General features: G+C 45.9%; 1 protein-coding gene across 2 annotated transcripts; it reads right to left on the bottom strand.

Moving 5' to 3' along the window:
* Positions 1-24,375: 24,375 nt before the first annotated feature.
* Itpkb (inositol-trisphosphate 3-kinase B) lies at positions 24,376-125,697 on the bottom strand. 2 transcript variants are annotated; one of them, XM_076832229.1, is made up of 8 exons: positions 125,420-125,697; positions 121,934-124,087; positions 40,167-40,266; positions 38,632-38,845; positions 33,624-33,828; positions 31,166-31,267; positions 29,389-29,460; positions 24,376-27,711 (listed from the first exon to the last, which is right to left on the bottom strand). In XM_076832229.1, exons 2-8 carry the CDS (start codon positions 123,878-123,880, stop codon positions 27,496-27,498), a joined length of 2,856 nt encoding a protein of 951 aa, XP_076688344.1. In that variant the 5' UTR covers positions 123,881-124,087; positions 125,420-125,697; the 3' UTR covers positions 24,376-27,495. The 2 variants fall into 2 exon arrangements, with proteins under 2 accessions (XP_076688344.1, XP_076688345.1); XM_076832230.1 differs by lacking the exon at positions 125,420-125,697 and adding an exon at positions 124,629-124,765.
* Between the last annotated feature and the right edge of the window lie 5,611 nt (positions 125,698-131,308).

Raw genomic sequence — 131,308 nt, 5'->3', positions numbered from 1 at the left:
AACACCCTGGCAGAGTCTGGAACAGCCCACCCACCATCCAGCACATGAGTATTTCTGCAGAGAAACATGTGAATAGTCAGATTAATTGGGATCAATTAAAAATGAAAATAGCGTTGCCTATTCAGGTCAGACTAGATAAGTCCTGGGAGAAAGATTACCACTAGATAGATGGCTTTTGGAGTTTCAGAATTTCAAAGCAATTTAAGGAGGTGGTGGACCTCCATCTGAAAAACCCGACTTGCACACAGATGTATTGGAGGTGAGATTCTTGGTGCTGCACAGGGACCACAAGGCTCCTTTAAGCCACTTCTCTGAAATTGATGGCTGCAGATTAGATTTTAGTGGAACCAGGAATCAAGAGAAGGCGTGCTGACTGCTGCCAATCAAGTACCAGTCTGAAATTAAGAGAAAGGAGATCCAGGGACTGGGGTTGTGGCTCGGTGATAGAGTGCTTGCCTAGCATGTGTGAGGCCCTGGGTTCGATCCTCAGAACCACATAAAGATAAAATAAATAAAATAAAGATATTGTGTCAATCTACAACTAAAAAGATGCTTAAAAAAAAAGAGAAAGGGAGATCCAAAATTATGGTGACAGGATGGATATTTACATGTCTGTTTTCACTCTCTAACACAGGAAGTGATAACACGTGGGACTGGCCCAACGCTCAGGTTCCAGACCCCTCTGGGCTTTGAGCCGTTGGAAGTGTCCCTGTTTAAGGGACTTTTCTTATCTATCAGAGGCTCTGTCAAAACTCTATCAGGGCTGGATGAGGAGCCTGGCTACAATGCAGGATGCGGGCTCTAGGGAAGCGGCGCCCACTGCTCTGGCGGTCCCATCCCACCTACCCCCACTAGTGAGCTATCTGACTACAGTTCTGCTGGGGAGCAGACTTTGGGATTCCCTACAAACTGAACTGTCCCCTGACCTCTGTGAGGCATGGGGTCCTATCCTGCCACTTACTCCTGGCCCCTACTCTGGGCAAGTTCTCTGCTCCTACTCTGTCCTTCCCACTGTCTGCCTCTTAGTTTTCATGAGCCTCTTTCATTGACGCCTGGGGCTGGGCTGCACTTTCTGAGCACCAGGCAGTGTCTCAACGTCTTCCTGGGCCCCCTTCTTCCTGATCTCAACCCCAACTTTTATTGCTTTTTCTCCTATTTTGAACCCTCTGGGACTTCAGTCGTGGGATCAGATTTGGTTCTACCCAAATAGCCAGAGGCCGGCAGCCCGCTGCTCTCCAGGAAGGTGCATCAGAGAACGGGGACACCCCTCAAATGAGAGAAAACAGCATCAGCAGAGGTCCCAGCCACTCCTCCCACAACCCACCAACCCATAGCCCTTCATCCCCAACAGTCCCCCCAAATTGCCTGACTCTCCCCGAGTGCTGACAAGTCTTGGGACGGGGCTGCCCCCACAAGTGAGAGAGCAGGAGCTTATTTTCCTGGCTGGGGCTGGGGGTGGCTGCTGAAGGAGTAGAGGAGAGGTAGCAATTTGTGTTGGGTGTTTAGTGACACGATCCAGACGCGGGTGGGATATTCTTGAGTGGCAGGTGTCACCGTGTGTGGGATGGCTTAATACAGGGGTTTGTGAGCTTGGCAGGCCACCTCCTCCCCACCTCACACCGTCCTCTCATCTGAGGGCTGCGTCTCTGCATTTGGGAACACATCAGGCCAGGAGGAAGCAGCCACTCTCCAGGTAAAGGATGTGTGGGAGAAGGCAGGGGCCCCCATCTCCTGAACAGCGAATCTGTGAGGGTGGCCATGTGGGTGGGAACAGCTCAGAATAGAGGCCCTCTGAATTAGACCATGGTCATAGCATTATCAGGAGATAAGGACAGCGGCCAGTTTACTCCAAGTCATCCAAAATGGCCATTTGGATGGTCAGAGTTCATTGATTAAGCAAAATGGAAAGAAGGGTCCTTGTGCCAATGAGTGCTTGACTGACACACAGCCCTCTGGTGACACAAACTGGAGCTTTGCCTGGATGGTATGGTACAAGGCTGATGGTTCAGGAGTGGCAAGACACGTTTCAGAGTTCAGCAGGATGCTCCCTGCCTGGAGGGTGTGGGGCAAGAGTCACAGGCTTGTAAATGAGACCCTCCAAGGACCTAGTTGTGACACTGTGATCAGGGTGGCCATTTCCCTTTGGCCAGAGGGGGACCCTGGATCAAGAGTGAGGCACCTGGCACCCTGGGTATGTCCCATGGACAGTGGCAACTGTCAGGCCAGGACAGCCAGAACCCCATGGGTACAGCAGAGGCAGTACAGTACCCCTGTACTGGTCCTGGCACCCCTGGGGCCTGCTGTGCTGCTGGGCCCCAGCCCCAGCCCCAGCCCGACAAGCCGCTGGCCTTTCCTTGGCCAAGTCTCTTTGAAGGAACAGAAGGAAGGGACATGCAGCATGGTTTTCCTCCCAGACCCCCGTGCCCAGCTCCAGTGAACAGCCTCCATATGAGGGACCCTCACCCAGCATTTTTATCTCCTGTCACCCTTCTCAGCAGCCTGGGAGGGGAGACCCTTGTGCTGAGTTTTCAAATGTCAAAGTGAGGCCTCAAGAGAATAAGTTCCATGTCCCCAGGTGCCCGGCTCATGTGACAGAGGCAGGGAGTGACCAGGTCTGGCTCCTCCCACAACCAGAGCCAAAGAACTCCTGGCCGCCCAGCCCCAGAGGAAGGGATTGCAGGGGGCCTGGGAAGGGCCCCCTCAGAAGTATAGGGCATAACAAATAGAAAGTAACGTTCCGGGAAGAAACCACAGGGCCTCCACCCTGTCCCACGAGCTGTCTGTTCTCACCATTTTGAGTAGCCTTCAAGCCCACGCTTCCTTGCTGGGGTCAAGTCCAGAGGGATGCCCCTTATGGAAAGATAAGGTGACGGTGGCCAGGGAGAGAGCGGGAGCTGGTATTGGGAGTTATATGACCCTAACTCAAAAGACCACTCCTTTCCCATCTGGGGGTTCCAGCCATTCAGACACATGATGGAGAGTTGGGGTGAATTCAGCCTCGTGCCGGATGCTGTGGGCTGAGGAGTACTGGGGAGAACTCCCAGGGATCTACAGAGCTACAGTCTCCCCGGGAAGGAAAAGGGGCCTAGATGTCCAAATCAACCACACTCCAAACCCGGAGCCCAAGGCCAGCACACAGTAGGGCCGAAACCCCAGGACCAGGACAACGGCCCTCCAGAGCCCTGATGTTCCTGATGGGGAAGGTACGGCTGAATGACAGTGAGCCTCCTGCACCAGCTTGGCCTTTGAAAACACAGACCTAAAACCCACTCTCAAACTTTTTCTTTAGCTAACCCCTTCCCTGGGGTGAGTTTGCGGGGGTTCGCTTCAGTTTGGTCTGGACACAGAGTCCGGCCTCCCCAGGGCCCCATCCTGGCTCCCAGGCCCCGGCTCAGGTTTTCACACTCTGAGTCGGTTTTTTTTTTACCGTGTTAGTGATCTTGGCAAAGAAAGCTTGGAACGTTGTGTAAACGGCTTGGGGATGGATAATTGAAACGTGCATTCTGCACTTAGTGGCTGGAGACATTATTTACGGTTATTATTAGTCCCTCTTTCTGGCACTGTGTGGAGGGCTCCCCTCCGAGGGACTGGAGCTGGGCAGCCTTTGAAAGCCCCCCTCCCCCACCAGCCCAGTTCTCCGTGGCTTTGCATGTGGTTGGGGGCCTCAGGCTTGGGAACTGTTAGAAGTTGTTGCTGCCAGCCTGCTGCCCGCCTCCCCACCCCTGGACAGAAGTGGGCCTGGGGCTGAAGCAACATGCCACCTCCTCCCTAGGGCTCAGTAGAAGCCATTTGCTGGCCTCAGGGAGTCCACCATGGGCCACCTCGGCTCTCAGTCAGCAAGCACTCTGGCAGATCCTGCTGGGACAAAAGATGCCCTCACCTCCACATGCCTGGGACCCCAGCCCCCACAGGGGGCAGCAGGGTGTAGGGGACACCTTGTTCAAAGAACACGCTGCCCCTTCTCCTTCCAGAGCACTCTAAGCGCTGGCTGTAGGGGATGAGGAGGTCATCTTGGCCAAGGAAAGTGACAGTGGTCCTTTTGGATCGGCTAGGTTCTGAAATAATAATTTGATAAAAAGGTCAACCTGAGCAGGTGTGTGAGAGGCTCAGGGCTGTGTTTTTCCTGAGCTTTCTCCCCACTGAATTCTTGGAGCTCCTGAATGTTCATGGGGTCGCAGAGGAGGGGAGTGCTCATGCTCAGAGCATAACCAACCCCAATTCTTAGGACATGCAGAGACTGGATGAATCCCAACCAGAGTGATGCCAAATGCCCCCTGGGGGGGGAGCTCTGGCCCCAGCACTGTTAGGGCTGCCCGCCTCTCGCCACCCGCTTCATGCCACAGTTGAAGGAACCGTCCATAGGCTGGGAACCAAGGGGGTCCTGGGAAGCCATCATTTTTCCTATTTCTGTCAAAGCAAAGGGCTCCAGGGCCCAGCCCTACTGGGGCTCTCACAAGGCCTCGCCTTCTGACTCAAAGTACTGGCAGTCTTAGAGTGGAGAGAGCCACAGCTCATTGGCAGAACAGAAACACTGTTCTGAAATTCCACAGTCCCCTCCCAATGCTGTCAGAGGGCAGAGAGACCCAACTTGTATGTGTCTTGAGTTTCTGGTACAAGTCGAAAGTCCCTTGATTCAGATTTAGCTGAGAAAACTGGGTCCCCAAATCTCTCCATGTTCTTCTGCCTGGATTTGCCAAAATGTCAACTAGCCGGGCTGGCCTGGACTCCACATCCTACTACCTGCCCTGTTCTGTATTTTCACCTCAAAAGGGCAGAGGTATGGACACACGCGCACACACCCACACTCCAGCCCCTGAAGCAGGGCAGGGTCTGCCTGGGGACCTAGGATAGGACGTATCTCCACTGTTCTCATACCCTGTTCCAGGGTGGTCTCTGGCTGATGGTTCCGTACACCCTCACCATGCACAACCTTTACACAGAGGCATACATTCTCCAGGGCCTCTGACCTGTGGATTTCTTCTTCTTGGGGTCCGGGGGCTCAGCACCAACCCCCACTCCACCAATCCTGCCTGTGCTTGTCCACCACATCCCTTGCTTGGCCTTCTGGGGGAGGGATGGGTGGGGGGCCTGTCCAGAGAAGAGTGTCCTCTTTCTGGGGTTCCCCTGAGGATGCAGATAATTTTCTCTTCTGAGATCCCTCTCTGCTCCTACAACACACCCACCTGCCCCAGCATAGGATCCAGAGAGGAAAGAAGGAAGACGTATATTTCAAGCAGGGAGAAGGGGTGATGGGGGCTCTGTGGGCACGTGTGAGACTGGCCCTTGTCATGGGCTCTTAAGCCATGCTGTTGAACATGGCACCATTTTTAAAAACAACACATGTGAAAAATAAGACCAATGCTTCTGTGTGTATCTGCTGAACATATGTATGGATGAGTGTTGTGTTGTGAACTGCAGTATTTTAAATACCGTGACTCTGTTTGGGTCTCTCTTCTTTTTGTTAAATTAATTGCTGTACATTTTTGTCACCCTCAGACAAATTCACTCTGATCTCCTGGAGCTTTCTTATCCCACTTCCACCCAGACCCCCAGGGAGCCCCCCGACCCCACCGCAATCCAGCCGAGGGAGCATTCCTAGCCCATTCCAAAGACTGGAACCTTTCTTGTAAGAAAGATTCTAATGTTGGGGACCTGGGGAAGCTTCCAGCCCGGGGCCCAGCCTGCCTGCGGTTTAGCTTGCTCAGCACCCTTGGGCCTGAGACCTGTGGCTGTCTACCAGGGGTCTCCACAGCGCCCTCTAGACGCCAAAGAGGGTTCCAGTTTCTCCAGCCTTCCGCCACCTTTGAACTCCTTTACTCAAACAGCATTGCTGTCGGTGTAACAAAAAAAAAATCCCATGTAGACAATAAAACCCGTGTACATATCTCCATGTACATATTTATACATACACATGTGTTCCTATTATAAATATATAAAGCATGGCATCTCCTTGGCATTCCATTTTTGTGTTTTGTTTTGTTTTTTTTTAATCCTTGGAAATATGGCTTTGGGAATCTTTTCTCCCTTTCCCTCTTTTCTATGTAATAAACATTCACGTGACCTTTTTTGGAGCTTCCTCAATTCTCTGTGTCCTCCCGTTCTCATCATCAGATGGGGCTCTGATTCCTGCAAAGCGCCTCTCTCTCTCTCTCTCTCTCTCTCTCTCTCTCTCTCTCCAGCCTTTCCATTTGGCCTCCTTTCCATTATGAAGGCTGTGCTGTCCTCTTTCAGGTCACTTTCCCCACTTTCCCTTTCCTGGTACAAGTCACTCCTCAAACCACCACATCTTTGGGCGTCTGATTCCTTTGCAACCAGGAACACGGACAATGGATTGAGCATCAGGACCTAGACTGGGTGTAGGACCGGCATCTATTCCCTTTCATGCTTGTTGGACTGGCTGAAGAGAGAAATGTGTTTGATCTACATACTTGATAATGTCTTTTCTGGATCGGGGTGAGTAAGAGCGGTCAGGAGAACTTACAACGAGCTGGTCCACCCTAGCAAGGGCTTGGTAGAACCGTGGAGGGAACTGCAGGATGTCGTGCACAGCCTGGCCGTAGATACCTTCATTAATAATTCAGCGAAGACCTAGAGGACTTATTAAATTTGTGGATGAGGGGAAATGAATATCCAAGATGAACAAATCAGAATCCTAAAAGCTCTTGACAGGCAGAGGCAATCTAACAAGATGAAATCTAATCACATTAAATGAAAGAGTTCTGCTTGGAATCAGCCACACTCTACGCCTGCCTTCATACCTAGGGAGTAGCTGACAGGCAGCTTGGCGTTCATCAGCATCGTGATGGGGCTGAAAAACAGATCATCTGGATTTCGATGCATGAGGAGCAGCAGGCTGGGGCCCAGAATGAGACCACGTCTGTGGTGTTGCCCGCAGCACCAGTGCCGTGGCGGAGGTGAGTGCTCGCACAGCAAGTGGCCCGCTGTCATCCCTGCTCCTCAGATCCCAAGGGAAAGGCCCTGGCCCTTGTCAGCTCCTCAGAATTCCTCCAATCAGTCCAGAACCCTGGGGACCTGCTGTCCTGGTCCATTTTTTTTTTCCCCCAGGGAGATGCCACATGCTGCTGCTGCTGCTGCTGCTGCCAAAAAATGAATCAGTTTCAAAACAAAATCTTTGATGAGACTTCAAGCTCAACAGCAATGGTCCCTTCAAGGCTCCAGAAATGGCATCTAGGCATCAGGTTGGCTTTAGTCACTGCAAAGACAAGACCCCAAATCCAAGGAGGCGTAATGAGCCCAGGCACTCTCAGGGTACCCAGACACTCTGGGGAGCACTTCCTGACTGTGCACATCTTTCACATGCTGCATGTATTCAGATAAGCCAAGGATGCTCCTGGCCAGAGAAGTCTATCTGCACAGTCATTCAGCTGCAGAGGCACTGACCAGAAGGCATGATGGGAGATGAAGCAAGCAGCACCCTCTCGCCCAAACCCCTCAAGGCACTAAGGTCTCCTCTCCCAGCCCCAGTCCTCATATCTTTAGGAAGGGTGATATGGGTGGAGCCCTCAGGGACCTCTTTCTTGGGGTGTTAATGAAGGCCCCATAATGGGAGCTCTTCTCAGACCCAGAGAGAAGAGACCATGACAAACACAAAGGTATCTGCTCCCCAGAGTTCTCTGCACCCGCTGACCCCAGGCTCTGGAGAGGTTCGTGCTGCATAGGCTGAATTATGTCCCTCTTCTCAAATCCACGTTACAGTTCTAACCCTCAGCACCTCAGAATAAGTCTGTATCTGAGACAAGATCTCCAAAGAGGGTAGGTTTTTAGCGTGATCCTATTTCAGTCTGAGTGGCGTCCTTATGAGACAGGAAGAATCACAGATACACTGTAATGCCAGATTCGTGGGACCCCAATAGACCTCCAGGAGCCGAATCCGATACAATCACACAAGAGTCTTTATTGCAAGCTCGAGCCTGGACTCACAACCGATTCCGACGCAGCGGTCCCAGGGAGTGAGTCCTGGTCCTTTGTCCAGTGAGATGTTATAGGTTTTGGGGGGATACTCTATGCATCACAACATCACACAGCAAATCACTTCACACCTCGGGAAAGGCAAACAACAACTCTTAACATTGATTAGCACATTCACTGGCGGGAACAAGTTGGGTAGGGGTGATTGGTTAGTACAAGAGGGGGATTCCTTTGAACTGATGGTTTAGGCCAGAGTGGTGCACGTGCTAAACTACATGGTTTCCCAACATGTTATCAACCACCATAAACTACTGGGGGGTCATCAGGCATCCCAGGTATTTTCTGTCTCATGCTGATTGGAGGTTGCTAGGGGGTTGCTATGGGTCCTCACCTAGCCTAACTGAGTCAGGGACACCTGGCGCCACAGACCTCTCCTGTTATTTATAGACAAACAACTCAGCAAGGTGGGTATGTGCCTAGGAGTGCTCTGTGGGTGTTTCCAAGGACAAGGGTCACACCCCCTTCCTTAGGACAGACTTTGAGGTAGAAGCTGGTTTCTCAAAAATGGAGTCACATCAGTTTCTCAACACAGAGAGGGAAGACTGCATGAGGACACGGTGACATGAATACAGTGACACAAATCAGGAATTACTGAGATGGTCACTTGGCCGGAAATAGGAGGAGAAAGAGGGACCATCAAGGAAACAGGAGACAGAGCAATGGCAGGCCACCTGAGTGGGGCAGCACTTTCATGGCTCGGGGCAAATCCTGGGGTCTGGGGTGCCTCTGGTACTTCTGGTGCCCACCCATCTCCCTGTGGCTGTGAGGCACAGCTGTGCAGCTGCTGCTGGGGCCATAGTGTCCTTGGGATAAACCTGGAGACCTAAGCGGCCAGGAGAGGCATCATATCTTGCCAGGGTGTGGCCGCCCTGTGAATAGCCTGTGGTGTTAGTGCCTCTTTTGCTCACTGGACACTGAGTTTTGGTCCCCCAAAGAGTTACTCAATCTGAGGAGAGTTGTCAGAAGGAGGAGGAGGAGGAGGCTGTGCTCAGAGCAGAAGCCTGCAGCTGCCTCCCAGTCAGAGGGGTGGGTATTTATATTTTTCATCAAAAATAGCAATGCTAAAAAACAAAAAACTCTATAAGGCAAAGAGACGTCTAAAACTAGGCATATCAGCAGCAGAGGAAATAAGCTTCCTCTAAGAGCTGTCCCCTTCCTCTGAGGTCCAGGCCAGGAGGAGAGCCCAGAAGTCAGGGGACAGAGAGTTAACCTCTGCGGTTGTGTTTTAGTCAGCTTTTGGCTGTTGTGACTCGAAGACCTGACCAGAACCATTGTAGAGGAGGAAAAGTTTATTTGGGGAAATCACAGTTTCAGAGGTCTCAGTCCATAGACAGCTGGCTCCATTTTCCAGGGCTCCAGGTGAGGCAAAACATCACGGGGGAAGAGTGTGGCAGAGAGAAGCAGCTCACATGATGACCAGGCAGCAGAGACAGACTCCACTGGCCAGATACAAATATATACCCCAAGGCCACGCCCCCAATGGCCCGCCTCCTCCAACCTGGCCCGCCTCCTCCAGCCACGCCCCACCTGCTTCCAGTTACCACTCAGTTAATCCCACTAGGGGTTAAGTCACTGATTAGTTTAAGGCTCTCACAACCCAATCTGAACCCTCTGAACTCTCTCGCATTGTCTCACTGTGAGTTTGGGGGACACCTCACATACAAACCATACATCACAAGTTGCTTCTGATCTTGCTTGAAACACATCCAGAGTCCTTGGGAAAAGTGGAGGCGGTGACGGATGGGTTGTATCACAAATAAATCAGTGTGGCGCTTTGAGCATGCTGTCCTCCAACACGATAATGCCCCTACAGTCCTCACCTGCTATCTTCTGCCTGGAGTCAGCCCTCCTCACCTTACTTCCAAGTCCTACCCTGCTCCCCAGGCCCAGCTGGGGAACCGCCTCCACTGGAGTGACACGTGGCTCGTCTTGTTCCCTCTGCTCTCCACTCTCACTTCCCACTCACACCAGAGAAACAATGGGTCTGTGATCCCAGCCGGGACAAGAGTGTGCCCCACTCACTGAACTGGCCTGGAATGATCAGGGTCTTCCCTGAGGTCTCTTTAACTGGGGTTATGGGAAAGACTCCTTGAACCTGAAGATGTCGTTGGTGAATCTGAAGCTCCTTGTGGCCAAGGATCCCACCTCACAGAGAAAGATGCCCACAGGCAGAGAAGGACAGAAAGGAAAGATGGAGGGAGACTGTCTCACTCTGTTTTCCCCAAGGCCAGGGTTAGCTCTACCCAACTACAGGAGCTGACACTGAAAGAGCCCTTCCTTTTTGCCTTCCTCCCTTCCTCTTTCCTTCCCTCCCCCCCCTCTGTCTTTCTTTCCATAAACTCATTGTTTCTCTCATTAATAACAGTAAGAAAACATTCTAGTTAAGTACTTGCTCCCCAAAGCCTCCCCTGTCTAATTGTCTCTACTGTTTCTCTTCCCACCTAAAGACAACAGCGCCCATCTACTGAGCTTCTATAATGGGCCAGACCTGAACCAAGGATGTTAGTCAGTTTTCCATCACTATAACAAAAACTTGAGATAAATCAACTTAAAAAGAGGAAAGGTTTATTTTAGCTCACAGTTTGCAAGGTTTCAGTCTCTGGTCAGTTGGCCTCATTGCTTTCTGGCCTATGGAAAGTCAGCATACCATGGTTGAAACATGTGGTAGAGGAAGCTACTTACCTCATGGCAGGAATAAAAGAGGAAGAAAAAGGGGCTGGGGTCCCAATCTCCTTTAAGGTCATGCCCCCCAATAAACTAACTTCCTCTAATTAGGCCCCACTTCCTAAAGGTTCCACCACCAGTTGGGCTGGGGACCAAAACATCCACACATGAGCCTTTGGAGACATTCCAGATTCAGATGATGGCACCATGTCTTTACAACACACACACACACACACACACACACACACACACACCTGGGCACATGTATATTTGTTTTCTACATTTGGCAAGTGATGAATAGGGCATTTCTATCTTACCAATTTTGATCTTCTCCAACACCTCCCTCACCTTCCCACTTTACCATCCCCTCCTGCCTCAAATGACAGTAGTGGAGAACATTATTTAGAAGAAAAAAATATGGATGTATTTATGTACAAAATTCCAATTAAATTCTTTTTTGGGGGGGAGGTACCAGGAATTGAACTCAGGGGCAGTCAACCACTGAGCCATATCCCCAGCCATATTTTGCATCTGATTTAGAGACAGGGTCTCACTGAATTACTTAGCGCCTCGCTTTTGCTGGGGCTGGCTTTGAGCTCATGATCGTCCTGCCTCAGCCTCCTGAGGCTCTGGGCACCACCAAGCCCAGCTTAAACTCTTTTAAATATAAACAAGTTCTCATAAAGATTAACATACACACACGGACCCCTCTCCCATCAACCTGGGGTGTAGACATGTCCCCTACTGTGGGTACAGTTGCTTCCCCAAAGTGGCACCCTCTGGGAGTACACTGGGAATCACTAGCTGGTTAATGAGGAGCCAGTGAAGGATTAGAAACTGATGGAGTCTTGGTACCTAGGTCTAAGCATCTCCTGTCTGAGCCCTCCTGAAAGCTGAGTCCAGAGATTAGAGTTCAAAAATCTTTGGGAATTCTCTGAGAGCATCCTGCCAGTCATTCCTGCAAAATTCTCCACAAAGCAGGGACTCTGGCCCAAATGGCTTTACAGAAAGGGTCAGGTTTCTCAAACATAAAACTCCTCCATATATCCCCCAGTTTCTGTGATGTTTTTATTTTCCTCTTGCCATGCAAGGCCCTGTGCCAGCTAACTTAATTTCATGGAAAATGTGGAATTAAAAGTAGCAAATTGTGGGCTGTGGCTGTGGTTCGGTGGTAGAGCGCTTGCCTAGCACATGTAAGGCACTGGGTTCGATTCTCAGCAGTGCATATAAATAAATAAAATAAAGGTCCATTGACATCTAAGAAATTTTAAAAAGTAGTAAACTGCTAATTGATATGAAGCACACCTGCATATTAGCCCCTTCCCCCACCTCCCACCTTCTACCTAAAATGGAAAATGCTTTCCCTTGGCTTCCTGCCCATTTGAAGTGTTGGTTATTTAGCCATGCAAATAAGAACTACCTAGGGGCTCTAAGAATTTCATTTGGACCTGAAAGAAGTTTGACAGAAAGAGAGCAAACATTTACAAGAATATGAAAAGCCAAGACTTAGGAAAGGGTGGTGACATCTTGGTAGTTTGACAAGGATTTCCAAAGTGTCTTGCAATTTTAGTAAAGCATCTAACTTAACAGGCTTTGCTCTCTCTTCACTGCGAAACAAAGAGGCATGATCTAATGTGACCATAAATTTTACACAAATTGGCACGAGTTGGGCTTATGTGAATTAATTTCTACATATGATACAAAGTTTGAAGTAAGATCTATTTCATTTTATATATGGAAATTTGTTGTTCCAGCATCATTTGTTGTAAAGATGTTCCTCCCTCCCCTGAATTACTCTTTATTTTTGTTGAAAACCAATTTAATTATATGTATGAACCAGAACTCTTTTTTAAAAATTCTTTCCCTCTTATGTTTCACTGATTTATGTGTCTATCCTTGTATCAGTGCCACACAGTTTCCATTACTGTCACTTTATATAGTAAGTCATGAAATCAGGTAGTATTTCTTCAACTTTGTTCTTTTCCAAAATTGTTTTGGCTGTTCTTTCAAATGACACTCAATTAGATAGATTTTGAAAATTGACATTTTATGTTAGTCAGTTTTAGATAACTATAATAAAATACCTAAGACACTCAACTTATTAAAGGGAAAAGGTTTATTTTGGCTTACAGTTTTGGAAGTTTCAGTCCGTGGTCAATTGGCCCTATGCTTGGAGCTTGAGATGAATCAATACACCATGGTGGGAATGCATGGAGGGCCAAATCCACTCACCTCATGGCCAAGAAGCAAAAAAAGTGAGAAAGGGGCCAGGGTCCCACAATCCCCTCCAAGGGCACAGCCCCAAAGACCTAAGGATCTCCCAATAGGCCCCACCTCAAAAGAACCCCTTTCTCCCAATAGCACCACTCTGGAGACCAAGAATTTAAGACATGAGTCTTTGGGAGACATTGAATATCCGAGTCATAGCAACATTGAGTCTTCTCCTTCACAAGCATACTATTCCACCCCACGTATTTAGTCACTCAATTTCTTTCATCAACATATTGTAGTTTTCAGCAGGCAGATCCTGCCTGCATTTTGTTAGATTTATACCTAAGTATTTTATGTTTTTTAATGTAATTGTACTATGAGTGATATTGTTTTAAAAATATGATATACATTTGTTCATTGCTATTATATAGAAATGTAATTGATTTTTTATATTTACCATGTGTCCTGCAACCTCGTTAAATTATTTGTTAGTTTTAGTTGCTTTTTTGTAAGTTTTTAAAATTTTCTAAATAAACCATAATATCATCTGCAAATAGATGACATTTAGTATTTCCCTTTACAATATATATGTTTTTAACTTTTTTCTTGCCTTATTGTAATGGATAGCACTTCCAGTACAATGCTGAATAAGAGTAGCAAGAGATAACACTTTGTCTTGTCCCCATTCTTAGCAGGAAAGCCTTTAGTCTTATACCATTAAGAATGTTAGCTGCAACCTAGATGAGTGGATAAAAAAAATGTGGCACATACACATATTGGAATATTACTCAGCAATAAAAGAGAATAAAATCATGGCATTTGCAGGTAAATGGATGGAACTGGAAAAGATAATGCTAAGTGAAGTTAGCTAAACCCAAAAAGCCAAATGCCAAATATTTTCTCTGATATAAGGTGACTGATTCATAGTGGGATAGGGAGAGGGAGCATGGGAGGAATAGACAACTCTAGATAGGGCAGAGGGGTTGGAGGGGAAGGGAGGGAGCATGGGGTAATTAATGATGGTGGAATGTGATGATCATTATTATCCAAAGTACATGTATGAAGACATGAATTGCTGTAAATATACTTTGTATACAACCAGAAATATAAAAAATTGCGCTCTATATGTGTAATAAGAATTGTAATGCAGTCTGCTGTCACATATAAATAAAAAAAGAAAAAAAGAATAGCTGCAGGTTTATTATTGTTTGCAAAAATTCTTATCATGTTAGGGAACTTCCTTCTAGTTTTGGTTTATGGCATTGTTAGGAATAAACAGATGTTGAAATTCTTAAATGTGTTTTTCATTTTTACTTATTTATTTTTAAATTTTTTAAATTGATTTTTTAAAAATATGTTTTTTATTTATTAATGTGATCATGTCTTTTCTTTATTGTCTATTGATATTCTTTATTAAATTAGATAGGCTCTGTCATCATATCTTCCTCTACTGCTTTACGAGTAGTTTCTTTTATTCCTTAGGACATATTTATATAAATTTTTAAAGAAAATATTTATAATGATTACTTTAAAGTTTTGCCTCTTAAATTCAACATCTGACCCTCCTCACAGCACTTTCTACGTATCGGTTGACTTTCCTTTTTCTTTCTACTTCTAATAATATTTTGTTGAAAATTTTACATTTAGGTAATATGCAATAGGTTATCTTTAACTTTAATGTTGGTTTCTTCCAGACATTTGGTTAGGTTTTGCTTCTTTGACCTTCTCTCTTTTAATTCATGGTTAGAAAGCTGACCTTTCTCTAATAATTTTTTAATGAAAATCATAGTCATAAGACTATATATTGACAGTTTAAAAGTAATGGTGATGTGTTATGAGCACAGCTTGAAATCCAATTGTCCACCTAGGATCCAATGTCCTTTAGTAGTGGTGATATTAGTTCAAATGGCTGGGGACCTGGGCATTGCAGCAGGGAGCTTGGGACCTCTGTGGCCTGTTTCCAGCCTGGCCCTCCCCAGTGGCAATGGTAGCCCAATGCCCCCATCTTCCTGCAGATGTCTTCAGGCAGGAAGCAGATATACCTGGAGCCCCCATCTCTTGGTTTGGGGCAAGCTCCAGCCTTTGTTGAAGAAAGAAGTGAATGTCAACTCCTCCCGAGAGGCTCCAGCTGCACTTAGAACTTGACTGGGTTGGAGAGCAGAGGGGTGTGAGGAGGATGGTGCAGGTCTGCCTCTGGGGTGTCCAGGATGTTTGTCAGGGTTTACACAAAGCGGGTGGCAGGAAGGACCGGATACCACCTGTTCTCTCCCTCCCTCCCCATCTGGGAGAAGGACCCCAGGGCAAGGCCACTTGGAGAATACAAGATCCCCTGGGACCAAGCAGGGAGCACCACGGGACCAATGGAATGATGGAGGGGTGTGTTGGGGGTATGGATTTTAAATCCCAAAGTCACATGTGAAAAAAAATCTCAGTTAACTCTTATCCGATGAAGAGATTTATTTTTTGATCCATGTTCCCCACTCTGTCTAATGCAGAAAAGTTAATCCAGTCTTTTCCAGATGAACTCAATCAACTTCAGTGATTTTTTTTTTTTTAATTGTCACTTCAGGTTGAAAACCCTGTCAGGTTCAGGATCGTTTTTCCTTTACCTTCATCCCCCTCAGTTGAGACTAAGGGCAGGGTGTCTTTCTAGGTGGGAGGGGGTGTCTCTTTCTCAGACTCCATCAGTCTCATTAACCTCCTTCGAGAAGTAACTGGTCTCTGTGGTCCTGGGGCCCCCCACCCTCTGAGTTGGCAAGCCTCTGAGATGCTCCTGCTCTTCACCTGTGCTCGGTCAGTGGTCCCCCGCATCCTCATCCGGGACTCTCCTGTTCACTCTCACCTTTGCTCTTGTTCTTCTCCATCCAATGTCTGGAGGTTTCTTATAGGACTGGGTGGGGCTGGCTGCTCTCCAGGTGGCCCCGATAGCCCTCCAGGCCTGTTCTGCTGCTGTCCCCCAGAGGCACAAGGACATCTATGAGTTCCCTGGTAAGCCGCATTCCAGTTGGCAAGAGCCAAGGTGCTCCTCCATTCTCTGGGTTACCACCTCTCTCAGGTCAGGGGTTCTTGTTTTTTCTCGTCCCACTCCTGCCCCCAGCCCTAGCAGGTAGGGCGCAAAGACAGGCAACATCCATGCTCTTCAGGCTACCCATCCCTCGCCCGGCTCCTGGGCCACTTATCTGGGGTAGAAGCAGATTTGAACACAAAAAGCACAAAGAGAGGTCGCACAGGAGCACTTACAAGTCTCTAAGGAGGCACGGAGGACCATCCCAGCAACAAGGAGGAGACACAGGAACCCTAACCCTAACCCTAACCCTAACTCTCCTGCCCCTGGTCCTCGAGCACCTGTGATGGTGTGCTTCATTTTCAGTGACCTTCTAAGCTTATGTCGACCCCAGGAGTGGGGCTGAGTGTACTCCTGTACTGCCGTCCAGGCTGACCCAGCCTCCTGCAGACATACAGGCCTCAGAAGTGAGAGCCTGTACAGACCCCAAAATCATAATTCACAAAGGTTGTTCCCTAGGGATGCTGGTGTTTGGTGGCCCAAGCCCACGGGAGCCAGGCCTGTGAATCCTGCAGCCAGGGAGCCAGAGACCCCCAGGTCTCACCAGCTTGGAGGACCTGGGAGAAAATTCCAGGAAGCTTCTAGGAGAATGGTGAGGAAGAGCCCTCTTTCTGTTTTATGGGGTCCAACAAAGTTCCCACGGTGAGTCTGGCCCTTCACCTGTAAGTGACAACCTGTCCAGTTCTCGAGCCAGCAGCTGTCCCCACCCCCTGCCTCCTGAACTCCTCTACTTCTTGACCCTGCACTGTTTAATCCTGATCTCCCTTTGGTCAGTTTCCTAGATATTGCCCTCACTTCCCTGGGGACTCAGGTCACCCTTTGATCACACCCTGTGTGACATCTGGCCAGCCTCCAGCACAGGCCCTTAGAGTGGTTCCTGGGTGACCCAGGCTCCAGAAACCAAACGCTTCACCCCGGTTCCCCAGGCCTGCAATCTGGCCCCGACAGCTGCGCCAGCCCCACACAGACCCTCTGCTCCAACACCAGGGGAGCAGCTCCAGATGTAGTGTCCTCCCATGTGTCACTGTGGTTTTTTTTTTTTTTTTTTTGTATTATGTTCCCTCTACCCCTCAATCCTCTGGATAATTCACAGCCAACCACTAATCCAGTCTTGATGGCACCTCATCTACAAAGTGTTCTCTTAGTGACCTTCTTGTCCCTGTCCTGGGTTCTCTGCCCTGCGGAGCCTCAGGCTCTTCCCACCATGATACCCTTCACGTACATTGTGCATGCCGGCTTACCTGGCCACTCCTGTGCTAAACCTTATGTCTGGGTTCAAATCCTGGCTCTGGTAGTTACTAGCTGTGTGATCTTGGTCCATCACTTTCTTAATTTATAACAACACTAAAATCACTGATAATTATATTATAACAACACCAATAGTCCCTCTGTCAACTGGTTGTTTTCAGGATGAAATTAGAAATGTATGTGCAATGCTTACCACCTGCCCTTTGGTTATTGGTGATTCTTTTTTGCCAAGATCACTGCACCTGTGTCAGGCCATAGATGTGGCCAGATTAGAAGAAGCCATGAAATACTGGAAACTATCTTGCCCGAGGTACTCCTGGGGCACAGAAGAGGAGGTTCTCTGAACAATGCAGCTTCCAGACCTTTTGTAAATTAAAGGCACTCCCGCGCCCACCTTCCTCTTCCCTGGGTACCTTGTAGTGCGCACGACCGTCCACAAGGGGGCAGCCTCGCCGGGTGGGGTCCCACTATTGCCGCAGCCGCTGTAGGCGGCGGTCTTGAAGTCACTCCAGCACGCTGTTCTCTGACACTGTGACTAAAATTGGGCATTTCCCCCCTCCATTTAAATAAAGCAGGGCTGCTGTCGACAGTACACGGTCGCAGTCAGATACTGTCTGTCCATAATTTGCAGAAACTATTTTTAAATTAGACCAAACACGTGTTGTCACATTGAAAAACCACAGAAATTAACAGGGCACGTCTCTGCCCCGCTCCCCTCCCAAAATGTTGTTACTCATTCACAAGTTTGGAAAGGTACTGGATGGAAGATGGGAACATCAGTGATGTTAGTTAACAACAGGGCACCCAACGAATGTTTGTGGTCCCTCCAAATTCATAATGAAGCCCTTAGCCCCCGCTCCCCCCACCCATGTGACTCTATCGGGGATCATGAGGACAGAGCCCTATTCCCAGAAGGCTGGCCCCTTTTCAGTAGAGGAAGAGATGTCAGAGCCCTGTCTCCTATGTGAGGACAGTGAAAAGCTAGCTGTTTGTGGGCTGGAAGAGGGTCCTTGCCCAAACTGGACCAGCTGGACCCTCAGGTTGGACCTGCCAACCTTAAGAACTGAGAGAAAGCAAATTTCAGTTAAGACACAAAGTGTGTGGTGTTTTGTTAATGCCCAAGTGGACTGAGAAAGGCGCCTCTTCAGGGAAGGTGCTTTGGCTCTCTTTTATATTATTTTGTCATTATCATATAAACTAGTTATTTCCTTTCTCTTTTGTGTGTGTGTGTGTGTGTGTGTGTGTGTGTGTGTGTGCGCGCGCGCGGTGCTGGAGATGGAATCCAGGCCTTCTGCTAGGCATGTTCTCTACCACTGGGCTACACCCCAGCCCTGTTTTCTTGTTTTAAAAAAATCTAACTGCAAACCCTCAGATCTTGTTAAAGCATGAAGTGCGTCTTCTCTTTCCTGGTTTTCCATTCCCTTTCTCACTTCTCTGTTGAATGTGTCATCTCAGGCCTGTGCATGGTGCACTAAATGCCAGGAGTGAGGCCACAGCTGTCATCGTGAAAAAAAAAAAATTAGAAAAATGACACACACATTGTTTCTTGGCACTCGCAGGAACTAGGATGTCTCTTCTCTCTTTCTGTGGGAGGGCATGTGAGCCAGCCTGCGAACTGGCAAGTAAACTTTGTTCTGCATAATCAGTTTGTTGGGGGAACAGAGGGTTGGGGTGTCATAGGCACCAAGGCTGTACTTCCCTGAAGGGTCGCTCAGAGCCCAGAACAAACAGTGCCTTATTAGAGAGATCCAGCGTCCCCACCTCACTTCCCCAGACCTGCTCAAGAGCACGTCCCACTGGTCAACCTTGGGGGCTAGGGCCAAGTTTTGGTGCAGCTCAGCCTCCTATCTCAAGGGCTGGTTATGTGTATCATGCCCCATAGCAGGATTTATGACTTACCAATGGGCTGTCCCAGCAATCCCATGACACAGTCAGATGCCAGGACAAACCTTGCTGCTCAGGAGACTCCCTGGACTGTTCAGGAACAGAGCATGCAGTCACGGAAGGATCTTGACTTTGGTTCAATGCCTGGCTCATGTGATCCTAGATAAGTCTCACCCTCTCTGAGCCTCTGTTTTCTTATGTACAAAATGCAGCTGATAAAGTTCATCTCAGAGTTTTTAAGAGCATTAAACTACTTTGCCTTAAATCAGCTGTTATGTTGCCAGACATGTGATTCTTAATCGCTGGTTTCCATTATTCTCAGGCAGCAGTCGGCACACATTTTCTTGAAGGAGCCAAACAGTAAATATCTTAGGCTTTTCAGCCATGTAGTCTCTGGCAACTGCTCAGCTCGACTCTGGCTGTGGTGTAGAAACAGCTGTAGGCAATGCAGAAAGTAGTGACATGGTTGTTTCCAATAAAACTTTATTTATAAAATCAGGTTGGCCATATTTCCAGGTGATATATGTTCAGAAGGTTGGATGGTTGAGGGAGTAGGAAGGAGAGGCCAGGGGTCAGGTAGGTCTCCGATGCACAGAGATGCCCATGCAGTGCAGGGAGCAGGCAAAGGGGACACTTGTCCATATATATTCTTGGAAACATTGTTATAGGCCAAGGATTCTTAAGCTGGAGCCCAGACGCCATCTGGGAATTTCCCAATAGGCCTTGGGAGTGTTTATGCACCCCTCAAGTTGTACATGATATTGTTTGTGTATATGCATATAGGCATTTTTCTGGAGAAAAGGCTCACAGCTTCTTCTCAATTATTTAAGTGGTCTTGATCCTAAAAGGTGAAGAACCACTGAGATAAATTAAGCAACTCCTCAGACTTCCGTGAGGACCCCCAGTGATGGTGGGGTCCTTACAGATGTGGGGAGAAGAGGTCACAGGACTGAGAGGGCCCACAGCTACTTAGAAGTACCCTGGTCTCCTGGGGTCTTTCCTTGATTGCTGGTTCAAGGAGTGTTTTCAGGGGCTCCTGGCTGGACACAGAATCCTGTCACCCAGTTTACCTATGGTACAACCCCCACAGAGTGCTTATTTTCAACTTCTCTCCCCTTTTCAGACTTGCAGAATTGTGGGGTAGTCTCATGTGATCCCAGCTGCCTGCCCAATGGGGAAAGGGGATGAGGCCTTCAGTCAAGTGACATCAAGGGACTGGGGCAGGATGGCCTGGTCTGCTCGAATTTGCTGGAAAGAGTCCTCACCAAACTTAGTTTACAAGATATGGGAAGCTGGAGCAACTCAGTGGGTCTCAGCCAGATCATCAGTGTGGCTGCCACCTCTGCCCTGACCATTCATCCGCTTCTGTGCCAATGGTCCCATGGCCACTGGAGAGGCGGTGCTCCACCCCAGAATCCATCTCATAAGCAGTCTCACCAATGGCCTCTCAGAGGATGTCCCATGAGACTGAGGAATTGATAGCACTTACTGCTAAGCAGTGCCCACAGTGACCCATTTCTAGGGAACCCAGGCTAAGGCAGTTGATACCACAAGTGGTCCAGATAAGGAACAGGTAACTGACCATGGAGGTTTCCTAAGATGCATGTAGTCCTGTCCTGGAATAGTCAGTAGCTCTCAGGGTGGGATTTTCAGCTGGACTGTCCCTGTGTGCAGACTAGAAGGGCTGCATTGCTAATAAAAGGTAGGAGGTGGGCCAGTGATCATGGCATCTGTGAGTAGCTGACTGAGGCACAGGTGGAAAGTGAGGCATTGGGGCATGTGGTGGCCAAGGCCTGGCTCTGTGTGACAGCGATGAGGATCAGAGTGTGGTCTGGCTGCTCCGACAGTACTGGGGGCACCGATGGCCACTCATGGCCAACACAGGCCTGCTGCAAAGGGGCTCCCATTGCCCAGGGCCTGGGTGCTTGGGCAATGTCATATATACTTGCAACAGTGTTTCAGGGTCGTTCCTCAAGGGGACCTGGCCTAGCCTTTAATTAATGGTCTCCAGTCTGTGAGCTGACTTAGTTCTGCAAGAGTTTGCAGGTTCCCATTCCAGCAGCCCATGTCAGTGGGCTGGGGTTTGAATGACAAGGCTCCCAGCGACCTGAAGGCCAGCATGGTCCTCTGGTTAGAGGGGAGCTCACAGAGCCCATGGGGTACAGGGGTTTTGGCTGCAACTCATCTTGTGGGGAGTCCAGCGGGTCCATGGAGCCATCTGTGGCTCTTCGGTTCCCAGATGCGTTAGGTCCACCTGCAGCCAGCAGCATTCTGCTCGCACATCCCTCCTCACCTAAGGACTGGAGGCACGCTGTCTTCGGAGCGCATGCACCGAGGCTTTGACTCTGAAGACACCAGTGCTGACTGATGAAGGAGAGAAGCAGCAAATGGGGACCACGGTCAGACTCTTCTGACACAGGCTCCACCTGGATCCACCCTTGGATGTGGAGAGTGCCTGTGGGCAGCTGGGGTCAACCGGTGACTCCCCTCGTCCAGGAGCAGGTGGAGCTTTTCTGTGGACAGCCTTGGGCATGGACTCGTAACCAGAAAGCCCCAAGGTTCCATTCTCTGAGCCAGCGGGACAACTCTGCCCCATTCCAGGCCATGTGTCCTTGTGGGTAGCTGGGTCATCTAGGTCCCTCCCCCAAGATGGGGACTGGTCCTTTCTCCATGGTCAGAACCTCTGGGGCACACATGGGTCCAGATGCCCCAGGCTACAGGCTGAGAGGATATGGAAGGGGAGATGTCCTGGGTGTTCCTTGGCCCCAAATCATAGCACCAGTAAGGAGACTCCATGCAGTGGGCAGCTGGCATTCTGGGAAGAAAAGGTGGAGTGGGCTGAGGCTCTGGGAGAATGAGGGTTGGAGAGGAATCCCTGTCACCCAGTGGCCCGGCACTAGGAGGCTAAGGAGCCCTAGGCAGACGCAGGTGGGTGGTGTCTGTTGACTTCAGGGGCTTCACATGGGTTGGGGCTGATCATAAAACCCTGGGGTGCTCCAGGGGAAAGGGTCTATGAGTAGGGGAGTGACGTTCATGCAGACCAGAAAGTGTTTGCTGAATGTCAGTCCAGAGATGGGTTTTTGGTGAGGACAAGGTCTAGAGAGGGACGCTGAGAGCAGATGGCCAAAGAGGGTGCTGGAAGAGCTCACTGGAGGAGGGGAAGTGAGAGGCCAGGGAATGTCCACTCCCCCTGCAAGATGTTCTTTTTCTCTGGTGACCTGACTGCTGTGGTCACAGGGACAGTCAGAGGCACTTTAATCAACCAACATTTACTGGCAGACACTGAAAAAACAGCAGCTACCAGCTCCAGTCTGTGCCCTCAGGCAGCATGATATACAGAGGACAGATCAGAGTCGTGGGCTACATGGAAGGCAGGGCAATGCGGTAGGGGGCTGGGGTGGTCTTGCTGGGGCTGGGGGTTGGAGCCCGGGGGCTGAGAGACCTTCACAAGAGGCAGCCTTGGAGCCAACACCTGAAAGATCCTGACTCTGATTCACCAGTTAGCTACACCCGAGATGGAATCTTTCCTACAGTGCCCTAGGGACAGGGATGGGGACAGAGGGGCCCCAATACAGGGATAATGATCTAGGGGCCACTACTTGGTCCAGCTGGTTGCTTGATGTGTAGGATTGTTCTCTGAGAAGCAGTCAGACTGCAGCCATCAGTTGGGCCTGAAGTGACGGAAGAAAAAAAAAAAAATCTCTCTCCTGTTCTTGTCTCTTATTGGTGAAAGGTTTGTACCATGGAGGACAAGCTCCCCTAAATTTTAAGGTTATGTAGGCTCAGGCCTGACCACACAACAGGGAAACCTTATGGCAGGAAGCAACTCAGGTACAGGGTGCGAAGCGTTTAAGGTGCTGTCAAGTTATACCTGCATGAAGATGGGTTGGAACCCACAGAGCTGGTTGCTATGGATCCAGGAACATGGTCCACGGGAAGGCACTCACATATGAAGGGAGCATTTCCATGGGCTAACCTGGGGCGCACACCCCAGGCAAAGGGCAGAACCTGCAAAAGCTCTGAGGCTTTTACTTTCTGTAATTCCATCTTAAACTTCTCACAGCAATGAAGAAAGAATATACCCCGGTCCCCAAATAAAGAATTCTGAGTTCTGCAAATGAAGCCCCAACAATCCAGTGCTGCAGAGAAGCCTGAAAGGAGCTGAGCGTAGATGACGCTGAATCCTTGACGTGTGGCAGAGTCTTTTACTGGAGGGTCCTCCCCAGTGGACACGGCCAGTATCTCTCCACCAGGTTGCTACAATGTACAGTCAGGTGCTTGGTGCCTGGGACCCAGGACACAGAGACGTCAAGGTCTGTCTCTGCCCTCCAGACATTCCCTGAGCGAGGACGACAGCAGGAATGTTTTTCAGTCGACAGCAGGAATGTTTTTTAGTCGTCAGTATACTTATTTATTTTTTCCCGGTGGTGCTGGGGATTGAACCCAGGGCCTTGTGCATGCGAGGCAGGCACTCTACCAACTGATCTATATCCCCAGCCCTAGGAATGTTTTTTAATCCAGGCACACTGTGGGTTCAAATCCCCACTTATTTCCCAGGTCAAATTGATCTGCCTAGGCCTCAGTGTCCCCCACTGTACAATGGAAACTTGTTCACGAAGGTGATCTGGGTAAAATGGAAGCACAAACATGAGCATTCAGCCCGAGCCCAGAACAGAGTAAAGTTCCACAAGCTTCAGTCATGCGGGAGACCCTCCAGCTAAGGGCAGGGGGGCTCTTCTTCATTGCTGATTGACATACCTGGGCGACTACTTAAAGGTGTTGTGGAAAGGTAGAAAAGTGTTTTAAACTCTTTGCAGATTAAAATATTAATCTAATGCCTCTTTCTGGGGATGGCCATAACCCCCATGTGGCTCCTCCAAGTTCCAAAGACTGCTGCAGTCTAGCTGGGCACAAAAATCATGAGCCACTCAAACAGGAACAAATTTTATTTTTGAAACTCCCGCCAATGCCCTGTAAGCTCCCGGGAAATATGCCGACCCACACACGCGCAGTTCTTCCGGACACCAACAGGAAATCCCTCCTCCCGCACTTCCCCAACCAATGGGAACTCTCTAGGAGTCCCTTAGCAGGTTGAGGTGGACAGCAGGGGTCTAATATCCATATGAATGCAGACCTTAACATAATCATATTATCTCAATGGCTTGCTGGTGTCACCTTTCAACCAAAAATGCCATGCATCATCCTACTTGGCTATGGCTCTTAGTAAAAGACACCCTTAGCCCATCCTCAGCCATGGTGACTCAAGGGCGTCTCCAGGGTGGCTCGAGTGCTGAAGGATGAAACCCAGGCGGCACTGGTCTCCAAGGTCTTTATTCAGGAAGGTAGAGAGCGTCTGCAGTCTGTTGGACAGGCACTGTGCAGGGAGTGTAACAGTTCCATTTCCCCAAGATCCATGGGGACAGGGGTGCAGAGGAGGGGCACCTGTCTGGGCAGGACAGAGGGGTCCTCTCCTCCAGAAGAAAGGCACTGATGGGATGAACATCCTAGAGCAAAGGGGCCGGGCTCTATACACATGGGTTGACCAGACGCAACTCAAAGCTAAATACAGCCAAAGGGGAAACTGTCCATCTTGGAGCGGGGGCAGGGGCAGAGCTGCTTCCGGACTCTTCCCACCAAGTTGGAAAGGAAGTTCAGAAAGAAGGCCAAGCTTGAAGGATAAAACAGAGTTCAGCCTTTCGATCTTAGTGTTTTGTGCAATTTTAAAAATAAAACCAACAAAATAAATATAACTTAAAAACTTCTTACAGGACACTAGAGGTGAGTCTGGGGAGGACAGTCAAGGAAACCTTCCAAGCGTTCCAAGCAGTGCTTGCTGCCAAGAACCCCTAGGGCCCACAAGAACAGAGCAGGAGGGCCTAGCACCCTCTCACCCATGCGCTACCTCCTGGCACCTGCATGACCAGGATCTAAGGAGTCCCTGCCAGGACCAGGGCTGGGTCTTTTGGACCTCCAGGAAATAGGTTCTGGGAAATTCTATTTCAGGACCTATCTATTCCACCAAGAGGAGAGGGGAGGGCCAGATAGCAAGAGAGTGGGAGAATGGCTTGAGAGACAGAGCAGGTGTGGGAGCTAGTCTGGTAAATATAAAACCTAACAAAGACAAAACACCCTAGGTAATAGGATGAGCCTAGAAAGATGCCTTCTTATACCACTTTCTCTCTCTCTCTCTCTCTCTCTCTCTCACACACACACACACACACACACACACAAAACCCAATGCAAAATATTGCCATAAGAGTTTCCACGGGTGAATAAATGGTCATCTGCATATTATCACATTGTTTGCAAACAATTGGTGCCTTCTTAAAGTGCTTGGGAAGTTTTGTTCACTTACATAGGTTAAACTGGTCCCTGCAATTTTTGTTCATATCATTAATTTGCTTTAGCAAATGTTTTTCTTACATAGAATGGGGGTAACTTTTGGCCAGTTCATAGCTGTAGAATCTTTTGTGTCTGAATTAACATGTCCTGTTCCCCACAGATCTGAAACCCAGACCACCAGGGTCCCTTCTATCCTGTGACTGCAGCTTGGGCATTCCAGAGCTTAATGTGGCACTCAATGCCACCCCCATGCTGCCTGCCTTCCAGATCACGTGCTGTCACAAGGGCTCAGGCTCAGCCGGGGCGGGGGTGTGACCTTTAGCAAGTCAGCCCACGCAGGAGCTCACCACCGTTTTGAACAAGAGCCAGGAAGTTTAAGTGATTTCCTTTTTTAAAATCTGTACTTATACATTCTCATGTGTCCCGCCCTCCACCCCCAGCCAACTGTCACTCACCCACCCAACATGGAAGAGGAAACATATGTGTCACGTGGGCAAGTCAACAGCGTCTCCCCCCCCCCCCCCCCCGCCAGACCCTGAGGTGCCAGGGTGGGCAACCTAACCCTGAAGCAGTTCTTGGTCCACATGATTTCCCTCAGGGTCCCCCAAGTGGCCTGGTACCCAGTAGGGCTCCTCTGACTGCACTCTGCAAAGCAGGGGGTGGTAAGCCCCAGGGACCTGATGTAGAGCTCCACATGGCAACAGAGCTAGGAGTTTTGTTCTTAAAAAGTCATACAAATTGTACATTCTTCTCAGTAATACAGACTTCCTTGCTTTACGGTTAAAATGAAGCTTTAGGATGGCTCTCCATGAATCTTCACACAGCACAGGGACTCCAGGAAGAGGGGCCTGGGATACCCCCAGGTACCCAACATGTTCCTGGAAGCCATCCACACTCCATGGGGAAACAGGTCTAAGCCCTCAGGCTATCAGACTTACAGCAGGGGAAATTTAGAAATGATGCCAGTAACCCCGAATCCTGCTTCTTTCAGGCCTGGTGCTGCCCTGAATCCACCCCCAGACCTTGTAACTGTTAGGACAAAGGACCCTGTATATGTTGATAGGGTTGATCAACTAGCACCAGGGACATGAAGGAACAAGAGATCAACTTCTTCCCCTCAATGGGGCCAGGGTCCCAGAGATCCTGAAGGATTCGTGCCCAACTTCAAGGGGGCTGTCTGTACCTTGACTTCTCCTACCCAGCCACCTAGATCTGGTCACAGCAGGGCAGTGAGGCCATTGAGCAGTGGCTCTGGGGTGATCAGAGTAGCATCCCTGGAAGCTCAACTTGGCAGAATGTCACCTCTGCATTCTTGGGTAGCAACTTCAGATAGAAGAACGAAGCTCCTGCCTGCCCCCTTCTGGGAAGGTCTAGGTCAGAGAACACAGCCAATTGACTTCAGCCTTCTCCTGGTTCCCAGCTGGGTCTGGCCCAAAGTTGGAGGGTTTCAATATCAGAAGAGTGGGGGTTGTGATTTAGTAGCCCTAGAAGGGCCACCACAGCAACTCTGGAAGCCTCTGGAGCTGCTCATAGGAAGGAACTGTGCTCACAAACAATATGCGATTTCCCAGAGATTTCTGTGTCCCAACTACCAGGAAGCCAGGAACCTGGCTGGGCTGCTGGGCTCTGGTTGTGAGGCAGAGATAAATGTGCTTGGCAGCCGCGCTGATGACACTGGCCACCAGGGGGCAGCAGACTCCCACAGGTAGCCCGTCTAGGCCTGCACTTTCTGGGGGCCACCCATAGGCAGGTTCATCTCCTAGGGTTCCCTTGGCAGCCAGGGATTTCAGGGCCCCCCAAACTCTAAACCCAACTGACTTGTACAGGAAACTGAGCCTAGGTTTGGGAGGTTTTCGTCCAGAAGGTGATTCTATTTACAAAGAGAAGTGGGAACACCACCTCCAAGCCCTTAAGTTAGGAAAAGAACTGGAAACTCTCATCTTAGCTCCTCTTCTACAAAGTGTCTTGTAGTGCAGTTCAAGAGGGTCAGTTCTGGGGCTTGAACCCAGGAAGGATTGGAGGAACAATTAGGAAGGAGAAGGGAGGCGAGGGAGAAGAGAAGAGGCAGAGGTGGCAGGGATGAAGTGGGTGCCTCAGGCGAGCGGGGAACCCTGGGACATTTCTGTCAGGATGTCGATGAGATTGTTCAGCCCCGAGAGGTAGCCATCCTCCCGGTTCCCTTCCTGCCAGGGGACGTCGTGCTTCAGGGTTTGGCCTTCGGGCAGAGGCGTGGTTTTCCCAAAGTCAATCATCCACACCTTGGCCTGTTCTTTCTTGTCGTGGATGAAGAGGAGTGAGCTGCCAATGACCTGGAGGAGAACAGGCAGTGAGGAGGGGGACCAGTTGGCACACCCTAGCACCTGAGGGGGCCTAGGAAAGGCCTGTAGCCTGCATGAAGCTAAGAGGGGTGTGGGCCAGAAATTCTGTCCCCTTTTCTCAGCAGGGCAGTGGAGCTGGCCCAAGAGTGGGCCATGCTGAGGGCAGGAGACACCAGATTCTGAGAATGGTGACCAGCCTTTGTGTGGGCAGGGGCATGGGGAAGTCTGGGATGGCAGACAACACTTCTCCACCCCCAATTTTGGCCTGCACTCTTCCCACTATTTCTAGATCATAACTAAACCTGGGGGCCAAGTCCCCAACCCCCAACCTTGAGACCCCCATGTGATGAGTGATGGGTGACTGCTCTAGTGAAAGGGAAGGTGCCAACCCTGGGGGCCAAGGAAGGACCCTGTGCCAGTGCACACCCTCCTGCCCCAGCAGCATGGCCCCCCACAGGTTCTGGCCAGACATGCCCAGCAAGGCCTCCTCAGTCTGCCCCAGCCATGGAGTGTCTTCAGGGACAAGAGGACCCTTTCCCTTCTGTGAAAGGTCAGAGCATTAGTGTGGGAATATGGAGATCCTTCCACCCAGTGCAGGGAGGCCAGGGTGGCTCAGTGCCTGAAGTCCTGCTAGGCTCAGCCCTCTGGGGACCCCCCAGTACCCCACCCCATGTCTAGGTACCCCGTCAAGGCTGTCACACATAGGGGGATAGGTGTACCCAGTGGAGAGGTGAGTGGGGAATGCAATCCAAGTGCAAGGCCTGTGGTCTCTCCCTGGGAAGAGCCAGTGGTAAGGTTTTTATGAAGGTGCAGGAAAGTGCTCTGCCCTCTGGGGATGGTCCCCCAGGTAGGTACTCCAAGATCCCCGTCTGCAATTTCCCACTGTGGATCCCCAACCTTTTCCATAGGTGGGGCTCAGGCTGAGAATCCCTCCATGCAAGACCCCTTAGGGGACTGTGTCCTGAAAGAGCTACAAGCCTGCAGGGAGCCTTGGGGTCCTGCTTTGCAGCCCCTCCCACAGCTACCACATTAACCACTTCAGGGAGTGCTGGGAGCTGAGAAGGCTGTAGCTCTGTATGTGCATGCACACGCTATGTGCCAGTGTGAGTGCATGCATGGGGCTAGGGGTCCTGGACTTCCATGTCAGGATCATATAAACCCCTTCAGGGAACCTCCGATGACTTGCAAAGCCTCTCCCAGGTGACTCAGTTCCCAGCCTGCTGTGGAGCAACATCTGTAAAGGTGGGAGCAGGTGGAAAGCTCCAGACCAGCTCTGAGTGGCATCTGAAGACCCGCCCACTTTTGTCGGGGTCTCCTCTGAAGATCCTAGGTTGGTGGGGAGGAAGCATCTGGGAATGCTTCTGCCCTGAGACTCCTGGGGTGGTGGAACAGGCATCCTGCCACAGCTGCCCAGAACTGAACATACTTCAGAGCAGGGTCAGAAAGAAGAAAGGGGCAATGACAACTAATCTTTGGCAGGACAACTTATGTGGTCATCATGGAGCCCAGCACAGTCACACAGATGTGCTACCTTCTTGTAGCGAGGGGGTTGACCCTCAGTGCCCTGCTTATGGCTACAGTTATCCTACATGTCTCTCAGGCTTCTGCAACCATGGGGTCTGTTAGCATGCATGCTCTCTGCCCAAGAGCACAAAGCCAAATGTCTACCTCATGGCACTTGAAGAAGGGGGAAACTTCAAGGGTAGCTCGAATGGCCTTCAGTCGGTCCCGGTAGGCGATCTGGGAACAGAAAGATGGTCAGGCTTTACACACTGAAGGCAAGGGGGTGGGTTTTCAGACCCTTTGACCCCATTCAGAATCCCTGAATTAGAAGTGGGAGTGATCTTAACCCTGGTCACTTACTCCAACATTTTTATCGACCAACAAGGAAACTGAGCCAAGAAGGAGACCCCGATTGGGCCTTGGTTGCCACCTTTTCCCACCCCACACTGTCTCACAAGCAGGAGGCACAGAAGAGAGATAGTCCAGAGAAACCCCTGAGGAGCTCCTACGTGAGAGGCCAGCTGGTCCTGGAACACCAGCAGTGTGGAAGTGGAACCTAACAACAAGAGACCATAATGTCTTCCTGGACACAAACTGCCATGCTGATTTTTAAAGACAGAGTACATGGGGGAGCCACAAACATCTCTGCCAGTAGCCTCTCTCCAGAGCCCTACCACTCCAGTTGTGCTATGTTGACTCTGGGGTGCCCTGTTATCCCCAAGTGCCGCTCTGTGGGTCTCACCACCAGGGCTGCAGGGCCAGTTAGGAAACTTGTAGCACACAAGCAAACAGCATTCCTCCACAGCCACAGGGTTAGCAGTGACACAGCTTGGCAGGGCTGCTCACAGTTCTGGAGTCCCCTTGCTATGAAATACATTGTCACAGCATTGCTCAGGGGCTGAGATCCTCCCCAACAGGTGGCCCAGGAACCAGTGAGCCTGAAGTCCAGTGCACTCCCCACGCCTGTAACCAGGGGGCTTGCAAGGGGCCAAGGGGAGCCTCCCTGGCTGGAAAGGGAGGGAAGGAGACTTCCCAGCCCCAGCTGACACTGTCTTCTTGGAGAAGAAGCTCTCTGAAGCCCCTCCCTCTGTAGCTCCTAGGTTCTGGTCAGAGGTGCATCTCAGAGGGGCTCAAGGCTCACATCCCAGCCATGCCTGGATCTCCAACTGTCATAGGGCACTTATGCTTGGGGTGCAGTGGCCCAGCACATCCCAACTCAGTTGGGAGGGTCAGCACATCCTGGTGGGAAAAGTATCTGTCAAAGCCTTCTGGCTGTTACAGCAGCCATCGTAAAAGGAATAAGTTTATCATAAACTTGTATATCCACCTCCCAGGCTGACAGCTGGCCAGGTCTTGCTGGGGAGGGCAGTGTGACATACAGGCCTACCTTTCTCGTTCAGCCTCACAGTCAACAGAAGCCTATCTAGGCCTGAAGGCATTGGGGGTGCAGGGACCAGCAGGCTGCTGGCTGTGCTGGGCAGGGGTCCCAGAGGCTGCCTGGCTTCTGTGTCAGGCAGACTTGGGTATGACTCTATAAAGTTTATGCTTTCCTAGCTGTGTGTCCTTGATCTCTCAAGTTTCCCTTCTGTAAAATAGGGACAAGAATGTCCATGGCACCAGAGGTTGACAAGAGGATGTAATGAACACTTAGTACAATACCCGGATGGCAAGTGCTTAAGACATCCAACAATGATCTCTCTCTCTCTCTACAGGGGATGGAAAATGTTTTAGGGAGCTCTGAGGTGGGAGGCCAAGGCAAGTGAGTGACTCTTCACAAAGCTTCCCGGTGCACCCATGAATGTTGGGAACAGCCATATCACTTTTTCCTCACCTTCCAAGCAGAAGTTGGGGCCTGGTTTTTCTGTGTGGGCACCGTGGCCATGGCCTGACTTAGGCAAGGCCTGGACAAGGATGTCATGGTTATCCCAAGACCCAGACTCACCAGGATGTTACGGTTTCCTTTAGTAAATTCTCTGAAGGCCTCAGTAACTTGCTCCCTCGTTTTGGTCTTCTTAAAGTCCCTGTTCACCGAGCCATCTTCTTTCTGAGAAGGAGAATGACACCCCACCAGGATGTAGTCAGCAGAGAGCCCACAGGTAGGTGGACACTGTGCTCATCCACTCAACAACTACAAAGCAGGTGAGACCCATCTTGACTCTCAAGATGCTCTAGGGACAATGGAGGGAACCAAATACTCAGGTATGGTACAAGGAGGCAGGTGCAACCAGGAGCACGGTGATTATCACAGAGCAGTAGGGGTTGAGGGAGGGAAACAGCATTGTTTTCTGTTCAGAGACCTGGACTTGTCCATCAAAGGTCCCTGCTATATATGCTACCCTCCTGTTAGTCACGTGGCAGGTAGCTGGGTATCCGAGTGACTACTGCTATATCCCAGGGCTTATGATCAAGTAACCCTTCTTTTACTTAATAATTACCCCCAAAGCACAAGAGTAGTGATGCCATAAATTTGGATATGCCAAAGAGAAACTATAAGACCTTCCTATAAGTGAAAGGTGAAAGTTCTTGACATAATAAAGACAGAAAAAAAATGTAACTTCTTTGCTGAGGTTGCAAAGATTTCAAATAAAAACAAATCTACCTGTGAGGTTGTGAAGAAGGAAAAAGAAATTTGTACTAGGTTTTACTGTTACAACTAAAACTGCAAAATTTATAAACTTTATCAGACATATATGTAAAGGCAACAACATAGTACAAGGGACTTGATATAGTATGCAGTTTCAGGTATTTGTTTTGGGCTTTGAAATACCCCCACAGATTGGGAGGACTGCTGAATAGTTTCCCTGAAAGCCAAGATCTAATTTTATCTCTCTGCCTCTGTTCCCTGGTCCACCCCAAGAAAAGATGGCTCTGGGAAGAGCCCCAATCTTGGGCCTGTCCATCCTCAGGTTGGAGATAGCTATAACTTCACAATGGCAGTCTCTAAAAGAACAGTGGCTGGGGCTCAGGGAGTTCCCAAGATGCATGGGAGGAGTACTAGGTGGAGGCACCTGAATAAGAATCTTCCCCATGGGGCTCCTCTGCTGGCCATGGGCAGGCGGGTGCAGGTGATAGTATGCACAGTCAGCCAGTCTCGGAGCCAGCTGATGGGCTTTGCCTGTACCTGCAGCTGCACAGAGACCAGGAGCACATCCTGCTGGGTGCAGGGGAGGCACACTGTTTCAACAGATAGAGGGGTGGGGAGCAGAGTGAAAGGGAGGAAGAAAAGGAGGGGGATGAAGAGAATGTAACTTGCATCCACTCTGAGGGTCAGAGGCTGCAAACATGAGGGAAGGCTGGTTTCAGAAGATGAGGAAGGGGCAAAGGGCTTTCTCACCCCTGAGCACACAAAGCAGCTGTCCTGGGGGAAGGTGAAAACAGCTCCAACAGGCCACCGTGGGCAGCAAGTGAGACACTGGCAACTGCAGAAACTCACATTTAATGCCATCTGAAGAGGCTGACAGGAGGCTCTGCTTCCTTCAGCTGGAGAGTGAGGACTCAAAGACACCCAACCCTGACTCCACAGCTGGACTCTGGAGGCAAGTGGGCTCAGACTGGACAGAGAAGGGGAGAGCCAAAGCCCCTGTGGGGACTGCTACCTGCTCAGGTCTGCCTGAGACCCCCAAGGAGTGCCTCTCAGCCCTGCCTCTTGCAGGGAGGTGCCCTGAATCTTTCTAGCAAATCTAACAGCAAGGGGCCTGGGCAGCAGCTCAGGGACAGAAGAGTCTTCTTAGACACTTCTCAGGACACTGAAGAGGAAAGAAGGAAGGATGAGGTTTCCAAGGGCCCCTTCCTTGCCGCCCATGAACCAGCCAGGTTCCCTAACTGCCACCTCACTAGCTGGTTCCTGTCTGGGCTTCTCTGTGTTGGGCAGGGCTGAATTAAGTGGCCATTTCTCACAGGACTGACTGCTGGACAGGGCTAGAAGCCACCCCAACTCCAAGGCCTAAATTCCCTACACAGCCACCCCACCTGTACCTCAGGCTGAGAAATAGGCCAACGGTTCCAAATGTCTGTCCCTGGGGCTGAAGGCAGCATCTTGGGCCTGAGCCAGGCAAAGCTCACAACCCCTAAGGGGTTCTGAGAACAGGCAGGAGCCTTGAGCCTGTGTGCTGGAACACCCTGTCCTGCAAGCAGCAGGGGTTGAGGGAGGGAAACAGCATCGTTTTCTACTCAGGGGCCTGGACTTGTCCATCAGAGGTCCCTGCCATATATGCTACCCTCCTGTTAGTCACGTGGCAGGTAGCTGGGTATCCGAGTGACTACTGCTATATCCCAGGGCTTGTGTTCAAGTAACCCTTCTTTTACTTAATAATGTTAAGCCGGATGCTGGTGGGGCCCCCATCACCCCACTGTGAACTGAGCACCCCAGGCAGCCTTGGGTCATGTCTTGCTGGTCTCACCTTGATGCCCTCTATCCTGAAGCCGAGGGTGGCAGTGGAGCTGATGGTCTCCCTCCATTGCATATACCGCGGCTTGGTCACAGCCCGCTGGGCTTTCTCCTCCTCGGTTGGAGCCTCAGGGTCCACCTCGATCATCTTCTGGTACATGTCCTTTCGCAGGCTGGGCTTCTTCCGGGCCTTGGTGAGCTCCTCTTCCAGGTATGTCCTGCATGGAAGGTGAGACTGCGTGAAGGCTAGGGTCTGGCCCACAGCTCACCTGCCACCCCTCTGGCTGCCTGAGTAAAGACTCTGAGCAGCCCCTACCTTGTCCAAGAGCCACAGTCAGTCTGGCAGCCCCTGAAATGAGGCACATTCATCATCCAGGATGAGCCAAGTACAGCTTGGACTGATCCGAGGGGAAAGGGGTGGGCTTGCTGGATCAGAGCACCTCCATGCCAGGACCACCCTGAAGACCTGGCAAGCTGTAGGAGCTCCAAGTGAGACCCCCACAGGGCCCAGCAGAAGGAGGAAGAAGGAGGCAGAGCAGCTGGGTGGACTGTCCAGTTCCTCTAGCTAGGATGCTGGCGGGAGAGGCGACTGATGGCAGGGTCCACTCAGGACCCCTGGGGTGCCCCCCTGGCTGCCTGGAACCCTCCCATAAAGTGAGGGCTTCAGAAGCCAGGACCTGTGTTGGTTGGAGAACTCATTCTGTCCTCCACATCCCCATTCCCAGGCAGCCTGCAAGGCTGAGTCTGCCTTTAAGTCTCTGGCTCTTTCTGAAAGGGGGAAATATTTCTAGGCACAAAGGACAGACCAGAGGTGGCCTATGAAGGGGCCAAAATGCTGGTTGGAGAAACCCATATTCCACAGGAAAGATCTGGATTTCTTAGCCTCTGCTCTGTCCCAGAGACCTGCTTGGTGACCCCTCCACATCCCTGAGCCCAGAAAGCCTGAGAAAATGTATCCCACTAAATTGCTTCATGCTGGATCAACTAGCAAAGGTCACTGATGGAGGTGACAGGGGCAGATAGACAGGTCTTAAGTGGCCCAAGGCTGAATCACTGGTTTTGGGCTGTGGGGACATGCTCCCTGCTCCAGAACGTATTGCCAAACTTCCATCACCACTCCAAATTGGAGTGGGGGGTCATTCACTCTTCCCCATATCCTCCTTTAAAGTTCCCTTGTCCCCCCACAACAGGTTCAGATTCTGCCCAAGGTCCTTAAAGAGGCTGAAATCAGCAGTGTTCGTTGCAGGACGGGGAAGTGTTCTCCCCTTCCCCCGGCGTGGGTGAGAGCTGCCCTCAGAGGCTGCCCCTCCTTCCCAGTCCCCTACTCTTCTCTTCTTGTCTGTCCCCCAGGCCTTGTTCCAACACTTCCCAACACAGGGTCTCTAGGCTGCTGGTAAGGAATCCATAACAGAATGAATGAAAATCTACATCTTACAGATGATAGGTTTCCGAAACCACCTTATCAATTGATATCGCACTGAAAATAAAGAAAACAAAATCTCCCAAGTCTTTGGAGGAGCCGTCCATGGGTACCACACATGGAAGCCTCATAGATAGAGACATCTGGTATTTGGGAATGTCCAGTGGACATTTCCTCTGGTCAATTGCTCAGGGACAATGCAATTGCTGTGGCCCACACAGCACCTGCGATGGATGTGACCTGCCAAGATATCAATCAACTGCAAGACATCAAGAAGCAAGACTCCACCCTTGAAACCTTAACCCTGTCTTTGATGTACCCCCTTAAATAAACCACCGGAGCCATCTTTCCTTTGTCCAGTTCCAGAACCCATGTGGACTAGATCTATCAAGGGCTTCGCCTTTTGTAAATATATTTCTGAGTATTTGTGTTTTGTTATTCACTAATTATTTAAGATTTTAAGTTTTAGGGTGGCTTACACCCTCCTGGGCAGGAAGAAGCCCTAATAATACGCTGGCCTCTGATATATGAACTTGGACCTACTCATTCAGAGAGATGATGAAAACTGTAAGGGGGAGGTCATTAGCTTTGGGTTGGGCACTTCCATGCATGTGCAAGCATGTACATACATATATGTGTCCTTGTACACATGCATACACACAACATCACGTGCAAAGCCAAGTCAATGACAACAGGCTGTCCGTGAATTTGTAGGTACTGTGTGGCTGGGACAGGGGGCAGCCAGGTTGGGTCAAGGGTTCCAAATGCTCCTTAGGGCCCTGTACAGGCCTGCAGGATGGGTGGGTGATTGGCTGCACTTCTGCAAAGGGCTCTCAGTAGCTCTTTAAACAGGAAGTAGCCTTTAGTAGTATTAAATCCCTGGTCACATGGACCTTTCTCCTAAAAGGGACCCTGCAGCTCCATCTGTACAGAGTTGCCACACCCCAGAAGAGGAAGGAGCCTAGGCAGAGATGCCCCCAAGAGTAGAGTAGCCAGTTGGATAGTGGGACTGTGGGTCCACTGAAAGGTGAGTCTGCCTGCACCCACTCACCTACACCTCAGAGGGAAGATCAGAGCTCCATCTCATACAGAGGAGCAGAAACCTGCTCACCCAATGGCTGGACTCTGGGAGAGGAAGTGACCCAAGACTAGGTAAAAGAAGGAAGGCAGCTCCCATGGGGAGCCAACAGGTAGCAGACCAAAGTCACCCACAGCTTTTCAAGGGCAGAGTGCTGGAAACCCAACTCCAGTTTCCCCCTCTGTCCCTTGTTCTAAATGACAGGAAGACACTACCAACTCTCCACAAAGAAAAGCCCCCAGAGCATTTTGAACATATGCCCATGTGAAACTGAGGACCCAAGAAGCTCCAAGTTTAAGACACTTTCAGCACCTGCATGGCCTCTTCCTGAGCAACACCCACCTCCTGCCCTCCAGCCCTGCCATGGTGTAGCTGGGCTTGCTGATGGGCCTTCCTACCACTTCACTAACATGTCCCTAGTATTCTGAAGCCCAGTGTTTAAGATGGCCCCAGGCTCCAGCTTCTCTCTGGGAAGGATGAGCCATACTCTGGGGATGACTAATGGGTGTTGGTCTTAGGACAGACTCTGAGGCCAAGGTTTTTGGATCAAAGTATTTGGGAGGCCACATTCCACTTTCCAAATGTAGCTAGACTAGCAAACTAAGAAGATCCCACGGAACCTGGGTCCGTGGCAGGCACCAGGCTTCAGATAAGGTCTGTCATGGCATGACAGATGGCCCTGGTGATACCCAGGGTGCAATGGGAGAGATGCTGTCGAGTCAGGGGATGGGGGCAGCCTGGGCTGGGAGATAGGTCTCCTGTCCCCTGCAGTCTCTCAGGGAGCAGCACACAGAGAAGCCTGGCCCTGGAATTAGCTGCAGCAGGAAGCTCTGGGGCTTCTGTCTTCCAGGAATAACTAGCCCCAAATTCATCACTCGGGGTACACTTATTTGGGCACCAAGTGAACACTAAATAGAATATTTTCCATGTGTTCATGCAGCAACTTGAAGCCCCTTCCCTGCAAGCAGGCTGAGCCCTCTGCTGTTTGGGTTGGAAGGAATGATTGTACCTCCCTTGAGAAAGCACATCCTGGTGTGCCAGGGAAGGGTCTTCCAGGGACAAAATAAGACTCTGGAAAAGAGGAGCAGCCATGTGGTAGCTAGAGGGATATTTTGCCCGCCCCCCCATGCCCAGCTCCCTGTGGGCTGGAGATATTGAGGGCCTTGGATAGTGGTAGGGGGTGACCAGGCACGGAGTAGAAAAAAACAAAGAGGCCTGTACTTCCCCATGTCCCTGTCCCTGCCCTGGGGTGCAAGGGCAAGGGAGCACCAGGCAGCCAGCTGGCAGGATCTGATTTTAGGACACAACTCCCAAGAGAAGCAAGGAGAAAGAACAAGAAACCTGGCTGGCTTGGCCTACTTCTCTCCTGGCCTCTGTCTCTGTCTCTCTCTCTCACACACACCCCTCTTTCTCAATCTCCTCATAGAAGAAGTAGATCATTCAAAGCAGACACAGGCTTCAGCTCTGAACTTGGCCTCTCTTGGGAGTGGCATGGAGGAGCCCATGTCTGGCATCCAGTCTGGGCATCAGGAGCCAAGGCCAGGCTCTCCAGGGTTAGCACATGGTGCTCAACACCTCCTGCGCTGATAGACTCAGGGGGTTACACCAGTCTCCCAGGAGAAGAAGGAGCCATGAGGGGGGTTCTTGGGTTGGAATGGCCAAAGTTTGAGAGGAAATAAGAAAACCCTGCAGCCAAACCAGTGGCTCAGGACTGCCCTGGTCTCAGGTCTCCTGCTCTGTTCTCTGCCCTGCCTCCTCCTGCCCCTTTTCCTGTCTCCTCTTCCTGCCTGGGTTCTCTCCCAGCTGATCTCCTTGGACAGAAGGCAGGCTGAGCCTGGGCCCTGTGGTTGGGAATCTGGAGGGCAGGGTGTGCCAATTATGCCCACAAGTCCAATGACCCTCCCAGTCTCGGGAAGGTCAGACCCCTGAAGCACCCTACTCAGGGCTGAGGCCATCTATAGGCTGATCCACAATGGGGACCTACCTCTCAAGCTCCTGGGCTCCCTCCCTAGTCATACTCACAGTGGGCACACGATTTTTGTTTGTTTTGGTTTTTGGCAGACCAACATGTTTGCCAGCCAGTTCTCTCTACTCCTCTCTATTCCTGAGCCCCCTGCAGCTTGCATAACAGGAGGTCACCATCTTCCTACCTCCCTACTTGGTATTCCCTCACCCCCCCACCCAGGAGCCATCCCACCTGTCAGAGGGCAGCTTTATCTGCCCCTCCCTGGGGGGCTTGGCATCCAGCCAGGGCCTCTTTCTGGCTCCTGCTATTGGTGCGTGCTTCAGGTCAGCTCACCAGAGTGGGGAAGGAGGTGTCATGAAAAAACCAGGGTCCCTATGCCTTCTACACATAAAGGGAGTGGACTTTGGGGTGGGAGAGGTTATAGTTGGTCAAGCAGCCCCCATGGCCTGTCCTGGCACACATGAGATCTCTGAGACACCCTAAATGCTGCCAGGTATCTGCTGCATGGCCAGATGTGGTGTTGGGTAAATACTCCTGCAGCAAGGAGTCTGGCCCACCTGATGCCCATCTTGCAGTCCATCACGCAAGGAGAGTCAAAGTCAGCCAGCAGGTCGTCCATCTGGTTGTAACGCTCCCCATCCTTCACCACGTCCCCATGGTAGGCAGGCACAAAGGGCCTCAGCACATCAGCCATCAGTCGATCCAGGCAGCGTTGCTCTGACTCACAGTGCTTCTTTAGGATCCGGCCATTGGCAGCCTCCTTGAAACTCCCTGCAGAGTAAATGGGAGGAGGCCCTTGGTCCCCAGATATAGCCCACAGAGGTACTCTCCACCCAGAGGACAGCTCCTCCATCACAGCACCTAGGTCTCCCTGGGATGCTGCAGTACTGGTTAAGCCTGGGGTTAAAGACAAGTGCTTTAAGGGGAATGGGATGAGACCCAGCTCCCCCACTCACCAAATGCAACCCTGGACTGGCTCTCCAGCTTCCCTGACCTCAACCTCCTCATCTGAGATGGAGACTACCAGTGCTCACTACTGGAGGGTTAGCAGGGCTACAAGAGAGATCTCTTCACTTCATGGTATTATTATTAGCGTCCCTATCCTCATGGTCAACCTGCTTCTCCAACATGAAGATGTCTCCCAGTCTCAGTAGAGGAAAATCCCTGAGAAGACAGGATCTAGTGCCAGGACAAGGGAGAGACAGTGAGCTGAGAAGTAGAGGTCTAAGGTCTGGGTTACCTGGGCAGAGTTCCTGCCAAGCCACTCCTCTAGGTAAGTATTTACAAAGCGTGTCCATCCCTGTGCCTAACTTTGGTTGGGCCAATGTGGATGGGGAACTTAAAAAAAAGTCAGCCCATGTACTGGCCCGAAAAGAATCTGCAAGCCAATGAAGCCTAAATCCACTAAAATGACCCCAGAGGACAGTGCATGCCAAAGGGTCCCCAGAGGACTAGATGATCCTGGGGACTTTGGTGTCAGATGTTCCCTTCTTCTGTCGCTAATAGGTGGAATAAAGATCACACTCTAGCCAGGTTCCCTAGCCACTTCCACATGGTGTTGGCAAGCTGTGGTTGTGGGGTGACCTGTCCACATCTTCCACAGCTTCCAGCTCCTTTAGGGCAGAGACTACATGTCCATGAAAGTCGTAACCCCTAGCACCACAGTGATGCAAGCAAACAACAGGAGCTCAGTGAATTGGTTAGCTCCGTTTCTTTATCCAGTGTGACCACTGGTGTCCCAGCTATAAAGACTGGCGACTTCATCTGTTTTACTGAGTAAAATTGGAAGAGAGACTGAGAGAGAAACAGAGACTGGAAGATGTTAGAGACAGAGAGAAGGACAGAGAAAGGGAGGAGGCAAGGGACAGGGTGGCATGGATTCTATAGAGGTCAGTTGTCCATGCTCATTTGCAAGGCAGTGTCAAAGTCACATCTGTCACTGTTGTGGCTGTACTTGCAGACGAGAAAGTCTCTTGGAGAGGAAGCTGTTCTGATGCTTCCATCCCCAGGAGCCTCAGGGCCAGGCCCTCCCCTCCCACAGCTGGTGGGTGGCTTCCCACACACAGAGCAAGTCCAGGAGAGTCGCGTCTACCTGCGTGTCCCGCCAGTTGGATCCAGGGATACTTCTTCTTGAAGGACATGACAAAGGGAGACCAGTGCACCATGTTTTTTATTTTTCTCCATGATTTGCTCTAGAAACAAGCAAACAAAAAGTTCTACATTAGAAAGACAGCCACAACTTTCTGATTAGGATGTAAATCACTGGGGCCACAAGGCAGGGGTGCCACATCCACAGCACAGGTGCCCTTGGGACACTTCAAGCACCTTCCTGGTGTCATCCAAATGGTGCAGTCACATGTGGCATTGTCCCATTTTATAAATAGGCTTAGCAAGATGCTCAGGGGGTCTCCAGGGACGAGGGTCAGGGATAGGTGACGGAGGAAGGCAAAGTGCTCCCAATCCAGTGCTCCCCTTTTCGGATCCTTCCCCAGTATGTGCCCTTCTTTGTGGTCCCTCTCAGGGCCTCGGTTTCCTCTGCTGTCTAGTGAGAGACAGGCAGCTGGTCCACCAGGCTTCTGGGATGAGTGGGCACCAGAACTCTGGAAAACGACCTCCCTCATGCCAAGTGCGATGCTCCTCTGAGGATGATTTCAGCAGGCCACTGTCACCCAGCTGCAGTGTTGCACTGCACATTCTATTTGCAGATGTGGTAGCAACAGAGGTAGCTCCTGCCTACAAGTGTGTAGTAAGCCATTGTTGTAAATTGTGGCCGCCATTAGAAGATGGCGCCGGCTTTCACTGTGGCCTGTGATAAATCAAATTCCTTTGTGGAGAGTTGGCACGCTATCTCTTGCCACCCTATAAGAAAGACCCACGCGGCGGTTTAAGATTGGTACGTGGGAGGCTTTATTAGGCTGTGCTTGGGCCCTCGAGAGGGGAGAAGAAGAAAGAAAGGGAGTCACTAAAAGATACTTAAATCAAGGCCTGAATAAACTGCTGAAAGAAGATTCCTGAGTTGCGTCTTCCTTGCGGGCAAGGGGTCGCGACACAAGTGGTTTGAAGAAAGACTTTAAAAGGACTTTAAAGGGACAGCACTTCCCACCCATGACTTCAGTATCCAAGGAGGTGAAAAGTCCACAGCTCTCTCCTTTACTTTCTTCTTAGGACGTTTCTTAAGTCAAATGGCCAGAAACATCAGTGGAGGAGGGGGTGTCCTTTGGACAGAAAGGAGAACTAAGGTTTATTGAGCACCTTGTTTTATTTTTACCACAAGCATACAGGCAGTTATTAATATTTCCATTTGTTCCTGAGCTTCCAAGTCATAAGAGAGAAAATTGGGATTTAAATTAGTCTCATCTTGGAACCAATCTAGGTACCCTTCAACAGATGAATGGATAAAGAAAATGTGGCATATATACCTAATGAAATATTATTCAGGCACACAAAAGAATGACTTTATAACTTTTGCTGGTAAATAAATGGATCTGGAGACTATCATGCTAAGTGACATAAACCAATCCCAAAAAAACAAAGGTTGAATGTTCTCTCTAATATGCAGATGCTGACTCACAACAAGGGGCAGGCATAGAAGTTCAGTGGATTAGACAAAGGGGAATAAAGGGAAGGAAGAAGGGATGGAAACAGGAGAGACAGTAGAATGAATCAGATATAACTTTCTTCTGCTCATATATGAATACATGACCAGTAACTCCATATCACATACAACCACAAGAATGAGATCCTAATTAGAATAAGTTATACTCCAAGTATGTATGTATACTTTCATGTATATTTAAAAAGAACAAATAAATAAATTAACCTCATCTATATAGCTCCAAAAAATAGCTTACAAAAAAATACCTTTCCCTCCAGAAAGAAATATGTCCTCAGCAGGGGAAACAATCCTTATGTTAACTTTAAAAAGAATGGATCAAATGTCCCCACAAACACTCCAGCTCAAAAGGGAGGGAAAGAACCTGTAATAGGAAGCATTTCAAGGTCCTGAGAAAATGGGTCCCTGACCAGCCAAATCAGAGAGCAAAAGTCACAACAAGCAAGGCTCTGAGCTGGGAAAAACAAGGAACTGTGCAGAAGAGGGAGATGATGGGTCGGGGGGACCTCTCCTTTCCCAGTCCCCAAAAGCACCCGTGGAGGAAGTGGAGGCTGAGGAATCTCAAGGTGAAATCAGCCTCCTTTGCGTTTCTCTTTGGTGAAACTGCTCGGTCATCGCTGCTCTGTCATCAAGTTTTCAAGTGAAAATCTGTTGAAGGAGAGGAAGTCTTTCCCACTCAACCTGGTAACTTCCGTCCCCTTCCCAGAAACTTCCACCCTGCCACCAAGACTGACTGGGTTCTTAAGTGAGGGCAGCACAGTGCAAGGCCATGTGACAAAGGGCAGGCCTCTGCTGACAAGGATGTTTTTCCTAGATGGTTCTGATGGAGATGGCCAAAGAAGGCTGGGAAGGCTGCAGCACTTCTTATCTAAGCTCCCAGAAGGCTGCATAAACAATCAGGAGACAATGGGTGAGGGCAACAATGGAGGGGCAGAATTACACAAGGAGAACCAAGCAGGAGCTCAGTCAGCGCTCTCTGAGGCCATTAAGGTAGGTCCAAAGGAAAAATGCACAGGCCCTCACCACCTGCTGGGCACATCCCTGCAGCAGAGGACAAGGGTCTGACAGGCTGTGGGCTGCAAGGAGGAAGAGGACGATGTGGTCCCACGTGGGTGCTCCCTATCCCAGGCCCTTCTCCAGCAAGGAATAGCTAAACTCCACAACCTTCCTTCACGGCCCTTCTCAGGGCCTCTGATTCCTCTAGAAAGCTGGTCCACCAGGCTCCTGGGACTGATGGACATGCTAAGGACCCTGGAAAATGATCTCCCTCATGCAACAAGGCAAAACAAAGATGACTACCAGAAAAGGAGATCTTGTGTGGGGAGTCCTCATGGGGTCACAGGTAATTTGGGGACAGACTCAAGAGACAGAAGGAGACAACTCCAGCAGGACAGACCTGAAGCAGTTGGCGCCAGATCAAGCAGGCACAGAGGCTGGAAAGTGAAGGGAGCACAAGCAGGGGAGGAAGTTGTAGATGCCCCATGGAGAAACTGGGACTCAAGAGAGAGGGATGGGTATGGGAAGGCAGCCAGGACCCCGCAGTTAGGACCCTGGCCTTCCTCACTGATGGCCCTTGAACAAGTCCCTGACCCTTTTCTTGTCTATTAAATGGGAGTAATGCATAGACCGTTTTCTCCCAGGAGATAGAGCTATTAGAAGACTGCATGGGCTCAGGGGTATTTGTGGAGAAGCCTTTAGGTCTCTGTGTTCAAGGAAGGGACAAAGGGGTCTCTGAAGATACCCTGGAAACAATCATTCTGGGCTAAACAGAGGTATTGTCATAGGAACTGGAGAATAAAGACAACAGAGCCTCCGACTGGTTCAGACCCATGCTGTTGGTAAGAAGCTTCCTGCAGTCCCATAAGGACACCAGGCATAGTGAGCCTGTGACCCCAGGAGGCTCGAGGGAACCATGCTGGACAAGAAAGCAGGACATGGGCTCAGCAGAGGCACTGGAAGCTGTGAAACCTCTCCTTCCCCAATATTTCTTCCAAGGCTAAAGACCAGCGGTCCAAAACAGAACAGGGGTACTCCAGGGTGGGGAGCCCCTGTCAAGGTCAGCGTGTTCAAGGGCCTCCCAATACTCCTGAGCTCTGAGGAGGCGGGGCAGCCTTCCAATTGATTTCCCTTTTCCCATACCTCCTCCCTCCATTTGGAAATAGTTCTTCACCATATGAATGGGCAGAAATTCTCAAGAGTCCGGCCATCCCAAGGCTGCTCTGCCTGGACAAGGACTGTGGAATATTCCACTGGCGAGGAATGCCATGCCTCTGCCCTCGAGACTCCTGCCCTCTTCCTGGCAGCAGCATGCAGGGGTTTTCCCAGGGGGGTGTGGGGGGCGGCTGTTAAATAGCAGCACCCAAGCAGTGGCCAAGTTGCTGCCAAGCATTAAGCAGAAAAAGTTCTTTCCAGATCCAGGGCCAGGGTAGGGAGAGGAAGGCTGCAGGGTGAAACATACCCTCCTGCCCTAGCTCTGAGGGGCGGAGAAAAATAAAAGGATGAGAGGACATGACAGGATCATTCCCTTCTGATGGTCCTGAGACCACAGCATCCAGCTCAGAAGTCAGACCTACTTCTGGTAGAAGCTGCTTTCCAGGTAGTGGGTGAGGGCAGGTTAGGCAGACGGTCTTGCCTCCAAGCCCTGTGCTGCTGAAGGAAGCCACAGTCCTCAGAAATGGATTTCGGGCCTCTTCCCCTGGCTAAGACAGGTGGCGAGGCAAGAAGTAAGGCAGCCAGACAACCTGGAGGAATCTCATCCAGGGGAACGTAGTGCTGTCAGTCCTGGCCCTCCTCCAGGGTAGATTCTCAACAGCAGACTCCATGGTTTTCTAGTCCGAAACCAGATTATAGACCCAGGCTTCTGGTTTCTGAAGCTGAGCAACCAGCAACATCAAAGCGACCTTCAAATGCCTCCAACGTGGTGGTCTGGCAAAGAGTACCTGGGTACCTACTGATTTCACTGGCTTGGCTCCTCCATCACCTCCCAACCTTCGGGGGCATCCTCCGAGGACCCTTCCCAGAGTGCCCCAACAGCTCCATTGGCATGCCCAGTCCCCACTGGCACACTGGGCTGCAGGGTCCTCCTAATGTGAATCTGAGGCCATTAGCTAGCTGACTGACCAGATCTACTGGGTCATGTTGCTGGCTGGCATGCAGTTCTGGGATCTACCTACCCAATGAGTAAATGGGTGGTCTTCCCAAGTCTGCTGAGCATTGCAGTGCAGAGGGACTCACTGCTGGCTGGCATAGCTCTGTCATCTCACTGGGAGATAAAAGAGCTCATTTCCATAGACTCCCAGACGAATCCTCCAACCCCACAGCCAGCACAGGGTCTGGTGTGTGCACCTGTAACTACTGTCATTTGCCAAGGTCTGGCTATGTGAAAGGCACTGGGCCAGGGGCACATGACCTTGTTCTGACCTTCACAACAACCAGATAATTGATAGGGGAGCATTTTCTCCATTTTACCTCTGGCCCTAGGCTCAGAATTGCCCAGAGCCCTTAAGAACCCAGGGTAGAAATAATCTAACCTCCAGTGGGACTGCCCTAGCCCAGGCCGAGCCCAAGGGAGGAAGTCTAGACAGGGTCTCCAATTCCACGTGGCTCTGCAGACCAAATTCCAAACCTCCCAATGAGGTTCGTGGTCCCTGGGGATATGCCATCCTCTAGCTGATTCTCCCAGTCAGGCATCCCCAGTTGTGCTACAGGGAAACACTGTCTTAAACAAATAAGAAGGCCACCTGGCATAACCTCCACATCTGGCCTTTGTCTTCCATAACACAGGCAAAAGAGAAATGGTGGGGAGCAGGAAGCGAGGGAGGGGAAGCAAGGACCCAAAACCACGGGCTGTGGGGAAGAAAGGACCTCGAGCCATCCACTTATGTGTGCTTTAGCCATTATCAGGATCAGCCACGTGATATTCAGGTCCAGCCCAAAATGAGTATGAAGGACCCCTTGTCCAAAATGTAACAAGAGTGTCCGGATGGGAAGGGCAGGGTGTTAACCATGTGTGGGCCCTTTGACAGGCCTTCTGCACTGCTCTCAAGCATGCCCAGGATGCTGTCCTGCCTCCCAAGGGGGTGTGGGGGGCGCTTTGAAAAAAAATGGTCCCATTGTTTGGTGGTGGCAGGTGACCCTGGGTCTTCATGTCTCAGTGTCCTGACTTGTGTACTTTGACAGTGATCAGAAGCTCCTCAATGCTGGGGGAAGGGGGAGAGCTCAAGGCTAGGTGCCTTCCGATCTCCTTGTGGGGCTCAGAGCAGCCTCCTGAAAAAACCTAGCAGGGGAGATGAGGAGGGTGGCAAGTCCTCAGCTTTCCGACTCATTCATCTCCTGCATGTTCTTATTCCTGGGCTGCTGGGGTATGTCTGAGCCACTCAGTGGACACCCCTCCAGTGCCCCCTCAGAAGGACTAACCACTCAGGGCCAGCACTCTCTTATCCTCAGTTGGACCCACATGCCCCCGGGTTCTGCTTCTATCTCCTAGCTACTTCCTGCCCCTCCAAACAACATGATAATTCTCAATGCAATGTGTGTGTGGGGGGGGGCGGGCAGGAAGGTTAGGGGTGCACACTTCTCTGTTGTGAGGACTAAAAGATGATTAGCAGCCCCAGTGGGTCCCATCCCCTATCCACACTTGGAAATATCTGCAGTCCACTAAACTTGAACTCTTTCAGGCCTGTGAGGTTTTGCAGGCAACTAACTTCTGGTTCCATACACCCCTTTCCACCCTAGCCTCAGACTCCTAAAGGTGTTGCCATTAAGGATTTTTACAAGAGTGGCTGCAGATTGCACAGGATTTAGCTAACCCTGTGAGTACTTATAAGCTATTGCACGTGTGTGCACATGCATGTGTTACTGGGGAATTAAATCTAGGACATGTTAGCAAGCACATGCTAGCAAGCACTCTATCTCTGACCTACATCCCCAGCCCTCCCTGTGTGTATTTAAAAACTCAGCTCAGAAAACTTTCTCTCTGATTTAACTTTACTTTCTGGGTTTTTCCAACTCGCCCTCAATACAGCTCCATCCCAGTTCTGGGTTTTGTTTTTACTACCAAGGATTGAACCCAGGACTGCTCAACCACTCAGCCACATCCCCAGCCACTTTTCATTTTTTTACAGTCTCATTAAATTGCTGCTGCTGGCCTTGAACTTGTGATCATCCTGCCTCAGACTCCTGAGCTGCTGGGATTATAGGCATGCGCCACTATGCCTGATCCACTTCTGGGTTTCTGAGTGACGCCATTACCCAGCCAGGCCTAGAGGTTGAGCCAAATCTTAACCAGCTAGGAGGAGGGAGATCAAACCCAACCCTCTGGGAACCTGATCAGAGGCACCTGGAGAGCATTACATTTCCAGGCAGGTGTGGGCTTTGCTCTATTTCTTACCAGAGTCCCTGTCATTCTTCTCCCAACAGCTGCAGCAGGCCTCCTGAAGACAGTGTCTACCCTGAGGCAGGCTGCCCCTCCTCCAGTTACCCTTCTGGCCAGCTTTGATGGGCCCACGGCTGGTTCACCACCCTGTAAACTAGGACCCCTCTCTCCCTCCAGCAGATTCTGTCCAAAATCCTCTGCCTCTGAGCTAAAAAGGCAGCCCATAGTCCTAGAACTCATTTCTAGAAGGCGGCATGATAAAGCAGAGCACAATTCCAGTTTGGGGGTTAGAATGAATCTCTGCTCTACCAACTCCCTCTGTGGCTGGGCCCAGACTCGAGCATCCTCATCTTTAAACTGGGCATCCATACAGAGAGAACTCAAGGAGGCAGTAACCATACACAGGTGCTCTGCATGTGGTGGTGGATGGGCAGACCAATGCATTAGGCATTTAAATGTGACTTCTTTGCATGTGCAGACTCAGATCCTCATGCATACACACAGAGCAAAGAGTTACCCTAGCTATGTTGTTTTTGGAGTCAGATTATTTCCCTTTTCAATATTTGACAGATTTCCCCATCATCTCTTTTACTGTAAGTATATGGAAATTCTTCCTTTATAATTTTCTGTTCACTTTGTTTTTGACTTCTGTGTAATTTATTATTTTTAATGCAATACTTTTTCCTCCAAGGCACAGTGAACTGGCAAGAGTCCAGTGGGGCCCTTCCAGGAGACCATATTGCCAGGTGGCAATCAGATAAGCTAACTATGTGATTAATTGATTAAAAGCTTCCTCTCCAATGAGAAGCAGCTCCAGAACTCTCACAGGGTGGCTTTAGCCCTCTGAATCTATGACTCCAGGAGAATCTGAGCTGGTGTGAGCCCAGCTATGTCGATATCAGTTTCTGGTTCAGAAGGTCAAAGAAGTTGCAAAAAGGAGAGAGAATGAATTCCCAAACCACCCATTTCAGGTGTTCAGAACACTGCTAAGCACCACTAAAGAGCAGTGTTCTTAGGGTCAATAGTCAGAGTTTTCAATTTCATTTTATAAGGGGGGATTATGACCATTTTTAGCCCCTGTCCCAACTGACTCATTCCTCCAATTTGCTACTTTTTCCTCCAGCACTTCCCTTTTTATTTAAATAGTTTGATAACTCTGCTAACTTCTATTTTTAGATAATTATAAAGAAAGAATTTCCATCTACTTATAGTAAAAGAGATGATGGGGAAATCTGTCAAATATCAGAAAAGGGAAATAATCTCTGTATTCTGTGACTCCGAAAACAACACAGCTAGGGTAAGTCTTTGCTGTGTGTGTATGCACGGGGATCTGAGTCTGCACATGCAAAGAAGTCACATTTAAATGCCTAATGCATTTCTGGGTATTGTGGTAACATCTTATGGACACCTTATAACACTGATAGCATTATTTCCATTTTGTTAATTATGAAACACATTCAGAGACATTAAGTAACTTGCCTCAGGTCACACAGCTTCCAAGTTTTATGCCATTTAATTTTGAGGATTTTTGCTTCAGCAAACAGAATACTGGGCCCCTGATGTTTCTCCTGTTTCTCAGTCTACCTGTCTCTACTCCATTTATAAAATAGTGTCACACAACACACCTATAATCCCAGGACTTGGGAGGCTGAGGCAGGAAGATTGAAAGTTCGAGGTCAGCCTCCAACACTTATTGAGACTCTGCCTCCAAATAAAAATAAAAAGGGCTGGAGATGCAGCTCAGGGGTAGAGCACCCCTTGGCTCAATCTGTAGTACCAATAAATAAATAAAATAAAACAAAATCACACATAAACAGCAAGTGCTTTGTCACAAGAGTGACCTTTCAGATGGGGGAGGCCTGAATAAAGACCTGCCCTCCCCTCTTCCAAGTCTGTTCCCAGAAGGTCCTGGCGGACACAGGCTTTAGGAAAGGCACATTTGACAATGCACTAAAAGCAGAGGAGGGAGGGTCCGTTCCATGTCAAAGCTCCTGTTCTGCTCTTGCAAAAGTCTAAGTGAAAGTCATTGAGTTTTCCATGTTTGGAAAAAAAATGCTTTTTTCTTCCTTCTTCTTCTTTTGGTCTTTCTAAAAAAGCAGTTAGGGTTTCCCTAGTGATCAGTGTGGCTTTCACAAGGGAAAGGCCTGCTGCTTCTCCCAGGCTGCAGCGGCCAACTTTGTTCTTTGTGCTCTCCCCTGGCAGAGCCTGCAGTGACGCAGGGTGCGAGCCCAGGCAGGTAGGGCCCTGGGCTCAACAGCTCCCTCCTGGGCCCTGGGCAGAAACCTGGAGGCAGCCCAATGCACAACTTGCTCTGCCAAAAAGGAGCCCTGAGCTGAGAGGAGGAAGGCCAGGCCTTTCAAACCAAGACACCAAAGATTGGAAAAATAAAGCCCAGGGACTTGGCAGGGCAGGTAGCTCCAGCTAAAAATAAAATCTAGATTTAAGACTAACTGCCTTCCCCCATTAGCAAACAAGAATCCCCTGAAAACCAACTGCAAAAATGCTGTGTGAAGAAGACTTTAGTCTGTGTTTTATTTTATTCCCTCCCTGACCCAGCCCTCTCACCATGTTCCCACATCCAGGTGGCCCAGAGCTTCTCCAGAGCTGCCCACCCAGCTGGAACCTCTTCTCACCTCTTCCTTTCAGCCCCACCAGTGTAGGAGGGAATTACGCCACAAGCTGCAGCTGGGCTTGTACAGGTTGAGCATAGTTTTCTAAAATGCTTGGGACCAGGAGTTTCAGATTTTGGAAAATATGCAAACATATAATGAGATCTCTTGGGGATGGGATCCAAGTCTAAACATGAAATTCACTTCTGTTTCATATATACCTTGTACATACAGCCTGAAGGTAATTTTATACAAATTTTTGTGCACCTGTGTTTTGACTTTGAATGCCATGTGAAGTCAGGTGTGGAGTTTTCATTTGTGGCATCACCTAGGTGTTCAAAAGTTTTTCCATTTTAGAGAATTTCGGATTTGAGATTTTTGGATTAGGGATGTTCATTCTATACCTCCTTTAAAAATCAGTGCTGGTCTGGGGCAGGAAAACAAGGATGGTGGGTATCAGATCAACCCCTGCAGGCCAGGATGCCCTGGTCACCACAGGCATGAGAGGCATGTACTGGCTTTGTGTCCTCTTGGGGTGAGTGTTCTGTCTTCTCCACTCCTAGCAAACCATTAGGGCCACCATACTTGGGGTGTGCGGTGTGTGGAACTGGTCAAGCAGGAGGTGGAAGCTCTGGATGCAATGTTCAAGCCCCTGCTAACTCTTACTGAGGGCCACCTCCTGGCTCAGTTCACTCCTAGCAGCATATTCTGGTAGCATCCAGGAAAATCCTAAGTGTCTGCCCAGCTGTTCCCTCCTGATTAGTTATTTTCTTCCTGTTACAACTCACAGTTCAGTTTCTAGACCATGGGTAGCACCCAAACTGGCACCTTGAGGGTCCTTCCACCTGGTCACTCTCCCTCCTCCATCATCGTCCCAGGAGGCTGTCTTAGACCCAGGAGGCAAGGACAGGGCTGCCCGTGTAGAGTCTCATTTGAGTTCCCTGAATACGTAGGAGCAGGAAGAAGCAGGATTCCACCAGGGCCACAGGACCAACCTCAGATACCTCCCTGCACTCACTAGGCACCCTCATCTTCTCAGGTACCCTCTGAGATCCAGCAGAGGAGGCCATCTTTTTGTCCCACATCTGTCCACCTCCAGGTCCCTGCTCTGCAGTGTGCTCTGCCCTGCCTGCCCAATCTCCCGTCTCCTTTCTGTGCATCTACATCCCACCTCTCCTTTCACAGATCCCTCTGGAATTTGCAAACTTGCCCTGCCTTGTCGGTGAAGCCTCTTTTGGGGTGTTCCAGCCCCACAGCATTCCTGGGATCCTCCCCACAGCTCTACCCTTGAGTGCAAGTGATTCTTATGTGCCACACGTCATGCCTGTCAATGGTGGGAATGCTCCTGGAGGACTGGGAATCTGTCCTAACCCTTTGGTGTATCCCCAAGCTGGATTCCCAGTAAATCTGCAATACTCCTAAGAAAATTCTTCAGGGTCCAACAGACAGTAAGGGCTCAAGCCTAGAAGAGAAAACATACCCAAACCAATGTTCACCCTGCAGTACCCTCACCTGTTCACACCTGGATTTTTCCAGAGACACCTCTAAATATTAGGAAGGGCTTGCATATGCAAACTTCCTGTTCTGTCTGCCTGGGGTTGTCTCCATGTGCCCCACAGTTTGGCAACCTGGCTGGCCCCACACACAAGAGGATCTGGAGGATCACCTTTCACTCAGATTAGTTCACCTTGCTTTTCCCCTTGCTCTGGGATGTCCTTGCTGGTGGGTAACATCCACAGCCAGGACACAGGGGACACCAGCAAAGAAGGCTCTTCTACTAGAGACTCTTTCAGATTCAGCCTCCATCCCTTGTCCTCATTTTCCAGGAGCTGGCATCAAAGGGGGCTGTAGTCTTGCCAAACCAGTCTTTTTTTGGTTATCCAAGAATCGAGGTGTCCTTCACCCAAAATGGAAATGTTCCTAACCCTCCCCACCAGACAGGGCCCAGAAAATGCTCCATCTCTGGTGAGAAGGTCACTAGCTTGGCTCTTCCACCTCCTCCCTCTTGGAGTCCATCCTCTTAAGAACTAAAAATAATGGAGGGTGAGAGGACAGAGGGGAAACTGAGAATGATGTGGAGCCCTAGGAAATGCCTTGGTCCACACAGAGCCTAGTATGGCTCCCACACCAGGAGGCCATCCGGGTGGGAACCAACAATAGGCGGAAATAGGGAGCAGCAGAGGAGGGGGCCGGGAAGAGAGCCCGAGGGTGGGCAGACTCTCACACCACACTTCCTAATGGATAAAGCCCAGAGGACACAGAGTCTCAGCCTTTCCTCTGGGAAAGGGCGCCTGGGGCTCTGCCCAGCTGCTGAGGGCCACCCCTGCAACATGCACCAGCTCCCCCTTCCCCCTCCCCCACCATCGCCCTTCACCTCTTCCACTTCTCCCCAGAGATTTTATTTTTATTTTGGTAAATGCAAAAAACAAGCCTGAGTTACATAGGGTGGAAATCTACTGAGGGCTTTCACTGGCAACAAACAATCAAGGCTAAAGTTATGGAATGCTAAGCACCCCAGAGTTTCTTCTGGGCCAATCCCTCAAAAGGACCAGTCAGGTTGTGAGACCTCAACCCCACCCCAACACCTTGGGAGGGTTTTGCTGGCCCGGGAAGCTAGAGCCACTTAATCCTTCCTTCTCAGCCCCTGCAGGAGTGAAGCAGAGCCAGAGTACATGGGCTGTTCTGGTAACAGTGGTGACAGCTGATAAGCATTATAAGCCAACCACAGCCAGACACAGTGTTAAGTATTTGATATGCATTGTGTATGTACAATAATAAAAGTGCCTCAACCTACCACAGAACTGTTCTCATTATCCCATTTTACAGAAGGGGACACTGTGGCACAAAGAGATTAGAAAAGTCATCCAAGGTTCTATGGACAGTACGTCTGAACTGGGATCTGAATCTAGGCAGACTGGTTCCAGGGTCCAAGCTTTGTGTCACTCACCTGCTTGACTACCTCATTTCTTGCCATTTATAATAAGTAACTTTATAGCCAGATTAAACTCAAGTTTAGATCCTGTTATTCCTGGCCAGTGGTATTAGGAGGTTACCAAACTTCTCTAAGCTTCGGTTCCTCCTTATCTGCCAAGTGGGAATACTACCGATCCTGCAGAGATGCTTTCAGGATTAAATAAAACCAAGTGTTGTGCCAGCTACAGGAGCGCTCAACCTCTCACTTGAACAATCTGGTCTCTGAGCTCTCAAGGGCAACAGAGCAGGTAGGATGAGACCTAGGGGATGCAGCTCCGGACTTTCAGTGGATATTAGCAGTGGGGCCAGACTACCTCTTCTTTATCTCATCCCCAGCCTTTGAATCCCATCTTTCTGGGAGGAAAGTTGAGGGCAAAGGCCACAGCTGACAGGAAGTGGGTCCTTCCTAACAGTCTATTCCCTAACAAAAACAGACTCCTCCCTTAATTAAGCAAGGTCTTTCTGAAACTTCAAAACACCCAGGAGCCACTGTTTGTTTAATACCTGGGATTGAACCCAAGGGCGCTTAACCACTGAATCATATCCCCAGCCCTTTTTAATTTTTTTTTTTTTTTTTTTTTTAAATTTTGAGACAGGGTCTTGCTAGGTTGCTTACAGCCTCGTTAAACTGCTGAGGCTGGCTTCAAACCTGCGATCCTCCTGACTCAGCCTCTCTATTGCTGGGATTACAGGTTTGTGCCACCACATCCAGCTCAGGAGCCACTAAGCCAAGTGTGAGAGAGCATGAAGACAATGAGGTAGCCTGGCACAAAGGTCACCACCAATAATACTGAGTCCTGCAGACCCCACTCCCCATCCAGGGATCTGTGTGGCCTGCAGTAAGTAACTCAGCTAGTTCCCCAGGGAGATTTGGCTTGGTAACGGACCCAAACTCTATGGGGTAGTCACCTGTAGAAACACTGCTTTATTATTTGGTGAAGATAACATTTAAAAATTCAGGAATCTGAAAGGGAATTTTATGCAGAATGCTAAAGGATCTGAAATGTCACCTTTGCTCCACTGACTCTCATAAGCACAGCACTGCTGAAGGAAACCAGTTTCTGAGCTAACAGCTCTTTGCCAGGCGTGGTGGCTCTAGAGGCTCTGGAGGCTGAGGCAGGAAGATAACAAGTTCAAGGCCAGCTTCAGCATCTTAGCAAAGCCCTAGCAATTTAATGAGAACTTGTCTCAAAATAAAAAATAAATAGGACTGGGGATGTGGCTCAGGAGTTAAGCACCCTTGGGTTCAATCCCCAGTACCCCCCACACCCCCCCAAAAAAAATAGAAACTCCCTTATACCCTCTACACTACGGACACTCATGGACAAAATACTACCTCTTAAGTTGCTTCTGGGAATGCAGAAAGTGCTTGTAAGAGATTTGGTTAAGAGGGTTACCCTGAAGTAACTCCAAAGCTGGAATTTTGGAAACTCCCACCTAAGGAATTTCTAACAAGGAAACTCTTCAGGAAGGACTTGAGAGCTTACAAGTGGTATCAAATATTTAGCTATATTTAGAAAATTATTTCCAAGCAAGATACATTGGTGCAATTCATATTTCAGAAAGATAATACTGATTTGCCTGTGGCTAACTGGCGCTCAGCATATGGCCATACAGATTTGCAGAGAACCAGAATCCCCAAGCTACTTTCTGAAGAAGGCTGTACAGCCTGGCCCCGAAGAGGCTGATGCACAGCTCAGAATTGTGCTATGAGTCACTCAGCTTCCCTCTCCCGGCTGGCTGGAGCTGTGCAGGCCAGAGTCCCCGTCTCACTTCATCAGCCATGCATCTGTTCACGTGTAGACTGCTGGAGGCACAGGAAACGGGTTGCCAAAAAGGCACACCAGTGAACCCCTGAGTATGAACAAGCGCCATCAGCCCTGGGAACGAGGCTGTCCCCCGGGTGGTGGTGACGTCTTTGTGGGAATGTGTGACTTTCATAAACAGATTGACTCATCACCCTTTCTCATGCATCTGTCAACTGGGGCCTGGTAGTGGCAGCAGGGTGCTTACTTGGCACTATCACCTGCAGCATAAGGATCCCAGGGCCCCCTAAGAAGCAGGAAGCACAATGGCCTCCCTTTCTCAGAGAAACAGACATGGGCAGAGGGATCTCCCAGGCAAGTGTTCCCATCTGGGGCAGACCTGGGGGTCCTGCTCAAACTCCTAACCCTGAAAGCCCACATGCTCAACTGCTGCCAGGTTCTCTCACCCAGTGGGAACAGGGACAGCTCACCACAGTTTCCCTCATTTTTTGCATTAGGCTATATTTTATATTGCAATTTTATACAGTAGCTCCTGGGATTATTACAGACAGAATATGTTTTCACCAAACTGAGGTTGGGCTCTCCAGTGTAAAAGAAAGAGGCAAAGAGCTTCATTTCAGGCCCTCTCTGCCCTCCCCTCAGATTGATAGGGAGGAAAAATCAACAAACCTTCAGCAACATTCATATATGCCATTCATTTTTCTATCTAAAGGACCTTCAAGCTTGGACCTCTTGCCTTCATGGCTTACAGAAGACTCTTGTTAAAATGGAGGAACTTGAGAGAATTTTGTTAAACAAAATAGGTCAGACTTGGAAAGTCAAGGGTCATGTATCTTTTCTCATATGTAGAAGCTACTGAGAAAAAGAGTGGGGTGGCATGGGGAGTGGGGAAATCTCATAAAATTAGAAGGGAGAGCAGCTGAGTAGAGGAAGGGGATTCCGGGAACAGAGGGGAGAAAAGAGGAGACACCAGGGCATAAAATTGACAAATTATGTTATGTGCAAGTATACCACATAGCATTCTTTGCATGTCACAAAAAAATTCCATTATTATGTATAATTATAAGGCAACATTAAAAAATTATTTTAAAAAAGAAGACCATTCCCTGTCCTTCCTACTGAGAAGGGGAAAGGAAACATTATTAAGGGACACACATATATTTCTCTGAAGAATGCATTCTGGAATGGCAGAGGATGAAAGAAAGGTGACCCCTGAGGTCCTTGCAGCCAGGGATCCTGAGCTGAAATCACCACGGAGTCACTTGGAAGAATGGTCTGCTCTCACAGACAGGGTTTTTCATCCTCATCTGGCTCCAAGCCTCCAGGTTCAGGAAGCAGGATCTGAATGTGTGCCTTTGACAATCTATGAAGCCAGCAAACATCCTTAGCAAGTCTACCTGCCATCTTCTAAGCACTGTATATATATCCCAGTGGAAGTCACAGAGTAGCTTCTGAGCTGGGAGTCTGGCTAGGGTCTGAGAGCTACGCTAGGTGAGCAATGCAATTCACTCAAGGACTCCATCCTAGAGGGAGGGACTCCGGACTTTCACAGTGACTCTAGCCCTCTTGCAGGCTCAGCCCCTCCAAGGTCTCTGGGGATAGCCAGCATGTAAGAACTGTAACATCATTTCTAGGGAACAGAACCAGCTGGATGATTTCTTCCCCTTAACTTTTGATGCTATTAATAGGGCACATCTGTCTCTGAGTGAAGTCACCAAGGAAAAACCCACATGGAGAAAAATAGTTTTAAATAGTCGTCACTTCAATTTTCGGAAAAGGAAGCAAGTCAATAAACTGCCAAAGAATTCCAGAATTCAGGGTGACCAAGGAGGAAAATGGAAAGTATGTGCCCTGGGAATGCAGGCAGCTGAGCTATGTACACACCACTTGGCCAGCAGGATGTGAAGGGACCAGAAACCCCTCAAACTGTTTCCTCTTCCCTTTTCCCAAACTTACTTCTTTCCTTTCCCTTAACAGTAAAACCAGTCAGCAAAGCTCCCACTAAGCCTGGATCGAAAAATCCATCAGCAACAAGTGACCAGATGATAGAGGGAAAAGGTTCATACCAAAGAACAGCAGACATTCTTTTTTCAGTTTTAATTTTTTTCTAAATTCACTGCCAACATTTAAAAAATCCAGATTTCCAATGCCTTTTTGAAGGGCTGCAGCTGAGCAGCAGCACCTTGAGATGCTCTTTCTCTGTCAGCTGGCCTCTGACAGCATCTGGAGTTAGCCACTGGATTTAGAGATAAAGGAAAGTGCTGAGGAAAGCCATAAGACTTCCACTGTGGTATTCTTACAGGCCACATAAATGTAATCAAGTCACCTGACATGCTGGGACGCAAACAGAGATGAAAACGCACAGCCATGCAACATCTGTTACACTATACGCAGGATTGGGCAGGGAGGCAAGGAAGTGCTTGGGAAACTGAATGTTATACCACATGCAAAGTCAGACGTGACCATTCAAGGTCTACAGGATAAAGCACACAGACCACCAAATCCACCTGACCCAGTCTTTCCTGCTCTACTGGCTGCTCAGTAGGGGAAGGGGAATATCTTCACATAGCAGCTGCATAGTGCACAACTCTGACTGACCTGCCTCCAAGGTGGGAATTTATAAATGGGGGCATGTGGCATTTGGGATTGCCAGCTATGGCCCAGCCTGGCAAGGAGATTCTCAGGGGAACCTTTAAGGCAGGCCTAGGAGGAAGTCAAACATGTTGGCCATGAAACTCAACACTCAAAATGCCAGAGGAAAGTCTTGGTATTTCACAGTGCAGCAGCCAACTGTATTTTGAGTGTTGACCCAAAGGTGTGGCCATCTTCTCTCTTCCCCACCAGACTGCCAAAAGAGAAAGAAAGACAGAAATGACCATAGAGGGCCAGCTACCAATGGGCTTCTCAGTAGAGAGATAAGGAGAGGGTTAAATGATAGAAAGTAGAGGAAAAGAAGAATTCAAACTATCATTATTTGTTGACAACATGATTCTATACTTACTTAGAAGATTAAAAAAAAAAAAAAAAAAACTCCACCAGAAAGCTTCCAGAATTAATAAACAAATTCAGGAAAGTAGCAGGATATAAAATCAATACCCATTGATCAAATATATTTCTATATATCAGTGATGAATCCTCTGAAAGAGAAATTAGGAAAATTACCCCATTCACAATAGCCTCAAAAAATAAAATATTTGGGAGTCAACAAAAGAGGTGAAAGATCTCTATAATGAAAACTACAGAACACTAAATAAAGAAATTAAAGAAGACCTTAGAAGATGAAAAGATCTCCCATGCTCTTGGATAGGCAAAATACATATTGTCAAAATGGTCACACTACCCAAAGTGCTACACAGATTCAATACGATTCTGACATCATTCCTTATAGAAATAGAAAAAACAATAATGAAATTCAATTGGAAAAATAAGAGACTCAGATTAGCCTTAGCAATCCTTAGCAAGAAGAGTGAATCAGGAGGCATCACAATACCAGATCTTAAACTATACTACAAAGCTATGGTAACAAAACGGCATGGTATTGGCACCAAAATAGACTTGTAGACCAATGGTACAGAATAGAAGACACAGAGGTAAACTCACATAAATACAATTATCTCATACTAGACAAAAATATACATTGGAGAAAAGATAGCCTCTTCAACAAATGGTGCTGGTAGAACTGGAAATCCATACATAGCAAAATGAAAATAAACCCCTAGCTCTCACCATGCACAAAACTCAATTAAAAATGTATCAAAAACCTAGGAATTAGTCCAGAGATCCTGCGCCTAATAGAGGAAAAAATAGGCCCAAATCTTCATCACGTCTGATGAGGCCCTGACTTCCTTAACAAGACTCCTATAGTGCAAGAAATAAAACCAAGAGTTAATAAATGGGATGGACTCAAACTAAAGCTTCTTCTCAGCAAAAGAAACAATCAATGAGGTGAAGGGAGACCCTACATTTTGGGAGCAAAATTTTGCCACATGCACGTCAGATAGAGCACTAATCTCCAGGATATATAAAGAACTCAAAAAACTTAACACCAAAAAAACCCCACAAATAACCCAATCAATAAATGGGCTAAGGAGCTGAACAGATACTTCTCAGAAGATATACAAACGATCAACAAATATATGAAAAAATGTTCAACATCTCTAATAATTCGAGAAATGTAAATCAAAACTACTCTAATATTTCATCTCATGCCAGTAAGAATAGCAGTTATCAAGAACACAGACAACAATAAATGTTGGCGAGGATGTGAGGGAAAGGCATACTCATACACTGCTGGTGGGGCTGCAAATTGGTGCAACCAATCTGGAAAGCAGTATGGAGATTCCTTAGAAAACCTGGAATGGAACCACCGTCTGACCCAGCTATCCCATTCCTCGGTCTATACCCAAAGGATTTAAAATCAGCATACTATAATAACACAGCCACATTAATGTTCAAACAGCTCAATTCACAATAGCTAAACTGTGGAAGCAACCTAGATGCCCTTCAATGGATGAATGAATAAAGAAACTGTGGTACATGTACACAATGAAATATTACTCAGCATTAAAAGAGAATAAAATTATAGCATTTGCAGGTAAATGAATGGAGGTGGAGAATATCATGCTAAGTGAAGTAAATCAATCCCAAGAAACCAAAGGCCAAATGTTCTCTCTGATAAGTGGATGCTGATCCATAATGGGGGGGCTGGGGCATGGGAAAAATGGAGGAACCTTGGGCAAAATGGAGGGAAGGGTGGGGGAGGGTGCATGGGAGCAGGAAAAATGGTGGAATAAAATGGGCATCATTACCCTAAGTATGTGTATGATTGCACGAATGGTGTGACCCTACTTTGGGTACAACCAGAGAAGTGAAAAATTCTGCTCCATTTGTGTACAATTACTCGAATAACATTCTGCTGTCATGTATAACTGACTAGAACAAATAAATAAATATATATGTAGGTATAAATAAGCATATATAAATAGGTATATATGACAACAGAATGCATTTTGGTTCATTGTACACAATTGCAGCACAACTTTTCATTTCTCCAGTTGTACACAATGTAGTGTCCCACCATCTGTGCAGTCATACATATACCTAGGGTAATGACATCCATCAACTCCCAGGGAGTGGAAGGGACTTACCCAGGACCACAGCTCAGCAGAGAAGGAACTAGGGAAGGACCTCAGTGCTGCCTGAACAGCAGGCCACCTGCTCTTCCTTATCCTTTCCCTCCACAGGTGTCTACACCTAGGGAGAGCAAACGCATCCTGCTAGGCTCTCCCCAGGCTCCCAACCCCTTTCTGACTATGACAGCCTTCACTCATTCCTCCTGTCTAGGAACTCCAGTGGCCCTTGCTGCCCATTTTCCCTTCCTTTTGCACATTATCAAGTTGCATAATTTATCCATTCAAATCTAGACTGTGTTCTAGTTCAGGCCTAAATCCTGGGAGGCCCACCATTCACTAAAAGGATGAACATGGGCCTCAAGAACTGAAATGGAGGGTAGAAAAATAAGTAATGATTTTTGTAAAGAAAAGTGCAGATATTGTGCTACAGGAAATCAGAATGGGGTAATACTTCAGAAGAAGGGGGATAAATTAAGGAAGTTTCATGGAAAATGTGGTATTTAAACTGAATCTTGAAAGCTAAGATGGATAGCATGTATGTGTAAGCGTAGAGACTGAGGGTAGGATTTTAGGCCTGGGAAAAGCAAGAGCCAAAGCAGAAAAACAGAAAGGCACACAGAGAATAGCAAGCAGCACAGCTCGGCAGGGATGGCCAACAAAGCAGCTGGAGATAAGAGGGTACATTGCCTACAGGGAATTTAAAACAATACTAAAACTGATAGACTTTTATCATCATGACTAGCAGACAATTCAAATTAACATATTCCAGCTCACCCAACATTTTGACTAATCCTTAACAACTGGCTACTTTCTACTTTAAACTTTTCTCTTTTGAGTGCCTCACCATTCTAAGAAAGTGCTCTATCACTAAGTTACATTCTCAACCATAGACTTTTTAGTATGCCTCACACATGCTAGGCAAGTGCTCTACCACTGAGCCATAATCCCAGCCCTCAGCCACAGACTTTTAATAATATATGTAAGCTTTAATATATGTAAGCTTTAAATTCACATGGACTTATTACCTGTCCTTGAACAAATATTAAATTCTATACTGAAGTTCTTTCAGAGAACTTGCAGTTATAGTCAGCCACTGACACACACTGACTCAGTTCCCCATGTTCAAGAGAGGTTCACAGGATTCTATATCAACAGAGCTCACTCTGGTGTGGCTTGTCACCCAGATCCTGTGTTATTACATGTTCCTGAACTAGATGCCCAGATCAGACATAAAAGTGGAGGCACAGGCATTATAAGGACAAAACATTGAGCCTGATCTACTTGCACCCATTCTGTCACCTGAGGAGACCACTGGGAGTTTCAATTTGTGTTTTAAACTTTTCAATAGCAGAGACCGTTAAAATCCTGATGAACTAAAGACAGGGACAGTATTGCAACATCTGGAATTTATTGTGTCATGGCATTTTTGTGAATTTTTGCCAGATCTCCTTTATGTTTAAGATTTTTCAAATCTACTTGTATATCTGTTGCTTTTTAGTGAAAAACTTTTAAAATGAGTGTGAATAAAAAATGCTTTACAACCATCTGTGGGAGGAGATCGACAAATCTGGTTCTGTCTACTAAATGTGTTGAAAACACAAAGAAGACAGACTTTCATGAAGTCTGACAAGTTTACAGAAGATTCAGAAACTAAAACTGTAGGGTTCTTATTAATCACTGCCATAGACCAATATATGTAAGTATAATTTTCCAAAATAAGCATAATATGATTATCAAGTATTAAATCCATTACTAACCCTTCCCCCTTTTTTACTGGCATGATCATATACACAAAATTCAACAACAGAAAAATTTCACTGCTTGCATTTCTTTTCTAACCATTATTATTTGTTTTATTTCTCAATTATTTACTGAAAATAAATTTGTCACTACAGAAGAGGGGACTATTTTTTAAAAATCATCTACTAGATATTCCACTGGTTCAGATTTCTGATGAGAAGGTGTTAATAGAACAGAAGGGGAAGTTTCTGGAATAACTAAGTGAAGATCAGCAAAGGCCTTGACTTTGGGCTAATGAACTTAGAATCAACTATACAGTCTCTTGATAAATGACAAAATTACCATGAACTCTGACTCTCCAAAATGTAACACTTCTAAGAATCAAAAGCAAAAAAAATCTGCAAACCAATGCAAAATTCAAATAAACTGAGAAATTTTCTTATAAAACATTATGGTTGAAGGTTTAAAGAGATTTCTGAATATAAAGAATCAAGCAAATGCATAAGAAAAACTGTAAGATGCCAATAGATAACCTGATAACATCCATATGATTCAACATACATATAACAAAAACAATAAACTGCGTACTAAATTCACAAAAACAGAAAAATAATAAAGACTATTGATGGTGAGAAGATTACAGCAGGATGTATACAAATACACTGTTGGGACACATCCCAAATGCCATGATCTTTTGGGAAAACAGCCCAGGAATATGTTTCAAGGTCTATAATAATGTCTCAACCTTTCATTTACTTATTTTACTTCTGGAAATCTACTTAAGGAAATACTTTAAAATATGGAAAAAGTTACAAGCACAAAAATGTTAATTAAGCCATTGTTTCTAATAACAATAGTATTGAAAATAGCCCAACATTCAACAATAGAGGAATGACTAAATAAATTATGGGTACATCCTTGGGATTGATCATTCAGTCCTTAATGATAAAGATTAGAAAGAAACATGGAAATTTTTGCTACAATGGGGGAAGAGAGGGATGGGCTATGGAAAATGGACATACTTTATATTTTAGTTTTTGCACTGCTGGAAATCAAACCCAGAGTCTCACATACACTAGGCAAATACTCTTCCACAGTGTTCAACCCCCAGCCCCCAAATGGACATAATTCAAAGATTGAGTAGAAATAAACCAATTTACGGTTGCAGTAGTAGGTATTCCTGCACATTAATTTTAAACTGACTTTAATAAACCATTTGACCTTTTGATTCCTATTGATTTACATTCCATTGTACTGCATGGAAGTAAATTTGTAAGCATCCTCAAATCCTTTTTGAGTCAAGCAAAATATAAATTGACCAATTAATTAATAAGCAAGAGAATCACATGCTTAGTTTTGATGGTAAGTTTATTCTAATAGATGTTCTTTCTCTTTATTTTCAAATTTTATGTACTGTGGTTAGCTTACTTTTACAATTTAAAAATTATACAGATCACCAAATAAACAGATGACATGAAGAAACCGCAGCCATATCTCACTCAGCTCCTTTGGTGCCTCTTCCTGTATCTGCTCTGAGAACACGGTCCCCTCCAAACGCTCCCTTCATCTGAGGGAGCAATAGAGCTTCCTTCCCCTCTATGAAGGTTCCACAAGATTAAGACTGAAAAGTTCTCTGAATGGGCTGACTGCTCTAGACACCCAGGAACACTAGTGAAGGGCCATTTTGATGACAGACATCTAGAACCATAAGGTGAAGGAGACTTTTCCAACATTCAAAAGCATGGCAAGAACAGGAATGGGAAGATACTTACATAGGAAATCCTTCTACAAAGAAAAAAAAAAGATCAAAGCAGTGAGCAGCTTGGGAGCAGGGTTCATGATATCTTTGTACCCTTTACTAGAAACTTAGTACTCAATAAAGAGACTTAACAAATGTCATTGCTCATGGATTCGTTTGTTCGTTCATTCATTCATTCATTCATTCATTCATTCACTGTTAGACAAATATTTGCAGATGTGCCACCATTCTAGGTGTGGAGGATTTAGCAGTGAGCACAACACAGTCCCTACCATTGAAGCAGCTTCCCTTGTAAATGGAGGGAGGAGATGATAAATAAACATATATTGCATCAGGTGGCAATAAATATTTTGAAGACAAATAAAGTCAGGTAGAAGAAAAGGGAGCAGCTGGAGGGTATAATGAGAAGAGTATGATGTCTTTGATGGGCCTTTTCTGCAGGAAATGTGGAGCTGGACCACGCACTGGAGAAGGGAAAGGCAGTAGAGGGAATGGCCAAAAACCTGGGCCTTGAGACTGGGTGTGCTGGCAAGTTTAAAAGCTGGTAGGAACAGCAAATGGAGTATGAATGGAGTATGCAAAAGGGGTGGTGGAATAAAAAGAGATCAGTACCTGCACAGTTTTCCAGGCTATTAATAGGATTTGGGATGTTATGTGAGGTGGAAGGCCACGGAAGTGTTTTAAGGGAGGTGTGTCATAATCCAGCTTACATTCTAAAGGATCATTCTGCCTGTGTATAGAGTGAACCTGGGGAACAGAAAGCAGATGGGAAAGGGTGAAAACAACAAAGATCAGATGTGAGGCCACCATAACTGTCCAAAGGAGGAAAGAAGATGGATTTCTTTTTTAACCCTTTACTTTAGACCAGGGTTCTTTCATGAGGAGCATATTCTGTTTTAGTAATCCTTCAAACTGGAGGTGTTAACTGTTGAAAGAAAATGCCTTCAAAGGCCAATAAAGAAGTGGGAAGAGCATTTTTGTGCCACAGATAAAGAACTGGTCCACAGGCAGGGGTGGGGAGCATTGTGCCAGGTATGCTGTAAAGAAGTATATGTCCTTCCTCTGTGGGAGGCAGTATCACTGAATGGATCTCAGATTTACTTAGGTTGGGCAGCAACCTCACTGACTTCACACTGCAGCTCCTAAGACAGATGTGAACTTGGGAAGGGAAATAGGCCCAGGTAGAGATCTTGCCCTTGGCTTCTGTGCCTCAATTCCAGTAATTAAAAATCAAAACCTGTCATACCCAGAATGATGGCCCTTCCTAACTGGAATCCTGCTTATGAACGTGATAAGCATACATTAGATAATACCAAGTGTAAGGCAAGGACATTCGTCTAGAAAGTCCCATTTAAAGCAGATGAATTGGACAAACCATAGGCTCTGTCTTGCTTAGAGGGGAGATGATTTAAGGAAAGCTAACACAAGGCCATTGGTTGGTCTAAAGACAATCACAGCAACTAGATGGGCAACAAGCGCTGCCCAATTCCAACCTGTAGTGAAAGTGATAATGACGTTTCCAGTCCTGAGATATTTCTGGGAAAAAATGGGCCTGTGTATCTCTGTTTGGATCTTGCTTGTACCTTGTATCTTGTATCTTGTATCTGTGTATCTTGCTTTCACCTATAAAACTCTCATTTATAAAGGGATCCTCTGAAATTCCCTAGCATCTTAGGTAGGTCTTTCTGAAGCTTCTAGATATAGAGCAGATATAGGAGGTAAGGACGGCATAGTATAAATACAAACTACAGACACTGTGTAGATAGACTGACCCATCCATATACATTAGATACATGTTACATGTTGACATTTCCTGGCTTTTCAATTTTATCATCTGTCTTCACAAAGCAAGAAACACGACAAGCCTGTTTGCAATGTAAGTTTCTATATCTGGACAGTCTAGTAAATCCGTCAGAGCTGCAGGAAGCTCCTGCTTATGCTGCTGAGAGATCCCTGACAGATAGGCTCAGGGACCCACTCTTTCATTGTTCTGTGAAATAATGCATAAAGGTTAAGCACAAACACACAAAGGGTAGCTTGACTTATTTCCCCCTTTTTTGGCTGAGAGACAGTGGTGAAAGGTTTTTATGGCCCATATATGCTCCAAACTCCTCCATTCCCCAACTTGATCTCAATTGCCACCCTATAAATTCAGAAGTTACAAATTCCACACCACAATGATTTTTCTGATGATAGCATTCCATGGACTTCAAGGCTCTAAGAAAAACTGGGGTGGATTTAGAAGAGTTTTTTCTTTTGTTGTTTGTTTGTTTGTTTTAGATCCCAAATGAGCAACGACAAGTATTTTAAAAGATCTAAAATTAACAATGCTCTTCAAATCCTTTAATCATCCTTTCTCAATATCCCTCATGCCCTTACAATTTCTTCACAATCCTTATTTGTTTCCTTTTCTCAGTACCTGCCCACCAGGCCTGCTCTGTTCCCTGTCCCCACTTTCAGAACCACTATTCTAGTGTTCTGACCATTCTTAATGACCCGCCAAATCTGTCACCTTCCTGTTTACCCACAAGCCTTTGGCTGATCCAGTACTCTCCATAATGGTTAATGACTCCACATTCCTACCAGGGTGACCCCAGCCCAGTTCCCTCCCAAACAGAGCAGAAAGACAAAACAATGGGGGAACTGCATTTGACCTCTGTGTGGGTTTTCTGTTTCCAAGGCCACTGTAGAGGACTCTGAAAACTCTAAACCAGAGGGGAAGCAGACTTGTCCTGCAGAACCCACTATGTTTAAAGACTTTTAAAAAGAGAAAAAAAAGGAACCCAGTGAGGTTCTCAGAAGGAAATACTCTGCTGTAATGGGTGTTTACCCATGTCCCACTGGGTGCTGAGGAGGAAGTGGTTGCTATAACCCAAGGGGGAAATGCTTGCTTGAAACAGGAAAATGGAACTCTTACTACTTTCCATTAGCAGCCTTCAAGAAGCTGGCCACACTGGAAACACTTACATAAGCACTCTCAGGAGATCCTGAGCTAAGTATCAAGGTTCAGTCAGATCATCCCCCAAATCCTAAGCACAGATCGGGACATAGATATGGGTTCACTTGTTTCCAGAAACATATCCGAACTGGAAAAGTTTTCTTTATCACTTCCCTTACAACTAGCCAGCTGGATGGCTAGGAGCCACTGGGGAGCTGTGGGGAAAGGAAGGAAGGGGAAGAAGCCTGGATGGCATCCTGCAAAGAACAGTTAAGGGCCAACAGACCTGGGTTTTGGTGCCAGCTCTGCCATTACTAGCTGTAGAACTGTGGGCAAATTGCTCAACCTTCCTGCTTCTTAGTGTCTACTTCCTCTGTATGATACGATGGTATTTGCTGCTCTGCTCACATCCTTGAGCACTGTGAGGATCACATGAAATGAGTACAGATAAAGCTCTCATGTACAAATGCTGGTGCATCCAATAACTAAGAGCAAAGAATGTACATAGTTTTCTTGAGTCTCTACCTTGCTCCTCAATATCATCCCCTCAGCTACAGTTCCACTCAAGTACTCTTCCAGTTACCCTTCTGAGCCCCATCAGAAATTTGGCACACTTTCAGTAGAATATCCTCTAGTGTCTGGTCAGAGCAAAAGCAAGTCCAAATAACAGAAGTAGGGAGGACTCAACCAAACCCCTGGAACTTGGGATCCCTGCTCCTACATTCTCTACAATCCAAAAGCAAAGACTTCATTCTCAATGGCTAATTTGCCTGCTTAAAGGGTCAGACTAACTTCAGGTCTGAGTCATATTTTCCATTTAGTAAAATAAACATCTGGCTGCTGTATGATGACTTTTGAATACAGTCTTCTAACTCAGTTACCTGAAGATAATTTTGATGTTCAAAGCAATGTAGAAAGAATAATCAGGTACACTCCCAGCCTACTTCATACTACTCTGGCACTTTGCAATAAAAAGGTAAGTCTGATGGGTAAAAGCCAGCCATCTTGGTTTCAATATTAACACAGCAATTCTAAGGAAGCAGAGAATGGCAATTCAGAAAAGCCACTCCAAGCCTGTGCACACAACTCACTAAGAACCCTGAAGAGTTCTTTAATATAAGAGTTAAAAGGGACTGTAGGTCCCAGAGGCTCCCTGCTATTTCATCTCAGTGTGGGGCAAGATGATTTAGGGAAGAAGCTGGATGGCCCTCTCTGCCACTCTATCCCTCACTCTGATGTGACCTTGAGCAGTGGCTCAACCTCCTAAAAACCTTGGCTTCCTCATCTGCAAACTAGGGATAACAAGAAAATATGCCCTGCCTGTATCCCAAGGTTATCATGACACCAAGTGAGAAAACAGATGTGAAAGTACCTTGCAACCACAAAACAGGGCCTAAGTGCAAGTTATTGTTATCTAGCAAAATTGCCTTGAGAACAGCCCAGAAGTCTGGAAGTATTTTATTCTAATTCATGAGAAGACTAAAATCACATCTTGATTTGGAAATAACTTAGGTAGCTGCTTCAGTATTCTTAAATAATTTCTAACAATGTTTCCCCAAGCAAGCTGCATAAGCAACCTACTGAATTGAATAGTAAGCTTGGGGGATAAGAGGAAAATTGCAGAGCTTTTACTATTCTTCTTTTGGCTTTTGAGCCCTGAAAAAGAATCAACATTACTGTGCCATGTTGCCTTTCAGGTACAAATTAAACATACTCTCCTAGAACCCTTCCAGTTCCCACAGCTTTCTCTCCAAACCTCCAAACCCTCTCTTCCCTACCCCGGGGATGGTTTGGAAGCCTAGAGGTATATGAAACGTTGTTCAGCTAAGATCTTGAAGCCAAAGACATCCCCATCAGCCCTCCCAGTTCCAGGACACACAAAGACTTATTCTGCTCACAAGGATATTTACCAATCCAGCCCACAGAAGTCTGCCAGGATCAGTGCGAAAGAGCAGAGCTGGGATGGCCTTCTGCTTCTCTGCCTGGCAGGTGTACCCTACTCTATTATTAGCAACCCAGGCAATATGCCACCAGGGCTGGGGACAGCCCTTTGTGTCAAATGGGAGGAAGCAGAAAGAAGTGCAGAAAAAAAGCAGGTGAACTATGAGGTTTCCTCCAGAGAAAGAGAGAAACCAACTGAGTACACAGGGGTTTCAAGCAACCTCTCCTTCCTCCTCAGCTCTCAGACCCCATCTGAACCTCAGACATGCGTAGCACCAAGATTAGAAGCCCTGGAACTCAGACCCATGCTGGATGTACCTCCACCCCCTGCCCCTTCTGGGTCCAACTCAGAGTCAAGCAGTACCATCCCTGCCAATACCTTGGGGCTTTGGATTGCACCAGAGGTTGCAAGCTAGAGAAACCTAGAAAAACAAAGTAAGGGGAAAGTTGGAGAACCTCTCTTTCATGCTGAAGATGCAACTTACTGCAGCTATAATACACTTATGCTCCTTCCACCTGATCACAACCATTAACATATGCGTGTACATATACCACCTTCAGTCCTGTACAGAAGTGGGCACCACCCTTCTGTTGCAGATAAGAAACAATCTTGGAGAAATTAAGTAAATTTTCCAGCAGAAGAATGTAGCTAACACTGATTAAGAAGGTCAGGACTGAGGGGGAGATGAGTGGGAACACCTTTATATTCTTTAAAATGTATTATTTCATTTTTCAGGTATTTTCACTTGTACCATTTCACTTGAATGCAAAATGAAAGAATGAAAAAGAAAAAAAGACATGTTACCAGTCAATAGCAGAGTCTAGATTTAGATAGTTTTGTGCAACTCCAGAATATACTCTCTGGTCACATTTGTCCAAATGCCAAACCAAGATATGGAAGCTAACAAAGACTATTTTTAGAACTTTATTCTTACAAAAAAAAAAAAAAAAAAGTTTCGTTTTTTTTTTTTCCTTTTACAAAAGATGGATACCTAAATGACAGTTATTAAACTGGACAAAATAGCTTATGGAAAATCAAATAAAATGACAGAAAAAACTAGTGGTCATGCACATTTAGGGGAGACCCCAGACTCTTACTCAAAAAAGAAAAAAAATAAAATCTCCTGCAGATGGCTACAAGTCTCTTAAGAGTATGCTGCCACAAAGGGCCTGGGGTCCTGGCAGGAAGCCAACTAATCTAATCTAGTCTAAAGGTTAGAAACACCATCTCTGGAGGCTTAAGTATTCTACCTCTGTCATTTCATAACTGTGTAACTTCAGATGAACTTGCCCCTGTCCCCATCAGTTTCTATATAAATGAGTCCAGGACACCTGAGTATTAATAGGTAAAGTGTCTAGTACTAAACACTACCGGTTCATTATTATCACCAGGATCAGTCCCTGTTGGGGGGCGGGGGGGCGGGGGGGCGTGATTTATCTATTCCTAAAAGAGCCAGCACTGGGCAAAGGCTTGATGAGGTTTTTACATGATTTCAACAATTACATTCACAGTGGACTTATTCTAGGTCAAGCTCTGCTCTCAGGAAGGAGGTTTCCTGTGTGAAGAGTGAGGCCTCCCCCAAAAGACAGAGGTGTCAATCAAGTAGAGTAGATGCCAAGAAGTGAAACCCAGGGAGCAAGTCTCTGCTAGGTGCTGTTGACACAGGAGGAAAGTTGGTTGTACAGAGGGCAGGCTTGTAAGGGAAGGCATACAGGTGTCAGCACTTGGCCCTAGTAACAGAACCAACATCTTCAGGGACTGGTGCATCTGTCCCAAAGATATGGGTCCCTCTCTAAGGCAGAATTCTTTGCCTCTCAACATATCTCCTTGCTGGTGTTTGCTTCCAATGGTGGCAGCATCTATCTGTTCAGTATTTTAGAAAACATCACTCTGCTTCATTTGTAAAAAAGGGATTGAAAATGTACCAAAATTCCAAGAAAAACTGCCCCTTTTCTAATGTGACTGCCTTGTCTCCTCTCTTCTCTGCCTTTGATCTTATTTTAAATATGACCTAACAAGTGAGCTGTAATAATCCGGGTTCCTACAGTTTGGGGAGGAGTCTGATTTTGGAGGCAGAAATATGGGTTCTTCTGCAGCTAATCTGGCAACCCCAAGCTATTCATTTCACTTGAGCAGAGGTCCAGAAAATGGAAGGATTAGCCACATAAACTCAAAAATATTACTGAACTCTGAAATCCCATGGTCCTGGGATGGTTTCCAAAAAAATTAAATTGTGAGGACTAACTTAAGTCAATATTCTATTTCCCTTTTCAACTGGTGGTTGAAGGTGAAAGACATGAGAATGAACATGTTCTTCATTATCCACGATTCTTATGAAAAAGGAAAGCAACTAAAAACAATATACTTAAAATTTAACTTTGACAATATAAAAGCAGTTTTTTGTTGCTCTTGTTTTGTTTTGTTTTGAATGGTAGGGAAAAATCTAAGAGGGTAAATATAGGTGATTTTCACTGTATAGTCTTCTGGACTTATCCTGTTATCACAATGAACATATAACATTTTTTTAAATAAAGGTTATTTGTTTTAAATTCTGTTTTTCCAGACACAGGATTAAGAAAGCGTGTGACTTCTGGAAAAATCCCTTTTATTAGTGTAAAAGTTCTCATTTCCCAAGCAGGAAGAAAACCTAAGGAGGGTTAAAGTGATGGCCACGCAGGAGCCGGGTGCGGGTGCTGGGGGGGGGCGGTGGGGGGGGAGTCCGAAGATCCTGTAGTTTTCCTACTGATGCGGACACCTCACGAAGACCCACCACCTCCGACTTTAACACGGATTACTGACAGCTTGGGGTCAACCCTACCGCGGTCCCGGACAGGGATCAGGATGCAGCTTCCCCACTCTGCTAGCGTAGGGTCCATAGCACGCCTCCTGGCTCCCGCGACCACAGGAGCGCGGCCCCGCCCCGCCTTTCCATGACGCAGGACGTGGAGGGCGGGGCGGAGCATGGGGAGAAGCAAGCGGGAGAGGGCCCGAGCGCTAGGAGGATGAGGCGGAGCGCGCGAAGCTGGCGACCCAAAGTCCCGAATCAGCGAGACTCTGAAAGTAGCCGCACTCCTGAAATTTAATTCGCCTTCCTTGAGATCTGAAAGGCAGTATAGATTTAAATCTATTTAAAAGTGGGAGTTGAGCACCCGCGAATAAACAAGAGCAGTAGAATATGTAACCTTTTCCCCTAGAAGAGGAAATGCTAAATGGTTTAGGGCTTTCCCCCACACACACCCCCACCCCGGGAACAGCTGGGGAACGAGGCACCTTTACCAGGATTAGTATGAAGTTATCCACGATTCCTATGAAAAAGGAAAGCAACAACCCCACAGTAGGGAGAGGAAGGGAAAAAAAAATGATTAGGTTTTTCAGCACGGACAAAATCTGTGATAGGAACGTCTCAGAGACCCAGCCTAGTTTGAGATGCAACTCAAGCCAGTCAAAGGCACTGCTGTCAAAGAGACATTTTAGGTGCCTTTGCTCACCTGGAGGATTCATCCTGCCCATTGTGTTGAAGCCATCTGGGCACAGAAGAGCTAGCCTGTCCCTAGGGTAAAAAAGGGGAAAAGTTCTATCCTGTCTTGGTTAAGGCCAAGACCTCTCCCACCCTCAACATGAACACAACTTGTGAATAATCTAAGTGGCTGTGTTATCTCATTTTGCCAAGAAAAAGGCCCCAAATGCTAAGTGGTCAGTCTAGCCCTCTGAAAACTCCATTTAGCAAAAATTATTCATGCCACTGGTGGTGGTCTTTCAAGCTGAGTGCCTTGCCCAGAAAAATTAACCATCAGCTTCCCCTCACGCCATCAAGCCCAGTGGCCTAAAGAGACCTAAGAGTGTACTTTGCAGCCCATAGTTCTTGCTGCTGGTTCCCAGGGAGAAGCTAGGTGGCTCCTTTCTTGCCAACCAGGAAATAATAGCCCCATCTAAAACCAGCCTTTTTTCTCTTAATAGACTGTATTTTGTTATCTTTAGGTTAGACTATTGCTGACATCTCCATCTTTAAATTAGTTCACAGGAAGAAGGGAATGGAATTAGTATGTGTTGGGTACGTGCCCTGTGCCTGGCATTATGCAAGAGAGCTTGTATCTTAAGTTATGCTTCACAGACATCCTGGCTAGAGGACAGAGTCAGAAAGTGTAGAGCATTTGATAAATCCAGAGCCCAGATCCAACAGAGACCTGAAGGATGTCAGACTGCTCTCCTGCAATTACCTGGGGCATATGAAAAACATGCACATCAAGGTAAAAGATTTGATTCCAAAATTAAACATAATCTTTTATTTTAAACCCAATTTACATAGTTTTGCATTGTGCACATTTGTAGTTTTGCTTTATTCTTTCCCACCTTCAACAATATTTAAATGTCTCACCTTGGCACTAAAAAAAGAGCAAATACAGGTCTACTAACTGGCCATCATTTTTAGCAACATGCAGAACACAATTTCCAACTTTCCAGGCAATAACTCATTCTCATCCTTCAAAAAAAAAAAAAAATGCCTATATTCCAGCATCTGTGTCTCAGAAGTCCAAGCTGGGAGGTCAATGCTGCTTGTAATTTATAAGACCAACAATGTCATTAAATGAAAAGTCAGTCACAAAACTATCTGGAAGTGGCAGGGCTGGGGTTGTGGCTCAAGTGGTAGAGTGCTTTCCTAGTACGCCTGAGGCTCTGTATTCAATCCTCAGCTCCACATAAAAATCAAATAAAGATATTGTATCCACTTAAAAAAAAACTAAAAAATAAGTATTAAAAAAAACTATCTGGAAATGGTATAGCAGCAATGTAAGTAGGCCACCTAAAGGGCTGGCTGAAAAAAAATGAATCAAACCTCCCCCCCAACAATGAATTCCAGACAGCTCACATGTCCATTAGCCAAAGGAGCATCATCAGCCAAAGGTCAGGTGGGCAGTACTGTGGTCCTTAGCCTTAGTTGCTCATCATCATCACCTAGGAGCTTTACACCCACTGTGCCTGTGTCCAGAAATTCTGATTTAATCAGCATGGAGTACAGACTGGCACAGGGATTTGTTAAAGCTCCTGCATGTCTCAGTACAGCCTAGGTGAGAACCACTGGTTTGATGTTTGGTCAAAGTGCCCTAAGAGAGCTAGAAAAACATAAATAACATTCAGCAAGACATTCTGGTTCTTGAGAACAGGCAACACCCAAAGAGACTTGTATGTATTGGCAATGAAGGTGAAGTGGCAAGGTAGAGCAAAGCCTTGAGAGCAAAGCAGGCAGAAATTTGAATCCTAATTCCATCACTTTGCCCACTTTGTGACCTAGGACAAGTCACTTAAACCTCCTCATCCGTAAAATGGGAATGATAATAATACTTTCCTGGCAAGGCTGAGGTTAAGAACTAGCTGTACTAGGACATTGTCTGATACCATACTAAGTCTCAAGTAAATGATTCTATGATTCTGAATAAACAAATTGCCTCTGGGATTAACTTGTGTTTGAAATAGATGGAGATACTATGGGCTGACAGCACCCTTTCGAGGGGACCACTTCAGTGAGGGAGATTCCTTCTTCCTTGACAGGAGCTACGGGAGCTAAAAGAAACTAAAAGTGGTGTGGGAGGAGGCCAGGCAACTGCTCAAGCATCCAGGACACCTCCAGCCTTTGTTCCCCACCTCCAGGTCACTTGTGAGTTCTGCCTCAGGAGGAGGTGTATATTTAGAGGGAGAGTCCAACAGTTCTACCTCCCAAAGTAGGTGGCAATCATACTGTATTGTGCCATCCTATGCCATTCTGCCTAAGACAGGTCTGTCTGCCCAAGTACTCACGCCTACCTTCTTCTTCCTCCTTTACCAAGATGTACTGAGGGAAGCCAAGCCCAGAAGGGGCAGCCAGCACTGCTACCTGTTACCTGTTTTTTACAAATTTGTGTGAATCTGGCTGAAAGAGACATACTTTGGGGATCTGTAATAGGTTTCCCAAGGCAGAGAGGATGAGGAAAAAGCCTCATCAAAGCCTGCAACAATGGCTCCCCATTCATGCTCTAAATAGCCCAGCACAAAATAACTTGCTGCCACCATGACTATTTCTCCTTTTCCTCTTCCTTTTCTCCTTTTACATCTACAGAGCTGATAGAGCCCTTTTGCATACATTATTTCTTGTGGTGCTCAAAATAGCCTTGTGAGGCAGGGGATGGCAAGGATTAAGATTACCCTGAAAGAAACAGAATCTCAGGTTCCTTGACTTAGTCAAAGTCCTAGAATTCATCACAGGCAGAACTAGGACTTGAATCCATGTCTTAGTACTGAGAACCCATTCTATCATGCTCTGTCTCCTTGCCCTCTACCCATTTCAAAGACCTTACTGAAAGCTGTACAGTATAAGCCATCTGTGAAATGGGGAGGATGGTGGAAGCAAGGGAGCATAGATTTGGAATTAATCTAAGTTCTAGCCAAGCTCAAATTTCCCTTGGTTAGATATTTAGTCCTGAAATTGTGATTTTTGGGCAACACATCACTCTCCCTTTTCTGTGCCTCTCTCCTTTCCTCATCTGAGAAAATGGCAAAGCCACCTGCTCAAGGAGGGTGAAGGAAGACCAAAACTCAACCACCAAGCATCTTACAACACCTGTGTCCCAGAACGTAGCTTTTATCTTACCAAACTTCTTTTTAAACAAGTAAAGAAATGAGGGTATCATAAAATATTTTACAAAGATAGATTATTCATTGGTGGACCAAAGCATGCAATGTTAAATTTCCTTCAAAGAAAGTACAGATAGCCTGCTAATTCCCCACAGCATGTCTCATAATGAAAAACCTGTTTTTCTGAGTAGCAGGGAAATTTCTAGTCAAAAGAGTAAAAGAACTTGGAAAAGGAGAAAAATGGCCCCCAATTCTCACTAACTTGGATTTATCTTCCCACCCTTGGGATGATGTACTGATGCCAGACTCACTAGGAACAAAACCAAGAAGACAGCAATGGAAGCAGCACAAATATGACCAGAAGGGAGCATGGGAGCAAGGAAGAAGGACCCCAAAGAACTCAGAGCAGGGGAAGCACTTGTTTATCTGTTACCAGACCCTCTCCAACCACCCTGCCTGGCATGATTCTCCAGAAGGAAAGAAATACCGGCCTGCGAGCAGAGCGGTCAGCCTACAGGTCCCACTGGCCTCTCTCAAGGGCCTTTATGGAGTGCCTACATTTGGGTTCACAGAGCATCCTTTTTTCAGTGAGCGGGAGAGGAATCAGCACTATTTTTATTTATATATATATATATATATATATATATATATATATATATATATATATATATATATATATATAATCAGAGAGGGGCACTCACAGTTGTAGTATATACAAACCTGACCCTGGATCCTAAAGAGTTCCTCTTCTCGGGTGGAATACTTTCCACAACAGAGGACACTGGTAAACAACTCCTTGGAGCAATCAGCCACATGACGCAGATGAATGTATGCAAGGGTCTCAGGCCTGATGCTTTTAAAATGATATTCTCATCTATGATTTCATTTGTAAGCCTAAACACTGAGAGTCCAGGCGACTTGCCTGGAGGTACTCAGGTGGAACCAGAATCCAACTCTGCCAAGGCCACTGGGCTGCCTCGCTGATCATAGCAACCAGCCTCCAGATCTCCACCATTCACACCCATGGGCCAGCATCCCCCAAGGCAGCAGAATACTGAACCCAGAATCAGCTAATCTGGAAGTTCCCCACAGAGAAGGAGAAACTATTTGTTTCTTTCCCCCTCCTCCTTTTAAAAAATATTTTTATTAAAACACAGGGTCTTCCTATATTGCCCAGGCTGGCCTCCAACTCCTGGGTTCAAGTAATTCTCACGTCTCAACCTTCTGAGTAGCTAGCTGGGGCTACAGGTGCCCATCACTGCACCAGAATTATTTTTCCCTTTTAAGTCTGCAAGGACATTGAATGGTGGAGAAGGTAGAGAAGGAAGGAGGTAACTTTCTTCCCTGTGCTTGGAGGGAAAAGGTCCTTCAACAGGGACAACACAATGTGATATTCATCTAGAAGTCAGTGACAACAGAGTTACCTATTAACGTCCCTTTCAAAACTTGACATGTCCTCTTATCATCCAAAGGATATTTTAACTGCCTTAAATGTAGCACTTCAAAATTTAGTTCATGAACAAGTTTAACGTTCAGTATCCTTCTTTACACCACACATGTCAGCTCAGCCCCACCCCTGCTCCTAGGTCATGGTAGCACTGGCCCACTCACCATTTCCCGGTCCTGTCGAATTCTCTCTGGTCTCTTGGCCATTCTCACAGATCTTTCAGTTTGGAATTGTATTTACCCTGCGTGTCCAGCCACTGAAGTGTAACTCAGCAGTATACACCTGCTCCTGTCCCCTTTTCCACAGAGCTTTCACAGATGAGCTTTGGCACGGGACGCCTCCCAGCAAACCCTGGGGCAGAAGTCACCACTCCCTGTCTGTGCCCACACCACTCTGGCCCTGCCCTCCTAGGCCTCCTTACCACTTCTACCACTCAGTAGTCTATGACCAACAACACCTCCAGCTCCCCAAGGGCAGGTACTAGGACTCACTCAGCCTGGAATGTTTAGCATGTAACAGGTGTTTAGTTCAATGTTTATAAAATGAACATACAAGTTAACTAATTAAAAGCCTGAAGACACTATAGTTGAGGATCCCTTATCCAAAATAGTTGAGGTCAGTAGTGTTTGGGATTTTTTATTATTTTGGACTGATTATGGAATATTGCATATACATAAAAATATATCTTGGGAATGGAACCTAAGTCTAAACATGAAACTCATTTATTTCATATGCATCTTATGCACATAGCCTGAAGATAATTTATACAACATTTTTGGTGTGTCTATTTTGACTGCCACCCATCACAGGAGGTCAGGTGTGGAATTTTCCACTTTTGGCATCATGTCAGTGCTCAAATGTGTTGGGTTTTGGATTTTTGGTTTAGGGATGCTCAGCCTATATATATTTTTAAAAATTCCACTTTGTTGGTTACTCTAGAGCTGGAGATGTGAAGCAGCTTGCTGCTGAGAGCTTCAGGGAGTTATAGGACAACAGTAAGGTTTTCCTTACTGTTGACCTATAGCTGATAATGGAGGAGCATGGGGAAGAAGAGAAGAATGGGGCAAGATAAAGATACCAATGGGAGGCATTAGTGCTGAAACCAACCCCAGATTAACAAGACAAGTTGCTACAGGAACAAGAACAGCCCATCCACATGCACACAGAGCACTTAGCAGGGAACCTGAGGAGAACCCAAGGGAAAGCCATGTGGGCCAGCAGGCTTCCAAACTGGTTTGTCTGCTCTAATGAAGTGCTGGAGGTGGGTGGGCAGGGGGAGGGTCACAGAAGCATCTGCCCTTGAATTCACAGAGAGGATCTCCTGGCCAAAGAATCTCTCTCAATTCCTTAGCTATCCAGTGGGCCTAATTTCACTTCTGGGCATGTCTGGTAATTGATTGGGAAGGAGGAAATGATTAGTTTTAAAAGAAAGTAAAGTGGGTGCAGTGGCACACGCCTGCAATCCCAGTTGCTTGGGAGGCTGAGGCAGGAGGAGTTCAAGTTCAAAGTCAGCCTCAGCAACAGCAAGGCACTAAGCAACTCAGTGAGACCCTGTCTCTGAATAAAGTACACAATAGGGCTGGAGATGTGGTTCAGGGATTGAGTACCCCTGAGTTCAATCCCCAGCAGCCCCCCACCCCTGCAAAAAAAGTGGAAAAATTCCTTGGGATTCACAGAGTTACTATTACTAGATTCAGGTCCTCTCAAGCATTTTGCAGTGGTAAGTGACAAGTTCCAAGCCGGAGATCCAACTTGGCCTTGGAGAAAATGGGGGAAATTCAAAAGGATCAAACTACTCAAGTACCCTTAAGCTTAGTATAAAAACCCCAAGTATCTTGTACTACTTCTCTTTATCCTCTGGGACCCTATCCTCCTCCATCCCTGCACAGACCTAACACAATATAAGCCTTATTAAAGATGACCAGCCAGAAACCTCAGTACCTACTCAGAGGTAAAAGGATAACTTCTGGCCACATGCCTCCTGTCTAACTGGGATTCTTTGGTAAAACAATATGTAGCTATGCACCATGCTGAAAAAGTATATCCCAAAGGGTTTGGGTGTGTGTCCATTTTTCTTAAGGGTTGTCCTGGGGTGGTGAGTGAGTGCTTGCCACGGTACCATAGGGACTATATGTGGCTAGCTTATATGGTGATGGGAAGGGAAGAGAAGAAGCAGACAGAGCTCAACATGCCCAAAGGCTTGCAAAGAAAGTAAGAGTAATTGCCCAGGAAGATTGACAATCAAGCCCCCTGGAGCAACTGCTTCAGTCTGAAACCTCCAGAAAGTGACATAACCTTGGACCAATTCCCTGCCTCACTGATGTGGCACAACTCATTTGTTTCCATGGGCTTCTAGTATATTTGTAGACAGTGAGCAAAAAGGAATACCTAAAAAAGGAAACTTTCTATAGCGTCATCTACACTTGAGCTGAAATAATTTCAGTGTGGAGCAAAATAAACTCTGGTCAAGAAGAGAAGGCAGAAATAGTGAGTGCAGAATACTGCCAAATATTTAGACCATGAGATCCAGAACCATAAATTACTCATGAACAGAACACTTTCAGAGTCAGGATCTACGACTTCTAATCTTGGATGAAAACAAAAGGCTCATCCACTGTCCACATGGAGTTACCAAAAGTGAGCCTAAAAAGAGGGTACAAGGGCCTGGAGTCTGCCCTGATTCTATGTCCCACAGATCCCTTGTTTCTGGTCTTCCAGTTGGGTACCAGCCTGGGAGTTACACTCTGCCTTCTATCCCCAAGAACAGCTCTGTCAACAAAGACACACTAGAAAGGAATACAAGCAAGCACTGCAACAGAATCTGCCTCTGAATTTGCCAACTTGGAGCTAGAAGATTGAAAAATTCCTTAAAATCCTAGTTCCAGCAGCTTCCGCACCATGTTGGGCACCTACCCAGAGACACCTCCTCTCCCTTGAACCTCCTCTCCCATGGTACACACAGGACCACACAGATGCCAATGGCAGAGAGGGAGCAAATCCTCCAGCCTGGTCAACACCATAATTGCTCCTCATTTTCAAGGGGCCACCTACATATGGTCCTCTTCCCTAACCAACAGAGATGGAGGTAAAAAGACACCCACCAAGCTCATGAGTTCCACAGACTTTGGGAGGGGCATAGGGCTGCTCATTAGACCCCCCTATTTTTGTACACGTTACATGTTTACTCTCTGTTTTACTGTATGTTTTATGTGAATGTCATACAAATAACATTCACAGAGAATAGGTTCTGTGTTTTAAAATAAAGTTTATTTTTAATTGGTACATAAAAATTGTACATTTTAATGGGCTACCTACCATGAGATGTTTCAATACATAGGTGCATTGTGTAATGTTTAAATCACATTAAACATATCTGTCTCCTCAAACATGTATTATTTCTTCTTGGTAAAAACTTTCAAAATTCTTTCCTCCAGCTTTTTGAAATGTACATTTCTATAAGTTTCTCCTATTTTAAACAAGAAAGTGGTCCTAAGTCTTCCTTAGGAAAAATACCAAGTCTCAGGCTTAAACCAAAAATAAAGGGGAAAAAAAGGATATAGTATTTATTTCTGAAAGCATTAACACCCCTTGAGAGTGTTCTCAGTCCCTCTGAAATGACAAACCAGGCTGGTGGTGTTATTGTAATAAAAAATCTCTATAGCCCTTGATAGTTCCAGAAAAGTAAAGAATGTTCTTAATTGCATTTCCCTGTATATGACAGGTGACATGCTGGCACTGGTAATGCAAAGACGAAATCAGACAACATCCCTTGGGGAGCTGCTTTATAGAGCTGTTTCTAGAAACCCAGGATGTAAACCTCCAGGTCAGCCAGGATTGCCCATTTGTTTAGGGTCCCACATAAGCCAAGAGAAGAGTCACCCTAACTGTGCTGTTTGGCAATGCACAATAATGTGAGCCAAGACAGGCAAGAAAGTCTCCATCACCAAGGCAACTGCAAGCAGGCAGAGGCTGCCCAATGCTAATAATGATGCCCATCAAAATTAGTAGGCGCCTCAGGGGCAGCCCAGACCACAGGGTTGGTGTGACATTCAGATGTGCTGGAGCAGAGTTTTGATGCTAGAGCTTTCTCCTCAGCCTTCCTATTTGGAACCACATCAACAATCTTCATACCCTTTTCTCTACCTGAGCCACAAACTACCCAAGGAGGCTGGTCCTCTCATTGGCCAAACCACAGACAGATGCATGAGGATAGGGAAAGGGGTCAGGGGGCCATAAAAAAATGATTTTAACATCTCCTTGCTTCCATTAATAACCATTCAGTTTTCCCCAACATACAAAATTTCCCCCACTTTACTGATATCTAAAGTCTATACCCCTCACTTGGGACTGAGTTTGTTCTGTGACCTCCTCAGGGTATTCAACAACTAGTGTTCAAAACAGTTCTCTCTAAGGAGAGATGTTTAGCTTTACAAAAATTCCTAAAGCCACTGGGATATGTTCTCTTGCCAAAACTGACAACTGGCCTATTTTTAAAGTCCTAACCAATGATCTCTTAAAAGCACTCTACACACAAAGAGGCAATGAATGACCAAAAAATAATGGGCCAGTATTAGGTTTTTGTTTCTCACACAAACCAGAATTTATCCAAACAAAAAATAAGGTTTTCTTCAAAGTGGTCTCCCCTTATGAGAATGTACTTATTCCCCTGGGACTGTAGTTGCCTATAATGTTTTTGGAAAGTCCTGTTATGGAACAATCTTTGCTTCCCATAGCATTGTGTAGGATACAGTTAACAAGCATTCAACTGGCAGGTGCTTCTGCGTCCCAGGCACTGTGGTAGGCCTGGGGTGGAGGGCTCCCACAGGGGAATGAAACAAGGTTTCTCCTACAAGGCAATGGCTGTCTAATAGTGGATGGAGGAAAAAGAAAACAAGGGCTTTTGGAACATATACCATAAGCCAGGTCCTGGGCAACATATTTTGATAAGTTATATTTAATATGCATCCCAGAATCTTAAAAGCAAAGACTGAGATCTGGAGAGGCTAAAATGACTTAGCCAAAGTTATACAACCAGAAAATTACAGGACTGGTCCTGGACCTGGCTGTCATAGGAATGCTGGTGCTGTCACCACACCAGGGCAGCACCCAGCAATAAACAGCAGGAGGCTGACTCAGGAGAGGCCTTAGAGCAGAGCAACCAGATCTGGGTCGCTTGCCACGTGTCTCCTCCTGCGTCAAGCACTTGCCTCCTGTTTACCTTTCATCAAGAGTCTTTGACAAGCCTAGTGGGAAGGGAGAGTTTCTTCAGATAAAAAACAGAGCTTTTTATACTCCTACTATTTACGTCAGCTGAGAAAGAGCTGGACACACAGACACATTTACAAACATACCTCACTCACACAGAGGACGGTTTGTCTATTCAGCTTGCCCACCATACAAGGAGGCAGGGACATCAGGCCTTTGTTTCTACCCTTCAAAACTAGTTCCTTACAATAGCCCAAAGGTGGAAGCAACCCAAGTGTCATCTGACAGGCAAATGGATAAACAAAATGTGGAACATACATACAAGTGAATATGATTCTGCCTTCTCACAAGGAACAAAATTCTGACACATGCTACAACATGGATGGACCTTGAGGAATGCTAAGCGAAATAAGCCAGACAGAAAAGGACAAATACTGCATGATTCCACTTGTGCAGGTACCTAGAGTAATCAAATTCATAGAGACAGAAAGTAGAATGGTTGCTTCTAGGGACTGGGGAATGGGAGTTATTAACTAAAGGTACAGGTTTTTGTTTGTTTGCAGTGCTGGGGATTAAACCCAGGGCCATGCATGCTAGGAAATACTCTACCACTAAAATATGCCCTCAGCCCCCAGGGTTTCAGTTTTGTACCATTAAATGAGTTCTGAATAGTAGGATCGATATATATATATATATATATATATATATATATATATATATATATATATATTTTTTTTTTTTTTTTTTTAAGAGAGAGTGAGAGAGGAAGAAAGAGAGAGAGGGCGGGAGAGAGAGAGAGAAAGAATTTTTTAATATTTATTTTTTAGTTATCGGCGGACACAACATCTTTCTTTGTACGTGGTGCTGAGAATCGAACCCTGGCCGCACGCATGCCAGGCGAGCGCGCTACCACTTGAGCCACATCCCCAGCCCCCGATAGTTATATATGAATGGACTTAATGTTACTGAACTATACTCTTAAAATGGTGAATTTTATGTATTTTACCATAGCTTAAAAAAATTGTTTCTTTTCTTCAAAAGAACTTCAGACACATTCAACCAGTTTCTTCTATTCTCTTTTCAACCTGAGGCTTTAAATGAAAGAGAAAAGAACCAGGCTGGGCAGAGGCAATCCTAGGTGATCTCTGCATACACACAGTAAGCAGGTTTTCTAAAATCAACCCCAGAAAATCCCCCAAATATATATGGACTCCTTAGCCTGAGCCTGAATCAGTAGCAGGAAAGAGAGGAACTAGAATTAGCAAACATCCCCCTCTACCCCCAAATTTGCAAAACAGTAGTCTAGCTAATGCAGTTGGCCCAATATAGAGCGGAGCAAAAAAAAAAAAAAAAAATTTATGAAGAAACAATGAAAAGAGACTGGTAGTCCTAAAATTCTCTCTTTTAGAAGAACTTGGTTCTCTGACCAATTTCAACTTTTCCTAATAAATACACAATACTATAATAATGCTAAGTAGTCGGTCATGACATCTCAACAATTTGACTTTGCCTCCAGAGATTGTTTATGTTGCCATTCACCCCTTCTCACCTCATAATCGTATTTAATGGGTTCAATTATAAACTACCCCAGACCAAAAATAAGCCAATAAGAGCTCAGGAAGCAGCATTGTGTTGCATGGCCCTAATCACGAACACACAGGGTCAGCAGGCTCAGGCCCAGAGCTCCCCAGGAGTCTGCAGATTCCCAGTTACCTGCTGAACCCTAAACAAGTGACCTATAAGCCAGGATGAAAAATAATAGCCCTAGGGAAACAAGGATAAAACATCTGCAAGTCAATCAGTATTTACTGACAGTCTATTATGTGTATGAAACTATATTTTCATTGGACCTTCAAAATCCTATAATGTTTGAGTACTATAAATGAGAAAATAGAAGAATTCAGCAATGTGCCCAAGAAGCAGAGCTAAGATTCAATCTTAAATCATCTGACTCTTTCCATTACATGAGGCTACTTCTCAGAATGAATTTTTCTTTTTAATCCTGTTTGCCTGGCTTCTCGGCTTCTCCAAGTTTTCCATAGGCCCCAGCCCAGCCCAATTTTCCATCTGGGTAAAAAGAGCATCATCCCAGCTGCTGCCTCTCAAGTCACATGAAATAGTAAGAAGAGATTCCAAAAACACAAGTCCCAAAGCCTCCTTAAACAGATAGTAAAGTGGAAATCCTCTGTAATGGAATAAGCATCTAAAGAAAGCCCTCTCCCGTCTATAGCTCTGGGCTCCTCACCATTAACACACTTCCAGTTCTCACCCTCCATTACCACAGAGCAGCTGAGGCTGCACTTGTGTCCCAGTGTTTATGTCCTACTTGCACAGCCTTGTGGTCTGGGTGATAATTGTGCTGGCTATTTTTGTAAGGAAAAGTCACAGCAAACCACCAGCCTGTTTGCTCCCAAGAGTGATAGCTAAGGGCAGCATGCTCTTCAAAGGATTTAGTCTTCAAATGTAGAATCACTAATGTCCTAAATATACTGTCTAAGGAGAGCCAAAAGGAAGGTAAGGGAGAGAGCAGAGACCTTTTTGAGTTAAAGGTCTGTGCTGACATCATGGGCCAGACAGAAGGCTGATTTGTATCTTTTCCTGTCCTGGATAATTCAACTTTATCCAAAAGTCCCCCATCAATGCTTTTAAGAGAATTCAACTTATTCAGTGGCCCTAGGCACAAAGAGACCTCACCAAGGGCAGCCCTAAAAAGAATTTGACTATATGTTCACAAAACCATTGCTAACAACCTTTTCTTCCCCCAGTACTAGGGATTGAATCCAGGGGTGTTCTACCACTGAGCTACACCCTTAGCCCTTAACACTCATTAGGTTGCCCGGGCTGGCCTTGAATTCTGCCTATCCTCTCAAGATGCTGGGATTACAGGCATGTGCCACTGCACCCTGCTGTTGCTAATAAATTTTAAGATACTATAGAGAATATGAGAAGGGTCAGAATGTTAAAGATGGGTAAATATTTGCCTAATGTTTTGTCAAACTGGATCTGGCAGATTGGCAAACATAGGACATGATTATACAACAAGTGATTTGTGAGCATTTACAGGGAAAGATAGAAATCACTAACAGTCTTCATGGTTTCACTGAGAAAATCTCAATAAACCAATCTCATTTCTTCTTCTGATGAAGGCTTTAGGATGTGTTCAGATTTCATCAAACTGCATAAAAGACTGAAAAAATAAAATCTGTATCAAAATGTGGTTGAGTAATTTTAAAATTGCTTGAACAACTATACTCCCAAGGCCTTAAGAACCTTGAAGACTTTTCTAATGGGACCTAGAAGATTCCTTCCTGAGTCTAATCCTAGTCAACCTGTTTATCAATGACTTTAATTTGTGAAGAGTAACAGTATTAATTGGCATAGAATGCTCTCAACAAAAAGTGATGAGTGGGTGACACTGTACAGTTGCATCAAGTATTTCTACATCTTATCCCGTGTGGGCCTGTTTAGTCACAGAGCCAGGAATCATTATGCTCCCGTTACAACTGAAGACACTCAAGCTCAACCACCAGAATTTCTCAAGCTTCCACAATACTGACATTCTGGATAAATCTCTGCTGTCCTGTGCACTGTATGATGGGTAGCAGCATCCCTGGCCTCCACCTGTTATTGACCAGTAGCACTACCTTTATAGTTGTGACAACGAAAAATGTTGCCAAATATTGCTGAACATGCTCTAGGGACCGACATTACTCCCAGTTGAAAGTGATTTAATCAAGTGAAAGCCACTGGGTTAATCAAGCCTTGATCAAGTTCCAGGATTAAAATGTTGCCAGGACAGTATTTGACCATAGGCTCCTTATGTTTCCTTTCCTTGCAAGAAGCTGGGAGGGACAGTGAATACAATAAATCACAGAAACAAGAGTCAAAATTGTCTTGATGGAAATGCAAGGCCAAAATCAGCCACAGAAGAGTGCAAAGGCTCATATTCTGGTTTTAAGAAAATCAAGTGGGCAAAGGGAGGCTGGCACTGGTTTCATAGCAATTATGTATGGGGTGGGGGATCCACTGAACCTCAGCTCCATAAGCAGCAGCCCCATATGACTCTGCAGATGCCAACATTACCTTGGGCTATCCTGATGAAGAAAGCACCCTGGCATCTCCCATACTCCAACCCAGGCCAGTCACAGGCATTTCTTACCACCTCTTATCTCTTCTCACCCATAGCAGCAGAACCCGACATCTCCTATGAAGTCTCCCACCTCTCCTACAGAATGGGGCATTGACCATCCTAACCTGGCTCTTCTGGTGGCAGCAGCACATGACCTATGGCAGGATTAGAAGACAGAAGGCAAGAAGGAAGAGAAGGAAAGGAAGGAGATGAGAGAAATGGGGGAGAAGAGAAGGAAAATGCAGTAGGCAAAGCCTACAACACCATAGTAAACCCCCAATGCACAGAAGGACAAGGATAAAGAGAAAGAAGAAGGGAGGGCAGGAGAAAGGAAGGGGACTTAGGACCATGAGAGGGAAAAGGAGGAGAGAAAGGCAGAGCAGAAGGAAAAGACTGATACCGCTCTGCCCTCCAACATCAATTCCCACATTATTTTTCTCCTATCCAGTTTCTTCTTGCCTCTCATCCAGGGTACTCAGCTTAGCCTACAACCCACCATTAACCCCCTAACCTGGGAATCTCTGTAACTCAGTATACTCAGTAAAAAAATCCTGGCTCAATCCCTAAAAAACAAAAGCTGAATGTCTTCTTTGATTTAAGGGGGGGCGACTCAAAACAGAGCAGGGAGGAAGAGCATGAGAAGATTACCATTAAACAGGGACCAGAGGTGGGAGGGAATGGGAGAGAGAAGGAGAATTGCACGGAAGATGGAAGGAGACCCTCATTGTTATACAAAATTACATATAAGAAGGTGTGAGGGGGAAGAAAAAAAAGAGAGAAAGAAATGTGTTATAGTAGATGGGGTAGAGACAGGTGATGGGAGGGGAGGGGAGGGGAGGGGAGGGGAGGGGGGATAGGAAGGGCAGCAGAATACAACAGACACTAGTATGGCTGTATATATAAATGTGGCTGTATGACCAATGTGATCCTGCAATCTGTACATGTGGAAAAATAAGAATTCATACCCCATTTGAATCAAATGAATGATATGTCAAGATCACTGTAATGTTTCGAGCAACTAATAAAAAAAAATCCTGGCTCCACAAATTACTAGCTGTGTAAATTTGGGTCAATTATTTAATCTCTCTAGTCTTAGTTTCCACATCTGTGAGGCTAGGATAATAATATCTACCTCATGGTTTGGGCATGGGATTAAACAAGAATTAAATTATCTATACATATACAATTGTTCAGCTCCATGTATGTGTGTGTACACAGAGTGCTTGGCACACAGAAAGTACTCTCTGGTAGCTTGAATTAGTTATAACATACAATACTGGCAGGTAGATAATAACTGTATATTTTACTATCTCAAACACAAGTTTCCACCTCTGATAAGGCCCAGTCTTAAAGAGGAAACAGCATAGGCCTGGCCCCTGAGGACAGTTTCCTGAGGGACCCATTTCCTAGGTGGAGCATTGCTAGCTTGCAGCAATATCAGCTGCTATTTTTTCTTAGGGTTGGTTTGGAGACAAAAACTAAGATGGCTGACTTCCCCCAAAGAATCACAATAGGCATTAGCAAACAGAAAAAACAATGACACCACAATATCTTTATATCCAATTAGAGTTCTGGATATTTTCTAAGCTTCATCACTCTTGCTAAAATCCCAGCATCTCAGAACTGAGATATTGCAGAGGTGATTTGGCTGGAGCCTTCTCCTGAGGCCTGACCTGGGACCTGAGTCTTCCCTGCACTGCTTTACTAGGGGGAAAAGAAAAATCACATAGGCCCAGAATCAATCAAAACATCCACTTCCTACACATAGAATAGGTAATTAAGAAGAAGGCACATCCAGTAAGTTCATCACTCCAGGATTTTAGGGAACAAATCACACCAGCAACCACCAAACAAACTAGTTCACTCTACTCTGGAAGTATTATGATCTGAGTGCAACATAGTATTGTCCACCAAACCAGAATCCTCGATGGGCAAGCATCCAATAAAATTGGTAGGTCCAGAAATAAATCCACTGAATCAGGCTACAGTGCCTGTTGCCACTTGGTTAATCTTCCTGAAATAGCTTCCTTGTCTGAAAAGGGAAGGTAATAATAGTTGTTGTAAGGAATAATTAAGACATGATGTATTTAAGGGCATGGTACAGTGTTTGGCAAATATTCCAGAAATGTTCATGTTTTCCCCCTTTCTCAACCAACAAGCACATGTGAAAAGATCAAAAATACACACTGCCAAAAAACATGAGAAATAACATTTTCCCCTTTTTGACAAACAAGTATTCAAAGCAGACATAGCTCCACACCAGCCATGAAGGGGCCTAGCTCCTGCTCTCCTCACTCTTGGAATGCTAGGATGGATACCTGGAAGTCAAGTGGGGGAATCTGTGCCTAATTCTCCAACTCTGCAAGCAATGGCTGCATATTTCTACTGAAGGATAAGCTGAAGCTGAACACAACTTTCATGTAAAAACTGGACTTTGGTAAAAACTTTTGGTAAAAACTAAACACTTTGATGAGCATTTAAGTTAATTTCCCTGTGACTACAGCAGCTAGAGGGAAGGTGATTCCAGGTGAAGACACTGGCAACCTGCTGCAAGTGGCATTAGTACAAGAAAGAATTCCCTGGTTTCCTAGGCACAGAATCCAGAACTGTTCATACAAGCTGCCTCAGGAATGCCACAGTTCTCTTGCCTTGACTGGCAGATGTGTTAAGAGGTCCCCTAGAGAAGCCAAATCCTCCTGGGGAAATCTTGGTCACCACCACAGAGGGCTGCCTGCAGGTTGGGAGCTTCCAGACCCAGAGATAGGGTCTCATGCACCATGTTGTCCAGACAGACAAAGAAACATTGCCCCAAGCACAAAACAGTACTGTGGGCTGAAAAACAGCTCTGGTAGTGTCTGCCTTACCAGTTTAAATCTTGTTTTCTGTCCTCTAAGTGTCATGGGTATAACTGTCAAGGGGCCAAAGAGAATCACCCAAATTGGACAGTTCCTTAAGGGCAGAAGTTCTGTTTGATTTACCTTTGTTTGCACAGCACCTAGCATGGTGCCTGGCATAAGGCAGATGTTCAGGAAATTTCTATTGATGTGAAAGATGAGAAAGGTCACTGACTCCTTAAGATCCCCAAAGCAGCAGCTCATTTCTGGAATGAACAGGGCTGACCTCAGAGGCCAGAAAAGCAGGGCAAGGGAGCCAGCAACACAGGTGTTGAGAAACCTCCCATACAGTACAGGCGCTCTGGGCCAGTTAGAGGAGGATCCACCACTCAGAATCATAAGACTGGGAAGTGTAGGCCTCAACATTTCATTTTGACTCTCCTCAGGCTCAGAACAGGCTGAAATAAATAAACCATCCTTGGAAAAGACAGAGCCCCAGGTGACAGGTATTATTCGCTTATATATAAATGGGTCCTTACTAAATCACCAAAGGCTGGAGAAGAATGGAAGGCTTTCAGGGAGCCAAGGGGCAATCCCCAAATTTTGTAGCTGCTAAATGAAGTCAGAGCAGAAAAAGTACAAGCAAGGTGTGCAGGAGGTGGTAGAAAGTGGAATTCCAGATGGGAAAACCCCCTCCCACTGGCTGCTCCCCTGCCCAGCACCCTGCTAACTGCATACTTACAGGTTCACTGGGTCTCCAGGAAGAATCCTAGGCAGGGCCACCTCTGCTACTCTGCTCATCTCTCAAGCTGGTACCCACTCCAACCTGTTGTACCTAGTTGCTTAAAATTAAGAGGACTGAGCTACTGCAGCCCAAGAAAAAGCTAGGAAACCAGCATTGAACCGGTCTCATCTGGACACTAACAGCTGCAGGGAAGAACAGGGAAGAGCTGCTGGGTAAGGAACAAAGCCTTAAGTTTTCCCTGGGTTCCTTGAACTCTTCATGGCCCTCTGGCCTCCTCTCGCCCCCACCACCTCCCATGAGGAAACAGCCCTGGCTTTCTAACATGCTGATAATAAGGGCATATCGGGCCAAGAGGGAGGGAAAGGTCTCAGCCAAAAGGAAAGTAAAATGGGCTGTTGGTAGGATGGCAAAGGCAGCAGCCTCCTGGTCAAGCAGCACTAAGACAGAAAGGAAGGATGAATGCTCAGGCTGTGGATCTGGAGGATCATCTCTAAGGGCCTCAGCACTACCAGACATCCCCACAGGCTGTTGAAAACACTGTTTCCCTAACCCAATCACTTATGCTAAAGGCAATGTAGGGGAAAGCCATTAAGAACCCAGACTATGCAGCCAGACAGCCTATGTTCACATACTAGAATTTTCTCTGACACTTAAGAAATTATTTAACCTGTCTCAGTTTCCTCATCTGCAAAATAGACATATGAACAGCACTTGCCTTTCAGGGCCACCTTAAGGATTGAATAAGTCAAAGTACTGAAAGTTTACAATTAAGCTCAGAATAGTACCTGGCATACATTAAGCACTCAAGAAACATTGGGCAGTATCATCGTTACTGGCTGCTTTAATCTTTTTGTTTGTTGGTTGTTGTTGTTTTAAATATTGTTTTTTTGTAGTTGTAAATGGACAGAATACCTTTATTTTGTTTATTTTTATATGGTGCTAAGGATCAAACACATTGCCTCATACATGCTAGGCAAGCGCTCTGTCACTGAACTTCAGCTCCAGCCCAAAGCTCCACTTTTATTTATTTTTTTTGGGGGGGGGCTGTTACTGTGGCTTGAACCCAGGGCCTTCCACATGCTAAGCAAGTACTCCACTGAACTATATCCCCAGCCTTTTTAAATTTTGAGACAAGGTCTCACTAAATTGCCCAGACTGGCCTCAAGCTTGCCATTCTCTTGTCTCAATCTGCCAAGTTGCTGGGATTATAGGCAAGTGTCACTGTACCCAGCTACAGGCAATTTTTTTATAAGAGTCCTTACTGGGATATTCTCCAGAGCATCCAGGGTAGCACAGCCTCATTAATCAAAATAATAATAGTAATAATAATAAAAATAAACAAGAAGTATTCACTACATACGCAACACACTTAACTTATATCACTCAGTACCTACAAAAAACCAAAGTGAGAAGAGTTTTTAGAGAGGTAAGTGTCTTACCTAAAATAAAGCTAGTGATTGGCCAGGCTGTGAGTGAAACTTGGCCTCCAACCCCAAAGTTTACTTCTTCCCAAAGGCTGCACTGCCTGACTGCTGAACCGCACCTTTGGAGTCCCACACCTGAATAGAGCAAGATAGAAGCAATTTCCCCAGGAGACTTCAAGCAAGAGAGGAGTTTGCAAAAGAGACACAGGGATCTTCTGAAGACATTCACTACCTTGTCAAAGCCTGTGGCCTTCTCATCATCTGCACCTTTCCTTTAACTCGGATTTTAGGTTACACAGGGCACAACAGGCAACTCTGCAATGAGAATTCAGCAAGTTTGAAACTTTTTTTTTTTTAAGAGAGAGAGAGAGAGAGAGAGAATTTTAATATTTATTTTTTAGTTTTCAGCGGACACAACATCTTTGTTTGTATGTGGTGCTGAGGATCGAACCCGGGCCGCACGCATGCCAGGCGAGCATGCTACCACTTGAGCCACATCCCCAGCCCCAAGTTTGAAACTTTTTATGAACATGGGCTTGAATAAGACTTCTCCCCATGTCCCAGTTTCCCAATGATATTGTTCGTGTAAACATACTCCCCAGAGCTACAAATGCTCTTGACACTGATCAGACAGCCATGTGGGGTCTGTTTGAGTTGCTCTGAGACTCTCTGCTGGAAAGGCCCAGAATTTCTGTTACTGGAAGGAGTGTCATTTCTACAGTACGACAAATACAATCCTTAGAGCATTCCTCTAAGGATCCCTGTGCTCTACATCTTGCTAACAATAGCTCCACTTCAAAAATTTGACTTATCCCATTTGCTCCAAGGACCTTAACACTAATGCTTCAAAGAGCCAGAGATCAGCTCAGTAAACTGTCAGCCAGCAGAGAGGTGTGGGAAGACCTATTCCTAAGCCTGCTACTGACAAGGCCTGAAAGAGAATGCATAAGGGACACTCACTTCAGTTGTGAACAGGGGGCTCCATGTCATGATCAGCTTCTGATTCCTCACCAGCACTGGCACTCCTAATTTCTTCCGAACAATCAATACCAAATAGACATTTCCTGCTCACCAGTGGCTCTCTTATCAAGACCCTTCCTCCTCCTTCTTCCCCTAACACCCAAGTACACACAAGGAGGGGACCAAAAAGGGCAGAAAATTCTTACCTAAGAGCAGAGAAAATGCCAAAGAACAGAAAACAGCAAGAAGATTGGATCAGGCCTGGTTGAGTAGGATTACTATGTTCCAAGAGAAAGATCAATTTGATGGCTCCCCCTATTTCACTGTGTGGAAAAAAAAAAAAGTTTCTGTTTTCCTGAGCTGCCTATACTCTTTTTAGGGAGTTATTATGTCTATTACAAAACAACTGGCATTATGCTTACAGAGAGATGATTGGAGTTGGCTAAACTTGGCATTCAAAGGGTCTAGATTTTTTTTTCTTTGTTTATCTCTATTTCAATCAATCAATTAAGTGACTAAGCATTTGACCCCAGAAACCCAAGAAACACATCTCCTAGCAGTCTCTTTACTAAGCCGGTGGTAAGGAAGACCCATTCACAGGATGCCTTAATCATTTTGTCAATCTAGAACCCTCCAAGACTAATCTGAATTGGGAAACTGAGGAAGTATGCCAAGATCAAAAAAGTAAGCTTAAGGAAAGTCCATCCATGTTCCCCAGCAGATTTTGCGGTAGTGGTTCATCTGGCCCGGGTTTGTTTGTTTTTTTTTTTTTTTTTTTTTGTCTTTGCTTATCTCTATTTCTTGACCCAGCTTCCCCCAACCTCAAGAACTAGGAGTTACACTTTTATTCCTTTCTAATTAAGCGTTTCCCCTACACAGATACCACCCAATAGATAATCTACACTGACCTATCGAGGAAAAATCTGAGCTGGTGTAACTGCAAGAGGTGGTTTATTTTCATAACAGTAAAATATCTAAACCAAATATGCCCTGTGTTTTCAGCAGCTTAAACATTGAGGTCTAACAAGGGCCCGAGATTCCACTTTGCTTGCCAAGGGCTAAGTGTGTATGTTTAAGTGAGAGAAAGTGACTATGAGGGAAAACGGGGAATGTCTGAGTGGGTGAGGGGGGGAAAAATGTGCAGATACTGTTAGAAAATCGGACTGCACTCATACTCCTGGCCTCTAAGCATGAGCAAGACCGCATATCGGCACCCCAGAGTGAAGCACTGCACCTCTCTGAAATGAAAGGCATCCGGCACCAGGAGACCCTGGGGACAGGGGACAGGCCTGGACTTCATCTCTCATTACTCTTATTTACAATTAGCCAATTTACAACTAACCGACAGACCCGCGGGCCTTCAGCCCTCAACTCAGGCGCGATTCGCAGCGCCCAGGCTCTGCCTTTCTGCCACTTTTCCCCCACCACAGCCGGGCCAGGCCCTCGGGGCCCCCACCGCCTCCTGCGCTGGCCCAGCCCGCCGCGCCGCCCACGCGCGGAAGCCCGCGGCCCGAGAGGAGGCACCGCCTCCCGTCATGCTCCGCGGCTGGGGCGGTCACGTGGCCGGGAGGGGGGCCCAGCCCGGTAACCTAGGCAACAGGGGGGTGCTGAAATGGTCTCTCTGCGCCCTCTTGGTGAGAAGAGTCCAGCCCTGCGCTACACCTTAGGGAAACCACCCCAGCGAGGCTAATGCCGGCTCCCTGGTCTTGGAAGAATAAATAAGTAAATTTGTAAAATGGGTATAATACGTTTGGAGGGTTTTTGTGAAAGAGACACTGTAGGTCAGCGGGCCCTTGAATCTTAAGTCTTCTCTACAATCCCTTCACCCCAAGAGCAATAGCTCTTGATCCCACTATTAGGTAATTTTGTGCAAGGGGTTGATTTTTTAAAAACCTATTTCATCTCCTCAGATGCCACAATGTCCAATGCCACCGACAACTCAGCCCAGTTTCTGTTTCCCCAGATTTATGTGGATCAGTTTCTAAACAGTATTTGTTAGAATGCGGAGAACTTGTGATAATTTAATCTTAAAATGTATTAAATTTACCTTTACATTATTAAAAAAAAAAAGTCGCTAATTAGTACAAACATTAGGAATAAACGCGCTTCAGAATGTTGGACATGCCATTAAGTACCAATTATAAATTATTAACCCTTATTAATAATTTATATTAGATTCCCAATGTAATTATACATGACCAAGAAACCAACTTATCTTTTAAAAACGTTATATAACCTTAGGCCAGCCACACCCCAACAGCCAACATAACTGGTCAATGTTGTGAACATTTCCTGTATGAAATGTGTGTGTCGGGATGAAGATATATGAAGATGGAGAAGAGCCCTGCTAGTTCCTTTCCTGGGTCATTATGAAAAGTTGAATGTAGCAGACAACAATGAAAATTGCCTTTTCTGGAGAGTATAATATTTTCTCTCTAGGGAAACAATCAAAGCTGTGACAACAGCACTAGAGGTAAAAATGACAGAGGAAATTCTTTGCAGCAGTTTGAAACAAAGCAGTGCATAATTCTGGCAACCTGACAGCCAAGCTTTATTCAGAGTTCATTGGCTACTTAAACAGTAAGTGATGGACGGTTCAACAATGCTGTTCCCTGTCTAGTAGTAAGAAACTTTCACCTTCACAGGCCATAGGAGAAAACCGGTAACTTTGTCCAATTTCAAATTCCTTTAAATCTTGAGCTGGAATAAACTTTTGTAAAGTCATAGACTCTCTTGCACTGTGGAACAAACTCCTCATAAAACGCAGAGTTTGAAAGAATTACTGGCAAAAAGTATGTGCTTTAAAAAAGAATCACAGCATTACTCTTGCTTAGCCAAAAGTGTTAAATGTTCAGAGGTGAATTCCAGAATAGGTAGCCAATAAGCTCAAAGCCAATGATCCAAAGGCTCCCCACATTTGAGGCCACTCTCTCACATAGCAAAATCATCCTAAAATTTTATAAAATATTAAAAGCTAATTCCTTTATTTTCACTACACATTTTCCAGAAATAGTCTAGTAACCAGAGGGAGGGAAGAAATTCCAGAAAAAATAAAACTGCAGTTAAGGTTCTGATTCTGTCCTTCTCACCCCACACCCTATCAATTTCTGGCTCAAACCCAAACATGCAAATGCCTGTTTGCACACACAGGAACATATACCTTCAATCTCCCATTAGAAAGACTTCATATCTAGAGCTGCCTCCATTCATGCCAGGATGTTAGGCTGGTCTTCACAGCAGGAGGCTGTAAGAATCTTTCCCTCCAACAATATCAACTTACACTGGGAGTTTCCTCCTGCCCTCTGTGAACACATCTTTGAGACGGAAGTCATTCCTTAGGATCCCTGTCAGACAGGTCATTTGAGGAATTCACAACTCTAAGTCTCTGGGAACTGAAGCAAAGCCTCTTAAGCAAGCAAGCCCAGAGTGCTAGGAAAGTAGTCATGGAGCAATTGGAAGGAATTTTTCTCCCATCTTCCAATTCCTAAGCACTCATCTGCTCATATAAACATCAACCTGACCAGCCTGTTCTCTCTTGCTCCAAGCTGTTAAAGGGCTTTGAGAGGAGGCTAAGTAAGAGTCAGCAGGCAGAGGCTTCTGGGAGTTGTCAGGAACACCTGAGCAGATGTTTCCCCTTTCTGTGAGGTGAAAGGCAAAGGGCACATCAAGCCCATCCCTACCCCCGACCCCCACCCCCCACCCCCCACCCCCCAAAAAAAACTGGAAAATATCAATAGCTTCAGTCAGAAGCAGTACCAAATTTAAAAAGAATACAATGAAGGGAAAGAGCATAGTATCAAAAAGTTGAACTCAACACTGAAAAATAACAAATGATAAAACAATGCATAACATATCTGATAGTGGGTTGGGGTTGTAGCTCAGTGGTAGAGCACTTGCCTAGCATATGTGAGACACTGGGTTTGATTCTCAGCACTGCATATAAATAAATAAATAAAAATAAAGGTCCATCAACAATCTAAAAAAAAAAAAATATCTGATAGTAAAACCCTTTGACCTGAACAGTGGTTTTCTCCAAGTTAATTACAAAAGACTCCCATTTTTCCACTTCCATCCCTAGGTTCCTTGATGGGAAACCTAGAATGTGGGTTTTGGGAACTGAGAGAGACGTCAGAAATCAGTAAGTCTTTGGGTTCTAAATTCGCAGACTGTGGTCTGGGATGGAAACAGGCTTCTAATTATAAATGTCCGGAAAGGGCAGAATGACCTGTGAAGTGCTCATCTCTCCAGGAAGAGGGTGTCTGGCTTTCAAGCATTTTCCAAGATGGCACCAGACCCCAAAGGAGTTGAAACCACTAATCTGGTTCAATTCTTGGATTTCACAGATAGTGCCCAAAAAACTCAATTGAGTGCTCCAGGTGACAGAGCAAATTATATGTCACCTTCTAACACTGGTTGGGGCTCCGTGGGAGGAGGAGGAGGACACCACATGAGCCAACAGGCCTTTTCCATTTCTAATTACAAGATTCCGTGAAGTCTCCAGCCGCCACTCTGTCTGGCTTTCTGGGCTTGGGCGTGTCAGTTGTCATTCTGTTTGCAAAGCCTAGAGATGGCCAGAGGACTGGGGTGGTTGGATATAGCCAAAAGCCAATCAGCTAGCACCTAGGGACTAGCTCTTAGCCAAATTACTTTGGGGGGCTCATCGGGGGGTTTCAAAAAGCCCAGTCTTTACAGAGTGAGGCACAGTTGAATGCTCCAAGAACACTTTACAAAGGTTGGTTGCATAAAGGAAAAAAATCAGTAAAAACCATTGCCCCCTAGTACCATATGGTCTGTATTTCCAGGCCAAGCCAGGCCAATTAGAACCAATTTTATGACAGAAAAAAAGGGGCCCTATTATAGTAATCTAGAATAAAAAAAAAATTTGTTGCAAAATGAAGTACGATTTCCAGAGAATGGGAAAAAATTGTAAATAATGTAACTGATAATTTACTATACAAAAATATTGTCAATGTGCGGCCAGTGGTTGCTCCATGGGAATAAACAGGCAGTTACTACACATGAGTAATTAAAGGCTATTGCCACAAGGAAACATGTAGAGTCCTCCTTGAAAACAGAAGAATAACAAATTAAAACTTTAAGGGATAATTAGACAATTGCAAACTACAAAGAAGATCCAATGGTGGCAGAGAAAGAGCAGCACTGGACTTTGCAGATGCCACTGTAATGAACTGGGTCAGCCTTTCCAGACAGCAGTGTGGAAGATGCAACAATCAAAGCTATAGGATCCTGGGCTTTGATTCAGTACTACTCCTGAGGGAATATTTCTCAAGAAAGGAGCCAAATGGAGAACAAAAGAGGTAATTTTTATGAATAAGCTCTTTGCTGCTTATGGCAACCACTGCCACCAAAAGTGGAAGGTGCCCACACAATAAAAGGACAATGTAAATGATGTAGAGATTCAAAACTCAGACTCAGGAATAAGATCGCAGTTCATTACTGGACACCCTGCGCTTCATTACTATATGAAGAATGTGCAGTTCCTGTCCTGAAAACGGGTTGCTATGAGGATTAAATGAGATAATCCATGAAAGACATTTAGAACAGGGCCTGGCACATAAGTATTTGACCAAGGTTAGCTGAATTTATTATTATATGTTCATTTAAAATTGCAGGCAGATTTCCCAGTACTGCAAAAACAATGCAAACAGATGACCTATGTCAATACTTGAAAATGAAAATGTGAAATCATGTTAAACTGATAACATCAACAGATAAAACTAGTACAATCTGATTATAATTATGTAAAATAAAATTAGTTTATCAAAGACCAAAGTGTACTTAGAATGAGTTAAATCATTCATTTAGTCATGGTTCTCATTAGCTTCTTTCTATGCAATCTTGTTTTGTTTTGTTTTGTTTTGTAAGTTCTAGGGATATAATAGAGGGCCTCACATATGTGAAGCAGTTGTTCTATCACTGAGCTGTATCCTCAGCCCCTGCAATGTTTAAATTTTTATGATAAACCAAAAATAATAAAGAAAAAGACCTAAAAGATTTTCCAGAATGCGACAGGGAACAGTACAAGGGACCTGATTTTGTTTGGGTGTCTACATCTCTCTCCAGGGACTCGGCAAAAATGTGTGTGCATGGAATCACTCCAGGCGTAAATACCGATTATTATAAGTCACTCCTACACCACAGGCTGACTGTGGCACAAACCTGTGACACCTTCTGGTCATTGAGACATAGGGTATGCCTGCTGGGAGCCTTCTGAGAAAGATGCCCTAGCCTTAGACATCAGGAAGAGCCATCCCCTCTTTTTCCTCCATGGTATGCTATCATATCGTATCCCCAGAGGACAGCAGGACCTGCAACAGCCACCCTGTGACCACGAGAAGAGTCAATATGCTGTGGGGACAGGGCAGAGAGATGCAAAGGATACAGGTCTTTGAGTAACTTTTCTATGCCCAAGAATTAGCCAATGTTGAAGCTTCCTATGCTGAGACTTATTAATTAAGGCGAAAGAATATGTTTGCTTTATTGTTAAGTTTATCAGTAGAGTTGCAGTTTTCTGTTACCTACAGCTGAAAGCATCTTAACTAATGAGACAGGAACCCAAGCATGAAGGCCTGGCTGGCCAGTCCAACCCAGGAGGGGACCAGGATTTTGCCAGGACACTTCATTGTATCCTGTCCTGGGAGACAGCCTAAGGGAGATGGGAGAAGAAAAGACACTGGAATGTCCACCCCTAGTGTACAAAAGAGCTATGCCCAAGCCTGAGGACAACACCAGATGGTATAGCAAGCAGACAGCAACACTGGGCTGCAGAGCTCCAGATGTCTGGCCCCACTTGACCACTAATACTCTCATTTCTGGATTTACCCATTTCACAAAGTTGCAACTAAAACTATCATCTAAGGTAGGGGAGTCAGAAAAATGCAAGATGCACAGTTATACTTGAACTTCAGATAAACAGTGAATAACCTCCAAGTGCAGGCATGTCTCATATGTGATGCTTTCTCCAGGCATCAGGCTAGGGACAAAGGCCTGAGCCTGCACACCAGACCTCACTTGAGGTCTCCAGTGAGTCTGGGAATGTCTGAAGTGCATTTTATAGCAGCAGACAAGAAGTGGCTGACACTTGGAATGTAAGGGTGGGGCAGACATTACTGTGGTCCTGGGAGGTTTGGAAACTATGCTGCAGGCTATAAGACAAGACGGTCTGGGAGCAGCAGGGAGCCGGACACAGTGGCTCCTGACATCCATCCCTCTTTCAAAAGAATTTCTCAGATGAAGCAGAAGAGATGAGCATCCCCTGATATCCATGACTTTGGACCAGGGATGAGAAGTGGCAGTGGGCAGGGCTCTGGTGCTCTCAGGCCACCGTCTATAGACTTACCTTATCTGTGGTCATGTTCTCACAGTCTTTCTGCATCAGGCCTTGTCTTACAGCATGACCCCTGGGGCCAAGGACAATGTTTAACTTGCTTGGTATGACACTGGCTCCCTGTTCAAAAACACTCCCTTAATAAAGCTTGGGGATGAGAGCAGAGATTCATTTCCTGGAACTCTGCTTTATGGTTCCAGTTTCATGTCCCCACAGCATCCTGCTCAGGATCAGCACTACCCCAGAACTGAGGACATAGTAAGTACCTGTGAAGACATATCTCCCTCACAGAAAGCTTCACCGCCAAGAGATCCCAAAATTGAGCCAGTGACAGATAAATTTGTTTTCACTGCCTCTGTCTCCTTCCCCGGTTCACTTCTTCTGGAAGTTGCTGTGCTAACAGGAAGCACTAGAAATGAAATTTGGGGGCTGGATGACTGATGACCATGACCTTCAAAAGACTAGAAGCAAAAAAACAAAACAAAACAAAAAAAGAAAATGGAAGTACTTATGTTCACAGCAATCCCTTTTAATAGTTTGTCTTTTTTTTCTTTCTAGAAATGGGAGAGGAAAACCAAACAGAAACTGCAGGCAAGAAGGAAAGAAGCAAGGCTGGCTATATAATTTGCAGTATCTCTCATTCAATAATCAGGAAAAGTTTTATAAAAGGAACCAAAATATCAAACTGAATCCTTTCTGCCACATCCATAGCCCCCACCCCAAACCTGATGCCTATTTCTTACTTGCTATTTGATGCCTTTCTCCCTGGAGCACCAGGATGCTCTCTGGGTGAGTGCAGTCCCTCACCGGACCCAGGGGCTGATCCCTTGGCTGTGGCCACTACAGGGTTCAGGATGTCTATAGAGCTTTCCTCCCAAAAGGTGCCAGGCCAGGAACAGAGATCTCTCCCCACCAACCCACCAGAAGATGGGCAGCACCCAAGCGACTGCAACCATCATACTGGGACATGTTTGGGATCTGGATCTGGAGTGAAGTGGAGGTTTGGCCCCACCAAATTACCCATGTTGTGACCCTGACAGCCTGGAGTAAGGATGGCCACTAGGGCTTACCTTGGGACACCAACAAAACTGTGTCCCTCCTTGAATCCTTACCCAGGCTCTCCTGATGGGGTCAGAGGTTTAGCAGTTGCTAGATTGGAAGAGGGAGGCCAGTTGGGCCCCCAACCCAGGGAGTTTATATTACATTGTCGCACTGGCCACCACTTATGAAACATAGACTCAAAGACAGAATTACTGGGAATTTCCAGTCAGCTACTGCAGAGCATGTGGCCCCAGAAGTGAGGCTCTTCTTCTGAGTACAGGACCTGCATGACTGCACTGGTCACATACCCAAGAAGGCAGTCCCAGAAGTCACAGTGCTTATTAAGATGAGGAAAGGATGAAAACAAAGTTAAAAAACAAAAGATTCTCCATTCACTGCAGGTGCCTTGTGCTCATAAATTGGGTGAAAAATAAATCTTTATCACTTAAAAAAATTAGCCCAATACCCTAAGATAACAGGACATATCTGGGCCTATCTTCTACCTCCTTTCCACCCCCGAAATCCTTGCAATCCTGTTGGGTATCTTCTTGAGATTTTGCCAAAATAATTCCTTGCAGAGGTTGCTAACCAGAGGCAGTATCTGGCCCAAGTCCTAGAGGGTGTTCAGAAGAGGGAGAAAGAGGGGTTGGGGGAGATGTAGTTGCACAATGACTGAGATGGTTACTCAAGGAGCAAAGACCTTAAGCAACCTGCAGTGACTAGACAATCCCCCACAACCAGATCTGTCCTACCCAAAATGCCAATCAAGCCAATTTGGTAAAACCACCCCAGGGAAACTTTAAGTAAATGAAGTTTAAATGGAAACCTACCCATCTGGACCTCCCACCATTTGTCATGAAGATGACATATGCAGCCCAGAATTCCTCAGGAGTACTGCCCATCACCTCCTCTGGGGGTTCTCGGCAGGCTGGCACCACGTTGGTCCCCAGCTCATTCAGGGGAAGGAAGTTCACTGGAGAAAGGTGGGGCATTTGTTTTCCTGGATACCTTTATTTTCCCTCTTCTGAAGCCAGTTCAGCATCAGGCTTTCCCTAGCCCCACCCAAGGAAAGGTTTTCTTCTCACAGAAAGCATCCTTCAGCCTGGTCCCCAAGCTCTGGGACAAGAGCTTCAAGACATCTCCCCAGCAGTGTACAGTAAGCCTCGAGGGTGGAAACTTAGCAAGGGTGAGATAACAGTCGTGGTTTTATATATAGCACCTGTGCTTTCCGGAGACCTCAGAGCATGGGGTAAGCAGGGTTTTAACCACCCTCCTGCCATGGGGAGGCTGGCTTGGAAGGCAACCCCCTTTTTGAGTCCTGCTGCCAGCCTGGCCCACCACCCCAGAGACTTCTCCTGGGAATGTCAGGCGCCAGTAAGGTCCCCAGCCATTTGGCTCCTTGGCCTTCCTGGTCACTATGGACACACCTCAATCTGAGAATAGGTCAAAGGTAAGCAAGTTTTCACAGCACTGCCACTGGATGGGCACCTGAGGAAGAAGCTGAGGTTGCACGTGTCACCCCTCCCAGGCCTCTTATACTCAAATTCCCAGAGCCTGGACATTTGCAAACACTGCCTGCTCACTGCATGCAGCATGCCCTTTTCCAGCAGAAAACAAAGGTGCTGAAGGGACCAGAACATGGTATGGGGAGCACTAGCCTGGAGGAGGGAGAGTTGGTGTTTGTCCTGGCCCTGCACTCCCCAGCTGTGACCTTACACAGGCCCTTCTATCTGTTTCAGGCCCCCAGCTCTCAGGTTCACCTAATTCTTGTGTTATATGGTCCTATGTAGCCTGCTTAAGCTACCAAAAGGGCAATGTCAGCCTTGTGGCCCTCAATGAGAAAAGAACAGTACAGGCTGAGGGTGTGAAGATAGCAGGAGCCTAAGTGCATCACAACATGCCCTAGAGTGTCTGGCAGAGGAGGGAGGAAACACATGCAACACAGTTCAGGCAGCTATCAGCAAACCACAGGACCTTCAGTAACGCTCACCAACTGTACACAGCTTCCCTCGCATCCCTCTCAAGGGTGCATGCACAAACACAGCCACACACCTACACATACATACACACAGTCACATGCACACACATATTACATACTTCAACACACATGCATACACATATACTCACCCCACACGCATACACCCATATACATAACCACATGTGCATGTGTACATGTATATACTACATGTACATGTACACACCCACATGCACATACACATAAGCACACACACACACACACTCTGATAAGACCCCAGAGTGAGGAGACTTTGGACCCAGCTGACTTTTTCGGGTTCTTCTCATCTCTGGATCAGTCCTGACCACCCCTCCCACCCGAGTTCTCAAATGCCTACTTCTGTCTCCCTTTGTCCCCTCTGTCCCACACCCTCACTTCATGTCCACCTCACATTATGGTGAGAAATAGTTCAGAAATAAAGTGGAAACCAGGTTTGGAGAGAAAAGTTCATTGGGGAGGGAAGTAGAAACAACTGCTATTTTTATCTGTTTTTCTAAGACCTCCTCTGTGCCCCCTCTGTCAGGAGTGACAAGGACTGTGCCCTCCCCACAGGTTTCCGGTCTCGTCCCATTTTAGATCCACTGCAGCCAGGCTCCCTCTCTATCTCCTCAGCCAGGGCCTGGGGCAGAGTTGTCCTTCGAAGGAGTTTCTAGCAAAAAGAACGTGCCTTGGTTTATGAGGAATTTGTTTAGGCTTCTAAAACGATCTCAGTCGCTACTGTTGGCATGTCTTCTACTAAGACACGGCCCCATAAGTTTATAGTTCACAAAGAATTGCATTCTGCTACTTAACACTTGGCTTGGGCTTTAAAGCTGTCCTTTATACCACATTCCCAGCCAAAGAATGCATCCTGGGTGTTCAGATAACTACCAGTGTCCTGAACAACAACCCTACCTCATTAAAACAATCTACTGCATGCAGCCTGTATTCACGTTAAAAAAAAAAAAAAAAAAAATCTACCAATCCTGCCTCCAATGTCCTAACTCCAAAAAATAAAAAATGAGGGCTGTGAACTTGTCTTAACCCACAAGGACCTTCTCTGACTTATTTAGAAAATTAAAGTTTTTTTGTATCTTGACAGTCTCATTTTCTCTTTTTGTTTGGCAATTTCTCACCAAGTTTGGCAAAAGACCATCTATGAAAGCCAAGCTAGAAGGCTCTGAGAGAAGACAATGAGTTGTGCATGCTTGCATATTCCAGGTATAGGCTTTAACATCTTGGTAGACATTAATGCTATCCCCCAAATATTTTCAATTCTTCTCCCGGGCATATGGTAGGGCTCTACTCTCCTGCTCACTTAAAATTGACAATATGAGTCTTGTTTGGTCAACTAAATGTGAGCAGAAGTGACATTTGTCAATTCTCTGGGCTGCAGCTTTACCAGCCAGGATGTGATCTGCCATGTTCATTCCCTCTGCTTGGTGACTAGCATCATCAACCTGAGTCATGGAGTGAGGATAACAGGTATAAAAATCAAAGTTGACTGAGGTCAGGTATGCAGTATTATGATCAAGAAATAACCCTGGGTTGTTTATAGCAACCTGGGTTGTTTATACTGATTATGGAGTTTGCTGGTTATCACTGAAATATAACCTAACCCATCCTGACTGATACAGAATTTGAGGTAATAATTATATACCTGCTGAGAACCTGGCTTGCTGCTTGCAAGGAGGAAACAAGAGAGAGGCAATAAAAAGGAAAAAGAAGAGTTCAGAGTAAACTCCCTGCCATTCCCTGAACCTGCTTTGTTCTCTCAAGCTTTCATTTTTTTGAGCATTTGAGTCCTTCTATTCCAAAATTCTCCCCCTTACAGCAGGAATCTGTACTTACTTATCTCTGTACACACATACATACACACACACACACACACACACACACATATATATATATACACATTCATATATATGTATGTATATACATTCATATATGTATGTAAATGTATATATACATTTACATACATATATGTATGTGTGTATATATATCTGTATCTATCTATCTATAGATATCTATCTATATCTCTCTATCTATATAATTTTATTTATTTATTTATTTTTAAGACAGGGCCTCACTATGTTGCCCAGGCTGCCTCTGAACTCCACAGCTCAAGTCACTCTCTTGCCTCAGCCTCCTGAGTTGCTTGGACTTCAAGTGAGCACCATGGCACATGGACATGGGGAGTTTTTTGGTTTTCACAGTGGCGGGAGGTGCTACTGGCCAGAAATGCTGCTAAATAGCCTATAGGACACAGAACAGCCTCCCACAACAACAATAAAAAAAATTTATCTGGCCCCAAATGTCAGTGGTACTAAGGTTGAGAAACTCTGTTCTAAAGTGAGACTATCTGAGGTCATATCCTGACTCTTGTTTTACTGTGATTTGAGGCATGTCACTTTTGCAATGCCAGCCACATAATAAATATGTAATGGATGTTAAGCATTATAATTTGCCTCCTCCATTGAAATGCAAATTCCTAGGAGGACTAAGCTTTACTTACGTTTGTATCCCTACCTGCCAGCACACAATGAATGTTCACAGGCTATATAAGTAAAGCATTCACCCTTTTCTGAAAGTAAAGCCAGTTGCAAGGAAGAGGTAAAACCTTCTGCCAGGTACCAAAAAGACAAAGTCTGTCATGGTAAAATCTCTGCTGGTTTTAGTGTATTTATTATTTGTAGTTCATTGCAAAGTACAAATTCAAGGACAGAAATTCTCAGCAAGAATATTTAAGAAATCAGAAGATAAACACACACAACCATCCTGAAAAAAAAAAAAAAAAAAAGCAAGTTCATGACAAATAAATTTTATACCAGTAATGCTATCTGGAGTGATTCAACTCAAAGTGAGCTACTTACCAACAGCCCTAATGCAATATGGCACAAACACCATATTTTAATTTGAATCAGAAATATAACAAGAGAATTTTAAAAATCTATTGAGCAATATTAAACTGGCACCTCAAAATGTAATGAATCAGAGCTGGGCATGGTGGTACATGCCTATAATCCCAGCAACTCAGAAAGCTGAGACAGGAGGATTGCAAGTTTGAGGCCAGCCTCAGCAATTTAACTATACCCTAGGTAAGTTAGTAAGATAAAATCAAAATAAAAAATGAAAAGGCTGGGATGTGGCTCAGTCATTAAAGTGCCCCTGCATTCAATCCCCAGGACCAAAAAAATAAAAGTAATGAACCAAAATTTCTGACCCAAATCGTTATTTGATTCAGTTGGACCTTTGGTCTTGGGCCTAATCAACTGACTGCTAAAATGGGATGGACAATTCTAAAGGGCCCTGAGGACTGTGTGGAAACTCTGTGATCATCTGTCTTCATGAGACTATTTCCACTCCCTGGGCTCAGGGGATACATGTGAAAATCCTCTGCTCATTTTCCAAAAATCCTTTAAGCCCACATAGAAAATAATACTTTCTCTGTGATAGACTGTTTATCCAAATTCACCAAAGGAGATCTTTCAAATATTATACTTCATTATACTAAGGAACAAACAACATACCTTTTCATTTCTTATGACTCATTGAAATAGGACTAAGGATGCTTTTCTTTATGAAGCCCCTCCTACAGGACTAGGCAGAAAAACAAATCCATTCTTAAACACAAGATCTCCTCTGTTGCCCAAGGGAAGCCAAGCCCTCCAGCTGGTTCTCAAATTAGTAGCCATTCCAAGACCACTTCTTGCAGCCCTTCTTGAGACAGGTGGACAGATGAGAAATGGACACCACTTCGTAGGGGCTATGGTGAAACTGTGAAGTTCAATGCTGGTTTTAAAAGGAAGAATGATTTCAGTCCCCAGCTGCTGTTATTAGCAGTTCTGAATTATATGCATACTTTTTCTTTTCTACTTAATTACAGTGAATGAGTGGAAGCATTTCTGGGGGCTTTTAGCACACATCCATGTGGCAAAACTAAACCTAAATCACAGGCCCAAGCATAGAGACTTCCAAGGAAGCCTCTGGGGAAGGAATGGAGCCCCATGCACAGGGGGGCCTGCTCCTACACTTTTGAGTTGAATTTTGGAGGAATTCACCTAGTCAGAGAAAAGGGAAGAGAGTACATGGAATAGAAGGCTCCACAAACACCAAAGCAGGGAAGAATGAAGAGACACGGTGACTTCCTAAAGTGGCAGGAGTGTTGTCTTCCTCTCCAGGGCTGTTTTCTTCCAGTGGGAGGAGGAGGGAGGAAGCAGAAAAGCAGAAAGACGCTCTACATTTCTTTCTTTGTTTTTCTTTTTCTTTCCAGGCCTGACAATACATAGACAACTTTCCTGAAATACCTGTGAATCAGCCTGGGTGGATCCTGTGGAGGCTGGGAAGTTCCAGTACATGGGCTGGGGACGCCACCCTGGCTCCCTACACACTGTACTCTGCCAAGGGTGCCCGCCAAGGAGCACTATTCTATTTTGGAGTCTGAGGACAGGGAGGGCACAAAGGTGCCTCATAAATGACCAAGAACCTTCACCTGAAGCCCTGAGAGGCAGAACTCTGGAGGCCCAAGGCTTTGGACACTCTGTTTCTGTTTTCACAGCACCTTGATGGAATTGTTTTTGTCTGTTAGATTTTGTTTTTAATAAAGCATCCCCTATTTTTTTAACTTACTTTATTTATTTATTTATTGTTATGTGGTGCTGAGGATTGAACCCAGTACCCATGCAAGCTCTCTATCACTGAACCTCAACCCCAGACCTTTGTTTGTTTCTTTTAAAGCCAGATTATTTAATGAAAGGGAAACACATTAAAAAGGTGTTCACACCAAATTTTCTTCGTCCATTCATCTGCAGATGGGCACCTAGGCTAGTCACATAGTTTGGCTGCTATGAACATGGATATGCATGTATCACTCTAGTATGATGCCTTGAATTCTTCAGGGTAAATACTGAGGAGTGGTACAGCTGGGTCATATGTGGTTCCATGCCTAGTTTTTTGAGGAAACTCCTCACAGATTTTCCTAGTAGTTGTACTAGTTTACAATCCTACCAACAGTGTAAAAATGTTTCTTTTTCTCCATATCCTCTCCAGCATTTATTATTATTTTTATTCTTGGTGATTGCCTTTCTGATTGGAATACTGCATATATATTCAAGTTGAAATTTCATTGTTATGTATCCAGTTTTTATATGAAGCATAATTTTTTGGTCTTTTGGTAGTTATACATGACAGTAGAATGTATTTTGACATGTTACACGTACATAGAGTATAACTTCCCATACTTGTGGTTGTACATGATGTGGAGTTTCACTGGTAGTTAAAGAGTACTTTTTATGATCTCTGGTGGTTCTCCATTGCTTTCATAATTATACACTTATACTAGTATCTAAATATTTACCAAAAATTTAGTTCATTTCTTTAGTTTCAGTTTTTCTTTAAATCCTTCCTTAGTGGTATTTTATAAATATATTGTGAAAATGTTAAAAAAAAAAGAAAAGGTATTCACTATCATTAGCCATTATAGAAAAACAAATTAAAACTACAATGAAAGGCTGGGGTTATAGCTATATAGCTCAGTGGCAAAGTGCTTGCCTAACATGGGTCCTGGGTTCAATCCCCAGCACAGCAAACAAACAAAAATACCACAATGAGATACCCGTACATGCCTGTCAAATGGTTAAAATTTTTAAAAAATGAATAACACCAAATGCTGGTGAGGATGTTGAGAATCTGGATCAAGAATATTTCATATTACTGGAGAAATACGAAATGGTACAGTCACTCTGGAAAATTGTCTGGCAGTTTCTTTTAAAAACTAAGTAAAAATGCAACTATCCATCTGACCCAACATTTGCAGTCCTGGGCATTTATCACAGAGAAATGAAAGTTTACAGTTACACAAAACCAAGCACACAAATGTTCACAGCAGCTTCACTTAAAATAACCAAATACTGGAAATAACATAGGTGTCTCCTCCTAAAAGTGATGGTTTAATCAAAACCTCAGAGGAAGACAAGGCAGAGGCTGAGTAACCCAACTTCAAATTCAGGAATTCCTGGTGTCCTCCACCTGAACTAACCACATCTAGTGGCTGGTCATTCACTGTCCCACGTGGCCTTTACAATGCCCACAAGGAAGCCACCGCTTCACCATGGTATTGGCTGAAATGCTCCTTTCTAAGGAGGGGCCAATGGTATGCCTGGAGTTCAGGCCCTCCAATCTTCTTGTAAGGAACCCCAAAGTGATCGGCTACTAAAGGCCTGGTCTCCTATCTACTGACCCCTTTGAATGAAACTTTCTCTCTTCCATCACCCAAGTCTCAAGGCTGATCAGCATTTTTAACAGCTGCATGATTAGATTAATTCAATAAAATTGTAATTCCAGGAGAGTTTCCCTAAGAAATATTTGATGAGACAGGTCTCCGCCATCCTGTCCCTCTATACAAATGATTTTTAAAAAAATCTATATTTGGGATTCACATTTCCTTTGAAAACATGTTGAATTATTTTCTGAAGTTCTTAAAATCTTTTCAAAGTCCGTGGCGCACCTGTAAGTGACATCTGTAAGCAGGTAAACCACCTGGATGGCATTCAATTCCAATTTAGGTGCTACTGTTATAAACCCACGTCAGTGTTTAGAGGACCCTGCTCCAGGATGTCTGGGTGATACACAGTATGACAGTGCCCAAGGAGCCCTGTGCAATAGAGACCCATGATGCTCTCTCAGCACAGCCTGAGGCAATTGGACATGCAAAGATCTATGCTCTGTACTTGATGAGCCCCCCTATCTTGCCTCTGTACTTGATGAGCCCCCCATCTTGCAGACAAGACTCCTTTTAGAGGCAGGCTGACCTCCTGGGGGCCAGGGCTGCAGAATCAGTGCTGAGTGTGCCCTGCTGTCAGCTCACTGCACCTCTTTCTGCAGCAGCCAGGAGCTTTTAACCTTTTCTTGACCTTTAGGGTTAGGAGTTCTCTTTTCCTTTCCACTAGTACTGGGGCAGCGAGATAGCTCCAGAAGTTCACTTTTTCTATAGATGCATCTATAGAATCCATGTTTTTAAACAAAGGCCCATTCATTTAGAAAGAAAAGAATCCTCTCTTAGTCCCACTTCTGCGAACAGAAAATTGATCTTTAACCAGACTCAAACACTCTTCAGGGTAACTATTTGGGCACACTTTTCCCCTTAGCTCTAATATTTCCAAAGCAACTATAATTCTTCTCAACCATCTCCCAGGCACAAAGGTTTAACTTTCAGCACTCTGCTCATCTCTCTTTGTATTCAATACAGTTATTCCCCAGTCCAGCTAAAGCACAAAGTCTAGAACCAACTCGGGGCTCACTCTCCACAGAAGCCTGCCACCTTCCCCTGTTCTCCAAGTGACCATCAGTGTGTGGCAGAGAGAACCAGACAGGCACTTGGGAAACACAGATGAGTTCAAACCCCAGCTGTGGATTCGGGACTGACAATTTAATTTCTAAAGCTCAACTTCCCTGCTGTGAATGGAGGAAAACTGATACATACCTTGCAAAAACTAAATGAAGCAATTATGTGGCATGTTTGGCATATAAGAAATGCTTCCAAAATCATAGTTTCTATTATTCTGCTTATGTGCATCCTAAGGCTGATCAGCATTTTTAACAGCTGCATGATTAGATTAATTCAATAAAATTGTAATTCCAGGGGAGTTTCCCTAAGAAATATTTGATGAGACAGGTTTCCGCCATCCTGTCCCTCCATGCAAATGATTTTTTAAAAAAATCTGTATTTGGGATTCACATTTCCTTTGAAGGCATATTGAATTATTTTCTAAAGTTCTTAAAATCTTTTCAAAGTCAGTGGCACATGTACTCATACTACAGTCAGAGGCCTACAGACTGTGGCACCCGGCAATCCACCACCTGAACCATTCAGGGAACTCCCTTTAGGATAACCTACATGGGTCCTCAGTGTTCCTTGCAACAAGCCCTGGGAGATTCTCCTGCCTTCCCTGGGGAATGTGACATTTGAGGCCAATGGCGAGAGACCAAAAACTCTAGGCCAGGTCACAGTAGCAAAGGAAAGATGCCAGGAAAGACCTCAGGACCTGCAGGTCTTTTTTTTCAGTGCTAGGAACCCAGGGCCTCACGCATACTAGGCAAGTCTTCTACTACTGAGTTACACCCACAGCTCTAGACTTGCAGGACTTTCGTGTAGCTTCTCAGTGTTAACTCATAGTCTGCAGGAGGCAGGAAGCAGCTCTGGGGAGAAATTTTTAATGTACAGTGTAATACCGCAAGGTAAATAGCTTCACCACACTGTTCCATATGGCTTTTGCCTGAGATTGAAACTAACTGCCGTTTTGTGTACATTTTCCAGGTTGGGGCAATAAGGCAACTACTGTCCAGTGCACTCGCCATCAGACCACCTCTGAGATCCACATGGCCACATGCTAACCAGCTCTTTCCATGGTCTCATTCCTCCCGGAAGACAACCCCTCCATCCTGCAAAGGGCAGGAGGAGCCTGGGGGTTTAGGAGATGTGCATGTGTAACCAGGCCTGAGTCATTCTCTCCAGAAGAGCCTCCAGCCCTGAACAGCATGTTGAGTGCCTGGAAGCCGCACTCAGATAAATGAGCCTAATAGGCTTTGGAGCAGGCTCTCTTGAGTGGACCACCTGTGCGCAGGAAAGAGGACAACCCCAAGGGTTAACACCCCAGGCTTTCTGCCTCATACTAGGGCCAAACCGAAGAGGGATTTCCACATCACACACCCATGTGTAGCCACAGCTGAGAAGACGCCTATGTTTGGCAGGCAGGTGTACCCAGGGCTGCAGTCAGTCTGTGCTACTCTGGTGGAACTTGTCACCACACAGTGCCAACTCCTGCAGTGTCTACATGCATTCCCACAGGCCTTGAGGGGACTCAGAAGTGAGCTGATGAGCTCGGGGTTCATGGGTTCACCCCAGTCGCCTGCATGGGTTTTGCCTCCACTCTACCACCTGAGGACAATGGCAAAGCACAGCCTTTGGACTTGGGGACATGCTGGTCAGGTTCTCTTGTGTAAAGTGAGCTTTGAAAACCCAAGAGCCGCCTGGTCCTGAGTCCCTGTGAAGGTACATGTGCTGGGGCCTTGTCTACAGAAAATAAAGCTTCTCCAACCTCAGAAGGGCACGCGCCCACCCAGCCACCAGACTGGACACAGGGAGGAGAGAAAGCCACTTAAAACACACACACACACACACACACACACACACACACACACAATCTCTAGCTCAGTCACCTGCTTTCTTATGGCTATAGTGACTCTAAAAGACACATGAGGAAAACAAAGGAACTAAGGGAGGAGAGCAGAGATGGAGCCTTCCACATCCAAATGCTGGGCCTTCTATGGCTGGATGATCTGATCAGTCTCCACCTCTAAAACAGAATGAAAAGAGTGGGTCCCAGGGTGTGTAACCTGACACCCCCTACCAGCAGCTGAATACCAAGGATTGTTTTTAAGCTTCAAGTTCTGAGGCTGGTAACAAAGTGAGCCTTTCCTGCTGGACCTCCTTGGAAAAGTAATTCCTGATACCTATTTTGTCAGCATCCTGGACTTGGGGTGACATGCAGTGACTCAGGGTATTTGGTGAAGGCAAGTTAGGGACCCACTTAGAAGCACTTTTCACAACTGAGAGAAGAGGCAGAAGAAGAGGACTCCCTCTATTCCCAGGTGGTACTTGAGCCATATTATCTCATTTTATGTCCACACTAGACCATGAGATGGGGACATTATCCTCATGTTAGAGATGAAGAAACTGAAGTTCAGAGAAGTTAAGTCTCTGCAAGGTCTGAAACAGAGCAAGGGTGTGAAGGATGTGAAGGTCTCTCTGGCTCCAGCTGCACATTCTCCTGCAAGATCATCCTGCTTCTCTGCTTGGCAGAGCAAGCCTACTCCAACACAGACCTCCTAAAACCTGCAACATCAGAGCTCTCAGACCTCGTTATTTCTTGGAGGGGGAAGAGGTAAATAAGTCAGAATACTCCCTTAGTATCCTGCTTCACTTTCAAATGGAAGAGAATAGTGGAGATTGCAAGCCCAGCCAAAAAGGCTGAGGGACGACATCACGACTACCTGTAAGGTTCACACAGTTACTGTTTATTGAGCATTTACTATGACCAGATAGTGTACTGGGCACTTCACACATTATCTTATTTAAGCCACAAAACCATAAGTCTGGTATTATCCATCCCGTTTTACAGATGATGAAGTTGGGGGCAGAAAGGTATGACATTTCTCTAGGATCACACAGTCAGGAATTGGCAGAGTTGAAGCTCAACTCCAGGACTGCCCTGTCTTCATGACCAGGCTCTCTACCCAGCATTATGCTGCTCCCACCCCTTCTTCTCTCAGTGCTCTTCCATAGACTCAGTAACACTTACTGAGCAGAAGCCCTACTACTACCAGACCATGTCCCTCTGATCAGCTGCGATGGAGGTAAGGGCAATCTCAGGCCCATTTTAGCCTCACAAGGAACAGGGAAGCTGCCCACAGTCTACATCTTCCGTCCACTGAGCATCCATTTGTGTATCAAGGTCTGGTGGGGACAGAGCCTTCTTCCATGCCAACTTCCCAGAACCACTGAATTCAGAATAATATCTTTGTTTGACCACTTCTAACAGAGGTAGCAAATTCCCCAAGGCCTTTTCCCCAGACTTCTTCCCCAATGGCTGTTGCCAAATGCAATTCTCTGCTTCTTGTTCCACAACACACACCAACGTTTTCTGCATTTCACATTCCCACACCGATTCATTATTTATTAACTCATATTTAATGAATGTCCTTGTTTAATGGCGATACAACTTGTTCTTGAGTTTTGCAAATCTCAAGTATGCCTGCTGGCATCAGCTTTGCCTTCGAGGGCAGATCCCCAAGGGTAGGGACAGCATCAATTAAGACGTTCTCTTCAGCACAGGTACCTGCAGACAGGGATGTTACATCAGTGCCTACTGTTTAGGCAGCTGCTACGGTGCAATGTGCAATGTGCACTTCTCAACATGGGCAGCTCCCAGAAGGAAGACCAGGCTCCATGAGAAAAAGAGACCGAAGTTTCTAGATCTAGTCCAGGGTCAGGCCATACATAAAAGGCACCCAGCATAGAGTTGCTGAATGTAGTATTTGCTTTAAAATACTCAAGACTTTGCTGAATTCCTCTTTCACATTCCAGGACACAGATGAGCAAACCACTACAAGGTACTAGAAAAAAATCAGTGCTCCATGAAGTATCCACAAACTTAGAGGGCACTCTGTGCACTCTCCCCTCAATTATTCAGGAGCTGACAGCCCTGTTGAAGGAAGATTGGACCTGCACTTTGTGGCTCCCACCCGCTTTGTGGCAGCCTTACCCTGTGTCCCTCCCCACTGACAGTGAGCAAACCACAGCTAGAAGGGGCTGCATGCAAGGTCCGCAATGGCTGGAATGGTCACTTAGGCAAGAGGAGACAATATCTCTGCTGAAGAGGAACCAGGGTATTATCTAGAATGTCTGTTCTTCCCTGTTCCCCTACCCCCCACCCCAAGTACCCTTCAAAACTGGCTCTCTGTGGGCAGAAAGGTTGTTTGGGATATAGTCCTTTGCAACTTCCTTTTAAGCACACAGAGGCAAGACTACCTCATGCTAGTGCGGTGCTTGCCCTGGTCCATCCTCTTTTCAAGAAAATTTAAAAGCAATATCATAATATTCATCATTAAAACTAAGAAGGCAAAAACACTCTTCCAAAATGTCTCTCTACACACTAATTCATTCCAGACTCTTAAAGACCACATGAGGTAAGAAGATAAAGTCCAAAAATATACCCATTTTACAGATGAGGATACCAAAGCCCAAAGAGGCCAAGCGCTGAATGTGAGTCACTAGTCCTTCCAGCACACTGCACACCTAGAGTACATCCAGAAAAGTTCTTAGAGGAAGGCCCTGAGTCTCCCAAATTACTTGGAATTAGCAAGATGCTCTGTTCTAGTAAGTGCTTAATGGTGTGATGACTACGATGATGAATGAGAGAGGTTAAGAAAATGAGAGAAAGAAGAAAAGGCTTCACCAGCCTCATACAGAATGAAAAATCAATTGCAACACACTCAAAATGTCCCCGACCCTGGCACATTTTGAATCTGTAAGAATTTCTTATTCGTCCATAACAAAATCTCCTAGCCATTTCTTAAGCCACTGGCAGGCGGTTGGATTTTCCACTTGACATTGTTAAGAGATTAAACTGTTTATCTCATTGTCATACACAGGCTTTTTCAGTTTCCTGCTAATACATGCAGGTTAGATAAGGATTACAGAAGTGATACTCCCAAGTTCCTCTGCATACCAGCTGGCATCCTTTCCCCACACATTTACAAGGCCTGCTTTCTTTCTTTCTTCTTTTTTAATCTAGTATTTAGATAGCCAACTTGTAAACAGAAAATAGTATACATCCATGCCTAAGCAGGGGATCAGACAAACACCAGTTCTATACAACTGCAGAAGAAGCACTCATGAGGAGATTCTGCCAAATTATACATTTTACCACCCAGTCACCAATTGCCATAGAGAAGAGAAAAACAAATTGAGCTGAGCCTGGAAAGAATGTCAGTGAAATTGGAAAAACACTTGCTGGGAACTGCCTGGGGGTGCAGTGACCTCCCTTGTAATTGCCCAGGTCCCACCAGCTCACAGCATACCAAGAGAGATTGCAGATCAGAGCTGGGTGCATGGCCAGTCACCAGGGAACCAAATTCCTCCCTCCCACAGTAGGCAGAACACTCCCTGCAGTGTATGAAACTATTAAGTGCTGGTAATATAAAATTTATTACAGCTTCTTCTTGGAAAACAGTACAATCGGTTTATTCATTCTGATTAAAAGGATGGGAGTGGGAGGGGTCCAAATGCAGAGAGGTAATGAAAGAAAATTTTGCCCATTCTCCAAAGCCAAGGGCAAAACACCTCATTCCTGCCCTCATGGGATGCACTCACTAAGAACAACTTAAAAAAGTAAGCAAATGGACCACCCTTTCGGGGAAGGTCTTGGCCAAGGTCTGGCCTTTACCCTGTGCCTCATGAACACATATCATCCTATCTGGGTTAATCTTGGTCACCAGGTCAACGGAAATAATCTCAATGCCTTTGTTTGTGATCCTCTATCATTTCATTTTCCCTTTCCACCCAGAATCTTACCACAAAAGTAAAATGCTAGATTAACAGGATAACTGAGCTTCACGAGGAAGGATCCTCTTTAGCTGAAAATTAACCATCTCCACTCCAAGTTGACTGAGCCATTTTTCTACTTTTCAGAGATGGGGAAAAAAAAACATATCCTCCACTACTCTGAAAGAATCCTATACAAGTATGACTTGCAGAGGTTCATTCTGTTTCCTTATCATCTATAGCTCCTATTTTTGGGTTACTTATAACACTTTTTTTTTTAAATTTTGGCCATGCTGGAGACTGAGCCCAGAGCCTCATGCATGCTAGGCAAGACTCTACCACTGAGCAACACTCCAGCACTGGTTACTTATAAAATCTAATGGCTGGTCAAAAACAAGAGAAATAAAAATTGCAGGAAATTTTTTAAATGCAATATTGGCTAGTAGCCCAAAGAGATACCTTTTGTTGAATGGGTTTCCATGACATGATAGCAAGTCAATAAAATGCCCAAGTAAAGCTCAATAAAAGGAGAAAAATCAGATTTTTTAACAGTAAACAGAAAATAGTATAATGGAATTATCGAGAAACACACAGGCAAGTTAGTCACAAGCTGGAGTGTTGGCTTTCCAGTGAAATGATTATCCTAAGTCAATTGTCCTCGCCCATAGCCTGGAAGGCCCTTGTCTCTAAGAAAGAAATATCAGAGTGGTCCGCCCTGCACAAACACTCTGCAATAATGTAGCATGCTTGACCTTGACCTTGAGACTTATATACAACAGTGGGCACTTCTGCTGACCAAGCCCTTCACCCCCATCTTTGAGTCCAAGCCTTAAAGTAATCTGCAACTAAACAAAAGGAAAGGACACTAGTAAACAGAAATTTTAAGGTAAGAACAGCCTTATTCTAAACAATCAATGAAATTGCATTTAAGGAAAACAACTATGGTCCCACAACAGCTTGTGAATACAAGTCTTTGAGAAATGAAGTTCACCCCAGCCTTTTTGGCTGAGGTAGAATAATTTTCCAGGATTGTATTGGGATGAAAGTGGAACTAAAAACAAAATCCTAGGGTTACTACAGGATTTCTTCCAAGGGGCCCAATGAGTTTTCCAGACAGACATTGCCTCACTGGTACTCACAATGTTTCCCAACTCCATGTACACTAACATGTATTGAGCCTCTACTATGTGCCAGATGCTATGCTAGGCACTTTCATAAACATTATGTCACTGAACTCTTGCCACCCCATGAGGTCATGCTCACTCATGCCACTTTTTCAGAGGGCTTCCAGGCCAGGTGTAGACTAGGTTTTTCAATCTGGGCCTCCTAAACCCAAATCCAGCGTACTTACTAAAGCAGCAAGGTCATAGGAATTAGCAAGGAATTTGCCTTGACTGGACTATTTTTTTTTGTCTTCTCTTTTTTCATCTTTTAGGTGGTTAGTAGGTAGGTAATGTGAGATACTTTCTTTCATTCATTCATTCACTCATTCCTCTAACAAATGTTTCAAGAGCACACACTGTATTCAAAGCCAATGTGGATCTTCCAAGGTAAGTAAAGAACTTGTCTACTAAAGAAGTTTCTTGAGTGAGAAGAATGGAAACACGGGTCCTGTGACTCTACTGAATGCTTTCTGGCTTTGCTTTCTTTATCTCTAAAATGTGAATGTTGGGGCTGGGGTTGTGGCTCAGAGGTACAGTGCTCGCCTAGCACATGTGAGGTCATGGGTTTGATCCTCAGGACCATATAAAAATAAATAAAATAAAGGTATTATGTCCAACTACAACTAAAAATAAGTATTTTTTTAAAAAAATGTGAATGTTGGAGAAAATGAGCTCTAAAGATTTGCCCAGAGCCAGATCTAGATAATGTTCACTATGGAAACTCTAGAAAAGTTGTTGTTTTTTCATAGCAAGCACAAAGGTCTAATCCCTATTGAGATCATATATAGTCTAATGTTTTTCAGCCAGAGACTTGAACTCTTTAAACTAAGAGTTTTCTCCTAGAAAAGTGGAGCAGGGCTGCTATCTCCATTAGGAAGATGTGGTGGAGGAAGGGGGACTAGTGAGCAGATAACAAGGAGTCTGAAAGGATCGTGGTGAGATTTGGGGTTGGTGACAGTATTACAGCAAGTTAAGTTTGACTAGAGTCAGGAGACCAGGTTGGCAGATTCTTCTAGCCCTCCAATGTGGTCTTCCATAGTCTCGCCCCATGGTTCTGATGGAAATGCTGGGTGTTTCTGCTCTGTATACGGAAACCATCTGCAGCATCGTCATTACTTGGTTCAGTAAGTATACCGTCACAGTATGCCGTCACAGGACACTCAGAAGAACTGGTCGGTCATGTAAAATCTTAAACAGGCAGCTGGCACTCTAAAGGACTTTGCATATGACCAAAGAGGTCACAATTGGGCTTGGTGTGATTTTTTTAAGGCAATGAACAATGACTCACAAAAAGATATGTCATTCCCAATGTCAATTTTACCTAGTGAGGAAAAAAAAAAAATCATTGATAGGCACACTTCTCGTGGGATTGACAGCACAATGTACAAAACCTCCCATGCCAAGGTCTCCTCTCCTATCAAAATCTACAGACCTAGCCACACCAATAGTGTACCCCAACATAATTTAGAAGAGCTCCTTAGTTACTTCTGAAATCACCTGCTAAATATCTGAAGTCTACAGCGTTGTTTTTTTTTTCTACCAAGATATAAAATCCCTTCCATTAAATACTTTAAAAATCTAACTTTAGGTAAATAACTTGAAGCCTGACAAAATTAGAAAAGTGACTCGGCAGCAAACTAAAGTTCAAACTAGCATTTACAAACTGGAATCTATTTCTCTAAAAGCAGCAGCTAAATGATTTACTATGTTTTCTTATAAAACCTAAAGCCTAGATAAGTCTTGAGCCATATTTTTGCAAAAATCTAAGCATTTGACTGAAAATGCTGAGAATCAACTCCTCTTTTTATTTGAAAGGATTGTAAGCTGTCTAAATACGTTCATCTTTGATGAGATGCGGTCTTTGAAGTGATGTTTTGACTCTGTTAGCAAAGCCTCAGTTTCCAAACTTAAACATTGGAGGGAATCAAAGATCCCCCCTCCGGTTTTTTTTGTTGTTGTTGTTTGTTTGTTTGTTTGTTTGTTTGGTAAACAGATATACATTTTAGTTTAACGGTTTGGGCATCCTACCAGCAGTCTCTAAGAGCTGTCGGATTACTAATGAAAGCCTTAGATATTATGATAATTTCTTTTGATGATGCTTTTTAAATGTGAAATTACAAAGAACCATTCTTCCAGTAAAGAAATAGAAGACAGGTAGATCAATAAATTGATCTCAAGTAAAAGCACAAAATTAAAGGTGCTCAGTTTCTGCCTTGGTGCCAAGGGCCAGACCAATCTTGTCACACCTCTTATCGCCCTGAGGCATACTTCATGTACACTGGGTTTCAAATAGCATGTCTACAATTAAATAGAGAGTTATAACAACATGGACCCCAGGAGATCTTACTCCTGCAAAAGGAGAAAACTGAGCCAAAGAGGCAGAGCCCATGAGTGTTCTGGGGTGCTGCTGCCTCCCAGGTCTTGGTTTCGTCATCCCTAACCAGTAACACCTGGAAACTCACATAAATGACTTGAGTCCTCCCAGATCTAGAAGCTGCTGAGGATTTGCCAGAAGAATCCTTTCCTGAGAGAGGGCTACCCCACCTTCAGAAAACAGTCTTGTGCAGCCTGAACTCATAACCCCACAAATCTGGGCCTTCAACGTTCTCATCCATAAAAGAAGTTTCCACTTAAAAATACTCACTACCAGATGCATCCTTTTAAGTGCCCCTTAAAGTTTAGTTTGGTTTACCTAAAAATAAAATTTGTATATACTTTTCAAAACCACAGCCATTTTAAACTGCTTGAATATTTTTGCTATGTGTAAGAGTTAATTTTTTCAGTATTAAAAAAAAAAACAACAGCAAAACTAGCCAAAAAAAAAAAAAAAAAAAAATCCCAATGGCCCTTAAAAAGTGTTAAATGCCAAGAAGTCAGGGGGTTGGCAGTAGTATACTTCCTAATACTGACCCCCAGGTTCTATTGTTGTTGCTGTTTTTACACCTGGAAAAAGACTTTTGGAACAAATCAATAAAACCTATTTTTATATTAACGTCCATATATTAATATAGTACTTTCCATCTGGTGTCTTAATGGCCCAGATACTCTTACATGGAGTGACTAAGGAAAATAAAGAACTGATGATTAGGCTTAGTTGTTCTAAAGGAGAGAAACCATTCCCTGCTCAGTGCAATCAAGTTCTGCTCAAAACAGTGCGACTGTGCCTGAATTTAAGCACTGCAGATCAGGTGTGTGATATGACTTCTGAGCAAACTTCAGCCTGCATACCACCTTGCACAGGATCATTCTTCAACAGGAACAAAAATGTGCTACAGGAGGTACGCAGGAGAGGGGTAACTTTGTAGGAAGGTAGAGCAGTATAAATGAATAATTCTCAGGGTCTAATATAGGTCTGAGGGCCAGGAATTGGGTATGTGACTGGGACACTGAACATGTATCTCAAACCTGCATGTAAAGTGCGCACAAGAACGAATTTGAATATGAGTGTGGGTACGTGTGAGTGCAAACACATGTGAGCATGTATTAGAGTGGGTTCAAGCATCATGAGAGTGAGGATGAGCATGCCTGAGCAGTGTGAGAGTGTGTCCTGCTGTCGTGTAGACAATAGTGTCGATAGAGACAGCCAAGTGCAAAAAAGAACTCCGTGTAGATTATGGTACAGACAGTGCAGGCTCAGTTTTATCTACCAAACACTGACAAGCCCAGCCAACAGGCCTGGTCAATAAAGATGTCTGGACTTCGGTAGACAAAATATCAATCTCAGGTAATCAGGTTAACTTTTTGACCCAATGAGCAGATGTTTTGGTGTCACAGATAAGGTTCCAGTGTCACAATCTGTACAAGAAAACTTTGCTGATCCTGCAAAACTCAGCTAAAGCTCAAAAGCCCCTAGGATCCCATAATTTCCACTTTGTTATCCATCCTCCCCCCCAAAGCACACACATTCTCCCCTCTCCCTCCTCCCCTGCCCAGCCCCAATTAGCCTCAAATGATTCTGAGAGCAGAGATGGTAGGGAATTTTTCCCTGGTTCTACTCCATGGATGTCTGAAAACCTGTTTAAAAGTGGGAGGTAGTTTGGACAACAGGTCGCCCTCATTTCCCTCTGGACTTGTTAGCTAACTTGAAAACACCACTTATCCCTCTGGTTTCTCAGTTGGCATCCCTCTGGCAAAGGGGAAAAAATTTATCATCTGTTATTATTTATCTCCTCTTTAACTTATTTCCAGACAAGACCTCTTTTCACACATCAGGACACATAAATTGTTTCAATAACCAGCCAACAAGAGCTGCTAATCCACCACTAGAAAGGGCAAATGGAAACTTGGAGAACAAGTTAAAGCAATTTTGAGTGTGCCAGCAGTGCTTCAAGGTTTCAAAAGCAAATGGGAGGAGTGGGTAGAGGACCACCTGTTATTCCCTAGGCCCCTGACTGCTGGGCAAGAGGGCAGAGAAATCTGGGTCACACTTTCAAAAAGAAGCATTTTCTACCTGCAGTTTACCACCATTCCCTCCAGGTGGATCCCCACTCCCCAAAAAGTGACGTGCCCACACCTGACAACAGGTGCACAATGCCTGGGAACCTGTCCTGGCCACAAAATTCCAGGTTGATTGGGATCAGAGTTTGCATATATATTTGCCTCTGGATCATCGGCAGAAGGCAGAGTTTCAGAAAAAGTAATTCCTGGTCTTCAAAAATTCATACTGTGATTTCTGAGGTGGGAGTAAGAGAAAAACATGTTTTGGAGTCCAAAATCATAGTAAAGGCTGCTGAGTAGAAATATAAAGCACCCAGTTATGGTGAATAAAGTTATTGAGGTACAATGAATAGCATTTGGCATTCAAGATGAAATCAGAAGGCTGCCTATCATTCAGCCTTTCACCCAAGGTAGCACTATAATCCCTCACACCCTGAGCTAGGAAATTCCCCATGCTCTCTGGAAAAGCTAAGAGAAAGGCCAGACCTTTTCAGAAGTGCTAGCTTCAATGTGTATGTCTTCTGAAAGATATTCTGATCCTCTGGAAAGTGAAAACAGCCTTCAGCTGAGATTAACCATGTAATAGAAATAAACTCTTGTCTACTGCCATTGCCAGAACAAGATGTCTGTATGAGACTCCAAAGAGATACACACGAAAATGTACCTGAAATGAACCTGTTCCAGCCCACCTGCCTTTGGAGATACCACTCAGGTGCCTATCTCAAGCAACTCAACCTAATATAAAATTGTTACAAAAGAAACTGTCTTGGGGCTGGAGTTGTGGCTCAGTGGTACAGTGCTTGCCTAGCATGTGTGGCTCAGTGGTAGAGCGCTTGCCTAGCATTGGGTTCAATCCCCAGCACCGCATAACCACTAAAAATATTAAAATGACAACTAAAAAAAAATCTTAAAACAATTAAACAAAAAAACTTTTTAAAGAAACTGACTGCTTGGCCCAGAGCATGGTTTTCATTTTAATTCATACATCAAATTACACCTTAGTACACTGACCACACTAATATTGCAATGTCCTGTCCTAACTAAGGCTCACAGATTGCTCATACATAAATGGGCCACAACCACATCTACAGGTTTCAGAGCCCTGTCACAGAATCACATCACTCATTTTCCTGGCCTAGTGGTGGGTACTGAGTTAATTTGATGGCATCCTTAACAATCTGAATGAATCACAGAATTAAATGTTTTGCTTATTCAGACAAAAGCTACACTCAGCAGCTCTGTTCACTATCTTTGGGGATTAATCAGGAAGTTTTGGATGACATGAATATTATGTTCCCAAGAGGAGTGATGATCTATGGGAAGTACCTCAAAAACTTGTTTTTTAAGATGTCCATGGAAATAACAGTGGGAGTGACTCAGATTCACAGTCCAATCTATAAAATCCTTGCCTATATATTCCCCAGCAGAGACACTTGAAGAGAAATATTAGTTGTGACTGACACAGGACCTTGGTCAGAGTCATTACTCATTAGAAAGTAATAAAACTGGGGACACATAAGGATTCAAAGGTCTGCTGAAAGTAGCAAGAGTTCTAGAAAAATCTCAAGGCAAGACTTACCACTTTGGGCTTCTGCTGGTCCAGGGTATGCAGGAATGCTGAGTTAGGGTCCAAGGTGCGCTCAGGGTCACTGGAAATGTCCTCTTCTGAGTCTTCATAGGAAGAAGAGAAGCCCGTGGAGGAGGCAGAGGAAGAGGACAGTTTCCTCAGAGGCAGGTTGCCCCGAGGGCTTCCCTGCACCTCCTCCAAGCCCCTGTCTTCCTGGGCACCCACATCCGTAATGATGACTGCAGGTATAGCTGGTATGTTGCTGGCACTGCAGGTCTCTCCCAGAGAAGGTTTGTCCTCTTGATTCTGGGGCAGCCACTCCCTGTTGGGGTGAGCATCTCTGTCCTGCAGCTGACTTTCCCAAGTCCCCTCCGATTGTACCCCTGTTCCACACGTCCAAGCCAGACCAGCTTTCTCCATGGGGCCCAGCCAAGCCCTGGAGCTCTCAGGCTGCACATCCACCCTGTCCTCAGGAAGGCACTGCTGTTCTTTCAGATCTTTTGCCATTTCCCAGCAGGGCAAAGGCTCCAGCATTCTGCCAGAAGAAATTCCCGCCTCCACTTCTCCAGTCCCTGGCTGCGCTGTGCAGCTGACACCAAGCAAGCCCAGTGTTGAAGACCCTTCCCCCACTCTGCCAGAGAGCTGCAGGCGTTCATGGATCACTGAGACCTCACTTTGGGTCTCTGCAGGACCTAGAGAGCCCAGGTCTCCAGAAGGCCTGGACGAGCTCAGGGCTTCAGATGGCTCTGAGCTTTGAACATTCACAGTCGCATCCTCTGGCCTTCCACCGACTTCTGGCTCTCTGGAGCCCGGCAGGTCACAGGGCAGACTTCCCTTCCCCAACTTCCCAGGGGGCTCTCCACCTTGGGACCCGCTCAGCTCTGGGGCTGGGCTTGTCTCACTGCCCAGGAACTGCCCCTGCCTCTCAACCAGGGCCTCCCAGGGGTGCAGCCTTCCAAGCTTGCAGGCTGGCTCAACCAGAGCAGGATGGTGTGGACGGTGTGGTCCAGTGGATGTAGCTGTTGCAGTCACTGCTGTGTTCATCATTAAACTCGTTCCCACCAGCTCCTCTGGGGGAGTTTGGCAGCTCTGAATTCCCGAAGAAGAAGTGACCCTCTTGATAGTTTCCATAGCTAAAAATGAGTCACAAGGGATATTAGCAGGGGTCCCTTTCTCCATCCTCACGGAATCCTTTGCACTCTGAGCCCCAGATCCTGTCGTGGTGGCCTGGCCAGGAAGAGGTGCCACTCCCTCCTTGTCCTTTGAGGGGCACAGACTGAGCCCTCCTCTTCTCACAGAGTGGGCATCTGAAGCCTCTGAATATTGCTCCCCCCAAGATTTTGTCCTTCGTTCCTCACTTGGGACGCATTGAGCCAAGACCCTTCCAGGGGGCTGGCTGCTGCTGCGGAAAGGGCTCGGGGAGGGCGAGCGAGCCCTGCTCAAACGTGGGCTTCGGGGCGCCTGAATGGCACAGCTCTGCGCCTGAATGTGCGCCTCGAAAATGCCCACTTTCTGGTTCACCTGCACGTTCTGCAATTCGCGTTGCAGAATTCGCAGCTTCCTTTGGGCCTCCTCGGGTCCCGGCGGAGAAAGGGTACCGGCGGCCACCACCTGCTGCCCATCACCTCGCAGGCGGCCCGCCCAACTAGGGCTGCCCACGCTACTGCTGCTGCTGCTACTGCTACTGCCGCCGCCGCTGCCGCTGCTACTATTCAGCCTGCGCCGGCCGCTCCGCCAGCTCCCGGGGCTCCGGGGCTCCTCTGGCGACAGCGACTCGGCGGGGGGGAAGAGGAAAGAAGCCCCTCTCCCGGGGCTGAAAACGCTGCCCGGGCTAAGCACGGCCCTCCCAGGGGGCAGGGGCGTCTCGCTGCCGCTGGGCCCCGGGCCGCCGCCGCTCTTCACCTCGTCGGCACTATTCATGATCACCAGGCTATTGAGTGCATAGCAGTACACAGCCATAGTACTGGGTCCGCCGCGCTGCCTGCCTCCGCGACTCGGGTTCCAGCTCCGCCGCTGGCGCCTCCTCCTCCCGCGGCTCCTGGATCAGCCCCGGAGGCCCGGCGGCAGCAGCTCCTCTCGCCGATGGGACTGCATGGCCTCGGCGGCGGGCTGGGGGCACAACTGCGGGCTCGGCCCCCGCCCAAAGCTCCATAAACAACCGCGCTTCTGTGGAGACACAAGGAGAAAAGTCAGGACCCCAGAGGGCGTGGAGGAGAGGGTGGGGAGAGCCCGCCGGCAAAGCCCAGAGGGAGCCCTAGGACCCCAATCTGTTCGGGACCGGGTGCCATAGGACGTCTCACCTATAGGGACTACTAGGCTCCGGGGGAACCCATGCCCGGTTCCCTCAGAGTCAGCGCGGTTCTGGGTACGCGTTTCCCTGGTGTGCTTAACCCGCCCCTCTACTCTCGGGTTTGGACCGGCTTTGAAGTCCTTTCAAATTCCAAATTCTAAGATTAGTCTTGAAGCCGTGAGGATGGGCGAGGGAGGATGTGCAACTACTTGGTCCCCAAGGGTGCTGTGCGCGGAGCGCCGCTGACCCGTCACACTCGGCCTGAGCAACCACTGGCTATCGAGGGTAACGGCGCAGCCCTGCTCCACCCTCTCGGGACATCAGAGACCGAGTCAGGGGGAACCTGAGCAAGACCTGCCTTCCCCAAATAGCTGCCTGCGCCCGGATCTGGAGGGCGCCTGCGTACCCGCCGTTTACCTTCCTGACTCTGACCCTGGACTTGGGGCTGTGTCTCTCGGCCTACTAAGGCCTGAGAGAGCTGCCCGGCTGCAGCCCAAGCATTTTCAGCACTGGCCTTGTCGCCTGTCCCCAAACAAGTGTTTTTTGAGTGTGGGGCGCGCCTGCGCACGCCCGGGCCGGGGACTCTGCAGTATATTGTACCGGAACCAATACTCACCGCCCCTCTGGTTGCCGCCCCCCGCGGTGGTGTGTGTGTGTGTGTGTGTGTGTGTGTGTGTGTGTGTGTAGGCGCGCGCACAGCTACTCAACCCTCCGCACGCCCCGTTACCGAGGACGCGCTGTGCCTGCGGGCTTCAGGACCCGCGCCCCTCCAAGGAACTCCGGGGTTTGCGTGGCTGCAGACGGGTGACTAGGTGCGCAAACCCCGAGGAAGGCAATCTAAGGGCGGCGATCTAAGCCCCGGAGCCGTGCAGCGGAGGGCCGGGCCTCTCCTCATCCCGGGCAGCCTCGCCCGCCGCCAGCCAAGCCTCCGGGCGGCCCTAGCCCCGGTGCTCTGCAGCACACCGGGGGAGGCGGCGCGGAGAGAATAGCCCGGAAGGCGGGCTGAAGAAACGCCGAAAATTCGTCTCTCCTTCTCCGGCCTCAGGTCCCACTCCAACGTCTCCCTCCAAAAATCAAAACCTCGTCACCGTCTCCCTAAAGCACCCCTTTTCGCAGTTTCAGAACCCGGAATGGCAGATCCGCTCCAGAGCGTAGTGAGGGGAGAGAGGGCTCAGAGGCCAGAGCCATTGAAGAGGCGCCAAGCTTACCTGCAATTTCTCAGATTCTCGGGTCCTGTGTGGACTACACGCCGACCCAAGTAGGGTCGAGATGCATTTAAAGCAGAAATGCTCAGAAATGATTTCCTCAACAATCTATGGAAGACAAAAAAAAAAAAAAAGAGTGCGAAAGAGCGAGGGGTTGGGGGAGGTCCGCCGCGCAGGGCCAGGCTATCCCGGCGGCGGCGACGCCAGGCCGGCCCTGCACGCCCTTCTCCGCGGTGGAGATACTACCCCTGTCAGTGTCTGCTCCGGGCTACTTCAGTGTTTGTTCAATGTAAGATTAAAAAAAAAAAAAAAGTTGGTGGCGGGGGTGGGGGGAGGAGGCAGAAGGCGGGGGCTAGGGGGAGGAAAGCAGGAAGGAAGTTGTGAGCCCGTCTGGGGTTGAACTCAGCGGAACAAGTTTTTCTTTTCTTTTTTTTTTTTCTATTGCTTGGCAAGACCGAGGGAGGGAAACACTTAAAAAAAAAAAAAAAAAAAAAAGTTTCCATTGTTAGCTAACCAAAAAAAAAAAGCCTTTTGACTTCTGCTGGTTAAAGATATACGATTCATTTTCCACCCCTCTATCAAGGCTTGCTGATGGCTAGCTTTATGAAACTACTTTTGAAAAAATGTTTTTAATAAAGTATTGAGTGTGTGTTCTAAACAAAGCAGCTCCTGAGGATCTTTTTGGCATTTAAAATGGACTAAAAGCTTGTCAAAACGGTTTGTGTTCTTGTACACAAATATGCAAATGCAAAGAAGGTACTTTGTGGGCACCTCCTTGCAAAGTTGCAGATTTTAAGTGCACCACAGTAGTATTTTGGAAGATTGGTTGGGCTGTGAACTGTAAAGGCTTTGCAGTGCAATTGTTAGATGTGTAAACTCGCCTTTATGTTGCACTTTTATCTGTAGATGCACATAGTAAATGGGATATTTGCATACTTTTGCACTTTAATTCTCAAGGTTATTTTAAGAAAATGCATAGTCCTGGAATTAAACAGGCCTAAGCAATGTCTGAAAACCCCTGGACTGAATTATTTTCAAGAGATCTCTCCCCCACCATCAGCCAAAAGAGGGGAAGGAACTGCCAGCCAACATTACTGGGAAGGGTATCCAACCCTGATTAGGCCCTGGCACTGCAAGTGTGTTTTGCATAATTCCCTAAATCTTAAACTACAGCATTTAGTGGAAACAGGGAAACACAGCTGCAAGGAGATTTACAAATCCAAAGCCTGAATTGGTCCTTATATTCTGATTAACTAAAATTCAGATGGAAATTTTGACTTTGCTTGAAGCAAACAGATCTGCTACTTGTTTATGTAACAATGCTGTTTAAGTGAGCAAAGCAACCTGCTGCTCAATCAGGAAGATTCATGGCAATGCTGAAACCATGAAAATCTTCTAGCCAAGGATTCTTAGGAAATCAGAGACTGTTGAATCCCTCCTAATTTTTAAAAACATGCCATGAAAGGATTGAACCTAATCCCCTCCCACCCTCGGTGGGGCTAAAGAAAGAGCCCTGAGTTTATTTAGGTGTTAACTTAAGATCTGGGAAGTTCCTAAGAGAAGCTTGCCCTATCATTTTTTCCTAATTTTGCTCTCTAACGATAACAAAAAGGAGTTTTCATATTCTAGGATACCCACTTATTGGAGTTCAGTCTGAGGGACTGTCATCCTATGAGAGGCTAACTTAATACCTATGTCAGGTGTCATGGTAGAAGCAACCGAAGGACCTAGCAACATATACAAGAGGCACAGAAACTTTGCTTCCCAACCCCTGGACAGTTAAATTTCCCAATCATTGTCACCTCACAGTCAGACATCTTCAGGCTTGTCTACTTGAAAAACTTAGGCTTCCTGAATGTACACTCAGCATGAAGAATTCTTGGTCAGAACAGCCAGCAGCTGTCAGGTGTGACAAGGGATTTCTGCCTTGTATGGAGGTAGGACTTGATGGTAATTCTACCAGTCTGAAATTCTAATTGTGCCACCAAGAGCAGCAAGGGATGGGAGAAAGATGGAGCAAAACCCATGTTTGGAAGCCAGCAGGGTGGGCTTGCATCCTGCAACAGGATGCAAGTTGTCTTCCGTGATTTTAAATGAACACAAACATTTTTATATACTGCTTATTATTTGCCAGACACTGTTCTAGGCACACTATCAATATTTGCACATTTTTATTCTCTTAACAACTATCAGGTAGGTATTACTACAAACCTCATTTTACAGAGGAATAAATAAAAGTACCAAGAGGTGAGCCATTTGTCTCCCACATCCTGCAGCTTTGGTAAGTGGCAAAAACAGGACTTGAGCCTGTGCAGCCTGGGTCCAGAATCCTTGCTTGTCACAACTTTTCCCTATACTAGTTATCTACAACTGTAGGAAAGTTTTCACTAATGTTTTAGGTTCTCCATGTACCTACTTTTGGAATGGAATTTTATATATCAAAGCTATGAAATTGAGATTACATACTTAACTTGTAAAAAGCATCTAGAAAAACCTACAGTCAACATCATACTTAAAAATGAAGGATTAAACACTCTCTAAGATCAGGAACAAGGTTAGAACATCTGCTCTTGCCTCTTTTATTCAACATTGTACTTGAAGTTCTAGCCAGTGTAATCAGAAAAGAAAAAGAGATACAAGGATTCCAAACTGGAAAGGAAGACGTAAAATTGTGTTTAGATGATATAATTGTCTATATAGAAAATCCCATGAAATCTTAAAAAAAAACTACTAAAATTAGTAAGTTTAGCAAATTATTTGTTTTTCGAGGGCTTCCATAAGAAAGTAACACACACTGGGTGACTTAAACAACAAAATTTATTTTCTCACAGTTCCAGAGACAGAAAATATGGAGTTAAGGTATTGCTGGGGTTCATATATTTTAAGGCCTCTCTCCCTGGATTTTTTTTTTTTTTTTTTTTTTTTGTGGTGCTGGGGATTGAACCCAGGGCCGTGTACATGTTGAGACACGCATTCAACCAACTGAGCTATATCCCCAATACTCTCCTTGGCTTTTCAATGACCATTTTTTCCCTGTATCTTCTTATGGCCTTCCTTCTGTACATCTTTACTTTATAACCTCTTCTTTTAGGATACAATCATATTGGATTAGGGTCTACGCTGATCATCTCATTTAATCTTAATTGCCATTGTAAAGACGCTGTTTCCAAATATAGTCACATTCTGAGGTGCTGGGCATTAGAACTACAACAGCCCATAACAACAAGTTTTCAGGACACAAGATCAATATACCAAAATTAATTCTATGCCTATGTACCAACTATGGAGAGTTAAAAAAAAATCAATATTTTAAAATCAACAATACCTTTACAATAACATAAAAACTTTGAAATCTATGTATATGTTCAACATAATCACAATATCCCAGTAGTTTTAATTTTCTTTATTTTATTTTGGTTTTATTTTATTTTTTATTTTTTGGTACCAGATATTGAACTCAGGGGCACTTAACCACTGAGCCACATTCCAGCCCTCTAAAGTATTTACTTTAGAGACAGGGTCTTACTGAGCTGCTTAAAGCCTTGCTAAATTGCTGTGGCTGGCTTTGAGCTCCTCCTACCTCAGCCTCCCAAGCTTCTGGGATTACAAGTGTGTGCCACCTGCCTGGCTTGGTTTTATTTTATAAACTTCATAGGGAAATGCAAAGGATCTAGAGTAGTTAAAACAACTTTGAAAAAAAAAAAAGTGGAAGGGCTAATACTATCTGATACTAAGACTTACTATAAAGCAACAATAATAAAGACAATGTAATATTGGTGTAAAGTAGATCAATGGGATAGAATAGAGTCCAGAAATAGACATACATATGGAAAAATTGATTTTTTTACATAAGTGCAGAAAATGGAGAAAGAATTCTTTTAACAAATGGATTTCATATGCAAAAACAAAGGGAAAAAATAAATAAAAGAAAAAATTTTGGAGGAGGGATAGTAGAGGATAGGAAAGGCAGCAGAATACAACAAACACTAGTATGGCAGTATGTAAAAACGTGGGTGTGTAACCAATGTGATTCTGCAATCTGTATAAGGGGTAAAAATGGGAGTTCATAACCCACTTGAATCAAGTGTATGAAATATGATATGTCAAGAGCTATGTAATGTTTTGAACAACTAATAATAAAAAAAGAAAAAATTTTTCTTTTGCATATTTTGTATCAATAAAAATTAACTCAAAATGGCTCCTCAATCTAAATGTAAAACCATAAAACTTTTACAAAAAACAAGAGAAAAATCTCTGGAAACTTGGGTTAGACAAGTATTTCTTAGAACACCAAAATTAATTGTACTACATGAAAAATTTTAAAATTTCCTCCTCAAAAGATACTAAAAAGAGGGGCTGGGGTTGTGGCTCAGAGGTAGAGTGCTTGCCTAGAATGTGTGAGGCCCTGGGTTTGATTCTTAGCACCACATATAAGTAAATAAATGAAATAAAGGTACATTGACAACTAAAAAATATTTTAAAAAATACTGAAGAGAATGAAAATGGGCTGTGGGTTTATAGCTCAGTGATAGGTACTTGTCTAGCATGCATGAGGTTCTGAGTTCAACTTCCAGGACCAAAGAAAGAGAAAAAGAATGAAAAGACAGACCACAGCCTGGGAGAAAATTAATAGTCAAAAACTGTCCATCAAGAAGTGAATGGATAAAGGCTGGGGTTGTGCCTCAGTGGTAGAACACTTGCCTAGCATGTGTGAGGCACTGGGTTTCATTCTCAGCACCACATATAAATAAAACATAAAGGTCCATCAACAACTAAAAAAATATTTTACAAAAAAAAGTGAATGGATAAAAACAATTTGTGGTATAAAAAGAAAAGTACTACTGATGTACATACAACATGATGTTGAGTTTCAGAACTCAAAATAATTAAGCTGAGTGAAAGAAATTAAGCTGGAAGAAACTACACCTAAGAGAAACTATCTCCTGTATGATTTCATTAATAAGAAATCCTAGAAAATACAAACTAATCTATAATAACAGAAAGCAATCTGGTGGCTAGCTGGAAATGAGGGGGTTCCTTGGGGAGGGGCAGAAAATAGGGAAAACAAAGAGGCACAAAAATACTTTTGGAGTTACTGGATATGTTCACTATTCTGATCATAAGGATGATTTCATGAGTATATAAATATGTGAAAACTTATCAAATTGTAAAATGTTAAATATGTGCAATTTACAATATATCAACTATAGATTAATAAAGATATTTTTAATTCTTTTTCTTTTTGTGGTGCTCTGCCACTGGACTATACTCCCAGTATATTTTTAAAAACATAGCTATGGACAATTATAGCCTTTGATGAGGATATTATTGTGACCTGATGTCAAACACAGTGCTTGATATACAATATCATTCTGAATAAAATGTTGAATAATTTATTCATTTAATTCACTCATATATTTCATGGGATTACTCCTTATCCCCTTTGCGCTCCATATATAGCTCTTAACTTATATGCTGCTCTATATATTAATCTCTAATTTTCCTGTCTTTCTCTATTCTCTATTAGATAGTGAGGTTTTCAATAGCAAGGATCCTGAACTAAGTTCCACATGAATGGATCTATACATGTTTATTAAAGAAAGGGATGAATCAAGCAATCCAGCGAATCATTATGCAAAAGAACCAAGAAATCTGCACATTGGGAGAACTGCCACCTCTTACTTCCCAGAGAGGAGGAAATACTTCTCACCACCAGGTTTGATCAGGGCAAGCATCAGCCTTCCCTTTCCCCTGTACCGGTTTCTGGAAATTTTAGCTCTGCAGTTTCCCAAATACCATTGGCCCAAGGCATGATTGAGGTCACCAGGCCAAGTCCACAAATAAGGAAGCAGCTTCATACTGCCCTTCAGCTCAGCCCTGCCCCCCTGGACC

Source organism: Callospermophilus lateralis, chromosome 13, assembly GCF_048772815.1.
Source record: "Callospermophilus lateralis isolate mCalLat2 chromosome 13, mCalLat2.hap1, whole genome shotgun sequence".
In the NCBI taxonomy this organism is placed as follows: domain Eukaryota; kingdom Metazoa; phylum Chordata; class Mammalia; order Rodentia; family Sciuridae; genus Callospermophilus; species Callospermophilus lateralis.
The sequence above is the reverse complement of the archived record's forward strand: the minus strand, read 5'-3'. Positions and strand labels throughout refer to the sequence as shown.

Excerpts from the sequence above, each read along its gene's own strand:
- Itpkb (XM_076832229.1), bottom strand. The coding sequence starts at position 123,880 with ATGGCTGTGTACTGCTATGCACTCAATAGCCTGGTGATCATGAATAGT. Across the intron at positions 40,267-121,933 it reads ACCAGCAGAAGCCCAAAGTG|AGCAAATCATGGAGAAAAAT; the intron begins GTAAGTCTTGCC and ends GCTTGTTTCTAG. Across the intron at positions 38,846-40,166 it reads CCAACTGGCGGGACACGCAG|GGAGTTTCAAGGAGGCTGCC; the intron begins GTAGACGCGACT and ends TTTACTCTGCAG.